This window comes from Mytilus edulis, chromosome 2 (genome assembly GCF_963676685.1).
Source record: "Mytilus edulis chromosome 2, xbMytEdul2.2, whole genome shotgun sequence".
Lineage (NCBI taxonomy): Eukaryota > Metazoa > Mollusca > Bivalvia > Mytilida > Mytilidae > Mytilus > Mytilus edulis.
The window spans coordinates 100,645,122-100,774,522 of NC_092345.1; the positions used below are offsets into that span (position 1 = coordinate 100,645,122).

General features: G+C 32.1%; 3 protein-coding genes across 5 annotated transcripts; all 3 read right to left on the reverse strand.

The window, feature by feature from the left end:
• Window positions 1-5,401: 5,401 nt before the first annotated feature.
• On the reverse strand, window positions 5,402-73,618 carry LOC139513685 (uncharacterized). 3 transcript variants are annotated; one of them, XM_071302394.1, is made up of 25 exons: window positions 73,458-73,613; window positions 55,944-56,048; window positions 50,208-50,275; window positions 49,644-49,774; window positions 43,116-43,184; window positions 41,352-41,449; window positions 40,503-40,598; window positions 38,218-38,319; window positions 37,701-37,997; window positions 37,386-37,518; window positions 32,905-33,118; window positions 19,558-20,423; window positions 19,027-19,141; window positions 18,434-18,628; window positions 16,507-16,543; window positions 14,640-14,930; window positions 14,188-14,229; window positions 13,842-13,993; window positions 12,061-12,265; window positions 10,874-10,990; window positions 10,258-10,412; window positions 9,926-10,030; window positions 9,066-9,180; window positions 8,481-8,574; window positions 5,402-6,924 (listed from the first exon to the last, which is right to left on the reverse strand). In XM_071302394.1, the coding sequence occupies exons 4-25, from the start codon at window positions 49,706-49,708 to the stop codon at window positions 6,786-6,788; spliced, it is 3,702 nt and encodes a 1,233-aa protein (XP_071158495.1). In that variant the 5' UTR covers window positions 49,709-49,774; window positions 50,208-50,275; window positions 55,944-56,048; window positions 73,458-73,613; the 3' UTR covers window positions 5,402-6,785. The 3 variants fall into 3 exon arrangements, with proteins under 3 accessions (XP_071158495.1, XP_071158496.1, XP_071158494.1); XM_071302395.1 differs by lacking the exons at window positions 55,944-56,048; window positions 73,458-73,613 and having other exon boundaries at window positions 50,208-50,290; XM_071302393.1 differs by lacking the exons at window positions 49,644-49,774; window positions 50,208-50,275; window positions 55,944-56,048 and having other exon boundaries at window positions 73,458-73,618.
• Window positions 73,619-83,624: 10,006 nt separating this feature from the next.
• On the reverse strand, window positions 83,625-87,745 carry LOC139511125 (fibroblast growth factor receptor 2-like). The gene is made up of 7 exons (XM_071297697.1): window positions 87,679-87,745; window positions 86,896-87,012; window positions 85,912-86,066; window positions 85,570-85,674; window positions 85,220-85,334; window positions 84,871-84,964; window positions 83,625-83,763 (listed from the first exon to the last, which is right to left on the reverse strand). The coding sequence occupies exons 1-7, from the start codon at window positions 87,743-87,745 to the stop codon at window positions 83,625-83,627; spliced, it is 792 nt and encodes a 263-aa protein (XP_071153798.1).
• LOC139513686 (uncharacterized) lies at window positions 87,715-118,441 on the reverse strand. Its single transcript, XM_071302396.1, has 16 exons — window positions 118,286-118,441; window positions 109,164-109,232; window positions 106,772-106,869; window positions 103,811-103,906; window positions 101,728-101,829; window positions 100,974-101,270; window positions 100,716-100,848; window positions 99,400-99,613; window positions 95,583-96,451; window positions 94,812-94,926; window positions 94,184-94,378; window positions 90,989-91,025; window positions 89,837-90,127; window positions 89,578-89,619; window positions 88,980-89,131; window positions 87,715-87,883 (listed from the first exon to the last, which is right to left on the reverse strand). Exons 1-16 carry the CDS (start codon window positions 118,351-118,353, stop codon window positions 87,866-87,868), a joined length of 2,796 nt encoding a protein of 931 aa, XP_071158497.1. The 5' UTR covers window positions 118,354-118,441; the 3' UTR covers window positions 87,715-87,865.
• Between the last annotated feature and the right edge of the window lie 10,960 nt (window positions 118,442-129,401).

Below are 129,401 nucleotides of genomic sequence, written 5' to 3' on the forward strand. Positions count from 1 at the left end.
GGGGTCAACTGACCATTTCGGTCAAGTTGACTTATTTGTGAATCTTTCTTTGCTGAACATTGTTGCTGTTTACAGCATATCTCTATCTATAATAATATTCAAGATAATAACAAAAAACAGCAAAATTTCCTTAAAATTACCAATGCAGGGGCAGCAACCCAACAACGGGTTGTCCGATTCATCTGAAAATTTCAGGGCAGATAGATCTTGACCTGATTAACAATTTCAACCCGTCAGATTTGCTCTTAATACTTTTGTTTTTGAGATATAAGCCAAAAACTGCATTTTATCCCTATGTTCTATTTTAGCCATTGCGGCAATCTTGATTTGATGGCTGGGTCACCGGACACATTTTTTAAACTAGATACTCCAAAGATGATTGTGGCCATGTTTCGATTAATTTGGCCCAGTAGTTTCAGAGGAGAAGATTTTTGTAAAAGATAATTAAGATTTACGAAAAATGGTTAAAAATTGACTATAAAGGGCAATAACTCCTAAAGGGGTCAACTGACCATTTCGGTCGAGTAGACTTATTTGTAAATCTTACTTTGCTGAACATTGTTGCTGTTTACAGCATATCTCTATCTATAATCATATTCAAGATAATAACCAAAAACAGCAAAATTTCCTTAAAATTACCAATTCAGGGGCAGCAACCCAACAACGGGTTGTCCGATTCATCTGAAAATTACAGGGCAGATAGATCTTGACCTGATTAACAATTTTACCCCGTCAGATTTGCTCTAAATACTTTTGTTTTTGAGGTATAAGCCAAAAACTGCATTTTATCCCTATGTTCTATTTTTAGCCATGGCGGCAATCTTGATTTGATGGCTGGGTCACCGGACACATTTTTTAAACTAGATACCCCAAAGATGATTGTGGCCATGTTTCGATTAATTTGGCCCAGTAGTTTCAGAGGAGAAGATTTTTGTAAAAGATAATTAAGATTTACGAAAAATGGTTAAAAATTGACTATAAAGGGCAATAACTCCTAAAGGGGTCAACTGACCATTTCGGTCGAGTAGACTTATTTGTAAATCTTACTTTGCTGAACATTGTTGCTGTTTACAGCATATCTCTATCTATAATCATATTCAAGATAATAACCAAAAACAGCAAAATTTCCTTAAAATTACCAATTCAGGGGCAGCAACCCAACAACGGGTTGTCCGATTCATCTGAAAATTACAGGGCAGATAGATCTTGACCTGATTAACAATTTTACCCCGTCAGATTTGCTCTAAATACTTTTGTTTTTGAGGTATAAGCCAAAAACTGCATTTTATCCCTATGTTCTATTTTTAGCCATGGCGGCAATCTTGATTTGATGGCTGGGTCACCGGACACATTTTTTAAACTAGATACCCCAAAGATGATTGTGGCCATGTTTTGATTAATTTGGCCCAGTAGTTTCAGAGGAGAAGATTTTTGTAAAAGATAATTAAGATTTACGAAAAATGGTTAAAAATTGACTATAAAGGGCAATAACTCCTAAAGGGGTCAACTGACCATTTCGGTCGAGTAGACTTATTTGTAAATCTTACTTTGCTGAACATTGTTGCTGTTTACAGCATATCTCTATCTATAATCATATTCAAGATAATAACCAAAAACAGCAAAATTTCCTTAAAATTACCAATTCAGGGGCAGCAACCCAACAACGGGTTGTCCGATTCATCTGAAAATTACAGGGCAGATAGATCTTGACCTGATTAACAATTTTACCCCGTCAGATTTGCTCTAAATACTTTTGTTTTTGAGGTATAAGCCAAAAACTGCATTTTATCCCTATGTTCTATTTTTAGCCATGGCGGCAATCTTGATTTGATGGCTGGGTCACCGGACACATTTTTTAAACTAGATACTCCAAAGATGATTGTGGCCATGTTTCGATTAATTTGGCCCAGTAGTTTCAGAGGAGAAGATTTTTGTAAAAGATAATTAAGATTTACGAAAAATGGTTAAAAATTGACTATAAAGGGCAATAACTCCTAAAGGGGTCAACTGACCATTTCGGTCGAGTAGACTTATTTGTGAATCTTACTTTGCTGAACATTGTTGCTGTTTACAGCATATCTCTATCTATAATCATATTCAAGATAATAACCAAAAACAGCAAAATTTCCTTAAAATTACCAATTCAGGGGCAGCAACCCAACAACGGGTTGTCCGATTCATCTGAAAATTACAGGGCAGATAGATCTTGACCTGATTAACAATTTTACCCCGTCAGATTTGCTCTAAATACTTTTGTTTTTGAGGTATAAGCCAAAAACTGCATTTTATCCCTATGTTCTATTTTTAGCCATGGCGGCAATCTTGATTTGATGGCTTGGTCACCGGACACATTTTTTAAACTAGATACCCCAAAGATGATTGTGGCCATGTTTCGATTAATTTGGCCCAGTAGTTTCAGAGGAGAAGATTTTTGTAAAAGATAATTAAGATTTACGAAAAATGGTTAAAAATTGACTATAAAGGGCAATAACTCCTGAAGGGGTCAACTGACCATTCGGTCAAGTTGACTTATTAGTAAATCTTACTTTGCTGAACATTGTTGCTGTTTACAGCATATCTCTATCTATGATAATATTCAAGATAATAACCAAAAACAGCAAAATTTCCTTAAATTTACCAATTCAGGGGCAGCAACCCAACAACGGGTTGTCCGATTCATCTGAAAATTACAGGGCAGATAGATCTTGACCTGATTAACAATTTTACCCCGTCAGATTTGCTCTAAATACTTTTGTTTTTGAGGTATAAGCCAAAAACTGCATTTTATCCCTATGTTCTATTTTTAGCCATGGCGGCAATCTTGATTTGATGGCTGGGTCACCGGACACATTTTTTAAACTAGATACTCCAAAGATGATTGTGGCCATGTTTCGATTAATTTGGCCCAGTAGTTTCAGAGGAGAAGATTTTTGTAAAAGATAATTAAGATTTACGAAAAATGGTTAAAAATTGACTATAAAGGGCAATAACTCCTAAAGGGGTCAACTGACCATTTCGGTCGAGTAGACTTATTTGTGAATCTTACTTTGCTGAACATTGTTGCTGTTTACAGCATATCTCTATCTATAATCATATTCAAGATAATAACCAAAAACAGCAAAATTTCCTTAAAATTACCAATTCAGGGGCAGCAACCCAACAACGGGTTGTCCGATTCATCTGAAAATTACAGGGCAGATAGATCTTGACCTGATTAACAATTTTACCCCGTCAGATTTGCTCTAAATACTTTTGTTTTTGAGGTATAAGCCAAAAACTGCATTTTATCCCTATGTTCTATTTTTAGCCATGGCGGCAATCTTGATTTGATGGCTTGGTCACCGGACACATTTTTTAAACTAGATACCCCAAAGATGATTGTGGCCATGTTTCGATTAATTTGGCCCAGTAGTTTCAGAGGAGAAGATTTTTGTAAAAGATAATTAAGATTTACGAAAAATGGTTAAAAATTGACTATAAAGGGCAATAACTCCTGAAGGGGTCAACTGACCATTCGGTCAAGTTGACTTATTAGTAAATCTTACTTTGCTGAACATTGTTGCTGTTTACAGCATATCTCTATCTATAATAATATTCAAGATAATAACCAAAAACAGCAAAATTTCCTTAAATTTACCAATTCAGGGGCAGCAACCCAACAACGGGTTGTCCGATTCATCTGAAAATTTCAGGGCAGATAGATCTCGACCTGATGAACCATTTTATTTCGTCAGATTTGCTCTAAGTCAAAAACTGCATTTTACTCCTATGTTCTATTTTTAGCCATGGCGGCCATCTTGGTGGGTTCACCGGACACATTGTTTAAACTAGATACCCCAATGATGATTGCGGGCAAGTTTGGTTTCATTTGTCCCAGTAGTTCAGAGGAGAAGAGTTAACGACGACGGACGACGACAGACGATGGACGACGACGGACGACGAACGCAAAGTGATGGGAAAAGCTCACGTGGCCCTCTGGGCCAGGTGAGCTAAAAATTAGTGAAAAACAAATGCCATATAACAGACTTGGTGCAAGCTTTCTCTGAATAAAACTAGTAGGTTAAACCTGGTTTTATAGGTAGCATAATCACCAACTTGGTTAATAATAACTAAATATTGGGCTTATTAGAGATGTGCTTTGTAACGATCTGACTGATTTTTATATTTTGTTCTTATGTTGTACTGGTACACCAATGTCCCAGGTTAGGGGTAAAAAGTTTTTGCGCTTCGAAGTAGTTTAGTCCCGCCACGTTTCTGTATATGTATATGTATGTCTCAATTCAGGAGCTTGTAATTGGTTGTTTTCTGTTTTCTTATTTTTTCCGTTCATTATTTTGTACTTAATGAGGCCGCTAGTGTTTTTGTTTGAATTGTTTTACATTTGTCATTTCGGGTCATGCTTTAGCTGACTACGCAGTATTGATTTTAGTCAATGTTTCTGTTGTTTCGTTATTGTCCCCTTACATTACTGTTGGTTTGTTTCCCTCAGTTTTAGTTTGTTACCTGATATTGTTTTGGAGTCAATGGATTTATAACGGAACAGCGGTATACTACTGTTGCCATTTTTTCTATGCAACAAGATCTAACCTTGTGTTGATCATCCCTTTATTCTTGTATCCTTCTTTATTTGATAGGTAAACATTCTTATAATACCGCCATATCCTTGTGTTAGTTGTAGTCTAAGTGATAACTGTTTTAAGTTAAACATAAACAAAAAAAGACACAATTTTATGAACTTGAATCAATGTTGGTAAACGCGTACTAGAATGATATTCCAAGTATAATCAATGGCATAAGCTGGTGTACTCTGTATTATAAATACAATACTTCTGGCATCTTAACAATCAAAATGAACTTTATAAAAAAGATATTCTTCCATCGTAAATTTTACGGACGCCATCACAAGTTGGATGGCCATTAGGGAATATCCGTTTCACAGATGATATCGGATATGTTCCAAATGTCGTAACAACCATCCCGTCCCCTCATCTACGAGAATGACATACCGGACTTAACTTATAACTGGAATTGTACTAACATGAGAAACACTACGGGTGCTTTATGTGGAGCAGGACCTGCTTAATGTTTTGGAGCACCTGAAATCACCCCAAGTTTTGGTGATGTTCGTGCTGCGCAGACATTAGTTTTCTATGTTTAGTTTTGTGTTCTGTTGTTTAATGGTTTCATTTTTTCATTTTTTGCATAAAAGCCATGGCGTTGTCAGTTTATTTACGACATATGCGTGTAATTTCCTTTTGTTATCTTTCGCCTCTCTTTTATATAATCAACTAGAAAAAAAGTATTTGGTTTGGGACGCTTAAGAAGAAAACACACATAACGTTTCAAAAATAAATGCGCTATATTGGAGTTCCAGTTGTTTAAGGAAAATGGTACAGATATAATTTCAACTGTTACGTTTTATTGACTATATGTACACATAAAGCTAAAACAGACATGCATGAACAGAAATTAGTAAAATTAACATATCAAATTATTTCTATTATCATTTAGTTGATGCTTTTTTGAAGCTTAATATAAAAAAATACTTGATGAATTTTGTTTGCTTATTAGTATTCAACAATATAATAGCTATGATATTAATGACAAGACAAATAATGGGTATTATATTTGAAAAAAAATGTAGAATTGATAATTCCTTATTAATTTTTAAAAATAAAAATAAAACAAATAATCAATTGAGGCTAATGATGGCCTAACATTTAGACATAAAAGAATAAATCAACAAGAAAGATAAACATAAAATACTTGACAACACGAAACAATAAAAATTAAAAGATCGACATGGCAAAGGGCTTAAATGTTAATTATCGCACCGCGGGTAAATTATCACGTTGTGATTGGTTTAACACCGTCACGTGCTGACCCCCTATGAGACCGTAGTGGGTTAGTAAATTTCATAGGGGGTTCATGACGCGGTAATGTTGACGTCATCTATTAATGTTGTTGTTTTTCATTGTTTATTTTTAAACAAAACGCAGCAGAAAAAGTCTAGTGTGCGATAAATTCGTTATTCGGTTAACTACTGACCCCCTACGGATCCATAGAGGGTGAATAAAATCCGTAGGGGACTCGGCCTCAGGCCTCACCCCCTATGGATTTTACTAACCCTCTATGGATACGTAGGGGGTCAGTAGCGAACCATATAACTTATAATATCCTTACACAATCAACAACTTAACAAGGACAAAAATAAAGAGCAGTACATATTGAATACCCGGGCAATATACCATTTTTAAGTAGATGTATGGATAACAGAAGGATATGGAGTGAAAGGTGAAATTTCCCCGTCGAAAGTTCATCGCAGGTCCCAAACTGAAATCCTTTACAAAGACAATACTTGAAAAATGACTATTCCATTCACATTATTTAAGTGTTAACTTCACATTTAACAGACAAATATGTCACTAGTTTATGTCCATTAAGTTTATTTCAAGTAGTTTCTCTCTATATTTAAGTTTAAATGAAATCAAATGATAAAAAATGAAAAATAACTACTGCGTATAAATACATAGAGAAAAAGCAAACAAACATGCAATAAACAGGCCAATGCATATTGTAATTTTAATTATTTTCTTTGAATTTTTATATTATAAAATTGTTTATCAGGGTACAAGATATATATATATTGATCTTTAAAAAATCGAATCGGAAATGTGTCAAGACTGAAAAAAACTCATATAGTTACAATTACAATCCGTTGTTTTCTTTAATAATGTTAAGTTTTGTCTAAATAACAGATCATTCGTCTAGTGTTAGTGCCTGATTTACAGATCATTCGACCGGTAGTAATATTCTTCACTTGGTCCTTCCTGGAACATGTGCGACAGCTGATCCTTAACCTCTGCAAAGCCTGAACGTTTGTTTGGATGATAGTGCCAGCACTTTAGCATGATCTTATAGAAGCTGAAACAAATAAATAATATATATTTGTTTAGAAAAAGAACATAACATCAAGAAATAGTATTCGTCCCTAAAGAAAATGAACTGAATTATGAATGGGTCAGTTAGTTTATTTTGAGATACGAGATATGAGAAAAAAAAAGACTCTTTGGAAGGGAAAGGAGTTGTTATTCTTTATGGAAATAAGAGTGAAGAAAAAGTTCTTTTTGGAAATGAAAAAAGAAAAAATATTCTTTTAAAGAAATATAATATGGGTTGTTCAATTGCAATAGGTTATGTAGAAGAACCCAAAACAGTTTTGAAATATTTTATTAACAATTTTACATATTTTCGTGATATTGAAAAGAAACACAAAGATACATTATGCTGTTGAATACTTTTGATACAAAATTGCAAAGTTTACAAGTTTTTATTCATATATTGGATTGAACGACGAATTTAACCAACAAGAAATGTATCTGAAAGACAATTTTTAACATAAATACCAAAAAATTTTGTTGTTGATTAGATATGTCCTTCCAATACATTTTGTTTTGTAAATACTGACAATTAAATACTTAGATTTATGATTAGGATCAAAGTGTAAAACAAAATCAGAGGAATTGGCTGTAACTGCTTTGGAATGCATTAGAAATGAAGAATAAAAGTAGAAATGCACAATAATAGGAAAAGTCTAAACATATGAAAAGAAATCATCCTACAAATGTAATTGCTGTTTAATGTAAGATGTAACTACTATACATCGGACTTGGCCAGCAATGACGTGCTTAAAGCAATATTCTACTTATGCATGGGTGTAACTTTCTAATGATGTAAATATTTTGATAGAGTTAAAAACTAGATAACAAAACTACCAAACTCCGAGGATAGTTCAAAACGAAAAGTTCCTGATCAAGTGGTAAAACCAAAAGCTCAAATACATCAAACGAATTGATAACAACTGTCATATTCCTAAATTGGTACAGACATTCTCATGTAGGAAATAGTGGATTCAGCCTGGTTTTAAAGTTTCCTAAACCTCTCACTTGTATTACTTTTGCATAAAATTCCATGATATGAAAATCATATCTGATAATTTTGAATAATAAAAAAAATTACATAAAATTTAAAGAAGAGGGTACATGTTGTTCGTTTTTTCAGATCTGAAGTACCTGTGTTGGTATATCTGAAGTTCCGTTGATTTTTTTTTCAGTTCCAGACACCTTAGTGTGTTGGTTTGGCATTCATTGATTGCCACTTTATTTGAAATTTAGACGAAAGAGTAGTGCCTACTTGCAATTGCGGAATTAAACATAGAATGCAAAGGGGCCATAACTTATTGGTGTACGTCCATTAGTATATGTATTTTAAGTATTTAACCATAAGTATGTTAATAGTGCAAATAAAACTAGTCGTGATGTTTTATTTTCCAATATCTATTTCGATGTCTTTTTCTTAAAAAGTAAAATAATGACACGACGTTGCAATATAAAATTTCCTTTAAAGTTTTAAAATTTTGGTCAATATAAAAACATATTTGTGTTAAAGTCATTTTGTTATTGAATATTAAAATCACTCACGCATCATCGCAGTATTCTGGTTTCTTCATTTTGTATCCTTGTTTAAGTTTAGAAGCAACGTCCCTGCTTTGTACGTCTGGGTAAGGTGTGTCGCCTGCAATTCAAAAAAGATTTTCTCTCATTTCATGGTTTTACGCCGAGACATTTAATCCTTATTATCTCTCAGTTATCGGAAGCGGTCAGTGTTCAATCAACAACATATAAAATGTTAGCAAAATTATCTGAAATTGGCATATTCTAACACTTCTTTTCAAAATATGTGTTATCTTTTATCATATAATTTTTAATTACAAACTAGTTGTCAAAAATAGATTGGGCAGGTTTGGATAATTCTTGATCAGCATGTATGTCCACATTCACCGTTCAGCTACTATTAGTATTATACCGACATCGCCGCAGATGTACTCCTTGATAAAGGACGTTAATTGTTTTATTCGTCATAGTTTCATATTTTCTAAACTATTTCGGTCCATTCTTGACCATAGACATTTTACCTTGAGTGATAAAGGCTTTTTTTCAGTTAATATAAGTATTCAGTTTTCTCACAGCATCAAAATAAAATTAAAATAAAAAAAAATACATTACCTAATGAAAATATTTCCCACATAACAATACCGAAGGAGAAAACGTCACTCAATTCATTTGCATGAATAGTTGTTTTCATACATTCTGGTGCCATCCATTTTAGTGGTATACGTTCCTAGAAAAAAAACACTCAAGATGATTTAAAAAAAATAATTTCAAAGAACAATTGAAGTTGTTATCACCCCTAAATGCACATGTTTTATTTGGGAAATATTCACATTCGGTTCAAATACCGATTCTGGTGTCAGATATAATATTAAATATGGCAGATTAAAAAAAAATCGTTTCTCAATTCTTTTGCTTAAGATCAGGAAGATAGCCGGTAGGTACTTCCGGTTTACAAAACTTTAGTTCTGGTTTCGTTTATTATGTAATTCAACTTTTCTTCAAACTGATTTCCAAAATATAAAGCTCGAGTATTTTTTTTACATTAGGACAATGCTAAAAGTACTACTATCGGTTCACAAACGGTCATTACCGTTTCAGCTTACTATGTCATATGTATGAACTCAATGTCAAAGACCTCATGTGCCAATAAGATATTTCACAAAAAGTCACAATCTAGAACACCAAATTCACATTTAACCGCTACGCAAATGTCAAGATTATGAAGCAAGAACCTTAAACTATTAGAGCTTAGGTCCTTTATATCAGTATAATGAAATGTAATAACATTTACACATAATTAGCAAACACATTTCAGTACTCGTGGAAACAAACATATATTCAATTATAAAAATTAACAATTTATTGAAAACATTTCTTTTATTTGCATTGCCTCAAAATGTTTGTGCGTGCATCTAAAGAATACTAATTCAAAATATAAATGACATACAAATACAAAATCCGTCGAAACTTACTTCCCCTTCTTGCTCAGCTTCAGGTTCTGGTCCAAATCCAGTTATCTTTGGTTCAAACAAGTGATCTAAAAGAATATTTCTGGCTGCTAATCTTCTGTGGACAACCTATCGCAAAGAATAAACTACTCATTTAAGTAAACAATTAAAATGATTGCATTTAAACTTTAAAAAGGCTGAACAGTTCAAAGATGGTCACATGTAAAATTGATGCAATGACATTCAAAGCATATGTAGTTAAGCTAGTGTAATCAATGCTCCCTCTTCATGTTAAGCGATAAGAATGGCTTTTATATGTAAATATGACAATAACCTTTGTCTTTTTTGTTTTGTACCTTTTTCGATGATAAATAGTCCATTCCAAGACAAACTCCAAAGACCATTCTGAACAATCTTTCTTCCAAATCGACAGTTACGTCGGACTTCTTTGAGATAAGGAAGTCCTTCAGTACCCCACTTTCACAATATTCCAGTACCATAAACGATCCTCCTGCAAACAAGTAAGTGTGTGAAATAATGAAGAACAAAGGGTAAATATCTATAAGATAGATTACACAACTATGGAAATCATGCAAATACAAACCAGTGTCCCTATCTAATGTAAAATATCAGCCAAGATAAAAACTTTCAGTAAGGTAAATTATTGCACTGACAGACTTCTTTATCAACTCGCTGGTTAATGACAAAAAAGTAAATACAATTGAATATGGACGGCAAATAGTTGACTAATGATAGACTGATAGACAGGATTTAGCATAACTTTTGACGTATAGGAGGAGGCAACATTAGGAATATGGGACAAAATGTTACCTAAAGGGTTCAACAGTCTTTTATAATAACTTACATCTATTTATTTCTATTGTGTGGTCGGAATATTGTACCAATATTCTGACTCCTTTAAAATATTGATGTTCATGTCATTGCCGTTACTTGATGTATTTATATACTTACTAACATCGTCTTCTACATATCCTATAAAATCCACAACATTTTTGTGATGTCCAACTTTTTCAATGTAAAAGTTAATTTTAGCTTTCATCTTCATAACATTCTCTTCCTTTTGGTCATCTGTAGTTATATGATAAAGTTTAAATACCACTAATTATACAATTTTGAATAAACCTATTAAAGTATGAGCTATGTGAATTTTCGGTAGTGACATTAGCTTAATATGTTCAAAATGACAAATAGATCAGATATACATTTTACAATTAAGTTACGTCTCCTTCAAAACAACTAGAAATAAACACATTAACCAATGACCACATCAAATATGCCATAGCAACAAATTAATCGTAAGTTTAATCATTCACGTTGACTCATCTTTCAGTAACGAAATTACGTTATTATACTGACAATTTATCAAATATGGATACTATGCTTCAACTTACAGTGAAAAGATAGTTTTTTTCTTTTGAAGACCTCAGTGTGACGTTGAGATGAAGAACAACAATATAAGCGCTAAAAATTTCTTTGCATTTGGGTGTTTTTGTCTGTACATGCACTGATTTTGTGTCTTAGTCCCCATATTATTTCTTTCTTTACTACAAATTGATACGCTACACGAACCTTACGTCTATATTAGATACTCGAACAAAAATATATGGACAACCTATTCACATAAGAAGTAGAAGAACATAATTAATGTAAACCACCACCAATGTGAATACATTTTACTGTTTTATTAAGAGTGTACCAACAATGGTCAAAGAGATATTTGGTTTCCAAAACATTTCTGCCTGAACACCAATATATCGAAAGTCGATGCAAAAATGCATATTGTAGTCAGTAAAAATATTCTCCGAAATAAACTGTAAAATAACTTGTCTTTTATATTAAGATTTTGTTGCCTTCTATAGTTTACTTTCTCCGTATGCAAGTAATTTAATTCTAAAAGAAACTTTATGATTTAGGTTTTTTTGTAGATAATTACAAACATTATCATCATGTGGAATATAGTAATGATATCGTTAAAGAATTTGTCATATTTTCTAAAGCAATAACAGTTTCATAAGGAATTGCCAAGGATGTATAATTGATGTATGGAAAAGTATCTTCCTAAAGTACTATAACTTTTTTAATTTTCTTTGGTATAACTTAAAATCTTATCTGTATGGCATACATTTCTAAAGCTATACCTTTTAAAACTTTAGCAGCAACGGTTTGAGCGTCACGATGGTTGCCATAGTATTTGGCTAAATAAATTGTTGCAAATCTCCCTTGTGCTAACTCGGATTCCAATGATATATCTTTACGTGAAATTTTAAGATTCGTAGCGCCAGTAGATTCCATTTGTCCATAGAAGTATATATCATCATCAAACTTAGTGCTATACGCCCGATTCTAAAATACAAAGATGGTATACAAATGTTTGAATGAAATTTAGAATACTGTTGCGAATGTAATAAACCAGGTGTTGTGTTGTAAATAGGTAGGGTAAAGTTCCCATATATCAAATTGTATTTCACTTGCAGGGTCGATATCTGTTTATTTCATATTCTACAAGAATTCTAATACTGAAAATGCTTACTTTATAAACGAGTTACACGAGGTTGTTTTTGATGTTGTAATAAGAGTCGAAATGGGTAAAGTGCTAGAAACTTTGACGTCACCTTGAAAGTTAGGACAAGGGATTGAAACAGAATTTAGTCTTGCCAATAGGAAACAATAATTCAAATCCTCAATGAGTTGTGGTAAGGGTTCTTTAGTGTGCAGAGAGCATGCCACTTTATCTACAATAGACATCGCTGTTTTAACGACCACACTCGGACTATTCTATATCATTAACGGGAAGCTAAATACAAACACTTATGATAAAAGAGATGATTTTTCATTTCCTATCGTTAATTATCCATTTTTAGATGGTGACGATCCCTTGTCACCATCTTATGGTGTTTATATATCTCAACTTGTACGATTCGCTCGTGAATGGAACAACGTATTAGATTTTAGCGAGATAAATTTATGTATTACTGAAAAATTATTACACCAGGGATTTTAATATCACAAACTAGTCAAATCATTTACTAAATTTTATCATCGGTATAAGTAAATAATTCGTAAATATAACTCAACGTGCAGACACCTTTAAACAGACTTATTAAGAAGGGATATAGTTACGATACTGTTGTTAGGTCATTAAAGATTGCATATTTTGGCTTTAATATTGATTCACTTATAGGGTCTTTGCATCGGAATTAAACACATTTATTCTAAAACCTGTTGTTGGCATGACACGGGTTATGTTCTTCTCATATATTTCATGATGATATAATACTGAACCCCTAAGAGGAGGGGTTGTGTCTGATATTCATATGATGAAGACATAACATTTCAATCAGTTTTGTTCTGGTCTGGAGCTGACATGTCAGTAACTGCTAGTAGTCTGTTGTTATTTATGTATTATTATCATTTTGTTTATTTTCTTTTGTTTCATATTCCGACATCGGACTCGGACTTCTCATAAATAGAGTTTTTCTATGCGTATTGTTATGCGTTATTTTCTTCTACATTGGCCAGAGTCATAGAAGAGGGTTGAGATATAAAAAAAAACATGTTTAACCCCGCCGCAATTTTGCGCCTGTCCCATGTCAGGAGCCTCTAGCCTTTGTTAGTCTTGTATATTTTTAATTTTAGTTTCTAGTGTATAATTCGGAGTTTAGTATCACGTCGATGACCACTGAATTAGTATACATATTTGTTTAGGGGCCAGCTAAAGGACGCTTCCGGGTGCGGGAGTTTCTCGCTACATTGCAGATCCATTGGTTGCCTTCGGCTGTTGCCTGCCTTATGGTTGGGTTGTTTTCGCTTTGATACATTCCCCATTTCCATTTTCAATTTTACACTACATTTCTCATAGTTGTATCTTTTTCATTCATTATAAGTTATATCAATATTTGTATATATAAGCATTACGTACATTGTATCCACCATTAGTATGTGAGCGAACACGGATTGTGTTACGAATAGTTCTAATGCCTTGTGTCATTCTGGCTTTAGCAGGCTGTAAACGTCCAGTACGTCCAAGAAATAAAAGAACGACCACAACACCAATCAAAAGCAAGATAAACCCTAAAATGTGAGAACGATGGTTGATTGTTTTACTATCAAAACATATATGTAAGCAAAATTGTAAAACGTTAATGAAAGCAAGAGATAAATATCTAATGATAAAATCAATCACACATAAGAAACAAACTACCGCTAGAGGTAATTTTATCAATGAAAACTTTTCAAGTGAATAAAACAAACGGGACAATACTCACCGGCAGATAATCCTGCAACACCGCCTGGCGGGAATCCTACAGCTGAAAAGGTAAGAAGTATAATATAACATTTTTTACAATGGGGTTGGAGTCGGGGTTAGGGTTTAGGTTACCTTATTTTTTCTATTCAAATTTAATTACGGGATTGGAACATTAGTAAACTTTGTGGCCTTCATTTATACTGGAACAGCAATTGTTAAAGATTTTAAATGTTTAAAGATCTAGTACAAGAATGTATTTTCATTGGTTTTCAAACCACAATAATTTTTAGGATAATAAAATGGTCAATTAAATGACTTCGAACAAAATCATTGTAAATATATAAAGCTTTCTATACATTTTCTCATAAAAAAAATCATGGCATAGACTTTTTTTATTACAGAAACAATCATTGTCGTTAGCTCTAGTTTTAAGAAAATCAAAAAAGTTAACATTGATATTTTATGACTTACATGCCTCCGCTGTCTGGAATTTTAGAATTGCAGGAGATCCACTCATTTCAAATTTTGTATCATTACCATATTTAGTAAACAATTGAAACCAATATTGGGTTGTAGGTGACAGTCCCGTTAGGTCAAACGTTGTCGCATCTTTGTGTACTTTGAAATCCCTTGTGGAATTATCTGGTCGGAATAACCGGATGAGAATACCAGCACGATCATAACAGGACGGTGCCTGAATCCAGCTTATACCTAAACTTGTGTCTGATGTTTTTAATATTGTAATATTTGATGGACTATAATCTGGAAATAGATACATACGTACAATTTGACGAACATATGATTAGTTTTGAGGGTCAACAAATACCTATCAAAAATGTATGTTTCTTTAAATCTATTGCTTTATAATCCTTTCACAATACCAATGATGTCTTTATCCCACATTTTGTTTAACGTTTTATTTCTTACTTTTGGTTTCGTATATCTTTAAAGGAGCGTTTTTTGTATGTTTGAAAAGAGTTTTGCATATCAATAGATTTGGTTTAAAAGTATTTAGGAAGTTAAAATCATCAGTTTTGTATTTGTTCTAAATTTATTTATTTAATTAGTTTATTAGTTTATTAATGATTAGCGCCATACATAACTCCGAAATATACACAAGAAACTAATTAATCAAAAATCATACAAGACTTACAAAGGCAAGATGCTATTAACTTGGGACAAGCGCAAAACGGCGGCGGGGTTATGTTATACATGTTTATTTTAGATCTCAACCCTTCCACTATACCTCTAGCAGACAATGTATAAAAAACAAACACACAACAATAAACATGAACCGAACGTATTTGAATATGTGATGTATAAGTGCGAACCGACAGCAATTCACGTTTTTTCTTATTGCAATGTTGGTAATAACCGGCTCTGACTCAAGTGTATTTATACATGCAACACCAACGAAACAGAAATGGCTGTCGCGTCCGAGTCGAAAGTATTTAACTGGGATTTGATGGTTTCGTACTGCTCAGTCATCATTTTTCTATATAGTATTTTATTGATGGTTTTAGTTTTTTCTTCTTTTGCTCTTGTCCTTTTGTCCTTTTTCACTTTGTTTATTTACTTCATCCCTTCGTAGTGCTTATTGCTTAAATCTATTTCTGATCTATAGCGTGTTCATTAAATGAGGAATGTGTAATTGAAAAGATATATACCGATTTGGTTTCATCAAGGGCCGCAATTCTTTAAAAAGTTGGACACCGGAACGAAACTAAAACTCGATCTGTAAGTCATCTTATACTTTAATGTACCAAATATCAAATTCATATTTGCAGACATTTCATAATTTTTTAAACGTTATTTCTGTTGACATTTACGATACAAATGTTTAGTTCATCACTGCTAAAAAGCAATCATAAATCAAAATTGTTTTTTTATTTAAAGTTTAACAGTTTCTATATTTTTTTCAATAGCACAAGTAAAATTAAAACCATTTTCTCTTGTAAAGTTGTGTGAAAGTTTTTGATTTAATAGATAGTAGGTATAACTCAACACTCTAAACATGAGGCCCTTTTCAGGTTGTCTCTATCTATAGCAGTTTTAAAGTTTTTAAACACTTTCATTTTCTTCTATATTTTATCATTAGCCATGACCGCCATGCTGGATGACAAACAGTATCATCGTCCACGTGTATAAAAGTAAATATTCTTATGATGATAGTGACTAAATTTGCCCAATAGTTACAGAGGAAATGATTTTTACAAGAGTTTAAGGAATAGGACTACAGATCACTGACGCCGTATTTCAAATGATAAAATTAGCGCACTGGACCCTTCAGGTTAGATGAACGTAAACATTTAAGGTGTAAAATAAGTAGATGGCTTACATTCTTTAATTCCTTTGAAGCTGTTCACTTCTCCTAGCTGTAATAAGAAAACTACGGATAAAGCAATGACATTTGAAAAGTTATAAACTCGATAAGTTACTTTGATTTGTTTTCGCGTAATCGATTTATTATTCAATTCTGGTATCTATGATGAATTTATTTACTTATGAACAGCTGTATACCACTGTTGTTTTTCTTTATAAGCATGGACTACTGATAATAAAAAAGTACACGTGCTAGTTTTTAGATGCATGATCTTTTTTATCAGTTGTTATTAACCTTGAACTAGCTGTTAGTAACTGTGAATTATCTAAGATCTGTACGTTGTCAAGTTAGTGTCTATTATGATGTAGAGATGTGTTTTCGTTAATCATTTCGTGCACACATCAGGCCGTTAGTTTTCTCGTTTGTTCACATTTGTCATTTCTGGGTCTTTTATAGCTAATTATGCAGTTTGGTTTTTCTTCATCGTTGATAGCCGTACAGCTACCTATAGTTGTTAATTTCTTTGTCATTTTGTCTTTTGTATAATAGTATCACATTGCATGTCAATCATAAAACTTCTTCTTATTTTTGCATAAGATTTGTTTCGTGCGTTAAAAGCGCTATATTCCATTGATGTCAACGAGTACTTGCTTATCGCTCGGATTTACCGAATATAGAAAACCAAACTGATACTCGATTAATCGATTTCCTGTTTAGACTACACCTCCTAAAAAACGATTGTATTTTTGGTGAACGCCAGTCTGAATTTTTTTCCACTCAATAATCATCGTTTAAAAATCCTTTCCGATGGTTTTTTAAAATTTACTTTTAAAATGTTTCTGATATCTTCAGTTTTGGAATACTTTAAAAACATGTTGCACCATATTAAAAAAAACACCTTTGAACGAGCAAACAGAATTTTGTTAAAACGGACAATCACATCCATGACTTTTTTTATATCATATAACACCTTTTTAAATGTGTTTTCTTAAACATGTAACCGTTTGTTATGCTTAGAATTTGGATTGAAAAGTTTTTATCTAATTTAAAATTACACTGTTTTTTAAATAAGAATGTTCGAGCTAAGAATTAGGATAAATCATACCATGAAAATATTATCATCTAGCTTAAGGTAAAGATGTCGAGGGATTAACGTAAATAAAACAACGCGAAAGATGCATATTATTGTTTGTGTAAATTTTTTTTTATACATTTGTATTTTCCGTGCAAGAACCTGACAACATGTATTTTTTTGGTAAAATCAACGAATACTCGACAAGTAATTTTTTTATCCTTTATCGCTGAAACCAAAAAAATTGAAAATCAAGGATGTTTGAGAACAATATGAAGAGGTATATGAGCAAAAGAGATATAAAAAAGTTCCAAATTCAACATAGATAAACTATAGCTAAGGGAATCATTTTATTAACTATGACGAAGTATCGAAGTACTGACTACTTAGTTAAGAGCTTGAAAATATGACCGAAGGTATTCAAAGATAAACAAAACTGTACCGATCAAAGAAGCTAATTCAGATAGATTATCAAACAAAATTCATAAGATACAAGTTTGAATCCTATCATAGATCAGACACTACAATATAGCAACAAAATCTACACGGCTTGCATAATTTACCCTTTCTTTTTCTCGTCATTTTAACAGTTGTACAAACTTTATTGCAAAATTATTAATTACCATTTTTGATACAAGATTCACATAGTATAACGGTAGAGGATGATATGAAAATCGTAAATGAAATTTAAACGAAAATGAAAACTCTAATTATGCTCATTGAAAGCTTTTGAGGTTTTCTTTAGATTTAATTACCGGTATAGTCACAAATATTTGCATGATTTGCGTATTGTGATCATTTATTGATAAATGACATGATTTGCGTATTGTGATCGTTTATTGATAAATGACATTATTAGAAGCCACTTACATTGTATGTAATCATACTAGATAGCATGGCTAAATTGTAAACAGAAATCTGAAGAATATGAACTTCATCTTTAACTCTATCAATTGGAACTTTTAGCCAGCAGTTATCAATATCCAGGACACTATCAATCATGAAACATTCCCCCTTTGAAATGCAGTAACACTCCTTAGGAAGCTGATTGCAGTGCGACTGTGTCTAGAAAATAAAGGGGGAATATATCGCCAATTGTAGTACAACAATTTTAAACAATTAAATCATCAAATTAACAAACAGAAAGCTGTATATAATGTGTATGGGAGCATACCAAGAAAATAAACAACAATTATGTGGTCCTCTAGAATCAAAATTGACTGAAATTGCTAATTATAATTAACTTTTTTGTGAAAATATTTTATTTTGTGCATTTTCTGTTTAGTATTTATTATTCCAACCACCGAAACACATAACTACTTTAATACTGCTGAAATATAATCGTAACAATTTAATGAAGTTATTGAGACAGCTATGATGAGACCGTTCCATTTTGTTTATATATGATTACGATTAAAGTGTAATGTTCGTATCCACTAATTTAAAAAAAGAGCTTAAACTACCTGAGATTCGATCCTAAAGTCTTTCTGGTTCTTCACTTCCCCTGTGCTGTTTACCACAAATTTAAACGATACTTTACTGATTCCACTGTGTTCATCTTTAGCAGAGACAGTTATTCTGGGTGCAAAATACGATAATTATTTAATAAGAAATGTTTATTCTCCGCTGATGAGTGTTTTGAAGGTGCCTGTTCGGTAATATTATTTTCGGCGGCTGGTAAACGGAATTCGTTGAATTTGAAATGATTGTCTATTTCATTTGATTGAATTTCAAACCTTGTTTTATGAAGGAGCGAAGCGTTTACTAGTTAACACTAGCAACGTATCGACTTTATTTGTTTATATCTTGTAATTCTCAAATTTCATTACAATAAACACGCATTCAAATTGTCATCAATGTAGATGATTTATAGTTGAAAAGAAATCTTCAAAGATGACACTTTCTGCTTGAAGAAGTAAATTAAAGACATTAGTTAGTAAATGAATAAGAAACATAGATTTAGCAATTAATGTGTGATTACATAAAAAACATACCTGCTTGAAAACGGAAACTGTCCATCGACGATATTTTTTTTAAACTTAGGAGGGTATATTATCGGTTGACTGTGATCAAAATAAACAACTGTAGAATCAATCTTTGTATTCCCCATTACATCATGTGCACGAACCCAAACCTGGTATGAATACCCATCTCTAATATTCCCTCCATTGAGAACAATACTTTTGTTTTCTTTCAGTGGAACGATGTCTTCCCAACCACTAGTTGGTATAACCGTACTTGGTGTACGGTGACTTAATTCAAATCTAACAATTGAATTAATGTTTGGTATTTCTTTTTTAGTTCTGTTACCTTCATTATCGTCAAATTGAGGTTCAATTTCTTTATAGTCCACTCTTTTGACGTTATCACTAAGTCTTGCGGTATAGTCTTGGACGCTTGCCAAGAAATGTCCATGTTCATGTACTTCGTTGATAAAATGATTTTTCCACTGTACATTCAAAGTTGTTTGCACATTTTGAGGAGTAGTCTGCCAGTTGTAGTCAGATTGATTTGATGCCGAGGAAATGAACAACCGATGACTTGACATGAGGGATATTTCTGATGTCTTGTCGAATATTGCTATTCTTCGGACATATCTAGAATTGTTTGCTTTGTCTGCAACTTCAAGTATTGTTGAATAAACACCTGGTTGTTTTGGTTCATATTCTGGAAATGTATTGTTGCTAGCTAGTACTTCAGTAATAAACTCTGGCACTGGGTTATAATCTGACAAAATATCTGGTTCTCTCAAAACTAAATAATCAAGACTAAATTCCATCTTCCATACTTCAAATGCGTACCGTTTTACTCCAGACAAACTTCTATCGGACCATCCAGACCATTTCGGCTTAATTGGTGTCTACAAAAAGTCGTGTAAAAAAAATCATTGTAAATTGTGTCAGCAATATAGCAAAACATTAGGGGTTCTGCCACTAGTTGTGTTTGTAATATCAGCAATTCAGTTAATGTTTCGATGTTAGGTGCAATCATTTGTAACAAGTATTTACTAACAATGAGTATTGAGCACAGCAACACTAATATGTTACTTTGAAACTTATGAATTCAGCATAATATAAAGTGGGGACGTAGTTCCCTAAAAAAACCAGTATAAATACTGTCGAGCATATCGAAGCGAACATCATTTTGGACAATGTTTTGCACACAAAAAATATGTTTTCCAATCAAAATTAGAGAATTGAAAAGACAACGCGAATGATTCAATGTTTGGGTTAGTCGATCCTATCCCCAATGCATCTCCGCCTCTCGTGAAAACGCCACTGCACTTCACAAAGAACACCATAAATTCATTTTGATTGTTATATGGTTAAAAACCATATACGGAAAAGTTTTGGGTTAGTTTTATTTCTTTGAAATCATTTAGATATCTGGAATATTAAGCATTAGATGCAATAAGGTATATTTGCTCACATTTGGTTTGTGATATGAGGTACATCTAGTGAGAAGATACACCTTATACCTAATTCAGTTTTATAAAAGAGAAAGTAGAGTAGATAATCGACAATAAAAAACTCGGGAATCTGATAGCAACACAACGGGTGCTAAATGAGGAGCAAAAATACGTACCCTTCCGGAGCAACTGACATCACCCACAGTGTTTGGGGAGATTCGTATTGCTCATTTTTTAGATATCTATGTTGTTTGTGTAAATTGTTTGTCTGTTTGTCTTTTTTAGCCATTTTTATATTTGTGCTGAAAAAAAATTAACCAACTAAACTAAACTGTGTTCTTGTTAGCCCAATTGTTAAAAAATTTATCCAAACATTGACTATTAATAAGTTTTTAAGGAAATTATTAGAAAAAAGTAAAATCACAAAATACTGAACTTAGAGGAAAATCTAATCGGAAAGTCCATAATCACATGGCAAAATCAAATAACAAAACACATCAAAAACGAATGGACAAGAACTGTCATATTCCTGACTTGATACAGGCATTTTTAAATGTAGAAAATGGTGGATTAAACCTGGTTTTATAACGATCAACCTCTCATTTTGATTACAGTCTAATCAAATTCCATTGCATATCTAAATAATCGGAAGTGATCATTTTTATCATTTTTTATTGGCAATTATTTTCGAGACACGGATATGGTCAAAATTATTTTATTCAGAAGAATCAGAAATATGTCAGGACCTCCATGAATAAAACTAAGAATATTCATAAATCAATGAGGTCCTCACGAACTATTTAGGACCTCCATAATTCGACACATTTATTGTCGAAATCCGGATCTGGTGTACAACAATTTTTGACACCTCGTGTTTGTGGTATAACATCTTTGCCGCAAGTTTATAGTTTTCTGTTTAGTACTTAATTTATGTTAAGATCCATTTTGTTACATCTTGTGATCAATTGATTTGGCAATCGCCAGTGGCAGTCAACAGGGTTTCAGAATATCAGTTGTTCTACCTGTTAGTCAAATGCGTTTTGTTAAAATATACTTTTCACTTTTCTAGTCTTTTGGAAAATATTTGTGATATGAGGTACATCTAGTGAGAAGATACCACATTATACCTTGTCAGTTATAAAAGAAACAGTAGAGTAGATAATGGACATTAAAGAACTTAGGAATCTGATAGCAATAAACGGATGCTAAATGAGGAGCAGGATATACGTACCCTTCTTAAGCAACTGAGATCACCCACAATTTTTGGAGGGATTCGTATTGCTCAATTTTAGCCATGTTTATATTTGTGCTGAAAAAAAAAATCAACCACTTGAACTAAATTGTGTTCTTGTTAGCCCAATTGTTCAAAAAATTATCCCAACATTGACTGTAAATCAGTTCTTAAGGAAAAGGTTAGAACACATTTAAATAATTGGAAGTGAACATATTTTGTGGGCAATTATTTTCGAGACACGGATATGGTCAAATTTATTTTATTTCAGGAGAATCAGAAATATGTCAGGACCTCCATGAGTAAAATATAAGAATATTCATATATCAATGAGGACCTTACGAAATATTTAGGACCTCCATAATTCGAATTCAGGATATCCTGAAATATTTCAGTACCTCCTTGATTCGATTTCAGGATATTCACAAGTCGATTTAAGGATATACTTTTACCAATGTTTAAAGCCATTTCCAATAAATCAAATGTCATGAACTACATCTCCAACATCTTCTCATATCTATATGTTATTCGGTCTTTTTGTGTCACATTTGAAGCGCTAAATGATTTTTATCGGGACTTTGTAATTAATTATTATTTTTTCGGGTTCCGGGAAAGATTGCTTGAAATTTTCGAAAATTCAGATCGACACCCTCCTATTATGTCGGTTTCCTTAAGCCATTTTCCCCATGCCAATGTTTTCGTGGTGAAACACTGGATCAATTATTTTTGGAGTCACCACAACATCATGATATCATTACACATTCAACATGGATGATTTATTGATACATGTACATGAATAAATGAAGCATAGTCTGATTTGGTGATCACATATATCCTCCTCTGTGAACCTTTGGTATGTGTTACGGGACTTTATAAATTAGGTCGTATGAATAGTGGTTAATCCATGTTCTAGTTGAAGCCCATGTGAAGAATTGGGAAACCTTATCGAGTGGTGATAGTTGATGTTTGAAACAAATGATGTGCCCGGGGCTATGATTTCTCTATAAAGCTTGAACGCCCGGATATGATTGCTCATTTGAGGGAAATCAATTGATGCTTTGTTTATGTGTTGCATTGGTAATTTTGTGCTGTCTTCGTACCACATTTCATTCGCAATAGAAAGTGATATTAAATCCACGTATTATGACTGAATGACGGCCTTAGATATAAGTTCGATTTTCATATCAACCATAGAATAAGTCAGATTTTAAGACACATAAGACACACGATACGATAAGATAGAGTCAATATAAATGAATGAGGATATTGTTCAAACACAATTTGTTCCAAACATTTATTATATGCAATTCAAGGAGAAAAACATTTAATTTAAACATCCAAGACCTCAATAAAATACTGTCACATATATGCAATAAATGGCAGTGACGAGATACCAAAAAGACACAGAATTTCACAACTACTAGCGGAGCATAGTCAGCTATAAAATGCCACGAAATGATAAATGTAGAACAAAACCTCATTTATGTACAAAATATTAACGGAAAACAAATATGTAACATAGCATCAAACAAAACCAACTGAACTACAAGCTCCTGACTTGACAGGCAGGCAGACTGTGACGTGGTTAAGGTTAAACATGTTAATGGGCGTCCAACCCTTCCCTAACCTTGGACAGTGGTGTAACAGTTCAGTAAAAGAACAAACTGAAAAAAATATTAACCTTTCAGATGGATACAAATATAAACAGAGTGGACGTTGTCGCGTAGTTGTACACCCCCCCTTCCCCCCCCAAAAAAAAAACAAAACTGAACGGACATAAAGTCATGCATTTCTGTAATCAGTTTTTTGTTTAACCTTATTCGTTATTTTTATAGAATTCTTCTTTATATTTTAGAACCCCATTGTTCTTTATTCTGTTTTGTTTCTATCCTACTTTCCCTTTTCTTAATCTGTTTTGCTATATCTCTATTCTGTAAACTTCATCCAGACCATCATATTAAAAACCAGTGTAGTACTGTATAGTACTTAAAAACAGTATAAGATATATCCATACATTCTCCGACTTAAAACATGTATGCTTGAACTTAGACAAGGAATAAACTAGTAATAATAAACATTGGTAATAGATTAACATGATTTTCGGGACAGTTTGGTAATCGTAATGGACAGTGGAATATAAACTTTTAATGTGAATTTATCAACAAATATAAAATATTATAAGGAAACGTGGTATGATTGTCAAATAATTTAATTTTGGATGTAACGGGTCTTCTGATTGGCTGACGTTGTTTTGTTTATCAGCTGAAAGACATAATTGTGACGTTATCAACATTTCTTCATGGTTTACCAGTTGGAAAGCAAGTCCTTGGAAACGCCCGTTGTCGTCAACTTCTATCAGCAACAAGCAGAGGGAATTAATTAGGTGGCGCTACAGTCGTCCGTAACGTCAAAAAGTCCGCCAAACCAATCGGATAAAAGATTGCAATTAAATAAAATTGAGAATAGAAATTGGGAATGTGTCAAAGGGACAACAACCCGACTATAGAACAGACAACAGCAGAAGGTTACCCACAAGTCTTCAATGCAGCGAGAAATTCCCGCACCCGAAGGCGTCCTCCAACTGGCCCATAAACAAATATATATACTAGTTCAGTCATGCTTATATTATAATTGAATTTTAAAAAAATGTAGGTTTTACGACCAATATAGTTTCAATACGACATACAAACATTATCAAAAATAGCTTGTTATTGCAATTTCTTATCCTGTCTGTTCTAAAAAAAAATCAGCCATTTTTTTTGTTCGCCAAAAACATCGATTTTTTATAACTTGACGTTTGCGTATCCAAATATGGAAAAGAACGGTAATACTCTCAACGAATCCGGGTAACATATTTCAAATTTTTACACCATTTTGAAGCCATCATTATTTTACTGTTATAAATCAATTTTAGTGACCACCAGTCATGTCATTTGTTCCTGGTTTTTGCCTCGTTTCTACTTCAAAACAGTAAAGTTCAACTTCTTTTCATTGTACCTGTTTTCAAAGTACTCTAAAATGTTAATTTTATTATACATAAATTGACGGTGACAATGTTTTCTTTTTCAAAACGTTAACGAAATATGTGTCAGTGGCATGTGCAAAAAATGAAGTGAAGATTTACTCATTGGAAAAGTAAAACAACACAGTTCTTCCAATCTGTATTGCGTTTGAAGACTATATGTCTTAAATTTCATTTATACTGGAAAACAAATTTGACAAATTAATGATAGTCTTTCATGTCATTTATGGATGGACAAAAGCACAAAAAAAAACGCAATAGAAAATGCCTGGAGGAAAAACATATATAAAAGGAAATGAAGGTCAGTTAATTTTTATTATAATCATAAGTTAAAAACCTTGCTTGAGAAATTAGACAAGGGCTACTTTGCTAGCTCATCCTATTGTTGAATTTTACAATTATGAATGATTTTAAAAATCATAATTATGTCACTTTCAATTTTGAGCATTATTTTTGTACAGAATTTCTGTCAATATTTTTGGTAAACATTCTTTTTATGTAGGATATTTTATAGGTAGTATTGTACTGTTCAACAAAGAAACATAGGCTTGAGCTTAAACGCTTCTTAATCTGAAGAAACTTATTGTGACTTTTGGGCCCACTTTTGTAGAATAGAAAATATCATAAATGATCAGAACTACTGATATGATTTATTATTTTCATTTTCAGAAAGATTATTCAAATTGTATAAAATAAATATGTTTTATTGCATTAAACATTATGAGAAGTGTTTAAAAATATCTACTAGGAGTGATCCCATATATCATGATGAAAATCACAAAGTATACTTTCAACAGCCAGTTTTTATAGCTAGGTTTCTACATATAGATGCCCTTATCCACAATTCTTAAATTTTAGGCTATTCTGGTTTAGTTTTACTATTTTTTTGTCTTTTGATTTTTACATCTAATCCTTCTCTGAAAAGAAGGGAAGTATCTCTTCTTTATATTATTATACCCCACGCAACGAAGTTGCGGAGGGTATAATGTTTTTGACCTGTCCGTCCGTCCGTCAGTCCTGTTTCTTGTCATCGCAACTCCTCTCAAACCACACAACAGAATTTCACGAAACCTTTTCAGATGAAAAGGACATACTATGTAGTTGTGCATATCGACAGGAAATTGCGATTCAATTTTTTTTATTAGAGTTACGCCCCTTTGAACTTATTTGCTTAATATACTACTGCAACAGTTTGTCATCGCAACTCCTCTGAAACTACACAACAGAATTTCACGAAACCTTTTTAGATAATAAGGACATACTATGTAGATGTGCATATCGACAGGAAATTACGATTCAATTTTTTTCTTCTAGGAGTTACCCCCCTTTGAACTTATTTATTTATTGTACTACTGCAACAGTTTGTCATCGCAACTCCTCTGAAACTACACAACAGAATTTCATGAAATTTTAAGATAATAAGGACATACTATGTAGATGTACATATCGACAGAAAATTACGATTCAATTTTTTATCTAGGAGTTACATCTCTTTGAACTTATTTGCTTTAAGGTACTACTTCAACAGTTTGTCATCTCAACTCCTCTGAAACCACACAACAGAATTTCATGAACATTTGTAGATAAGAAGGACATACTATGTAGATGTGCATATCGACAGGAAATTACGATTCAATTTTTTTTCTAGGAGTTACGCCCCTTTGAACTTATTTGCTTCAATGTAATTCTGCAACAGTTTGTCATCTCAACTCCTCTGAAACCACACAACAGAATTTCATGAAATTTTGTAGATAATAAGGACATACTATGTTGATGTGCATTTTGACAGGAAATTATTATTCAATATTTTTTCTTATACAATTTATTTTCCTTACACTTATTTAATTTCTCCAATGACAATGTGGGGACGTGGGGTATGTGAGCGTGCTCACTAAGGTTCTTTAATTATAACAAAGTTGTAAATCGAATTTAGTTTATTTTCTTTCTGATTTTTGTATTTTGCTGGGTTTTTATTTTTGACTTGTGATATTAAGGGGAGATAACCGCTTGCACAAGTCGGCCAAAAAAAAACAAAAAAAACCACCGCTTCGTAATGAAAATAACTTGACGTTTGCGTATCCGAGATTCTATAGCCTAGATATTCATATCGAGTGTTTGTCTAAATAAGATGCTTCATTATATTTAAATTCGGCCTATCATTTTTAGTTTCCTTGAAAATATTTGAATTATTCGATCAAGAGACTTAACAATTATCACAAAAACTTCAAGTTTGAAGATAAAATAAAGAATATAGGACTCCAATTTGATGAGTAAGTTTTGGCGAGTAAAAACTATGTATATTCAAGATTATTTGGATCAATAAGTTTTTATTACGACAGTGGTATTTAGTGAGTAAAAATGAGTTTAGTCTCATCTGTAGTTTAAAATAATATTCACGGTCACGTAACTCTATTGTTGCTGATAGACTTGGGGTCAAACTGTGTTACTAGGTTTTAAATGGAATTTAAAATTAAATTATAAGAAATGACTGTTATATTTTTTTTGTCTATTCGAAATGACACAAAAAATGTGGTGTTATTCAGTGTGCACCACATTTTGTTATCTTCACAGAAAAATGAAAAATATTACAGTCATTCCTTAAAGACACTACCAGGAACCAATTGACGTAGAAGTGAGCAATTGTAGGTCATCATACGGCCTTCAACAATTGGAAAATCCGCACATGAAAAGCCCCGACATGACAAAATGAAAAGTAAGTCTAGAATACGAAAAAACTAACACCCTGATTTATGTACAAAAAAAAACCCACAAATGAAGACACGTATGATATATAGCAAACAATTGAATTACATTACGGAGAGGCAAATACAGAAAGTGTAGGATTAAATATGTTTAACGGAGCACAACAATTCCCCTAACCTGTGACAGTGTTTAACAGCACAACATTAAAACATATAATAAATATTGATTGAATAGGGCTTGACCCATCAGATGCAATTGTCACAGTGAAAAAATGGAAAAAAATGATTTTGAGATATTTTATAAAAGATTTTGTAAAATCACTGTTTTGTTATATTTGCAATATTTCACTATGGAATTTTGATATTTTTAATAGCGACATTTTACTTCAAAATGATCTATTATTCATATATGACAAGCCAATACATGTACTTTAATTCCATAAAATTTAAAAATAAGTCTGTATGTTCTATTGTGTATTATTATCTATGTGCTAATTTTTCTGTAATCTCTTAATTGAAATATTTGTCAAGTCTATTGAATTAGTTTTTGGTTTGAAATTGCTATATAAACTATGTTATTATTTTGATTTGGTAGATTGGATTTAGAATTACACTGAGGAGTTCCAACTCTGTACAATTGTATTCCATGCTGAACATATTAAATTATACATCGCGCTATACAGAGTGAGTCGTCTTTTGTTACAAGAGCTAGTCCAAGGGTTGGAGTTGGTGCAGACTTGTCGTACTGTTTATTGTGTGTGTATGGTCCCAGGTCAACACATTTCCCAGTCACATTTCCTACTCAGCTCAACACGCTTTCCTGATACATCAAAGCAGCAAGCGAGTTAACAGTACTCCAGAGACGTAAATATAAAATGTAGCAGAGTTGCAGTGATGGAATACAACTTCAGGCCACAGTGGAGACCATGTTTTTTCCAGATGCGTCAGATTCCAGCGTGCGCCAGATGTAGAAATCAGCATAGACAAACATTTTGTTATGCAGCAAGTATGAAATGTTTTAAGTGTCATCACGTGGGACACTACGCCCGAATCGGTGTCTCTCGTCCACATCAGGAAATTCAAAAATGCAAAGATGTGCCGCAGATAAAAACCAAATCAAAATCGCAAAAGGGTAGAGATTCGAGACGGATACAGGAATATTTGGATTCTAAATCATTAACCCGCAGTTTGCCATTTGCTAATCTTTGTGATTGAGCATTCAGAAGTTGTTTGGACTCCTCTAGTATTATCAAACGTGAATTAACGTTTGTAAAAGAGAAACTTTCAACAGTACAGAAAAAGGGTGAAAGTCAGACAGCCGAAATATTGAAGTTACGCGAACAGTTACTTCATTTTCAAAGTGTTTCAGTTGAAAATGAAAAGTTACGTGCAGATGTTCTTAGTTTACAAGACAACCAGAAAAGACAATCCATTAATGAGGACAACTGTCAGATTTACGTAAAACGCATAAATGATTTGGAATTATACCTACAAAGAAAAAGTGATTTTATTTTCAACATCCAACAAAAATACGAAGAAATATCAACCGAAAAGAGACAGATCTTTAATGAAAACTCCATTCTTCATTTCAAAATGGACGAGTATTAAAAACAAATTGGAGAATTGAATATTAAGTTTAAATAATCCGAAAGTGAAAAAAAACCAACAATTGCGATCCACGCTAAACCAAAGGACCGTATACATGTACCAGAACCAACCCAGAATTTTTCTACTACAATTTGAACATTTTCGTTAAATATATTCGAAGCACGGGGTCGTGCTTCAGTGGAAGAAGAGGCATGTTGTCACAGTGGAAAAATTGACAAAAATTGATTTTGAGACTTTTCGAACATTTTGTAAAAGATTTTGTAAAATCACTGTTTTGTTATATTTGAAATATTTCACTATGTGATTTTGTTATTTTTATTGTGCAAGATTTAAGTCAAGTATAGAAGATTAAGCTAATCTAAATTCATGTTTTTAAAAACTTTTGTTACCGCTGCTTTGTTCCCCGCTCCAGGCGGTTCCAGGCCAACACATTTCCCAGTCACAGATACACCCAGTTTCTATTTGTGACACAATGCACAAAACATTAAAATTATTAATATTTGTATAATTTTTCTGTAATCCCTTAATTGAAATTTCTCACTCATTTAGAGAAATATTTGTATTTGGTTTTGATATTATATTTGTTATTCTCGTGGGATTTTGTCTGATGCTTGGTCCGTTTCTGTGTGTGTTACATTGTAGTATTGTGTCGTTGTTCTCCCCTTATATTTAATGCGTTTCCCTAAGTTTTAGTTTGTTACCCCGATTTTGTTTTTTGTCCATGGATTTATGAGTTTGAACAGCGGTATACTACTGTTGTCTTTATTTAATTTGTTTTTCTATTAGCGACATTTTACTTCAAAATGATCTATTATTCATAGAAGACAAGTCAAGACTTTAATTCCATAAAATTTTAAAATAAGTCTGTATGTTCTATTGTTTATTATTATCTATGTGCTAATTTTTCTGTAATTCCTTAATTGAAATTTCTCACTCATTTCGAGAAATATTTGTCAAGTCTATTGAATTAGTTTTTGGTTTGCTATATAAACTATGTTATTATTTATATGTGGTAGATTGGATTTAGTATTACACTGAGCAGTTCCAACTCTGTACAACTGTATTCCATGCTGAACTTATTAAATTATACATCGCGCTATACAGAGTCGTCTTTTGTTACAAGAACTAATCCCAGAGTTAGAGTTCGTACTGTTCATTGTGTGTGTGTGTGGTTCCAGGCCAACACATGTCCCAGTCACAGATACACCCAGTTTCTATTGGCGACACAATGCACAAAACAACTTATAAAACACTCGTTTATAAAATACCGATCGGAGTGTTATCGCAGATACTGAAAGCTAGTTTAATATATTTTTATATATTTTTAAAGCCAAAATTCAATCAGTTTATTTCCTACAGATTTAACGTAAGATGTTAGACAGAGTTTAGCAAATTATCATCTTGACACAGATGTAGTGAAACTTTAGAAACAATGTTGATACACTCTTGTAAAGAATTGCGCTAATATTAACGTACCTTTTTGCTGTACGGCCACTATCTTTGTGACGTCGCGTAATTGTGATACTTTAAGTTGTATTGAATAGAAACGTATAATGGCAGACGTAGTTCCATCTTTAACGCCTTAGTTAGCTTACGATCAAATACACAACGCAACGCAATAATCTACATTGGTGCCGTGACTTCAAACGGAGAGAATGGACATAAGCCTTGAGAGCGGGGAACAAAGCAGCGGTAACAAAAGTTTTTAAAAAACTGGAGGAAGCCATCGGAGATTCACAAATAGACACGGAGGAAGTATTAACATTGCTTGAAGCAATTGAGAAGAAAAAGAAGACGTTAGCCTCAATAGACGACCAATATTAAATGCAGTCGAATCAGAAGATATTACAAATGAAATTCTTGAAACAGATGAGTATTATTTAGATTTAGAGGGTAAAATTTGAAAATTTTAAAAGTTCTTAAAACCCGTACCAAAAGCAAGATCTTCGATACTAGATTCAAACACACCAGAGTTTGTTCCGTACACAAACCCATTTACTCACACAAGTCAGCAATTATCTCAGTCAAGTTCGACCTCAAGTAATAACCATCGCCTACCAAAGCTATCTCTTCCCAATTTTAATGGAGACATTTTACAATGGCAATATTTCTGGGATTCATACGAAACCACGATTCATCACAATCACACATTAACTGACATTCAGAGTTTTCGTACTTGAACTCATTGCTTCAAGTTGAAGCTGCAAACGTAATTTCAGGATTGACCATGAGAAATCCAAACTATTACAAAGCAATTGAATTATTGAGAAACCGCTATGGCCAACCACATAAAACTATTAATGCATATATGAGAGCACTACTTGATATACCCGCACCACATGATACATTAGAAAGTTTGAGAACATTTCATGACAAATCAGAAGCTTACATTCGGGGTCTAGAGTCTCTCGGACAATGTCAGGAAATGTACGGATCGCTATTGATACCAGTGATTCTCGGGAAGTTACCGCATGAAGTACGAAAAAATATAACTCGAGAAAACGGGAGCGACAGTTGGAATATTCAATTGCTTAGAATCGCAATAGGTAAAGAGATTTCTATTCAAGAGTCCGCATACGGGGATTATACACAGACATATTCAACCGCAACGCCTAGCGCAAATTTCATAACAGGCGTTAAACGAGTAACTACAGATAAAACCCGTCCAATAAACACAACAGATAAATCATTAAACTCGAATCGGAAGAAACAATGCCCATATTGTGACGGAAACCACTGGCCAAACGAATGTAAAGATGTCATAGATCACGATAAAAGAGTAGCCATTATAAAAGAAAAGAAGTTATGCTTTAATTGTTTAGGTAAGCATAAAATATCCGATTGCAAATCCAAGAATATCCAATTTTCGAGCTAACTGCGGTTGGACCGTTTCCACGGACTATTTCGTCTTAAACTATATACAGACAAACATGGATTACTACGTTGTGCCTAGAGAATACAAAACGCACCTGTGAAGGAGAGTACAAAATATTCGTTGTTATTGCCAACACACCACAGTCTTGCGTCCTTAATCGTAATGGATGCACACACAAAGACTTTACATGCCGGACTTAACAGTACAATCGCATATATTCAACAAATATATTGGATACCGAGAATAAGGCAGTGCGGGAAATTACAAATTCGTAAATGCGTTCAATGAATTAAAATATCAGGAATGCCTTACAGCGCATCCGATTCGCCACCGCTACCTAAAGATCGAGTCAACTACGATTATCTTTTTTCAGTAACCGGCGTTGATTTCACAGGAGCTCTGTATACAGAAGGAAAACACAACGAATTAAGCAAAATATATTTTTGTTTATTCACTTGCGCCGCTACACTTCCAGCTGAACATTTTTAACATACCTTTGTTATATCCTTTTCCAGCTGAAGCGGAACCTCACCAGAAGAACAAGTATGTAGTTCTTGACAATGAATTGGTTTGTCGTAGTCAAATCGATACTCCATAATTTGATGAGAACTAACTCCATCATATATTTCAGTAGCAGTAATTTGGCCATTGTCTGTATTGACAAGTTCTCTGTACCCGCCTGTTGTAACCGTGTAGTTCAGAACATATCTACAACAAATCCAATCCTTAATACATAAAGAAATATAACTATGTTATATAGAATACTTATTGGTCAGCTAAACATTATCACTACCTAGCATTGAGTCGTCGATTGTACTGTATATTTTCGAAATAAGATAATAAAACGATACATTACATGTTACTAGTATAGCACTGTAATGGTTCTATTATTTATATCATTATATAACATTGCAAGAATGTTTCAACCGGATACAATAACATTGAGAATAGAAATGAGGAATATCAAATAGTCAATAACCCGACCAAAGATCAGATAATAGCCGAAGACCACCAATTGGTCTCAACACAGGTGGATCTCACTTGGGCCATAAATGATAATGCATACTAGTTCAGTGATGGACATCATACTAAACTCTGAAACATATAAATGAACTAACATTCAAAAACATACAAACAAACAACGGCCAGAACCTCCTGACTTGGGACAGACACAAAAATGCGGCGGGTTAAAGGTGTTTTGTGAGATATCAACCCTACCCTATACCTCTAGTCAATGCAAAATAAAGAAGCACAGCAAAACGCACAGTAAAACTCTGTTTACAATAAGTCCGAGTCCGATGTCAAAATAGGTCACAAAAGAAACTAAGCAAAATGAAAATGCTACAAACATTAACAAAGGAATACTAACAGTTACTAACATGCCAGCTCTAGACCTCAATTAAACAGCTTGAAGGTTGCACTTTGTAAATACAGCTGTTTCTCAAACACGCCTCTTTTAGGGAGTAATTGAATATTCATAGAAAATTGATTTTGTTTACATACTGGTTCCCAGTTATACTCTCTGTGTTCCATATCGCAGAGACAGAACTTGGGAATGTTACCAGTAAATAAACACGTGCATATTGTTTACATTGAAATTTGTGGTAACCTTTCATTCGAGGTAGGGGTCGTTAAGAAAATAAGTGTAAGTTTAAACTCTGAGAAATTCAGGGCATATAAACGTTGAAAATATGCCGCACAGCCCTATATTTTGACCTTTGAAAAAAATTGTGGTGCATATGAACTTTCAATTCTAGGATAAGATTTTTTTCAAAACTTCATAGTAAAAGTCGTATAGTTTTAGCCGTAAAAGGAGTTCCTATGGGAAATTGCATTGTCAATATTTACAGAAATGCAACCCATATAGGGTGCAAAAGGGGAACATTCAGAATTTAACCAAATTTGCTTTATTTCACAGATTTTAAAGAAATTAACTGAAATAAGAAGTTTTATAAATATTTAATGAAGATTGATAGAATCCTGGGCCTTAAATATGATGACTCAGCATACATTCACAGTTTACAGTATGCATAGTTTACTGAAAGTCCTGGATACAAAATTAAATTATAATATTTGCATATTTTAAGTTAAATTGTTAAGAAGTGCTTATATTTACTCTTCGCAGTCATTGAAACTCATAGATCCTTCCTGAATATTATTTATGGGGTATTTGTGTCCTTTCGATAACCCAAAAGTAAGCCGCAACACCTAAGTCTGCTTTTTTGTCACCACGGCATAATAATTACAAGCTAGAAAAACAAAAAGATCTCAAGAAAACTTACAATAGTGTGTTCTATCCTGAATATGTACTAAATATTCCAAATTGCTAGAAACAGCAGAATGATTTAGGAAATTTGAGGCCCCAGGGGCAAAAAACATAGAAAATTGCCTACCCCCTAGGTCATAAAAACAAATAATTTAACTTGTAAATGCTATGATTTTATGATTTTAAAGTTCTTGATATAGAAAACAATAACTATGCTTGGAAGTTATGCAAAATCAGATGTTAGCAGTCATCTCTACAACATTTGAAGTGAATTTATATCTCAGACTGGTATCTGCATACATACAACTATTGCAAATTTGGCTTTGTTTGAACACTTCTAGTATATATAGTAGCTAAATTATGTCAGATATATGGTTACAGATGATACTGTTGTGACAAGAATTCTAAATTGACCATTTGAGGCAGAAAATGTGTTCTTTAATTGACAAATAGGCATACAGTAAGATGTGGACTGGAGATAGAGGCTGGATTGGATACTTTATATAATTTTGAATGTTGTAATGATTGACTGCTAAACATTACATTTATGATATTCTGATATGCTTTCAATATGTTATAAAAACAGTTTTTAACAGGTTCTAGACATTTTTTTATCAGAAAATATGCAAATAGGGTAAGCTGGCAATAATTAAAGTCTTGTTTTCAAATTCTTTAAAAAATTGAAACAGGGGAGGGGGTATAAAATGTATAGTAAAGAAAAACTTAGAGTATACACAGTGATTTCTTTAAGACTTTAATTCTGATAAATGAGTATTAATGTGAGAAAAACTGATTTTAGAGGGTTTTCTATTTGAATAAATGTCTGTATAGGTTGCACTTTGTAAATACAGCTGTTTCTCAAACACGCCTCTTTTGGGGAGTAATTGAATATTCATAGAAAATTGATTTTGTTTACATACTGGTTCCCAGTTATACTCTATGTGTTCCATATCGCAGAGACAGAACTTTGGAATGTTACCAGTAAATAAACACGTGCATATTGTTTACATTGAAATTTGTGGTAACCTTTCATTCGAGGTAGGGGTCGTTAAGAAAATAAGTGTAAGTTTAAACTCTGAGAAATTCAGGGCATATAAACGTTGAAAATATGCCGCACAGCCCTATATTTTGACCTTTGAAAAAAATTGTGGTGCATATGAACTTTCAATTCTAGGATAAGATTTTTTTCAAAACTTCATAGTAAAAGTGGTATAGTTTTAGCCGTAAAAGGAGTTCCTATGGGAAATTGCATTGTCAATATTTACAGAAATGCAACCTGAAAGGTTATGTCTTCATCATATGAAAATTAAGCACAATTCCTCCCCTTATGGTTTGGTTTGTATATCATACCATCATAAAATATATGAGAAGACCATAACCAATAACATGCCAACAACTGGGTTTATACGATATGAGAGAATCAATAATATCAATATCAAAATATGCAATCCTTAATGACCTGACAACAGTATCAAAAGTGAGTCCATTCTGAGAAAGTCTGTTTACAGGTTTGGTTAGCTGTTGAGGTGAATGTCGACATTTTTGTGTTTTGTAAAGAATATTACCACAAAAGATTGGATGTGGAATACATGAACCTATAAGTTATATGCATGTTGGTTTATATATACGACCTATGTCTTTTTACCGATGATAAAATATAAATGTTTTAAATTGTTTGCTCCACAACTATCTAGGTTTTTACATTTCTAAAGTTTCCAATAATCAAGTGATTGCTGAGAGGCAACGTTTAAAAACATGATTGTGCACAAGGAACACTGAATGAATTATTATATCTTTAGGACCTTTGCAAACAACCAAACTTGAAAAAAAAACCAGGTGTAAATATATAAATATAAACTCATTTGCAAGTTTGATAGGTCGAAATCTTCATCGGTACTTGCAATTGTTCAGATTAAAGAGGCTATCAGCAATACGATGGGATATTTAAACAAGTACAAAAAAATATTAAAAAGATCTGAATTTTTTTGGATGATCAATCTCATTCACGTTGTAATGAATAAAGGACACTTTTAGCGGCAGGTACATAAATGGATGATAAAATTAATGGTACCAAATTTTTCTGCACCAGATACACATTTCGACAATAAATTTCTCCTCAGTGATGGTCAATGCCAGAATATTTGAAAATCATAATCTTATTTAAAATAAAAGAGCATATAAACAAAATCTGCAAAAAAAATAATATATAGCCAAAGCTGGAATGGAATTCGAGCTTTGCAATATAGAGATATATTCGTTAATTAAAAAACGTTTCCTATTTTATTTTTAAGCAAATTTTAACAAAACAATTCAGTTGTTGCAAGTTGTGTATTAATATTAATTAAAAGAACAATTGAAATGATAAAAAGAAGAGGGCGAAAACAGAAGCCTTAATCTTTAGAACCACAACTTTGTATTAAGATATACCATATCTTATATCATATTGAAAATAACTAAATGTTGTGGTACATTTGCCACAAAAGAGGGTTTGGATTGGGTCCTTCCAATCAGTATTCTTTGTTTTTCGGTCATTTTCTTTATTTCTTTATATTTTCCATCCATTCTTTTATTTTATTTATATATTAAGTCTAATAGAGGCATAAAGCACTTTACAAAACCAAAATAACTTATACAAATGTATTTCAGAGAGTAAATCGATGACCCCATATACCTTTAGTTTGTGTCGATAATTGATATATTGTTATTTACCTGTCTCCTGAATCCACTTGAAATACATTGGTACCGTTGTCCAGCCTACATTCTAGAACTTTATCAGCTATAGGGTCGAGATCACGAGGCTGTGGACAAGTAAACCTTTCGTTGTTAACTTCGTACTCGCCACCTGTATAAATGTAATTAGCGTCATAATTACTTTAAAAGAAAGAAAATAATCCTAGTTTATTCATTTGTTCATTTGTTTGATTTTTATGAAAAATAGATTTTTCTATATTACAGTCGCATACAAAGTCATTTAGCCCTGATAAACAATATAATTTCATGAAATACGATAATCTTTCTACTCACTTTGTCCAAGTTTATAATGAATGACCAACACATTCGCGTCAACAATTCCAAACTTCATATTCCTAATGTATCTTGGTACAGGTGGAATATGCTCAAAATTATACTTGACATCTATGGAGGCATCAATGTCAAAGTTCATAACGTTAAACTCGTCAGAATTTGTCCAGATCAAGTCAACATCAGATCTGTTTGTTGAGTCTGCCATAAATTGGTATTCGAAAGTATTTTTTGTATAACTATACTTTGCAATTGTTGCATTGCCTTTTTCTATTAAAGGTTTGAAATCTTCTGCTTTCACTATAAAAACAAAGACATTGAATTCAAACAAGTTTACGGAATTTATAAACACATAAACTAAAATTTTATGAAACATGTAGTGGTATTTATATTTAAAATATTGCTTTTACATTTTGTGTAATGTTTAATAAAGATCAAATTGATTATATAAGATCTGCAGCTTGGCAAATCGAACAAACGGTAGATCAAGGGAGATAGTAACCATAAAAAAATATCTTACACGTTTTGCAAGTACTTCCTGCGAACCCTTCTGAGCACAAACATTGGTTGTTTCCATAACAACGTCCAGGGTAACACGGGGACAAGTGTGAACAAGTGGCAACTGAAAACAAAGATTTATATATCATCAAACAATACCTTAGTAAATGAACATGGATCAAATTAGTTAAAAAACTAAAAAAAAATCTCTTAAAGTTATGATGTTTCAACATGGAATACTGTGCTCATTGATATTATTTTTGTACCAATATTTCAAGTACATATCAAGGACTGGAAAATACAAGTACATAAATATTACAATTATTCTAAAGTAAAGAAATAGTACTAAATATATAAAGTAAATTTCCAGAACTGCAGATTTTAAGTACAGAAATAGTACCTATTCAAAAGTAGCTGTGTATATTAAATACCATATTTGTATAGTTGTATCATGAGAAGAGCATGTTGGGACGCACCAGTAAAGATATGAAAGAAATCCCTTAATGAGATAAATATTAAGTACGAAGTTGAAGAGCATTGAGAACCAGAAATTCCAAAAATATTTATCAACTACAACTAAGGTAGTCTATTCATGAGATAGAAAAGAAAAGCCTTAGTATTAAAAATATTCATAATTTTGTGAACAGTTGATTTATAATTATGACCAAATCGATGTTCTTTCATGTCAACACAAAAGATTTGACTACTTGACTGGTGATACCCTCGGGGAATCAGAACTCCACCAGCAGTGGTATCAGCACAGTGATTGTAAACAAACTAAAACATTTCCGCCGGTCGCGCGTTCCGTATACAATAGTTATTATAGGTGACAGGGTTATAATTCAGTATGCCAGACGCGGGTTTCGTCTACACATGACTCATCGGTGACGCTCATATCAAAATATTTATAAAGCCAAACAAGTACAAAGTTGAAGAGCATTGAGGATCCAAAATTCCAAAAAGTTGTGCCAAATACGGCTAAAGTAATCTATGCCTGGGATGAGAAAATCCTTAGTTTTTCGAAAATTTCAGTTTAGTAAACAGGAAATTTATTAAAATGACCACATTATTGATATTCATGTCAAAACAGAAGTGTTGACGACTGGGCTGGTTATACCCTCGGGGACGAAACGTCCACCAGCAGTGACATCGACCCAGTGGTGTAAATAGTTATCATAGGTACCAGAGTTATATAATCAGTACGCCAGGCGCGCGTTTCGTCTACACAAGACTCATCAGTGACGCTCATATCAAAATAATTATAAAGCCAAACAAGTACAAATTGAAGAGCATTAAGGATCCAAAAAGTTGTGCCAAAAACGGCTAAGTGTACAAAAGACTCATTAGTGACGCTCAAATAAAACAAACAAGCCAAATAAAGTACGAAGTTGAAGAGCATTGAGGACCGAAAGTTCTAAAAATTTTGCCAAATACAACGAGGCAATCTATTTTTAGAGGTAGAAAAGCTGTAGTATTTCAAAACGTTTTGTGAACAGTTGATTTATAGTTATGACCTTACCAATGATAATACATGTTTATACAGAAGTGCTGACTACTGGGCTGGTGATACCCTCGGATACAAATTCACGAGCAGTGGCATCGACCTAGGGGTTGTGAATAAACTTCAAATATACCAGAATTGACATTTTGTGTTTGCACCAGATTCAATAAATAATAGATAACATTCTTGAGAACAAATACTACAAAACGTGAACAAAAAATAAATACTCGTGTCTCGTTTTCTGCAATCTAAAATATAAAATAAAAAACAAACCAGAATGGCACTTTTTGATAGACATGAACGAAGGTAACACCACCTGGGATATGACGAGCGCCTAAGAACACTCACAAACTGGGTTTTGTAAAATGATAGATTACTATACTAGTCTTTTCAAGTCACATTGATATTAGTATAAACAGAAAAAATAACCCAAACAATACAGTATCAAAGATATCGCAAATACTGAAAATTTAAAGAAGCACTAAGAAGCTAAGCTGCCGATTTAAAATCACACGGTTCTATATACAAATGTCGGGACTACATCTAGGAGTATAGTTCATACATCAACCTCACAGGAACATCTGGAATGATCTCTTCTATTACCAGGTGGAATTTGTACCAAACTTTGCAATACAATTAACGGTATCAATTTTCTTGCACCAGATGCGCATTTCGACAATACATGTCTCTTCAGTGATGCTCGTGGCCAAAATATTTGAAATCCAAAGCTTATATGAAATTGTATGCACAAAACCCAATGTCAATCTTGTTGCAATATAGATACAGTTGTGTGTGTTCAAACTTACTTCCTTGACATCTGTCTCCTGAATGCCCAGCAGTGCAATCACATGTGTTAGGTCCTACACATGTACCAGTGTTTTGACACGGTGGAGAACATATTGCTGAAATAGAAAATCATACAGATTTAGAATAACTGACATCGCCATGGCTAAATCAGAAATAAGACAAGCAGACAAATAATAGAACAAAACACACAACAAAGACAACTAAAGACTAAGTAACACGAACCCCATCAAAAACTGGGGCTGATCATGTGCTCCTGAAGGGTGAACAGATCTTGCTCCACATGTGGCAGCCGTCGTGCTGCTCATGTTATTACAATACCGGTAAACAGTCTTATTTGGTAGATCATATTCGCCAAAAAGGTAAAAGGATTGCAGTCGCAACATAATTAAGAAACAAACTCGATATCATCTGTGAAACGGTTATTCCATAACGGTCAACCAACTCGTGATGGCGTCCGTAAAATTTACGAAGGGATGATTTTAGCTTCACCAGTTAGAAGTCTTGATTAAAAGCTTCTTGTGAGCAGCAACCCTCTATCAAGGAAATCATGATAGGACATACAAGCCCGAAAATATCGTATCAATTGGGAGATATATATTCCGTATGCAGTCGCTGCTGGAATGTTGCTACATAGAAATGAATATGCTCTTCAAATAATAACAATGATTAAATGCAGATTATTTGGCCCATAAGATGTTTAATCATACGAATATCAGTCATATTGCCATTAAGTTTACTATTTTCTTTTTTAAATCCAACATTTATCGCAACCTTTAATCATGAAATATGTATTTTGATGCTAAAAATTATCAGAGGTTGCACATTCATTTGATTATAATCTTATTTACGAATAATGCAGTTTTGGTTTCCGTTATGTCTCCATCCTGGACAGCAATAGTAATCTGTGTAATAGTACGTTCGTCTATAGCCTCCCCAGTGAGTACACCTGTCATATAGAATATTTTATTTTGAAATCCATTATTATACCATACTACTAACGATGTACATGTAAATTTATATAATCCTTTTTCTCAGTTTAACCATGCATAATCGTGGCTTGTATATATGTATTTGAATTCAGAGATTGCAATACGATAAACAGTATCAATTTCAATTCACCTCAATGTCTTTTCCGTGATTCTCAAGGCCACAATATTTTAATATCCAAAATGATGAATAGAGGATTGAATCAAAAATTAAAAAAAACGGGTATGGAATTAGGTTTTGCATGATGGATATATTTTCTCGTTTTCAAAATTCCAATAGGGAACATACTTTATATAATTGTATCAATAAACCAAGCCATTGGCTTTTTCAGTTCTTTATATCAGAACTGAAGAAGGCCAATGGCCGAAACGTCTTGAAAAATTGGTATATGGATATTTATTCCTTAATTTAAAAGTATTTCCAAATGAAATATTGCAGCAAATTTAAATATCCGTATTTTTATGCAGGTACCGAAGTACTGGCTACTATGTGTTTGATACGCACAGAGGCTAATAGACCACCCGCAGAAATATTGACCAAGTTGTAGTTATAACATAGCCGGCACCAATTGTGCATATACCAGGTGCGCATTTCGACATTAAAGGTGTAAGGTAATGATTATGTACATGTAAATTTATACAATTATTTTTGTTAAACATACAAAAATCGTTGCTAGTGTACACTAGAAATCAGTGGAAATAACATGATAGGTACTAATTTTAATTCACCAGATGTGCATGACGACAATCAATGTCTCTTCAGTGATGCTCGAATTCAAAATATTGAAATATAAAATGTTATCCCATAAATTGTTGCGTTTCTTATAAAGACACTGATATAGAGAATAATAATACATGTATTGCCTATTACTTTCTGTGGATCCCCATACATATAGTTCTATATAAAGGCAATAGTAGCAGTAACGGACTAAGCATTAGACAAAATCCTATGAGAATAACAAATAAAACATCAAAACCAAATACATGAATATTTGGGATAGATAAGTTCCGTGACACGTCTTATAGTAATGTAAATTCACACTCAAAAATAAGAGAAAACAGACGACACAACGGAAACACAACGTTATATCTGTGATTAAAAAAACAAGAAAAAAACATGAATGTACAAAAAGGTAATGTTCTATTGGCATTATTATATAGCTGGTAATATACTTTTAAGTTATGTTTATCTAGAAACGAAGATCCATGTTGTTGTAATAATGTTTATGAATAAATCAAAGCCAATATGAAATTCGGAAACATATATTTGAAAAACCTACGTATTGGAAAGGATGCTATCTTTATTAGATATATTGTGTTACAAATTGAGATAGCGACGTTGTTTTAAAAATCTATTCAAGAGGCCTATCGTGGCTGTAATTTTGGGCTGAAGTTTTTCATTTTCGTTTTCATTAATCCTTTTATTTTATATATATATTTTAATCCTTAAAACAGTATATACTCTGTACAACATATACTCGCCTTGCATATGTTATCAATTTGTTAAGACCTTTATCTTGCCAATAAGTTCACGTTGAATTCTGATTGTATTGTATTTGTGATTTATTTTAACATGAAGCAGATTTTCAATCAAGTTTTGAACTCTAATTGATGATATGTACTTACGACCACCACCACCAACATCTACAGTGATGGTGATATCGGAAAGACTTTGCGATTCGTGTACAATAGTTTCTGTAAAATATGAAGCAAAAACAAAACAATTATGTAGTATTACATATTAATTTGAATTGTCCAATGCGTTTATAAACTACATACTAAATATTTGATGTATGAATGTCAAAAGAAAATAATAAACCGGAAAATGTTGAAATTAAAGATGACTCACAAAGATGATTTGATGATGCTCGAGGCCAAAATATTTGTAAATAGAAATAATATTTTTTTTGGAAAAAATGGGACAACTTATGAGCCAAAACGGGCAAAGGACCACAACAAAGCTGCTTACTCGTCAACTTGGACCGCAATAATCTTGCAGTGAGGTAAGCAAGTGTGTGCAATTTTGAAGCACTCGCTGAAACTCTGAAAAAAGAAGAACAACAAATCCGTTTTTCCACTGCTTTAGTTTTATTTCAAGTTCGTCTTGTAATTTGCCTTATTGAATTGATAAATAATATCCTTCATTTCCTTTCAACAAATAAAAGAAGGGAAGGAAAAATAAAAACAGTTCACAAAACACATAAAGAATATGCATTACTATGTGTTTAAGAAGGGTGTGCAGTTTCTATTTCATATTTTGGACCCATCATGTTGCTTATGGCAGATAAAAAACCAAGTAATTAGTTACGGCTGATTATTTCAAAATTGAGGTCAATAAGACGCGATTGTGCTCCGTATATGTAACAAGTTTAATTCAAACCGATCAACGACATCCCGATAACACCCCTAAAACGTTTAAAAACACAGTAGGCCATTGTGTACTGAACGATGGTGTATTATCAGAAAACTCGATTTGTTAATAGATAATATCAGTTTTAGTTTATAAGTTAAATATTAATCAATTCAATAAAGAAATACTTTCTCACTTTAAAGATTAGTTACACACAAAACTGTTTAATTGAAAAAAAGTACAACGGGATCTGAATATTGATGACATTCAGTCTAAACCTGCAGTCGGTAAGACTGTGAGGACAATGATACAAGTCATAATAACAAAAAAATAATATGTCTATGATAATACATATATCTCCAAATACTCAAACATCCATAAGCACTTGTCCTACCCTTATGAAAATTGTGGTGTTTTTTCCGCTGATAAAGCCTCGAATTTGTTTTAAATAAAATATTTTAAGTAATCTAATAAAACAGACATATTGCCTGATAGCAGAAATATGTATTGACAATTTACTTGAAAAATCAACATATATCACCATGATATCAATCAGATGTAGAAATATCTGTTTGAGGACTCACATTCTAATTCGCTTCTTCTTGCAATAGTATACACATGTGACTTTCAATATCTTGACTTACATCTAGAAATTGACAATGAGAGTCGGTTGAAAACAAAACTTTACGACAAAAGAGATGATTTCAGCTTTCCAATTGTGAACTTTCCATTTCTAAGTAGCAACATTCCAGCAGCACCTGCATACGACTTTTCTTGATAGAGGGTTGCTGCTCACAAGGAAGCTATTAAACCAAGAGTTCCAAATGGTGAAGTTGAAATCATCCCTTCGTAAATTTTACGGACGCCATCACGAGTTGGTTGACCGTTATGGAATAACCGTTTCACAAATGATATCTGATATGTTTATTACGTCGTAACTACAATCCCCTTCCCGTTCATGAATGTGACCTACCGAATTAGACTATTTACCGGATTTGTTATCACATAAGCAACACGACGGGTGCTACATGTGGAGCAGGATCTGCTTACCCTTCTGGAGCACCTGATATCACCCCTATTTTGGTGGGGTTCGTGTTGTTTATTCTTTAGTTTTCTATGTTGTGTCATGTGTGCTGTTGATTGTTTGTCTTTTTCATTTTTAGCCATGACGTTATCAGTTTGTTTTAGATTTATGAGTTTGACTGTCCCTTTGGTATCTTCCGTCCCTCTTTTCTAACCTTTAAACTTTGATATCCGGTATGAAAGCTCGGAAATAGTTTAAAAAAAGAGAGACGAAAGATAACAAAGGGACATTAAAACTCATAAATTAAAAATAAACTGACAACAAAATGGATAAAAACAAAGCTGACCAAAAGAAAAACAATAGTAAACAAAATCCAACATAAAAACTAAAGACTGTGAAACACGAACCCTTACAAAAACAATAGGCGATCTAAGGTACTCCGGAAAGGTAAGCAGATCCTGCTCCACAATTGTCATATGTCGAGTTATTCAAAAGTACAAACCCAGTAATAAGTCTGAATCAGTAGGTCGCATTTAAGGTACGGGACAAACATGATAAACAAAAAAGATTTTTTAACACCTTACAGAGTAGATGTACCAGAGGTGATCCGTTTTTTATCGATCTCCTTTTAAAAATATTTTGATAACGGTTATTGTGATTTCACAGTTATTATCTTTGAACCCGACGTAATGGATTTATTTTTATAGAGTATGTCAAGTCCTTTACTGAAAGAGATACAAATGATGATTATTCAGTATATACTGACCAAGATTATTCTTGTCCAATCATATTAATCCTTTGCTTTGATTTTTATGTTATGTTATACATTTTGATAGCTTGATATTTACATTCAGGAAGAGGGAAGATAAAATTTGCAAAATACCATTACTTGCAGCTGACAACGATTATCTAAAGACGTATTACAATACCATTTTATTCTGAGAAAATATTATGTATGATCTTCTTATCTCACACCTTTCATATTATGAAGTTAAGTGCATAATCGTCATGTTTAAAATAACAGAAATAAGAGACAGCAGTAGTTTATTGACGTTCATGTTTGTTTTATGAAAATACCGAATAGTGATAGAAATTGATTGTGCAGTACTGTTTTCGCATTATTTACTCTTACAGAATAGAAAAATCTTTTTTAAATCCTATATTATGAATAACACGTGAACACAGACGAATGGTCAAATTTTAAACATTATTTTGGACCTTGTTATTTAAATTTGCAAGGCTGTTATTTATACTATTTGTGTTTAAAACTTCCTTTATTTCATTTGTTTGAAGACACTAAAAGTAACATTATTTCTGCACCACTTCTGCAAGTTTAGAAATATTGCGTTTTAACTAATAGTTTTTTCACTTATTTATATCTCGTCTCCAAATATGGTCAAAACTTTGTAGGACTATATCTATGATAAATTGTTTTGTCAAGGACACAAACAATCAGAACAAGGAACAAGGAAGTTGAAATTTGGCTTTATGCCAATGTTGCGTGTAAAAACACCAATTTATGACACCTTCTTTATTGAAGAAAAAACAAATAATATGACTTAGTGTCAAATTGTCAAGATGAAAGATTTAAGCCGTCACCCGTGGTCAACATTACACACTGACTTACCGTAATTTTAATACAATGACGATGTCTAGACGCCTTTTTTTGTTTATTGTTGTCTTTATCGTCATATGGACGTACAATTCACGCTCTTTATTTGTGTTTGTAAAATATAAGACGTTTGTTGACCTCTAGATCATTGCTACTTAATTTCCAGGGTTAAAAGGTACTTTATTATCAAGGATGTTGAGCATGTTAAACTTACCAATACTGATATAAACAAAACGATTGTTGCTTGATGTAGAGGACACTTGTTATGTTGCTTTTGGTTTGTAAATCATTCCAATTGTTGCATTGTGACATTTTTTTGTTCTTTTGTAAGTGCAATATTTTCTTTCAGACGATACTTTGAACCTTTTTAATATATTTATACCATCTACCATCCTATCTGAAATGGCACATTCAATTATTGAAAGAAGTGAGTATTCCTATTTCAGGCATGTGTAAAGGGAGCAATTTCTTCAACTCTCTACGCCATGGTGGTTGGACCGGAGAAAACTCACTCTAAATGCTCACAAATAACAGAAAGAATGCTGCTAGTTCGTATACAAATGCAGTTTCAATTCCATGGGAATTATTGGAAAGTCAACACCCGATATTACTAGTGGTGGTCATGATATTTTAATGCATATTTAGGCATTACCCTGCATGCTGCCTTTATAATCATACGAAGATTGCGAGGAAAATAAGCACATGCATTATTTAACAAACTTAAATGTCTAAATAATTAATGAAAACAAACAAATATATATATATATATAATAATATTTTTAAATTTGCAAACTACATTTCACATCAAATAATAACAGTTCGTTAAAATATTGTCACTAGCGCTTTATCATATTAAACAAAAGTCACAATTTGGAGAAGTTTCATAGTCTGATAAACACATTACATCCTTCGATTAAATTTACCATCGAATCTAGCGAACAAAGACTGCCATTTCTAGATATTTTAATATTAAAGAATGGAACAACCTTAACCACAGATATATATTATAAGAAGACGGACACCCACCAATACCTGAATTTTCATTCATGCCATCCTTCACATACGAAAAGAAACATCCCGTTTTGTCTAGCACGACGTGTATGTACAATTGTGAGTGATGATTTCACGAAGGAATTACGTTTGAATGAACTAAAGGTGTTTTTGAAAGAACAAAACTATCCAAACCCACTAATACAAAAGGGAATAGAAAAGGCAAAAGCTATACCAATGACGGAACTCAGGTCCACAGTACGTAAAGAGAGTAATACAGAACTTATCCCGTTTGTTAGCACTCATAACCCGTACAATCCTGACATATTCAACGTCATAAAAGCTTTGCCAGTTTTACAAAAAACGAAAAAATTAAAAAAGCTTTTCCCTACACAAAAATTCCTGAAAAGTAAAAGACAGCCTTTAAATCTTAAAAAGATTTTAACAAGGGCTAAGATTTATGACCCAAATGGAATACAATACAACGTTTCAAAATGTAATGACCCTAGATGTGGTCTTAGTGAATACATGGCAACCGGCCCGCAAATAACATTGAAAAACGGCCAAACCATTGTTCCAAATGCAGACATGAATACCAAAACGGTAAACCTTATTTACTGTATTGTATGCAGCACTTGCAAGGAATGGTACATCGGACAGACTGGTAACTCAATTTGTCAAAGAGTTCGTATTCACAGACAACAGATACGAGATCCATCCACACGAATGCAAGATGTGAGCGAACATTTCGAAACGTGTTTTAGTGGAAAATTTACCGTATATCCGTTCTATAAAATGAACAAATCGAACAAATATAAAAGACTGGCAAAGGAAGCACACTTTATAAAGGACTTTCAGCCAAAATTAAACGGATCTACGTAAACACGTTTGATTTATCTCCCCTTATCGTTATTGTAACGTAATAAACGTTACCAACGGCAGTGTCGTCAAGGACATTGTTAAAACGTCGTCTGAAGATTGCCAGAAGGCATGAAAGCGCTAGTGACAATATTTTAACGAACTGTTATTATTTGATGTGAAATGTAGTTTGCAAATTTAAAAATATTATTATATACATTCTGTACACCGTGTTTATTTACTTTTGCTATATAGATAGATATATATATATATCTGCGTAATATCTTGATTTTCTTGATTTTTGGCATTTTATTTTATTGACCATTGATGCATATAAAGGGAAGAGTAGTATACCGCTGTTCGAAATTCATAAATCGATAGAGAAAAAAACAAATCCGGGTTACAAACTAAAACTTAGGGAAAGGTATCAAATATGACAGAACTACGAAACAACAGAAACACAACAGCAAAATGTAACACACACAGAAACGAACTATAATGACAAAACAAAAATCAAAATTTTTGTTTTCTTTTCTAGTGAGTTCGATGTTTTACGATGTACAACAATTTCATGACAATCAATCAAATTGAGACAGTGTTTATTCATAGACATGGCTCTATTATTTATTGTTTCGTAAGAAACCGGGTTAAGAGATTTTAGAGGTATTCAGTACATTCAATGAGAGATAAGTCATCGTGTTTTATTCACATTTATAATATTTAGCCTTTAAAAGGAAGTTAAAAGTGTTTTTGTCTCTGTTATTCCTAAGATATTTAGGCTTTTCAAAACAGTGCTTAGTCAAAGTTTATTCTTAGTATGAGTGGAATTCCTTTTGAAAAAAAGTAAATTCTAGTATAGTACAAATGATATATTACTGCGTTTCATTTAGTTTTTGCTGATGATAGAGTCTCCGTATTTTTACTGTTTAAGGGACTTCAATAACAGGTAAACTTCCCGCAAATATATACTTCCATTTGATCCGTCAACTTAATTATTCTTATATTTTAACCATAGACGACTCATTCCGATGCACTAATAATATGGAAAACGATGCTTTAGCTTTTATGATTCGAGCGTCATTGTTGAGTCTTTTGTAGACGAAGCGCGCATCTGACGTACAAATTGTCAATCCTAGTATCTATGGTTTAATGTTTTTAGGCTTTTAGGAGTTTACTCTTGTTCATTCTTTATAAGAAATTTCGATTAAAGGGAACATATTTATTATTTAGTGAATAATAACTTTGTGCATACATCAAATTTCATAAACTAAGCAATTTTAAGATCAATCTGATCTATTTCTATATTATGATAACTCTTACCCAGACCATGGTTGCACAGTTCCAATAAACAGGAAAACACAGCACAACACAAGTGATAATTTCATGTTTACGTCTTAACAATATTATATTGACTGACAGTCTATCTTTCTGTTTCTTTAAACTGACTTGTTCTAGAACAGGTGCAACAAAAAGGAAGTTATTAATCTGGCTAGGATCCAAATGAATTTTTAGAACGCCTATGTTTTATAAATCTGTGAATATTAAAAAGATAAAAATTAGGGAAATTTTCTTTACAGCGTTTATGACATTGAAATTATCGGAATAACTTAGAATGTCGTTTAATATCATGAAATCCACACGTGCCATCTTGTTTACATAATCTAGTTACCATTAAGAGTAAATTAACCTTATCTTCTATTTTCTACGCTTTATCTCTGCTGAAGCTGATCGTATTGACGTGTACCTCTAGAAGTGCCTTTTATAGAGTCATGTTTGGTGGTTACAGTATAGCTGTGAAATAATTCTGAGTTTCTAGATAATACTCAATTAGCTTCTTTAGTGTGTTCTATAATAATTTTTAAACATATAAGTTTATAAACATACATCTCAGTGATCGTTTTGTTTCCATTCATTATCCTTCAAAGTTGTTTTTATAAAGAAATCAATCACATCTGAAATTTAAATTGTTGCTCTGAAATAAAGAGTAAATTCCAAAAACTATATTTGTGGCGGATTTTGTCAGAATAAGGATGGTTCTTTAAAGATGCAATTTGCACCGATATAGTTTCATAAAGTATATTTCAACTTTTAGAAAGTTTCAAGCTACTTCTAACAATTATCATAATATCAAATTGGACCATTTGTTTTCTTTATATTATCCAATATTCATATACTTTTAACACGATTTTTACCGGTGTCACACATCAACGTGTAGCACCGACGTCCAAAAACCATGTACGCTTCTAATACACTAGTAATTTTTGACGCATTCAACTTTTCAATCATATTTGTATCGTGTGCACAAGTGTTTAGTGCCTACGATCAGCGTATAATAACGTTTATTGGGCGTTGAAGTAACGTATATTAGCGTATGTCTGACGTTTGACACATATACAACTATAAATGTCAGAGCAATTTTCGTTAAATATCTTTAGGCGTAATACCACCTAATCATAGTACGTCACATCCGGTTGCATACGAAAACAGGTTGAAAAAATATTCCCCTGAATTTGGCAGGTAAGTAATCCTACATTTCATTGCAGTAACACATTTCGTAGGTATTTCAAAGCACCATTTTTTTTTATTTGTGATTTCTATAGAATATTTTTGAAATTTGAGACGACATGGTTACTAAAGCTTGTACACAGATAAAAGAGAGGTGAAACTTTGATTGGTTAATTTCCAGTGCTGGTTCACTTCATATATGCCATGAAATGTTATGTAATTTTTTTTCTATAGTATTGTACTTAATTGTATCTGTTGTATCCTTTATCTCTAGTTCAATGGGATAGATTCGTTCCATATAGTCAATAGTTATATAAAAGGTACCAGGTTTATAATTTAGAACGCCAGACGCGCGTTTCGTCTACATAAGACTCATCAGTGACGTTCATATCAAAATATTTATAAAGACGTTTTTTCTTCAAAATTGAGAAAAAATACCCCTTTAAAATTGCAGTAATTTGTTTACACTTTAAAAACATATCACATGCGTTATCATCATTTATCACTGATAAAGAACATTTTTACTGTGACCATGAACATATATATTGTTAGGTATACTGTTCCCAGCTGTCACATTGTATTGGATTTTGACATTAAAATTTGTCAAAAAGTAATTTTGAGTGTCTATATAAAATATTTTCTGCTGTCTCTTTTTTAAACATATATCTTTTGGTTTTCAATTCTAGTGTTTATATTCATTTACTATGCATAGATGTATTTTGTCACCTGTCTGGATTTTTTTGGAGTTGATAGCCAAAACCCGGAATTACCCTTATCCGCTTCTGGAATCGGATCCGATATTGTAAAATGTTGTATTCACGGTAGCCATTTTTTAGTTTACAATGTCGTTTTTGTCAATTAAATACGATTTTACTCGAATTTACACATTATTTGTCGGCGATTTTCTGTATAAAGCTAGCGGTTGAACAAAATGAACATCGCTGTCATGAATTATAATGATGAAAATAAGTTTTTAGATCGTTTATTTGAAAACTTTGGTAAAAAGGTTTGCGACGTAATTTCTTATTTTCTTTCAAGTGAAGGGTGACTCCGTCGGGCGTAGCTAGAAACCCAGTCGAATTGCCGCGTGCAAAATTGGAAGGTCGCGGACCTCGGACCACCGCTAATTTGCAACCCTTCCTCCAAATTGAAAAGATGTTAAAATTTCGTCTCCTAATGTGAAATTGCCACCAATAGCATGAACAGTTGAAATTATGTTATAATAGACTACTGACGTTGTACTACGTATTGATGACAAACAATATTCCTACGACTTTTGCCATTTGGGAAATCTAAAGTACTTGTCTTAAGTGATTTTCGGCGATTAGATATTTCATACAATTGTTCTTTGACATCTTAGCCAAAAGCACAGGTCATAATAAACTACACAAGGATTCCTAATTAGCACTACTTCCTATGTGTAACTTCAAAACTTTTGGATGATTCGACGGTCATTTAAGGTTTTTTTTTTGTCATATTTTTTTGTAATCCAGAATGAAAAGTATTAAAAAAGTGTTCAATTAGTTATATATAAAATAGTAGCCAGCTAGATAATAACAATGGCAAGCATTTCAGCATTTATTGGGTGAAACACAAATCTAGAATATGTTCGCATAATGCAGCTTAACTGCATAAGAAAAATCAACTGATAAAATCGGGCATTATAACATTCTACTGCTGCTGCTAAACTTGAAAAAGCAAAAGTTCCAATGGGTGAAGTTGAAATCATCCCTTCGTAAATTTTAAGGACGCCATCACGAGTTAGTTTACCGTTATGGAATAACCGTTTCACAGATGATATCAGATATAAGTATATTCCTTTTGTCTTTACTACAATCCCGAACGTATCACGAATTTGATCTACCGAAAATTTACCGGGTTTGTAATTACACGAGCAACACGACGGTCGGAGCATGGATCTTATTACCCGCCTAGAGCACCTGAGATCACCCCCATTTTTTGGTGAGGTTTGTTGTGCTAAGTCTTTGGTCTTATGTCTTGTGTCCTATTATTTGTTTGTTTGTCTTTAGCCATGGCGTTGTCAGTTCATTTTTGATCTATGACTTTGACTGTTCCTCTGGTATTCGTCTCCCCTCTTTAATTGTCCTGATCTCAGATCAATAATATACAAAGTAGAAATCCTACTTTCCCTTGAAATTGTAGTATGTTTATATGAAGTATCATTGTTTGAAATTGCTCTCTATAATTGCTGTTGAAGGAGCATCAAGTGATCTATATAATTGAAATAATAAAAACTCGACACACTAGACAAAATTATGAAACGTTCGACTTTTTAAAATTCAACGGATGTTTTGCATACTTTCCCATGATAAGTAATCAAAACAAATGTGTATAAGAATAATAAAAAATGAAAACAACTCAATATGAATTTAATGATACATTCATTATCTATTTCGTAAATCAAACTCTGTTATACTAGACAATCGACACTACTATAAAGATAATGAACATAAAAAAAACCTCACATTATAATGTCGTTTGTGGATTATTTTATACTATCAATAAACATACGCTGATTTCACCTTAGTTATAACGTTTAGAAACATCTTTAAGAAAGAAATCAAAGCTGCTATGAATGAAATAGAAATTTTTGGATCATTTTTCTGGGTTAACTTTGAATAAAAATAAAACAGAGGGTATATGGATAGGAAAACTGACAAATAGTAAAGATAAGGTAGCTGGGATTAATTGGACAAACAAACCAGTCAAAGCATTGGGAATATATTTTGGTCATAACAGAGAAGAATGTGAAAAATTAAACTGGGAGAATAAAATTGAGAAAATGAATAAACTATTTCATTTATGGGGGAAACGTAATTTAACTTTAATCGGGAAAATTCTTATTATAAAAACATTAGTTTTACCACTTTTTACATTTTTGGCAAGTGCCTGTACAGTTTCGGAGAAATTCAGAAAAGAAATAGAAAGTAAATGTTATAAATACATCTGGGATGGTAAACCAGATAAGGTTAAAAGAAATACCATGATAAAGTCAAACGAAGAAGGGGGGTTACAAATGATCGACATACAAAGTTATTTTATGTCTCTAAAAGCATCTTGGGTAAGTAAACTCATAAGTAATGATATTTCAAACTGGAAGTTGATTCCATTAAAATATCTCAGCGTGGTTGGTATTAATTGGTTAATTTTTAAGATGAATTTTGAAAAGAAGAAAATTCTGGATTATATCAAACATATCCCTGAATTTTATAGAGAAGTATTTAAATGTTGGGTAATATCAGGCGGTGGACAAACAAAAAAACCTACCAACTTCACAGAAGTAAGGAAACAGGTAATTTGGGGGAACAAACAGATTAATTTTAAAAATAAAACTATTATTTTTGAAAATTGGATTAAGAGTAACTTGATATTTGTCAATGATATTATAGACGACACTGGTAATATATCTCAACATTTTATTTTGGATAAATTAGAATGCAAGATTAATTGGATTGGCTTCAGATGTTACAGTCTGAAAGTTCTATTAAAAGTATTGTAAATATTCTTAGACAGAAACTAATCTGGAAAGGTAATTACATTGAGGCTTCAAATTTTTCAACAAATATATTATATAAGTCAATTTGTAAAGATAAAACTGAACCATCAATTGGTGTTAGCAAATGGATGCGTATTTTACAAATTAATGAAAACCTTAGTATTAACCAACTATATGTTTTCATGTTTCATTATTTAGAAGAAAATAAGTTAAAAATATATAGATGGAAACTTTTACAATTCATATTACCAACAAAACAATTATTGTTTAAATGGAAAAAGATGAATGACAATCTATGTAATGTATGTAACGAAGAAGAAGATTATAACCACTTTTTTATTTCTTGTCGATTTTTAGAAAAATTTTGGAAAAGTATTCATGAGTTAATGATAAAATCAAATTTAAATTTTAGAGTATCATTAAAGCAATTAGTCTTTGGATATAAAATTTTTGACAAAAATTATTTTGGTCTGAATTATTTCCTAACAATCTTAGGTTTTTCCATATACAAATCATATTATGTATCTAATCAGAAATTGACAAAGGTAAATGTTTATCAAATTTTTGTTCGAGAATACATCAAAAGATACAACGAAAACAGAACAATGAAACTTAATCCATTACTTAAGTCACTAAAAAGAAGTTTAGACGATTGATAGAATAAAACATAATGTATTAAAATGTTGTATAATTATATTTCAAGAAATTTATACATATTATTATAATATATACATATATACCAGCAGCTGATTGCTAACCTGGGAAATCGGTGGAATATTACAGAATGCATCAAGAAAAGCTTGGTTTCTTGGTGTAAAAATGTAACAAGCATATTTGATGAATAAATATATAATGTTGTTAAAAAAAAAAGAAACATCTTTATGAAGTATGTCTTTTCTGAATGAGCTAAATCTAATTATTTTTGCAAGACATGTACGTTTTAAAGTTTATTAACGATTTAGATTTTTTGTTCGACAGGTAATAGCTTATTGGTATAAATTAATTCATCTAGTATATTTAAACAATTGCCGGATTCCAATACATTACGCTTACAAAAGATTTCAACGAATTTGTTCGGCAAATAATGAAATATTATTTCATTGCTTTACTTTGATTTTGGTGCTTTATTGTCAACGTACTAATCTTTATAACTTATACAGATTGTATTTTTATATCTGTCTTACATCGGTTATAATACTATTATCTAGGTGTAAAGGATTAAGGGAACCAAATGATCGACTGGTCTAAGTAGATAATTTGCAGATATCGCTAGTCTTTAATCACTGATAAAAGCTTCCTCCATCAAAGGAAACATGTCGCAATAATATATGCAAACGTAATGAAAGCGGCGTGAGACAGAAAACAATAGATATAGGAAGATGTGGTGTGAGTGCCAATGAGACAGCTCTCCATCCAAATAATAATTTATATTATAGGTCAATGTACGGCCTTCAACACGGAGCCTTGGCTCACACCGAACAACAAGCTATAAAGGGCTCCAAAATTACTAGTGTAAAACCATTAAAACGAGAAAACCAACGGTCTAATCTATATAAAATTTAAAAAAAAACGAGAAACGAGAAACACGTATAACTTACATAAACAAACGACAACTACTGTACCTCAGATTCCTGACTAAGGACAGGTGCAAACATTTGCAGCGGGATTAAACGTTTTAATGGATCCAAACCTTCTCCCTTTTTCTGAAACAATAGCATAACATCACAACATAGAAAAACACACGGTAAAATATCAATTAGCGGCTTAACTCAATCAAAAAACGTACATTAATACACTATAAACGAATAAATTTGATCTGCGATATCTGAATGCAAATGCACATATAAAAAAATATTAGGGACAAACATTCAAGGCCAAAAAGCAAACAAACAAGTCTAAACAAAGCCATGGTAAGTCACCACTGCGAAATATTTAACCCTTTGAAAATATTCACTTTAGAAAAAAAAAACGGTTTAAAAAAAAACACAGGTAAATCTTGAAGATTATACAAATGTAGTAAGAAGAAGTGAAACTTAGAATATATTCCAAATAATCAAAGCTGGTATATAGACAAGATCCATATAAATATAAAATAACAAAAAAGCATTATAATCAGTATCAACAGGTCGAATTAACAAGAAAATACGACTTGAGAGTACTCGCAGTTACTGACAGCTAGTTAAAAGCCAAAAACAATTAATAATACAAAAAATCATGCAACAGAGACTAAAATCAACTAAAACACATCCCAGGGATTTACAGAAAACAATGTCTGTATTTATTTACTTATATTAAGAACTTATTTCCCCACACAAACATGAACACTGTTAATCAAATGAATAATTGATCACGGGGGGCAAAATTGTTGCTACAAGTAACTAAGGTATGTTAATTACATTGATCCAGTTAATTGACAATTTTTTTCTCTGCAAGAATATTTTACATTATATAGACACATGACACATGTTTATTGATCTTGCTTTAAAAAAAGGCTAAAAAGAAGGACATTTGTGGTATGAGGAGGAACCCTTTTAAAATTAAAGTTGTAATTTTGATAAAAGTTTCAAAACACATTGCTGTTAAAAGTGTTGGTTAGCTGCTCCTCTATGAATCATTTTACCAAACCAAATGGTCTATAAGTTTAACAATTATTTTTCCTCTTATTTTTTGTGCTATTTGCACATTTCTGGATCAGTGTGTGAAAAGTATTTCTCCTCACTAGTGCAAAATTTGTTTTCGGCAAATAATTGTTTGAAATTGAATTATGACGTAAACTTTTATTGATTTTCTTTTGACATTTCCTATTTTGACATCATGAAAAAGGGTGAGCATGCTTCATGACGTCACATATACAGGACACAACTTCCCGCAACTCTTTTAATCAAAGAGCAGAATGCTCTGAGGGATACGATTGCCATTGTTTTCATTGATACATATACAAAAAGTATTAATATTTTTTTTTCAAAAATAATTCAACTGAACGTGTAAAATTCAATTGACGTAATCTGAATAGTTATTCAACTTTAAAAATAGCCAATCCTCGATACAAGTGTATGAACAATGTACTTATTAGTTTTTTTGGTACTATCAATTCCAAGTTGACTTTCCACAGCAGTCACAGAGAGTGAGGAAGTTATTTCACGTCGTACCTTATCACCTATTTTCCTACGTGAATTCTAGGTGGAACCCCATTCCTAACTCTTAAAATATTTAATTTCCCTTGGTCAGACGGCATGACTCCTTTCCGTACACATTCCTCTGTTCAAATTGCGATCGGTTATCATATAATACGACGTCCATCGACAGAACGAGTTATTTTTTTCTGGACGTATTGTCGTTTGGCGAAAGTTACTTTAGGAAGGGAGACAACTCGAAGCGATAATATGGAAGACTCCATTTTGGCTGAAGGGGTGTTTTACGTTGTGGACTACATTTATTTTAATTTATATGATGCAAATGATTTAAAATTATGCAACAACAATAAGCCTCCATAGCAGACAGACATAGAAAGATCTCGTGAGTTTCAAATTAATCAATGGAGTGGGGAATCCAGAGCAACCATTTAATCTGATACCCTTCAAGTCAAAACAATTATATGCATGCGCATAATTACCTAAACCAACCATAGACTTGTGATTTGTAGCAAGGACGTATATTAAATGTTAATTAAACGACCTCCATTTCATTATGGAAGTACAATATCAAATATCAGTTTCATAACGGTGACATAAGAAAACTCCACTTCAGTTTTTATATGACAGAAATAGATTGATCGATCGGAATCCAGAGAACTCGCGCATGTTATCAAAACTGGGGAATTCCCTCTGACGTGTTTCTAAATTTATTAGAACACTTAATATAAATACTGCTTAATTCTGATTTTCCGTGTTGTTAAAAACACGCATACAAGTCAAGGGAAATATCAAAACATGAAGATTATGAGAAGAACATTATAGGATAGTTGTTTAAATTCAATCGTTTGTTTTTTATTCCATTTAAAGCAAGAAAATCTCAAGAATCTGAGATGTTTCTTGATGTTAATATTAAAACGGTTGACGTGAGGGCATGGACCTGAGTCAATGGTATAAGTCTACAGATTGCTTAAAAGCAATCGTTTCCCCCCAAAAAAAGGATAACAATTATTAGAGAAGCAGATTTTACCACTATAAGTCGTGTATTTCGATATTTTTCCACTGTTAAATTTAAATTATTTTAAAAGCTCGGTAAGCCGCACGCTTTTTAAGTTAAGATTGAGCTGTCTCCAGTGGAGAAATATCGTAATACACTTGTTGCAGTGTTATAATCTTTATTTCATAAAGGCTACTTTCTATATTTTTCTTCAATTAAAAAAAAATATTATATTTGTATTTATTAAACACATTGTCTTTTCTTTTCAAAATTTGATACCAATGTCTTTTTCATGGTCGTTATCTATGCAAATCTATTGTAAGCTTTTCCTTGTTTTAAAAAAAATAATAGATTATATATCAACATGAATCGATTTTTATGAGAAATATCGTTGCAGTGTAGGAATTTATATTTTTTCCGATAAACGCGTCTTTTTGGGAGCTAATTCTCAGAAAAGTTTGTCTTTCTGTAAAAGTGTACAATAAACAAGATACTATATGAAAGTTTCACGGACAGTAGTAGCACACTAGTATGACATTGATATTACCAAAAGACGAAGAAAGTGTCAAGTATATGTCACCGTATTTGTGTTTTTGTTTATTATTGATGACCTGGATTTAATTATGTAGATTCAACAAAGAAAGAAGGAAGTCGAAACGTGGTTTCGCTCAAATATTTTAAGTGACAACGACGTAGTATAGATTTACAATAAGAATTAAAAATAAACCATTGTATTCAAATAATATATGTAAACAACAATGATGGTTCATCTATCAAATGAGTGTACCTATAGTTTTCACTTCTTTAAATATAGATAATGCAGTTTCCAATCAGAACTTCCTTTGCGGAAAAAAGTGTCATGAAATATCCGATCATAGAATGGAAAGTTGATATACACTACTATATTTATCAAAGGTAAAACAATTTGGTTGTGTGGCATATTTTCAATATTTATATACATAGACCACCTATGAGTCTAATCTTATCCTATAATTCAGTGCAACACCTCCTTCACTTTGGATCCTATTCAGAATTCCGTTTCATTGCTACTATGCGTTTTCATACAGGTAACATTCAAAAGTTATGTCGCTAGGGTAAGAAACATAGAGATAATATCTAGGAACCATTAATTGTGTACGTAAACAAAACAAAATATCTAGGAATAAATACTTTTTTCTATAGTATCAGACTTGTCAGCATAATTTGAGATATAGCTCTTTTTCCTCTTTTGAATATCAATAATGTGATTATTTTTATAAAGTTCCTGTTAACAAAAATTTAAAATTTTCGAAAAACTACGGATTTTGTTATCCCAGGCATAGATTACCGTAGTCGTATTTGGCACAACTTTTTTGAACTTTGAATCCTTAATGCTCTTCAACTTTGTACTTGTTTGGCTTTATAAATATTTTGATATGAGCGTCACTGATGAGTCTTACGTAGACGAAACGCGCGTCTGGCGTACTAAATTATAATCCTGGTAACTTTGACAACTATTTACACCACTGGGTTGATGCCACTGCTGGTGGACGTTTCGTCCTCGAGGGTATCACCAGCCCAGTAGTCAACACTTCGGTATTGACATGAATATCAATAATGTGATCATTTTTATAAATTTCCTGTTAACAAAACTTTGAATTTTTTCGAAAAACTAAGGATTTTTTTTTATCCCAGGCATTTAAATGTGATCATTTTTATAAATTTCCTGTTAACAAAACTTAAAATTTTTCGAAAAACGAAGGATTTTCTTATCCCAGGCATAGATCACCTTAGCCGTATTTGGCACAACGTTTTGGAACTTTGAATCCTTAATGCTCTTCAACTTTGTACTTGTTTGGCTTTATAAATATTTTGATATGAGCGACACTGATGAGTCTTATGTAGACGAAATGCGCGTCTGGCGTACTAAATTATAATCCTGGTAACTTTGACAACTATTTACACCACTGGGTTGATGCCACTGCTGGTGGACGTTTCGTCCTCGAGGGTATCACCAGCCCAGTAGTCAACACTTCGGTATTGACATGAATATCAATAATGTGATCATTTTTAAAATTTCCTGTTAACAAAACTTTGAATTTTTCGAAAAACTAAGGATTTTTTTTTATCCCAGGCATATAATGTGATCATTTTTATAAATTTCCTGTTAACAAAACTTAAAATTTTTCGAAAAACGAAGGATTTTCTTATCCCAGGCATAGATTACCTTAGCCGTATTTGGCACAACGTTTTGGAACTTTGAATCCTTAATGCTCTTCAACTTTGTACTTGTTTGGCTTTATAAATATTTTGATATGAGCGACACTGATGAGTCTTATGTAGACGAAATGCGCGTCTGGCGTACTAAATTATAATCATGGTACCTTTGATAACTATTTACAACACTGGGTCGATGCCACTGCTGGTGGACGTTTCGTCCCCGAGGGTATCACCAGCACAATAATCAACACTTCGGTGGTGACATGAATATCAATAATGTGATCATTTTTAAAATTTCCTGTTAACAAAACTTTGAATTTTTCGAAAAACAAAGGATTTTTTTATCCAAGGCATATAATGTGATCATTTTTATAAATTTCCTGTTAACAAAACTTTGAATTTTTCGGAAAACTAAGGATTTTCTTATCCCAGACATAGATTACCTTAGCCGTATTTGGCACAACTTTTTTGAACTTTGAATCCTTAATGCTCTTCAACTTTGTACTTGTTTGGCTTTATAAATATTTTGATATGAGCGACACTGGTGAGTCTTATGTAGACGAAATGCGCGTCTGGCGTACTAAATTATAATCCTGGTACCTTTGATAACTATTAACACCACTGGGTTGATGCCACTGCTGGTGGACGTTTCGTCCCCGAGGGTATCACCAGCCCAGTAGTCAACACTTCGGTGTTGACATGAATATCAATAATGTGATCATTTTTATAAATTTCCTGTTTCTCGTATATAGTTTTAGTTTTATTGTCATGTATTGTAATTTCAAATAGTTCAATGAAAAAAATCACCACAATTATTTGTACACTTTAATTTAAACTGTAATTGTACTGCTCCTCGGGGCGTCTTGATTGACAAATCCAAATTGTTGTTGTTGTTATTTGATATGACGGTTAAGAAGAGAGGTGTTACCATTAACTATCAGTTTAATAAAATAAATTACGTTTTGGATAAGTTAACAGCCGTACAAAATGCATCTAGTATAACAGTTTATTATATTTCAGTTTGATAGTAATAAAAGAATTGTATAAGATAGTAATCTATCGGGATTAATATCCTGAAGGTGGTATCGATGTTAACACTCTGCACAAGTCTCAAAATAGATGGAAATAAAGGAATTTAAAGACCTATCATTAAATAAAGAATACAAACAGCATACACAAGGAAACTCTCTGTGCATAATATGACTTCAAAATAAATTATAAAGTGTAGCTTACTCCTATAATCATTGTACCTTCCTTATAAAATTTTAAGTACATTGCACACTCCACATGTCGTTTGTTATTCTATGTTCGTGACCTTTTCACATTTAATTCAATGTTTTGAGAATGGTATAATGCAAAACGAAGAACAAAAAAATGACTAATTCAGATAGATAGAAGACTTATTATGATCTGGGTATAATATGTGCTTAGACATATCGGCTTTGTTAGGTATAGTACAGGTTTTTCCCCAAATTAAATGGTCGTGGGAACATAGGCATACCAACAAGTTATTTAATCGCTTCGAGGTGCACTTTATATAGAATTTGAAGCAATATAACTTCCCCAAATAGTTGTTAATGTTACTTTTGGTCGGAATTTGGTGGAATTTTTATTCCCTGGGGTATCACCAGCTTAGTAGTCAGGACTTCTCTTTTGTGCTGACATGAGTTATGATTGATAAGGTCATATTTATAAATTGAGTGCTAAGGCTTTTCTACCTCAGAAATATATTATCATAGCTGTTTTTGTCAAAATGTTTAGGAATTTTGGTCCTCAATACTCCCCGACCTCGCACTTTATTTTGCCTTGTTTGGATTTAAAAGTCACTGACGAGCCATTTGTAGACGAAACGCTCGTCTGACGTTAACAATAAAATTTAAATCCTGGTATCTATGATGAGTTGTTAAGGATAAAACGGAGCTACTTCAAACAATTAGACAACGTGAATACTGTTGAGCATTATAATTGGTTTGCTACGTTCTTCCCTATTTATATAAAATTAAACTAAGCAAAAGAAGAGTGGCCAAATATACCAGAGAGACATTCAAACTCATAGATCAAAAACAAAATAACAACGCCATGGCTAAAAAAGAAACAGACAAATAAAAAAATAATACTACACAAGATACAATATAGAAAACTAAAGACTAATCAACATGACCCCAACCAAAAATGGGATGATCGCTGGTGATCCGGAGGGGTAAGCAGATCCTGTCCCACTCGTGTTGCTCAAATTATTACAAACCCGGTAAATAGTCTAATTCTGTAGGTCATATTCGTGAAAATTTTGAACCGTTATAAAAAATATATAGTAAAATAAGACGTATATGCACATTTGTTTTACATTTAGTACGAATCCACTTAAAGAATGACTGTAATGTTTTCTATCTATGAAAAAATAACATAAAAAAGTGATGCACACTGAATAACCCGCATAACGTGTTATCTTAAATTGCACCCCATTTGTGATATTATTTTACATAAACAGAAAAATATTACAGTCATTCATTTTAAATTATTTCTAAGTTTCGTTTTGAGCCGGAGTTAATTATGACAAAAAACATTGGAAACGTCTTGGTCACATGACAAAATTATGTCTATGAGGTGAGAGACAAAACACTGTTAGCCAATCAGCATACGCATTACTGCCAACATTAAATTATTCTGTAATATTGACAATTTATTTAATTTCAAATTGTAAGATACATAACTTCGGAGTTTGTTGTCCAAATCTACCAGTTCATTTCATCGGTAAACAATCAACACAGATCACATGAAAAATAAGTGGATTTGCTAATTATACTTTCCTTAATACTTATGTAATTATTTGATGCAATATGTTTATTCTTTAAAAATCAGTTATTATCATTTATTTTCCTGTACACGTTAGATTGCATTCTTTCGTCACGGCGGTTCCTCCATCGCACTAACGCTAAGCAGTGATCGGATTTCTAACAAGAGATATCGTAGTAAAAGACACAGGAAGATATTAATTAAATAGCAGTACATTTAGGAAGATTTTGATAATATAGTAAACTCAGCCATTCAAGTATATTAAAAACCATGCAACCGATTGTTTTAATTTGAGTTGCATATGACTTTAGCACAACATAATCTTATCCTACTTCTTATTAAGTTGATGTGATTCAAGATTTTGTAAGATACTTTAATTTTATTTTCTCAACTATTCATTAGACTGAAACACCAATAAACTTCTGTTCCCTTGGGATTCCAATTTACCAACAACAACAAAATATTTTTAAAGGACATAAAATGATACATAAATATGAAAAGATGTGGTATGAGTGCCTATGAAACAACTATTTATCCAAGTCACAATTTGTAAAAGTACAGCATTATATGTCAAAATACGGTTTTCAACACAGATCATTTACTCGTCCCGAACAACAAGCTGTAAACGGCACTACAAATGACTAGTGTAACACCATTTAAACAGGAAAATCCACTTCCTAATAAATGTAGAAAAGGAAAATCCCATCAATAAACGACAACCACTGAACATCAGATTCTTGAGTTAGAACGGGTGCAAACAAATGCAGCGGGTTAAACGTTTTAATTGGTAAAAACCGTTACCTTTACATGAGACAATAGTGTAACATCACAACATAGGAAGACACACTATTTAACATCAACTGAAATGGCTTAAATCAATCAAATGACGTTTTAACACAAATAAATGAACATACACTGAACCAATAAATTTGATCTATGACACAATGTAAATACAAAATCAATAAAATAAGGGTTGAGATGTTAGAAATCAGAAAGACATCCATTGCCTTGGACAACGTGCCGCCAAATAAAATAATGTACACAGGTTATTGAAAATAGTATGTTGTAAGGTATACAGTAATGAAATAAGGAAACATTTTTACATAGTTGTTCATAGTACGAGTTTATAGTCATAACAAAACACTCCTCAAAGCTTTTATGTATTAGAAATCGAAAGGCAAGATGTACAACTTAATAAGTAAACATGAAATACCAAAACAGAATTTCAAATTGTGCCAGCTCAAATAAACACGACTAAAGAGTCCTCGCATATACTGGAAGGTAGTTAAAAGCCAAAAACAATAAATAAAAACAAATTATGCATTAATGACTTACATCAAATAAAACACATCCCAGGAATTTAGTAATAGTCAAAGAAGACACGACTTGTACAGTACCAAAAGTAAAATCATCGACAGACCGTAGGTTCGTTGGGAGTTAACTTTTTAATAAATAAGAACAATGTAATGCATAGATAGATTTTTTTCGACAACGTATGACTAGCGGCAAAGAAAATGAACTATACAAAACAAACAAACAAAGAAATATAAACGGCAAGAAGAAGATGTTTTACTTCATTACATGTTTTTTTTTTTTATTATTTACAAAACTCAAGTAAACAGATTGAACTAATTTTAAATGACTATAAATATAAAAATAAGAAATAGTATGATTTTTAATGAGACAAGTTGTCACCAGAAACCACATGACGTTTACAACTATAGGTCACTTCGACAATTAGCAAATACAACATACAACAATGTCAGTAACAAAAGCCCCGAAATAAAAATGTAAAACCAATGCATACGAGAAACTAACTGCAAGATATATGTGAAACACATCTATTGAAAAAATCATTTTGTCAAGCTTGATTTAAAAGTAAAAGAATTAATGCCCAGACGGAATGAATTGTATATTAAGTACTAATCAAATATACAAACACAAACACATCAGCTGTTATGTAGAACCATCAGTTGGTACAAATGAAAAACAAACACCATGTGTTATATGTTTCATATTTGTTATCCGTTCATTTTTGTACATAAATAAGGATGTTATTTTTCTTGTTTAAATTGTTTTACATTGCCATTTCGAGGCCTTTTATAGCTGACTATGCGGTATGGGCTTTGTTCATTGTTGGTGACCTATAGTTGTTAATTTATGTGTTGTTTTGGTTATTTTAGAATTGTCTGCAAAAGAGGTGATGGTACAAGACTGAATGAACTGCCAGTGGACACGTGCATTACTGAATGGACTGCCAGTGGACATTTTTAAGATAACAATATTCGTTTTAAAAAATATGTTTAGAAATTTTCAAATATGGACAATAGGTCAGTTATTTATCGGAAGATATTGCAGATATTTATCGAAATTGCCATTATATACTAAAACCAATTTTCAATTGTAAGTTAATTAAAAAAGTAAATTTAGGTAGAAGTCAATGAATAAATAAAAACACAAAAATCAAAGGCTTTGTTCTCCAGAAATGTATTTATACATATATATTCATATTAACACCCATAATAGTCAAACTATGATAAAAAAAACCTTTGTTCTTAAGAACTAGTTGAATACATAGGACGGTACAGTATAGTCAGATGCAGATGTGGACAAATAATCGTTCCAAGTATGACAGCTTTTGTCAAATGAATTTCCGAAAAGATACGTTTACAAATTGACATTATTTTAATTTAGAGACGAAACAGAGATACCAAACGAACATTAAAACTCAGAAAAAAGTAAAATCACAAAAATACTGAACTTAGAGGAAAATCAATTCGGAAAGTCCATAATCACATGGCAAAAACAAATAACAAAACGCATCAAAAACGAATGGACAAGAACTGTCATATTCCTGACTTGGTACAGGCATTTTCAAATGTAGAAAATGGTGGATTAAACCTTGTTCTATAGCGCTAACCCTCTCACTAAATTCCGTTATATTTACATAGATGCGTTAACTAAACAGAAACAATAAATAAAATAGTCAAAATATGGGTACATCAGTCATCATCGTATAACAATTTTAAAAGGAACAATTTAACAGAACACAAAAACATCTATCTACAAACACATTCATTGATTTGTGTGTCTGACGTCAGAAAATGTTATACGTCACATAAACTTGTCGTTCAATGAGCATACAAACAATTTTAAAATTTACATAGGCAATGCTAGCATATAGGGTTAGAAATTCAATGTAAAAACAAATTTCAGAAATAGACCGAGATTGAAAATAGTCCAAAAGTTATATATAGAATTTATAAGAATCCACATATAGTTAATTCCACTACGCGATTGAATGATTTAGACGTTTATGGTTCAACGTATTTTGTAATTCATAAAAGAAATATATCATAATGACATAAACTAGAACAATATCATACTGAAGTTAGAAGAGATAAAATACTATATTTCACTTAGACAATAGTCAAAGTGCTGAAACTCCCATAAAATAGTCCGATACAAATGCATTAAAAATCGTCAACTTCACATAATGGCAATACAAAAACAATCTCAGGATAGTTGAAACGCCTCGTTCAATAAAAAATGGCAAAAATGTTCGAATCAAAATCGAGGCACAAGATATCAAACAATTTCTTCAAGTATGCGAGCTTTCTGTAACATGCACAGATAAGATCTACATGTGGCATTGTAACAATAAAAAAATGTTTCTTAAAAGTTCGATATCTCCCATTAAAATTGTCAAATCAAATGATTTAGCGTAATAAAAAAACATTGTCGACAAACGATCATTCAATGTATGAAAACAAAAAAGAATTTATGTGTTAAGGACTATTGTCATATCGCCTACAACAAGATGATCTAAGAATAAATAAGAAAGACGCAACAGATACGGAAACATTTATGCAAAAAAAAAAAAAAAACAAAAAAACAAAAAACTAATGACACCATAGCTGAACGATACTAAGAAACAAAAGCAGTCCATACTTAATATTTATCGAAATTGCCATTATATACTAAAATCAACAATCAATTATAAGTTAATTAAAATAGTAAATTTATGTAGAATCTGCAGATAGTAATTTGTTTGTTTGGACAAGTGAAGGACTCTAACTATGATCTACTATCCATATGACGTTAAGAAATAGATAAGTAGATATGGTATACTAACCAGTTAAAAAAACTCTATACAAGAGTCCAAACAACACAGATATTTTCGGATGTAGAAAATGTTGGAATAAACCTTATTGTATAGCTAACTAAATGCCCAGTGTGAACAAAACAAGTAGACAAAAAATATAAAAAAGTTTTACAGCAGTCAGAATGTGCTATAATCTTAATCACACACAAGAACAAACAAATATTTAAACAGGAAAAAACAAAAAGGCATAATAACAAAGCATATAAATAAAAAGGAAAGACAAGGATATAGCATATAGTTATGTCGATTTTAGTTCATCGATTACATATTTCAAACTGTATTATTAACAATGTTTGAATGAAATCTTATTAAGAATCTGTTTGAAAAAAATCTGCACAATACCTTTTGTTTAGAGTTCTTTTATATATAAATATTTATATCTATCGTCTCCAAATATAGTTTTGAGGTTATTTATCTGCGTATATGTTTTGGTGAAGGACACGATATGCAAAAGAAGGAAGAAGGAAATTAATCTTAAATGAGTTCCAATGTTTGGAGGAATTGAAATCCACACAAGACACCTAATACATTGAAATGCTTATCATGAAACGAAATAAATCTAAAAAAGAGATCAAAACATAATAAGATGAATTGAATTATTGTTTAAGGAAAATGGGCAAAATTCCTAAATTGAAGAAGGAGAAAGAGTTACATAACCAAATGTTCAAGATGAAATTGAAGTCTTCACTTTTCAAAAACATCAATTTTTTTTTTTGGGGGGGGGGGGGGGGTTTGTTAGAAGTATATTTCCCGTCAGATGTATACACACAGTATACATGATATGTTTTACTTATGACTGTATCATTTATGGTTTCATAAATTCGTTCATCAAAGTTGTCTTTGTTGATACGTACCTTGTTTTTGAAATTTAAAGGACTTGACCATACACCAATTTTAGCATGTAAAACGTACCACTTCCAATGTAAATAAGACCCTTATTTTGCTAGCATATGTTACTTTAATATTGATTTGTATATTATTGTACTTTTGAAGTCAGTATCGTCAATTACAATACTTATTTACGGTTGCTATTTATATATGTGAAAAATTCCATCCTAATAATGAAGTTAACGATGATATTCTCCTCAATGTGTTAGAGTTCAATTGCTTGAATCCTCGTAAATGAAGTAAAAATCAGTACAAGGTGTAATGCCATAAATAAAGGCAATAGTAGTATACCGCTGTTCAAAATACATAAATCGATAGAGAAAAAACAAATCCGGGTTACAAACTAAAACTGAGGGAAACGTATCAAATATAAGAGAACTACGACACAACAGAGACGCAACAAGAAATATAACACACACAGAAACAAACTATAATGTGACAATGGCCATTTTCCTGACTTAGTACAGGGCATTTTATTAAAAAAAATGGTGGGTTGAACCTGGTTTTGTGTCATTCCAAACCTCCCGCTTTAATGGCAGTGTTAATTATAACAATAAAATGACAATATTACACACAGGGTTACAATAAATAAACAGATAAATGGGAGAAAATATAAGACAGAGAAACAAACGAGCCATCATCGTTTCCTCCTATAAGTCTTTGTTAAATTTTCACTTTTCAAAAATTTGTGCAGAATTTATCTTTATCTAAATAAAGAAATACATGTCATAAGCTAAGTGATCCTGTCTAGTAATACTGACAAAATTTAAACATAAACAGCTTTCATCAATCTTCTAGATACTTATTGCATAACTCCAATTAAAATTGTCAAATGACTACAAAGGATAACGTATGGTGATAAGAATATGTTAATAAATGATCCTACAAAATATGAAAGCACTATATTAAGCGATCCAAAAAGAATTAATGTGTTTTGGACCATTGTCATATTTCCCCTTTTAAGCAGACGAAGGACAAAAAGAAAAGAAATATGTTATAGATACGGAAAAATTCACTCATCATAGACACCAGGATGAAATAAATGCATTTTGCACAAGACGATCGTTTCGTTTACGGAAGACTAATCAGTGACGCTAATAAAAAGATGACATGCCAAATAAAATACGAAGTTTAAAAGCATTGACGACATAAAATACCCAATAGTTTGGGCAAATACATCTAAGGTAACCAATTCCTGAAGGAGAAAAACCTTAGTATTTCAAATAATTTAAAGTTTTGTAAACAGTCCATTTATAGTTATGACCATATAAATGATAATTCATGTCAACACAGAAGTGGTAACTACTGGGCTGTTGATACCCTCGGAAAATACAAAATCCACAAGCAGTGGCATCGACCTCGTGAATGTAAATACACTCATGTAAACAGGATTAAAATTTTGCTTTTGCACCAGACGCGCGTTTTGACAACAAAAGATTCACCAGTAATGCTCGAAACAAAACACAAAACAAAACATAGATGATGCTACCATAGCCGAACAGTACAAAGAAACAAAACCAATTCATACTCACAACACAGACTCTTATGATCGAACTACAGAGTTAAAAATCCCAAATTGTAGCAGAACTACGGTAGCCCGAACTGGTAGTAAGTTCTTTTGTTATAAGTAGTACGCTTCGGGTTGCTTATGGTCAGTTAAACTCCGATCATCGGAGTATTTTCAATGCAATGAATATCAGAAGGAGATTATGAGAGTTTATTACAGTGAGTTCAACATATCAGATGTCATCAAGGTCTGAACTTCTGAAAAAAGTAAAAACACACAAGTACTGAACTCAGAGGAAAATCGAATCGGAAAGTCCATAACCACATAGCAAAATCTAATAACAAAACACATTAAAAACGAATGAACAAGAACTATCATATTCCTGACTTGGTACAGGCATTTTCAAATGTAGAAAATGGTTGACTAAACCTGGTTTTATAGCGCTAAACCTCTCACTTTGTTGACAGTCTCATCAAATTCCGTTATATTTACAATGATGCGTAATAAATAAAATAGTCAAAATATGGATACATCAATCATCATCATGTAACAATTTTAAAAGGAACAATTTAATAGAATACAAAAACATCTATCTACAAACACATTCATTGATTCGCGTGTCTGACGTCAAAATTTTTTATACGTCACATATTTTTTGTCGTTCAGTGTTTAAACAAACAACTTTAAAATTTCACAAGGGTAATGTTAACATACAGGGTATAAAAATATGTTTAATCACCAATATATTAGATCAGGAAGTACTTATCCCTTCTAGTGTTAATTTTTCCAGGGGTTTTGATAAATATGTGTTGCTTTATCTTAAGTTTTCTGTGTAATGTTTTGTTATTGCTGTTTGTGTTTTTATTAATTTTCGTTTTGGCTATGGATTATTTGGGACTAATAATTCTGAGTGTGCCTTAGTAACTTCGCAATATATTCTATGGCCGTGTCATGAGCCCATACAAAATGTCATAAAAAGCAGAAATAATTCACTGATATTTTCTTAGAGACAACATAAGTTTATCGATGATGAAATTCAGTTATTACATTCAGAATACACATCTTAAATAAATATCACCAAAGATATAAAAATTATACATTTTGTTATAATGTCAGATAACGTTTTCATAAGAATCAACAGTGCCGGTCAATTTATTCTATTGTAAGGCCAAATCAAATACCTAGTCTCAAGCATTAAAATCATGATATTCCGGACCATAGTGCACCGAATACGTAAATGTTTATTTGGGATAGAAAATTAAACCTTAATCTTTCAAATGATTCAAAATCTTGAAAACATAAAAAATTACAAAAAGATGACCGTATAATGAAAGTTCATGCAAAGTGTTTTGATAAAAAAGAGATATGGTTAACAACTCTATACTTTATTTGTTTCCTTTAAAATTATTAAATTATAAAAGATGAACGAAAATAAGTTCCCCCTATTTAATTGATTCTATTTAACTAATTCTTCCTAATTGTGAACTTTAAATCAAGAATCACTTTAAGTTTCGTACTAAAAAAAATAGATATATTCTGAAAACGGAAGATATTTGAAAGCAAGCACCTAATAAATTAATTTGTAATTTGTGCCGACCTCGGTCGAGCCAGGTTGCATCATATTTCAACATTTACCGTGAGTTTACGTTAAGGGTATTGTAAATAGGTTATGTAACTCAATGTTGAGCTATATGTACCAAATGTATATTAAATCTTATAAATCGTCTTCGTACTTGCCCATAAGTAGAGCAGTAATGGTTAAAACTTAAATCAGCAGACACATGCCAAACAACAGTCTACAATAACGTAAAAACTAAAAGCAAAGCAACAAGAGTTTCATAAACAATGGGAGTGATATCAGATGTTCCAAAAATAAGCTGATATGGATAGATATTTTAGTGATTGAATGATCTAAACTGCACAATTCCCTCTATGCATCGGAATTTAAACGTATTACAAGAACTGAAAAATAAAATGTCATTCACTGCACAATTATTTATGCCATTTGATTTTACAATAGAAGTTGTGAATAGTAATAAGAAAGATTAAAGCAGCCTTACATAAGAGATCAAGTTACCTTGGGCTGCCGAAAAATTAATCATGGCACCATCAACGGATTTTGGGTGTCATCTTGTTATTCAACGTTTCTTTTACTTTTTTCTTTTTGTAACACTTGTTTGTCTACTCTGGATCCAATGAAATAAATGGACCCAATTCAATGGAACTATCCCATGAGATATAATGTTAACATAAGTGCAGATGTGCATTCGGGGGAATGATATATCCAAGATGGCTGCCGTTGATATAGAAACTTCAAAAATGCAGACAAAAAAGGAATGTGTTTTAAACTTACTGAATCTTTATAGAATTGGTAAGTGGCATTTGTGAAGTTGCAGTTTGACTTTGGACTTTAAAAAATGGTCGCCGTTACAATTGAATGAGCTAAAGGTTCCAAAATTTCAATTGCTACAATCTTAATGAAACTTTACAAAAATTGTAACTGGTTTGTGAAGATTTATTTTGGTATTTGAAATGACATGTTACCATAGCAATAGGGGACGAGGGTGGCATCCGCTAGTGCTCGCAATTGTAAATATAGTTGTTTATCTATTGTTTGTCATAAACACGCTTATGACTGCCTATATTGTATTAATGAGTTTAATAACAAGTTATGCCTGATTTGATACTATTTAATGTATTATATATATACATCTGGTGTACACAAAAAATATTGACACCTTATGTTTGTGGCATAACATAACTTATACATTTTCACTTTTTTTGGTCTTTTGGAAAATGTTGTTTGTGCTGTATGTAGACCCTTCTACAACGAAATCATAGGTTTGAACGTAGTTTTAAATTTAGACTCGTTTATATATATATAATTGCGAAAGCAAATTTACAGATCTAACATTGTTGGGTTGATGTTTAGACGAGTTGTATATATATACGTCTGAGTCATAACATCTTCATGCCTTATATATCATGTACTGTAGTACGCCGCTAGATTAAAACTGACGTGGAAAGGTAACACACGGCCAGCGACAGCTCTTTTATTGAGAGCCCAGGTGGTCGTGTGGTCTAACGGGACGGCTGCAGTGCAGGCGATTTGGTGTCACGATATCACAGTAGCATGGGTTCGAATCCAGACGAGGGAAGAACCAAAAATTTGCGAAAGCAAATTTACAGATCTAACATTGTTGGGTTGATGTTTAGACGAGTTATATATATATATATATATATATATATATATATATATATATAAATGTGGTATGATTGTCAATGAGACAGATCTGCAAAGGAACAGAAATTAATAACTTGATGTCACGGTACGGGGTTTTTAACCTATATTTAGATTTTCGGAATAATACAAGCAAAATCAAAAACAACACAATTTCAAAATAAATCTTATTTAAATGTAATATTTCTTACCCGGACCATGGTTGCACAGTTCCAATAAATAGAAAAACACAACATAATACCAGTAATTTAAAAGCCATGATTACGTCTTGAACATGTCAGTTACATCGAGAAACTATTTCTATCTTTCGAGTTCCTTTAATTTATAGTCTTGAGAACAGGTTTGTTAAAACGAAAAGGAAGTAATAATCTGGCCGGAGTCCAATTTAAAAAAAAATACTTTATTTTAAGTGATATATGAGGTATAAAAAACAATTAATTTCACAATTAGAAGTAGAGAAATTTATTATACAATTTGTCATTAAAATCAAATTTGAAACTCTCGTTTAATGTTTGGGTTATTCGATTTTCAAATGATATGTTATCAATTGCAAGTATGATCGTTTGATAAATCTTTTTGTCATAAATGACAGGTGTATCCACCCCAAAAAATTACAAAACAAAAAGTAGATGTGATTTTATTGACAAGCGAAACACCGAAACACATATCCATCATGCACTAGATTTCCCTTGTTTATAAATGTTTCGTTAACTTTATCGTTATCGTTATATTTCGTTAACTTTATCGTTATGTTTCGTTAACTTAGTTTTGCTTGTATTTGTTTATGTGTTTTTTTTGCATAAGGGCTGTTTGTATTAATATTTGCTGCTTTGTTCGAACATAGATGACTTAGAAACCGATAAATATTGACAAAGCCATGACAACAAGAATTGATTCAGCCACATTTAAAGTACCTATATTTGAGTGTGTACAAAGAAAAATAAGTTTGGTTTATTTGCATGATGGATCATGAAACTTTGATTACTGCAATATAAATGACTAGTTAAAATGGCGAATCAAATCAATTGAAATATGATTCAATCGCCTCTGACAAGTCTTGTTTAGTAGACACATGCCTCTAGAATACAAACGTATAAACCTGGTATATATGAAGAGTTTTTATTAAAGGATGACTTTGAAACCGGTTTGACTACACAGATCAGCTGTAAGAAAATAACAATAGAAGACCATTTCAGAACAACATTTAAGTTGCCACCATTGTTGAAACACTTTCAATGTAAATCTTTTATAATGCAGTAAACCTACTGACATACCAAAAACAATTGTGTTTGGTATATTCTGGTACAGACTAAAATAAACAATGATAAGCTGAAACAGAATGTAGAATAATACTATGGAACGCCACATCTGTCTAATGTTAAACTCTGATATTACGTTATGTTGGTTTATTATTGCCTTTACATAATATGGTTTTGACATTACGTAATAATGTTTTGATATAACTCAATATGGAATAGCCATTACTGAATGATATTTCGATATTAAATGAAATGAGTTCGTATTGAATTAATACAGTTTTGTCATTACTTTTTTCTTAACTAAAAAAAGGACAGATGCAAATCAAAAGGCAGACATCCTCAACACACATTTTCAATCAGTGTTTACAACTATATCAAATAACACCATTCCAGTTAAGGTCATATCTCACATCCCTTGATAACACCACTAATAATATCTTTACCTGTTGTCAAGAAACGACTACTAAACATAAACCCACATAAGGAAATGCAGAATATTAAACGAACTCAAAGATAAAACATCGCCAATTCTTACACTGATCTTTAAAACATCACTTGAAACTAGCATCACATCAACAGACTTGAAACACTCCAACGTAGCACCAGTATTAAAAAGGAGGAAATATAAACCAGACAATTACCGCAAAATATCATTGACATGTATTTTTTGTAAACTTATGACGCATATCATCACCAAACACATCATCAACCATCTTGAAAAAAAACCAAATATAGTGTATGACCTCCAGAAAGGCTTCCGCAAGTCTAGTCATTCATCCAAGAACTAGCAGCAAATAATAACAACAACACTCAAATAGACTTAATTATAATGAAATTTGCCAAAGCCTTTATCAAAGCCCCTCATAAAAGATTACTCTACGAATTAAAACATTATGTATCCAAAATGAAACTTTAAACTAGGTCTCTTCTTAAATGACAGGACATAAACAGTTGTCCCGGATGGAGAGTCATCTGACCTGGCTCCAGTCACCTCATGTGTTCCCCAAGGCACAGTTCTGGGCCTAATATTATCCTTGGTATTCATAAATGACCAACTAGAATACCTATCATCCAGTAAGCTCAGACTGTTTGCCGATATCAGTATTATCTACAAAACCATCAAATCTCAAAGTGACTGTGATGCACTACAGCTAGATTTAGATGCAGCTGCTAGGTGGGAGCAAGAGTGGTTGTCGGACTTCAATTCAGAAAAATGCACATACCTTACAGTGTAACAAAAGACACACTCGTTTAAACTTGACTTTATCCTCCAAATCACAAAATTGAACATGTCTCTTCAGCTAAATATCTATATGGGCATTACACTTCGAGAAAATCTCAAATGGTCAAAACATACAGACAACACCATAGCTAATGGCAACAAATATCTGGGCCTCTTAAAAAAAACTTAAAAACAACATGTCAGAACATCAAAACTAGGGCTTATCTGGCACTAGTCCGTCCTAAACTGGAATATTTATGGTCAGTATGACACCGTCACTCAGTTGAACACAACTCTAAAATCGAGATGGTCAAAAGGCGAGCTGCCAGATATGTCTGTGACAGGTATCATAACATCAGTAGTCCAACAGATATGATAAACTCACTAAACTGGCCCACTCTACAAGAAAGAAGAACACGCACAAGAACAATAATGTTCTACAAAATAGTACATAAAATCGTAGCTATACCATCAGCTATTATCATACCATCAGACAGTATACCCACAAAAACCATAATTACACTTTTAGTTTTAGACACATTTTAACCCAAAATGATACGTATAATAATTTTTTTTTCCATATACCATAACCCTACAACAGATGTATCCATCGGATCGCCATCATATATACAGCCATGTATCACCATCATTGATGGCGATCCGATGGATACATCTGTTGTAGAGTTGTCACTGACTCAGACGTACTTATAAATATAATTATTTTCTGTGACTGTATATTACATTAATTTGTAGGATCCTTTACTATAGATAATTTAGCTGATCTGTAACAATAACATCTTCATGCCTTATATATCATGCACTGTAGTACGCCGCTAGATTAAAACTGACGAGGAAAGGTAACACACGGCCAGCGAAAGCTCTTTTTATGAGAGCCCTGGTGGTCGTGTGGTCTAGCGGGACGGCTGCAGTGCAGGCGATTTGGTGTCACGATATCACAGTAGCATGGGTTCGAATCCCGGCGAGGGAAGAACCAAACATTTGCGAAAGCAAATTTACAGATCTAACATTGTTGGGTTGATGTTTAGACGAGTTGTATAAAATAGAATAGAATAAAATAGAATATTTTAATATTAAAGTGCAAACTGAATTATAAAAAAAATTACATTCATATATACAAGTAATTTTCAGCCAGCCAAATAGGCTTATGATGCACTGTACATTGTGTATCATTATTGAAAATAAAATAAATAAATAAATATAGTTCAAATTTACACGCAAATTATAGCAAGGCACGTTAACAGTTGATTCTAGATTGTCTGAAGGTAAAACAGTTCAAAATTAAGTTAGAAACAAGCTTGCTGTAATTACAAAATAAATGTTTTAATTTGATGTTTGCTGGTAGCGTAGTTAAGTCTATGTTGTACTTATCTCGGATATCATTAAATAATGTTGTTCGTAATTGTCCACAGCGTTCACAAAACAGCAAGAGATGGGATTCGTCCTCTATTGATTGAGGCTTGCACATTTTACAAAGGCGTTGGTCGATTTCTAAATGTAAAGTTCCGCTTCGCATCCGGGCTATCACTGATCGTTGTTGTCTTGATAAACACTTTTTCAAGTATGGCTCTACATTGTAGTCAGCTTTAATGTTTTTATATGTTCGTAATTTAGGCATATCTTCCAGTGCTTTTAGCCATTCCTGTTGAGGCAGTTCAACGAGTTTGTTCTTAACACAAGATACGATATGAGCCGTTGGTTGTCATCTGAGTTTTGATTGAAATACACATCTTGTAGACCACATTTATTCATTATTGTTTTTACATCATTACTCCATGTTCTTTTATATCTGTTGGAAATGTTGAAATCCCACATAAAAGTTTTGCGACACAGCCTATATTCAGAAATTTCACAAAGTTTACACCATAGTTTTATCATGTTACATTGAGTTTTCAGGTGTATAGGAGTCCATCCTGTATCTCCTGTGATAGCCGGGAGAGGAGCGTGCTTGTCAACTCCCAAAAATGTCCGTATGGCTCTGTACTGTAACCTTTCTAGTGTATTGTACTTCTTAAATCCCCACATGCAGATGTGTATTCAAGTATACGTGACACTGTACTGTCATAGATTTTGGTGTAAGTATCATAGTCCATGTTTCCCATACTATAGTATTTTGAAGTTAATGATCCTAGAGCTCTGCTGCTTGCGGTAAGTAATTCATGCGTTATAGTTGTAAAATCGGTATGTTCACAGATTACTAGGCCAAGATAGTGATATTTTGAGGTAAGTTCCAATGTTTTATCACCAAACATAAAAGTATGACCGCACTGGTTAACAGTAGTTTTCCGAATGTGCATAACTTTAGATTTTTCGTAATTAACTGTCATTAAATGATCCTTTGTCCATTTGTGCAAAGAGTCAAGTTGCGATTGTAGTCCATCAGCACTGTCAGACATAATAACTAAATCGTCGGCATACAAGAGACAGCTTACCATATCGTCTCCTATGTTAATTCCTTTGTGTAAGTTATTGATTTCTGGGATAAGACTGAAAAAGTGAAAAGTGTGGGCGCTAAATTGTCCCCTTGACGGACACCGGCGTCAACAAAAAACCAGTCAGTAAGTGTGTTTCAGATCTAACATTGTTGGGTTGATGTTTAGACGAGTTGTATATATATATATATATATAGGCCACGCAGCGCAAAAGTAAATAATCTTTAGATCATTGAAGGACTACTGGAAACCTAATAAGCAGAAGAAGAAAAGATTGCATATTTATAAAAGTGAACATTTGTATAGAAAGCACATAGAATTGGAGAAAATCATAAAATCTCCAAATTTAAATATATCTATAAAATTGAGAATGGAAACGGGGAATGTGCCAAAGAGACAACAACCCGACCATAGAAAAAAACAACAGGAGAAGGTCATCAACAGGTCTTCAATGTAGCGAGAAATTCCGGCACCCGGAGGCGTCCTTCAGCCGACCCCTAAACAAATATATACTAGTTCAGTGATAATGAACGCCATACTAATTTCCAAATTGTACACAAGAAACTAAAATTAAAATAATACAAGACTAACAAAGGCCAGAGGCTCCTGACTTGGGACAGGCGCAAAAATGCGGCGGGGTTAAACATGTTTATGAGATCTCAACCCTCCTCCTATACCTCTAGCCAATGTAGAAAAGTAAACGCATAACAATACGCACATTAAAATTCCAAATCTACATGTTGTTGACGAATAAATTTCCGTTTTCAGTTATTAGATTTCTATAAAGTTCAAAGTTATACTCCAATACATAATTTCAGATGAATAATTTTTAATTTATATTTTGAACCTTTGAATAATATGTTTTCTAATTTAAAAAAAAAAGTAAACAGACATTTTAAAATTTTTCGCATGCGGGATATTTTATGTAAAGTTCTTGTATTCTATTTAAAAGTCTTTAAAAGGTCTCCGGAAAATCAGTGTATGATTAAAAAAAACTAATAATACTTTTTGGAGGTTATGCAGTTTGTCCTTCAATATTAGATTTGAACATCAGAATAAGGTCACGTCTTCATGTACGTTGGTGTTGTCTAACATCTATCGACAGTAGCTTTTATCAACTGATATTAATTTCTTGTCCTTATGTTATACGTTTACACCGCTGTCCAATGTTAGTGGAGGTTGAGATCCCGCTTACAAGTAAAACCCCGCCACATTCTGTATGTATGTGCCTGTCCCCAGTCAGAAGCATGTAATTCAGTGGTTGTCGTTTATATTATTGTTATTGTTGCTTTGTTACATACTTGTTTTTTATTCATTTTTTGTACATAAATATTTTCTCATTGTTTAAGGTCGTACGGTGACCTATAATTATTTTTTTTTGTGTCATTTGATCTTTTGTTAAAGGTTGTCTCATTGGCAATCATACAACATCTTTTTTTATATTTACAATGTAGTATCGTTATTAATGTTAATGTATTACCAGCTAAAATGCCGAAGTGTACTTTTATAGTATGCGAGAAATCTTTCTTTGTCATGCAGAGCTCATATTCCCGGTCAAAATAGGATATACTTTAGGCTTGTGGTTGTATCTTCCCTTACACGTTTTAATTGCGTTTTGAGAACTAAGTGGTTTTTACATCGAGCATCATTACATATTGTCCAATGATATTTATTAACAAGATCCTGTACATAAATGTTGACAAAAAAGAAGCCTATTTAATCTACGTTAGAAATTGATGCAAGTGAGCTATTGACTCGAGACTTGCCAATGATTTTATACACTGAATCTTAACAACCAGAGGTAAATCACGGCATTCTACCGCGTTAAATAGTTATGATTCGATTAAGCAAATACAAATTCAGAAAGAGACTAAAACCAAAGGAAAAACATCAACTATTAGAGGAAAACATCAACAACATAAGAAAACTCTTACATAAAAAGGAACGGACTGTAAATATCTGGGGTTTTATTACCGTGTACTGTATAATATGAGTTTTGCTCATTTCTTAAAAACTAAGGCAACTGTTGAATACCACTGTTCAAAATTTATAATTTGATTAAACAAAAACAAATCCTGGTAACAAATTAAAACCAAAGAAACGATATCAACTTTGTGAGAAAAACTAGGGAACAACATAAACAATAAACTAAAACAAAAGCAAACAACAACAAACAACAACAAACATGTACATAGAAACGGAATGTAAATAAAAACTGTCATATTCATGACTTAAGACAGAACAATTTTTAGAAAATGTTGTAGATTGAACCTGTTTATCTGGCTAGCCAAAACTCCCGCTTAAATGTCAATGTCAACAATACCACTAAAATGACAAAGCTACGTGAAATAATGCTGTACACACAAACGCAAAACACTGGTCACAGAGAAATAGATTAACAATCAAAATTTACTTTATAGAAATCAACTAGAAGACACGTATATGGTTTGGATCACTTTCAAACAAACAGGAATAAATATATTAAAAAAAGACTCATACAGATCCGAAAAAAGATGCACTTCATCATGTTTATGGGTATACCATTTTAATTGTTGAAAAGAAATAGTAAAATAGTACAAAAAGAATGGCATGGTATACTTTTTTTTATATGATATATATGTAGATTATGCTAAATCCGACAATACATTGTTGGAAAATAGTAATATTGACAGATCATAATATTTTTTGCAGGTATTGAAACATAATATAATCAATTCTCTTTTGACGCTCAATACAAATAAAAAAAAGGAAAATGTTATACATATACATGCTACCAGTTAATGTAAAATGATTCAACGAATTCAAACGTATAATATAATGATGGTGACTTTTACTTGTTTTTATGCAAATTTAGCTACAATGTTTTGACCATCTTATATGAAGTTTGGACCAACGAACAACACAGGCTAAATAAAGGCAACAGTATTTTACCGCTGTTCAAAACTCATAAATCCATGGACAAAAAACAAAATCGGGGTCACAAACTAAAACCGAGAGAAACGCATTAAGTACAAGAGGAGAACAACGACACAACATCAAAATGCAACACACACAGAAACGGACCAAGCACCAGACAAAATCCCACGGGAACAACAAACATAACATCGGTTTTGAACTAAAGACAATCTCAATATCAAATATCAAACAAAATAACCAGACAGCACAAACCAATTAAGGCTAAAAGTCAAAACATGGTTTAATGACGACTTCAGTATGTATACTAAAGAAATTTATCCTGTTGAACTTATTTTAAATAAAGCTAATACTAACAATTACTACTGCCCTTTCCTCGATCTTGATATCTATATCACTAACGGGAAGCTTAATACAAAAATTTATGATAAAAGAGATGATTTTTCATTTCCTATCGTTGATTATCCATTTTTAGATGGTGACGTACCCTTGTCACCATCTTATGGTGTTTATATATCTCAATTTGTACGATTCGCTCGTGTATGTAACAACGTATTTGATTTTAGCGAGAGAAATTTATGTATTACTGAAAAATTATTACACCAGGGTTTTTGATTTCACAAACTGGTCAAAACATTTACTAAATTTTATCACCGGTATAAGAAAATAATTCGTAAATATAACTCAACATGCAGACATCTTATACGTTCAGGTATTTCACATCCAATCTTTTATGGTAATATTCTTTACAAAGCTCAAAAATGTCCGTACTCACCTCAAAAGCTTACAAAACCTTTAAACAGACTTATTAAGAAAGTATATACTTTATATATAGTAGTTACTATACTGTCAGGTTATTAAAGATTGCATATTTTGGCTTTAATATTGATTCACCTATAGGGTCTTTGCATCGGAACTAAACACATGTATTTAAAAACAAAAACAGTTATTGGCATGACACGGGTTATGTTCTTCTCATATATTTTATAATAGTATGATACTAAACGGGAGGGATTGTGCCTGATTTTCATATGGCGAAGACATAATCTTTCTATCAGTTTAATTGAGGTCTGGAGCTGGCATGTCAGTTAACTGCTAGTAGTCTGTTGTTATTTCTGTATTATTGTCATTTTATTTATTTTCTTTTGTTACATCTTTTGACATCAGACTCGGACTTCTCTTAAACTGAATTTTAATGTGCGTATTGTTATGCGTTTACTTTTCTACATTGGCTAGAGGTATAGAGGCAGGGTTAAGATCTCATAAACATGTTCAACCCCGCCGCAATTTTGCGCCTGTCCCAAGTCAGGAGCCTCTGGCCTTTGTTAGTCTTGTATGATTTTTAATTTTAGTTTCTTGTGTATAATTCGGAGTTTAGTATGACGTCCATTATCACTGTACTAGTATACATATGTTTAGGGGCCAGCTGAAGGACACCTACGGGTGCGGGAATTCTCGCTACATTAAAGACCATTGGTGGCCTTCGGCTGTTGTCTGCTATATGGTCGGGTTGTTGTCTCTTTGACACATTCCCCATTTCCTTTCTCAATTTTTGTTTGCTTTACTTTTTGACCTTAAGTTTAAATTAAATCAATTTAGTTTGAATATATACTTTTAGATAAATGAAAATTAACAATGCATCTGAATCTTGATACAAGATATATTTGATTGGCTAATTTTGAGATGTTTTTAAAAAAAAATTTTGGCGGATTTTTTTTTCGTATGTATTGTTTGAGACAAAAAGGTCAATGCATATTGAAATGAGAACAAGTAATGTCATCAAGTTTTGTATTTGATAGTCAAAATGATATATTCTCAAAAATGTAGCTGAGGTGTATATTCAAAGGATAAAAATGTAGAGGTCAGTGTCGAAATGTATTGCTTAAGAAAACGACAGGTGGTCTAAAAATCCTTACGGATAAATTCAATATTCTAAAACAATCAATTATACGGACAAAAATGTAGAGAGCTACATATAGATTACCTCGAGAATACAAAATATATCATTTGTTTTGTACATCTGTGGGAATGGTAAGGGAAATTTCATCTCGGGCCCCAAACAGAGAACACTTGAAACCTACTATCTTCATTAATCTTATTCGAGTGCTAAATTTACATGCATCTAATAATTCTGTCAACGAATTATTGGTATACAGCATAGTCTTAAATCAGTTAGTTTTTGTTTTTCTCTTAAAATAATTATAAATCTATAAACTGTAGACAACAATTAATTTGTTATATATGGGCTAAAAACACAGATAATGACTGTAAAATGATATGCATAGATACATACCACACATATTACTACTTGCATATGTGATAAATTTATGTATTAGGGTACAACATTAATTATTCTAATTTAAGATACTTTGATTTTCAAAAAATCAAATGTGAACATTGCCAAGACAGACATAAACCTAAGACAATAGATAAAATCTAGGTTTATTCCTTAGATAAACCTTCAGTTTCGCCTAATATAAATCATTCATATTTCGTCTAGTACTAGTGCATGATTTACAGATCATTCGACCGGTAGTAATATTCTTCACTTGGTCCTTCTTGGAACATTTTTGACAGCTGATCTTTTACCGCTGCAAAACCTGAACGTTTGTTTGGGTCATAATGCCAACATTTCAACATGATCTTATAGAAACTGAAACAAATAAATACGATATTGATAAAAGATTATTTCATCTACAAACAATAGTTGTGCCTTTAACAAAATGAAATAAATGATTGATATACTAGTATACCAATATATTTGTTTTAATATGGAAAGATATTTGACCTTCATATAGAAATGTTAGCTAAAATATTTCTCGAAATGCAAGTATATTTAAACATATATAATAACTATTTCGTTTAATGATACTTGCTGCTGACTTGAAAAACATAACATTAGTTTTTGATGCGTTTTGTTATTTGATTTTACCATGTGATTATGGACTTTCCGAATTGATTTTCCTCTAAGTTCAGTATTTTTGTGATTCACTTTTTTCCATAAAGAGAATATGTGTTAAAGACGGCAAAGATCTATGGGTCATTGTGCATATTTTGTATTATAATTATATTTATATGCTTATAATGAATGAATACAACTCTACGGAAAGGCAAGTGGGTGGTTGTTTTTATAAAGAAAACGAAAGAGAAGAAAGGATGTTTAAATGGCACTTAAGGTTAAATAGAGGTAAAAAGAGCATAAAATATTAAATTAGAAGACAATATTTGATTTATATTGACAAATACATAATGGTAGAGTGACAAAAATGGTAGGTCTTCGTTCATATCCATTTGTTTCACTCACAGGATTTAAATTAAAAGCTGTATTTACGATTGAGTCATTTAAATAATGCAACGTGTCATTTAATTACCATTATATTTATATTTTTTGTTTCTTGCTTTCCTTAAAACTGAAAGGTTTGAAAATAATAACATACATATAAAAAAGAAGATGTGGTATGATTGCCAATGAGACAACTATCCACAAAAGACCAAAATGACACAGACATTAACAACTATAGGTCACCGTACGGCCTTCAACAATGAGCAAAGCCAGTACTGCATAGTCAGCTATAATAGGCCCCGATAAGACAATGTAAAACAATTCAAACGAGAAAATTAACGGCCTTATTTATGTAAACAAATGAACGAAAAACAAATATGTAACACATAAACAAACGACATGTTGTAGATATATTTTGTCTAGGAAATGAATGTTTACCACACATTAATTTTGCATTTGAATATTGAATAAACTCACGCGTCATCACAGTATTCTGGTTTCTTCATTTTGTATCCTTGTTTCAGTCTAGAAGCAACTTCCCTGCTTTGGATTCCAGGGTAAGGTGTATCACCTTCAAATAAATAGAAATAATCATTTGATAGTCAGGGTCTTATTCGAAGGAAAGTTTTAAATTGACCAGTTTTATGGCAAATACCGTTAAAGTGATTTTTTTGGCAAAAGATTTATCCATACGGATAGGCCCGAGTATTACAATACTAATAAACACGAGGAAAACAAAAGATAAAAGTTAATGAATTGAAATTCCTCTTGTTGCAAACTTGGAATTTCAATGTAAATATTGAGAAGTACAACATGTGTTGCTTACCCAATGAAAATATCTCCCACATAACCACACCAAAAGAGAAAACGTCACTCAATTCATTTGCATTCATTGTAGACTTCATGCATTCTGGAGCCATCCATTTTAGTGGTATACGTTCCTAGAAAAACAAGATGGCTTATTAGTGTTTTATTTTTATTTTAATGTTGTTACTTATGTGCAAGCATTTCTATACATCGTAATTGTCTCGAGATAAATGTGAGTGCATTTGATGACAGTTAGCCTTTATTTAAAAAACATTTTAAATATAAATACAAATGCAATTTCCGTTGAAATAAACTACACGAATATTGATTTATTGAATATCAAATAAAGAGATTGTAATTAAAACTTACTTCCCCCTCTTGTTCTGCGTCAGGTTCTGGTCCAAATCCAGTTATCTTTGGTTCCAACAAATGATCCAAAAGAATATTTCTAGCTGCTAATCTTCTGTGGACAACCTATCGCAGAAAATAGCGATAATTTATTTCATTAAAAAAATTGAACTGTTCAAACAAGGCATATATAACAATGTACGTATACACAGATAACTGCTTTCTTGAATCTTTCACGTTGACCTCGTGAATTTAATTTGTGTTCATAATGCAAGTATTTCAAGATCTGTACTAGTTTGTTGACATGAATTGTGTTGTATATTAATTATGAGTACTTAAGCTTTCCCCTGTCACTTAGTTTACCTTTTCCGATGATAAATAGTCCATTCCAAGACAAACTCCAAAGACCATTCTAAACAATCTTTCTTCCAAATCAACAGTAATGTCAGACTTCTTTGAGATAAGAAACTCTTTCAGTACCCCACTTTCACAATATTCCAATACCATAAATGATCCTCCTGCAAATATTCACAAATATTTGTATATGCCAATTCAAACGCATACACAACTATAAAGGTTTTGCAGATGTAACACAGTGTTTATAAACTGGTTATCCATTGTTATATTTTAGGAAAGATTAAAAAAACAATTCAAGAAAACTAACTTTTTTTAAAGGCTGCAATATAAAATCTATTTACAGTTGAAAGATGTCGTTTTAATTTCACGGCTTTTGTTTTTCCCCTTTATTTTCCATGATATTTTGTCAGTGTGTACTACAATGTCGATTTAATTTAAACACTTCTATTATATGTATGACTTCATCAACACATATATGGCTGTTACAAATAATGATACGAAATACCTAGTCATTTGGAGAAGGACACAAGGTTACTTGTGTTCTATTTCTACAATAGTTAGCTAGTATACCAGTCTTTAAAAATAATTTCTGACATATCCTGTCTATACAAGTCCGTATTATTAAAAAATATTTTCCTACCACTTAGTTAATCTAGTTGTTGGAACTGAGTACAAATGTTAGAGACACATGCAATGTATCTAGCCCTGGCAATGTGCACGTGACTACTTAGTTGCATTTTTATGTAACGATATTTTTTCCACAAATAGAAACTTTTAGATTTTTATAAAACTATTTCAGGTTAATGATTTAACAGATTTGAAATTAATTTGTATGACAGTTAGTTGACCATGGACATTATATAGAGACTTTAACATAAACTTGTCAAGTGATGCATGGTCGGTATTCAGTATTATTATTCAAACTTGACATCATTCTTTAACCATTTTAAGTAATATATATCTGTAACTTTTTTGTATTAATATACTTACTAACATCGTCTTCAACGTATCCTATAAAATCCACAACGTTTTTGTGATGTCCGACTTTTTCTGTGTAAAAGTTTATTTTAGCCTTCATCTTCATAACATTCTCTTCCTTTTGGTCATCTGTTGTAATATTTTATAAAAAACTATCAATAATGGACTACTGATTGAATATATTAAACTATGATATGATGGATTTTGTCTTATCTATCCGCAATTAAATAGTATAATTTTGATGCAATGTACTATAAATTAAAACACTGCACGTGCGTCACAATAAATATACGTACAGCGCGAACCAAAAAAAAAAAAAAAAAAGAGCACTGAAAATAAAAAAAAAACCTAAAAATAAAATCATTGTACAGAACTATCATTATGTTCTGATTAGACTTTGCCATGATGATGCTTATGTATACATTTGACCTCAAAAACATTTTTCGTGGAAAAACACTGATGGGAGTTGATGCGCCAAAAAGTAATATATGAACTTAATCCATATAGAATCCCCCAATTTTTCTTTAGTGTTCCTGATGCTCCCTTCCCGGATTTGTTTTTTCTCAATCAAGTTATGACTTTTTAACACCGATATACGACTGCTGAGTGTGTGACTGCAGATGATTAATCAAAGATTCAAATCACATTTACTTGAATTTCATCGCTTAAAAGGTGCACGATCACTGGCGATTTTCACTGTGCACGTGCAAATTAAAATGTATTTTTCTCCTTTGTTATAATTTGATTTATTGAATATAATCTTGCGGATATATATATAAATTCGAATTAAAATACCTTTTACAACTTTAGCTACAACAGTTTGGGCGTCACGATGGTTGCCATAGTATTTTGCTAAATACATTGTAGCAAATTTTCCTTGGGTTAACTCGGATTCAAGGGATATGTCTTTTCGTGAGATAATAGAACTCGTAGCTCCAGAAGAGTTCATTTGTCCGTAGTAGTATATGTCATCATCAAATTTTTAACTATATGCCCGATTCTAAAACACAAAAAAAAATATTTTGAGAGTTAAAATTCAACATATGTTTGTAATCATTTTGTAATCCTAGCGCTTGTATACTCATAATTTACAGGAACATTTCAATGACATAATTTTCAAGTTTAACTGAAATATGTAAATTTATGATTCTACATGAAACACGATTAACGTTTTTGAACAATTTTTGCTTTTTTTTTTATTTAGTGTTGGTTGAATCTTGAAGTACACATATGTAGCTATGATCAAGTGAATGAATTATGAAATATACCATAGATCAGAAACAAAATAACAACGCCATGGCTAAAAAAGAAAAAAAAACAGACAAACACATAATAGTGTACAGGACAAAACATAGAAAACTAAAGACTAAGCAACACAAACCCCCGAAATTTAAGTAGGTTGGAAGACCTTTTAATTGCCCTGGTATGAAAGAAATATCCCAACATTTATATTATTAGAAACTTTTGGTAATGAATTAAAGGGGATTTTAGGTATACATTTAAACATACAGACATATTTTGTGAGAGGCATCTCTATAATATATCAAGCTATGAATCGTCCAGATTCTACGAAATAGGGGAATAAGTTGATCCCATAAAACAGGACCTGACATAAAAAACCATATATTCTTATGTCTCTATTTTCAAAACAGATTATTTTGAAAATTCTAATACTTAACTTTTCCGACAAAGATACTTTTCGAACGGATCAACAGGCAGAAATTATAAACAGTTATAATTATTCTTTTTGGCCTTATTTTGTCGGGCAAAATTATGCTCCAAGTAACACAGACGTCACGCCTCTATCTTAACATACTATGTAAGATGCAAACATAATTACAAACACGTACAGAATTAAATAGCACAGCATGTTTCTTTTAATATAATCAATGGATAGTCACGTTTACCAAACACATTTGTCTCTTCATACATGTTCAGAGAGCTAAATGTTTTCATCTTTTATACTGTTCGCTGACCTTATCGTCTCTAATAAAAAGAACTACATTCACTATATGTACTGTCGTGGCAATATATTGTTCATTCATCATAACAGAGTAACATTTATTTGTATTTTTATGATTTTAAGCAATACTTACATTATATCCAGCATTAGTATGTGAGCGAACCCGAATTGTGTTACGAATAGTTCTTATCCCTTTTGTCATTCTGGCTTTAGCAGGCTGTAAACGTCCAGTACGCCCAAGGAATAACAGAATGACCACAACAACAACCAAGAGTAATATAAATCCTAAAAATGAGAACGATAATTAGTCTTCTACTACACTAACACGATTCCGTATTATTCACTAAAGAAAACAAAAGTGAAATGCTAAAAAATGGTTATTATCATCTCATACTAGGAAGACAATGTAGATAAATCCCTTTCATGAATGTGACATACCGAATTAGACTATTTACCTGATTTTTTATAACATGAGCAACACGGCGGGTGCCACTCCTAATTTGATAGCTTCGTGTTGGTTTTTCGTTAGTTTTCTATGTTGTGTCTTGTGTACTATTGCTTTTCTGTTTTTTTTCCATTTTAGACATGGCGTTGTCAGTTTATTTTTTATATTTATGAGTTTTACTGTCCCTCTGGTATCTTTCGTCCCTCTTTTATAAAGAGAATAATTGAATAAATGAAAATTTAATAAAATACAAATGATAACTAAACCCAACAGAGAAAATACTCACCGGCAGATAATCCAGCAACACCACCGGGTGGGAATCCTACAGCTGAAAAGTAAAACAAAATGACATATCACTGATATAACTTGATTTACAGGTAAACCATATTTGGGAGAAACAGAAAAGTAAGAAGACTTTACATCATCATTATGTTTAATACTGCGCCTTTTTTGGAGTTAATTTGATTTTTACATTTTTTGTTTATATGATTTGTCTCTACTTAATAGTTTTTATTTTAGATATGTTTGGGTCAAATCTGACTTACATGCCTCCGCTGTTTGGAATTTAAGTATTGCAGGAGATCCGCTCATAACAAAGTTTGTATCATTGCCATATTTAGTGAATAATTCAAACCAATAGTTGGTAGTAGGTGAGAGTCCTGTTAAGTCAAAAGTTGTAGCATCTTTATGTACTTTGAAATCTTTTGTGGTATTATCAGGTCTAAACAGTCGAATCACAATTCCAGCACGATCATAGCAGGACGGTGCCAGAATCCAGCTTATACCTAAACTTGTGTCTGATGTCTTTGATATAGTAATGTTTGATGGACTATAATCTGGAAATGGAAACATATATTTAATTTGACGAAAATGTATAATATAATTACACCAATGAATTACATCGCTATGTCTTATTCAAGCAGATACACGCTTGATATTCGTTGGTTCGTTCAAAATACATCAATGAACCATTGTTGCCCACCAGGTTCAATCCACCATTTTTTACATTTGAAAATGCCTATACCAAGTCAGTAATATGATATTTGTTGTCTATTCGTTTGATGTGTTTTATCATTTGAGTTTGACATTTGAATAAGGACTTTCCGTTTTGAATTGTCCTCGGAGTTTCTACATGAATGGTCAATCTCCAAAATTGTAGAGAAGTATATAACTCATTATTTTATTTGGTTGACCATCGTCTGCTGATCATTTGAACCATTTAATGTATTTGCCTTGCTGACAATTTGATTAAGCTAGTTAGTGTCTCTGTAATTAATAATCTATTGTTGATCGAAGGTGAAAATCTATAAAAAAAACCAAACAAACAATGGTTTAAATTCGCAAATCGTTAGCAGAAGTCTTCTTATATTTATAAATAAATGTAAAACACAGTAGGTAGATTTTAACATGTCATTATCAAATTCCTTCTACCTAAGATTTTAAGATAATAGAAAAAATGCTTCCATTTTACTCCTCTGTTGAATATCTAACCATGTCGGCCATGATGGTTGACAGACGGATCTTTAGACATTTTTAAATATTATTATGGCTAAATATGCTCTATAGTTTCAAATAAGAGTGCATGGATGGTAACGATGGACACGGATGGCATAGGTTGAAGGATGAGAATAGCTCATTTGCTTCTTCAGATTTGGTGACTAAAATACTTAAAAACATCCAATAGATATATTACTTACATTCCTTTATTCCATTGAGGCTATCCACCTTTCCTAGCTGTAATAAGAAATATAATTTGAAACAATAGAAACTGAAAAAGAACTTTGAATTGTATTAACCTTTATATACATGAATTTTAATTGATAAATTCAACAACACTTACCGTTATCTTGATGATATTTTGTCGTGAAATAATCAAGAATTTTCTCAATATAATAACTCCACACTAAAATTTACGACAAAAGAGACGATGTTTAGTTCCCTATTGTTAATTTTCCATTTTTAGATGGTGATGTTCCTTTGGCACCATCTTACGGTGTTTATATTTCACAACTTTTTCGCTATGCCCGTGTCTGTTGTGACGTTTTTGATTTTAACGAACGCAACCTATGTATTACTAGTAAATTATTAAACCAGGGATATCGTTACCATAAATTACTTAAAACCTTTACTAAATTTTTCCATAGATATAAAGATTTGGTTTAGAAGATTGGTTGTACCTGTAGAAAACTTATTTCAAACGGGATAGCACATCCTCATTTTTACGGAAATGTTGTTAACCGTGCCCGGAAATTTAGAAATGATCCATGTAAACTTGTCGCGCCTTTAAATAAACTTTTTCTAAAAGGTTACCTATTCAACACTGTAATAAGATCATTGAATATTGTTTTTGTTGGTATAAATACTGATTTTATTATCAGTAGATTAAAAGCTAACTAAATATTACTAGTATGTTATACACATATTTATGGATCTACAAGCTGTCGATACCTGTAACTTGGCATTGTACAATGTCATGTTTTTCTCTGGCTGTTTATGACGTCTTTACACTAAATCCATTGGATGGTGGATGTGTACGGATTGATATTTTAGTCTTAGATGCATGATTTTTTTATTAGTTGTTAGTGGCTTTGACCTAGCTGTCAGATAACTGCGAGTATTCTCAGATCTGTTCATTGTGTCTTCTTGTGTCGGGATGTATAAGTACCCGGCCACGTTCACTTGTATTTTTGTCCATCTGATGAGTTAAGCATTTTTCAACTGATTTTTATAGTTCGTTCTTATGTTGTACTGTTATACCACTGTCCCAGGTTAGGGGAGGGTTGGGATCCCGCTAACATGTTTAAACCCCCCCCCCCCACCCCACATTATTTATGTATGTGCCTGTCCCAAGTCAGGAGCCTGTGATTAAGTGGCTGTCGTTTGTTTATGTGTTACATATTTGGTTTTAGTTCATTTTTTTACATAAATAAGGCCGTTAGTTTTCTTGTTTAAATTGTTTTACATTGTCTTATCGGGGTCTTTATAGCTGACTATGCGGTATGGGCTTTGCTCATTGTTGAAGGCCGTACGGTGACCTATAGTTGTTAATGTCTGTGTCATTTTCGTCTGTTGTGGATAGTTGTCTCATTGGCAATCATACCACATCTTCTTTTTATATGGATCATTGGGAATGTCAACATGTATCTTTTTTATAACAGAAGAAGGCTTTATATGAGCTACAGGGACTGAATCTGTAATTAGATGCATCAGATGACAGTTGATAATCCGTTTAAGAAGATGTCTGAAGGTGAACTATTGAAAGACAAAAATCCGAATTTTATTAATAATTAAAGGCACGTAATTAATCAAAACCCAGAAGAATTTTATTTATTTAGTGTTAAAATTAAGATTAGCATGCCAGTTAAGTTCCGATGTAGATATTGTTCTATACATAGCACTTGCAAATAATATGCCAGATACAGTTTTTTAATTAGATTTTAGAACAAGATTTGATATTGAACTTTCTTATTTTATGTGCCTTTTAGCCCTCCAAGAAAGATTTGAGCAAGTTTCCCTAGAAACTGAAATTATCAATATGCTTGATTTCTTGATTGAAAACATATTTGTTACGTTCGGAGGACGTGTTTTCAACAGACTGTCGGCATTCCAATGGGTACAAATTGTGTCCATCTTCTTGCCGACTTGTTTCTTTATTATTATGAGGCTGACTTTATACAGGAACTTCTTAGGAAGAAAGATAAGAAGTTAGCAATATCTTTTAACTCCACTTTCCGCTATATAGATGCTGTTCTTTCACTAAATAATTCAAAATTTGGTGACTACGTTCAACTCATCTATCCCATTGAACTAGAGATAAAGGATACTACAGATACATTTAAGGCGGCCAAATATCTTGACTTACATCTAGATATTGACAATGAGGGTCGGTTGAAAACAAAACTTGACGACAAAAGAGATGATTTCAGCTTTCCAATTGTAAAAATTCCATTTCTAGGTAGCAACATTCCAGCAGCACCTGCATATGGGGTGTATATCTCCCAATTGATACAATATTCCCATGCTTGCATTTCCTATCATGATTTTCTGGATAGAGGATTGCTGCTAACAAGGAAGCTATTACACCAATAGTTCCAAATGGTGAAGTTGAAATCATCCCTTCGTAAATTTTACGGACGCCATCACTAGTTGGTTGACTGTTACAGAATAAACGTTTCACAAATGATATCGGATATGTTCTTAACGTCGTAACTACAATCCCTTCCCTTTCATGAATTTGACCCACTGATATAGACTATTTACCGGATTTGTTATCACATAAGCAACACGACGGGTGCCACATGTGGAGCAGGATCTGCTTATCCTTCTGGAGCACCTGAGATCACCCCTAGTTTATTGTGGGGTTCGTGTTGCTTATTCTTTAGTCTTCTATAATGTTGCATGTGTACTAGGTTTTGTCTGTTTGTCTTTTTTTCATTTTTAGCCATGGCTTTATCAGTTTATTTTCGATTTATGAGTTTGAATGTCCCTCTGGTGTCTTTCGTCCCTCTTTTAGAAATTCATTTTTTTTTCATATACGTAAAAGAAAACTTTATAAGTTCTAACATGAATATGTTTTTAAAGGAATGCAACATTATTTGTAGAATGTTGATTTGGTTGCTAGCCAATACATAAAACGGATTTTTTAATCTACTGTTTTACTCACAGAAAACCATAGCTTTGAAATAAGAAGAATTGATACGTCCGTTCTTAATTTTAGTGTTATCTTATACCACAACTACATTGTTGGCTGCTTTGTGTACTAGTATAAACAGATTATATATTGTTTTGACGTTGGTTTTTTCTATGCTCTTTACACGTAATTTCACACACATTTCGCTTTTGTTTCAATGTACTCTTTGATTTATAACTGACATTAATATTTAGTCACTTACATTATATGAAGTCATACTAGACAGCATGGCTAAGTTGTAAACCGTGACCTGAAGGGAATGAACTTCGTCCTCGGTTCTATCAATTGGAACTTTTAGCCAGCAGTTATCAATATCCAGGACACTATCAATCATGAAACATTCCCCCTTAGAAATGCAGTAGCACTCTTTAATAAGCTGATTGCAGTATGACTGTGTCTAAAACAGAAAAGGGAATATATCGGTAGCACAACAATTTTAAACAATGGCATCATGAAATTAAAAGAAATATATATGTCATGTGAATGAGAGCTTTGAAGATGTGTGATGTACGTACTAGCTTTACATTTTTGTAACAAATTCATATTTTTTTTTAATTTTTAATGTTGTGTTTTTTTCTGGCATTTTCTATTTAGTGTTTTTTGCTTAAATCGACCTCGACAACAATTTTTTATTTTTGTTTTTGTAATCGCAATATTTTTTCAAACCATTGAAATACGCCATTCCCTTATTATTGATTCAAATATTGATTATTGATACGTGCATAATGATATATTCACTTTGTTATCTTATTCTCTTTAAAGAATGAAGGTTGCACTTTCTAGTCACTGACTCAGTAAAAAACGAAGAGCTCATATTATGTTTTAATCACCTGTGAATTGATCATAAAATCTTTCTGGTTCTTCACTTCTCCTGTGCTGTTTACCACAAACTTAAACGATACTTTATTGATTCCACTGTGCTCATCTTTAGCAGCGACAGTTACTCTGTGTGCAAATATGATATAGATAATTATTAATGTTTTAGCATCACTGTATTGGATCTTTTTAAGGTTTCTGTTAGGCGCTAATTATTTCAATTTAACGATTAGTCAAGCCAATTGGTAATATTTGAAATGATTGTTTATTTTATTTCTATAAATGCATAGAATTGTCTAACAAAACGAAAACAGGCATTTACTACCAGTTACGACTACAACGGAATTGATTTTACAGATATATGTTCATGATCCGGTAACCACACCTTAACGATCTAATCACAATACTTGACCACCGACACTTATTCTGTACGAGTACAGAACAGAAATAAATTTGATGATGTGTATTTGTCTGTTTGCGAAGAGTGTGAGAATAATTGTTAAGTTGTATAGAATATCTCACAAACCAATGAAATCGCACTAACCATCTCCTTTGCATGTCATAAAAAAAACCATGAAAGTAATATCTTTAGAAAAATAACGTAAGTAATAATAAACTAGTACATATATATTTGTTTCGGGACCGGGTGCGGAAGTTTCTCGCTACATTGAAGACCTGTTGGTGACCTTCTGCTATTGTCTGTTCCATGCATGGTCGGGTTGTTGTCTCTTTGACACATTCCCCATTTCCATTCTCAATTTTATTTAATTACATTACAAGCGTACCTGCTTGAAAACGGAAACTTTCCGTCGTCGATGTTTTTTTTAAACGTAGGAGTGTACACTATCGGTGGACTATGATCAAAATGTACAACTGTTGAATCGGTCTTTTCATTCCCCATTACATCATGTGCACGAACCCAAACCTGGTATGGATCCCCATCTCGAATACTCACGCCACTGAGGACAAGACTTTTGTTTTCTTTCAGTGGAGCAACGTTTTGCCATCCATTCGTTGGTGGTATTGTACTTGGTGTACCGTGGTTTATTTCGAATCTAACAATAGAATTAATATTTGATATTTCATCTTTAGTTCTGCTGCCTTCATAATCATCAAATTGAGATTCGATTTCTTTATAGTCTTTTCTCTTGCCTTCATCACTGAGTCTTGGAGTATAGTCTTGAACTCTTGCTAAGAAATGACCATTTTCATGTACTTCGTTTATAAAATGGTTTTCCCATTGCACAATCAACGTTGTCGTCTGCTGACTGTTAGGAGTCGTCTGCCAGCTGTAGTTAGACTGATTTGATGCCGACGAAAGAAATAAACGATGACTTGATTTGGTAGATATTTCTGAGGTTTTGTCGAATATTGCTATTCTTCGGACATATCTTGAATTATTTGCTCTGTCTGCAACTTCAAGTATTGTTGAATAGACTCCTGGTTCTTTGGGTTCATATTCTGGGAATGTATTGTTGCTTGCTAGTATCTCGGTAATAAACTCTGGTACAGGATTATAATTTGGCAGAATATCTGGTTCTCTTAGAACTGAATAATCAAGACTGTATTCCATCTTCCATACTTCAAATGCGTACCGTTTTACACCAGACAAATCTCTATCAGACCATCCCAACCATTTTGGCTTAATTGGTGTCTGTAACAGTAATTTGTTGATCTTATTAAAACATAGAACACATACTTAAGTTTTATCTTCCTATCAATTATATATTGTTTGAAAACAGTTTAGAGTAAAAATCAAAGCCCAATGCTGATATTTCACATTTGTTTAATGTAAACTCCAAATTTAGGTTAATCTGAACAATGCGGTATTGATTTTTCTTATTGTCGAAGACTGTGCGGTTACATTTATTTGCTAATGTCTACGGCATGAGTTATTTGGTGTAAGTTTTCTCTTGACAATCATAGCATATCTGTTTATTCTCTTGTGTATATATTTTTATATTAATTGAATTCGTTTCAAAATCAAAATTAGGCAGCAAAAGATATTGTCGATGTTTTGGACAGGAATTGATTAGCAATGATCTGTTGTATGTGTTTAAATGTGAGTTACAATTGAAATATGTATAGCATTGTATATAAAGACTCTTATACCGAAGGTGAAGAGGCTGGACGTATCAAATATTTCTAAATATTTTGAGTCAATAATAATTAGATTTTGATTTCAATAGTCATAAAATTCGTTTGAAAAATTGAAAATATATCCAAGTTCAACTATTCACTACGGTGAGAATAAAATGATGCGTTGAATTTGTAAAATATGAAGTTCGTTGAAGACTTTTACGAACCAAACAGAGCTTAAAGGCAACAAAGTTGTTTGTTATGGGAAGAATAATTAAGTGATGCGTAAAATATCTGCAGAACACTAAGTTAATTTATCATGGGAAGTATATCAATGAATGTAGAGCTTTATACTAAAATTACCCTTTTCTACAATTAACTTATAAGTGTAGAACCACTGCAAGTTGAAATGGATATTCCGACTTTAGAAGCTGATATTTTCCTTTTTTATCAAGAATATTCTATATGTTAATGCAAAATTTGTCTTTTAAAAGGAATCAAGCTTCATTCGAATCATATTAATGGTGAAATGTTTTACTAATTATATTATATAGATATAGGAAGGTGTTGTGTGAGTGGCAATGAGACCATTCTCCATCCACAGAACAGTTTATAAAAGTAAACCATTATAGGTCAATGTACGGCCTCCAACACGGAGCCTTGGCTCACACTGAACAAAAAACTGTATAGCTATATGCTTTTTAATGAAATGTCCAATTGTTTCAAGCATAATGCACCAATAATAATTGGATATGTGTTTCAAATATATCCTGAAACCAGTAAAATTATATACAGATAAGGCAAAACTTTTCATGACAAAGGCATAAAAAATCAAACGTGAATAAGATAATTGATAATTGTACAATGTGTATTACCTTCAAATACAGGAAAGGTACCAAATGCCATATGTTCTTGAAATTAAATTAAGTAGTTGAAATTGTATCATAAAACAAAAAAAAACAACAAAATAAATGAATCAAATTAGAGACAAATATTTCAATTTGATAAAATAAAGATAGTATCAATAACCTGAAAAAAAACGTGAATAAAAATTCTCATCATAGAAATATTGAAAGAGATATCTTAAAAATATACGTGGAATCTTATATAAAACTCAATTACAGATAAAATAAACTGTAGTATACCGCTGTTTCAAAGTAATAAGGCGGTTTAGAGAAAACAAATGTAATTGCAACCTTAATCAAAAGAGGAAACTATACGAGGAAAATATGGAACAACAGAACCTTGAAATGTAACAAAAATCGAACGCCGCAAATGCATAGAAAAAACTATTTGATAACAACTGCCATTTTCCTGACTTGGTACATGACATTTTAAGTAAAATTGTGTTATGGCTAGCCAAACATCCCGTGTAAATGGCAATGTTAAATCTTATCGCTAAATGATCACGTGACAAAAATATAACACAAACAAATTCATTGAAGATTTACAACGACAATCTTCCATTAAGTACATCACAGGATAACACAAACAGTGGTGAGTTTCCCCAAAAATCTTTACAACGAGTTCTTTTAAACTATTACAATTTGAAGCTTTGATGAATTTCTTGTAATATTTAAAATTTAACAGTATGTTAGTTTTAATAGGCAGGATTTTCAAGATGAAAAACAGACTGTTTTCTTCGGTTCTTGAAGAGGTGCTAGGGTTGATTTCTGAAACAAATTATCGAATAGTGGTTGGTTTATCGCTCTTTGTTTCCTTTTAAAATCATTTTGATTATAAACATGGAATTTATATTATCTTTAGTTATAAGAAAATTGGGGCTTCTTGCATACTTGCCTCTTAACAATATATCTTCATATTAAGAGCAATTAAAATCTAGCCCTGATATAGACTAGACCTACATCTATTGTTAAAGACCACATTTAGTCTCCAGATTACCTTGATTTCATGTGTTGTTGAGTTACCGATTCATACATAATCCCAAGTGCCAACTGTGGTATTGAGATAAGTAATATTACAAAAATTCTGAACTCCGAACAAAATTCTAAACGTAAATGTCCGTTAGCAAATGGAAAAATCAACAGCTCAAACACATCAAACGAATGGATTACAACTGTCATATTCCTGATTTGGTACAGTCATTTCCAACCTGGATTTATAGCGAGCTTAACCTCTCACTTGTATAGCAGTCGACAGTTTGGAAATTGTCATCTTGTATGGCATAAAATATTTATCAATTATACTAGGATTATAATGTTGAGCACCAGACACTTGTTTCGTCTACATAAGAATCATCATGCAATTTGGTTCGATTGAAAACAAGAGAAAAACAAACACAGAAAGAAAACATTAAGGCTTTAGAAATGCCGATATGGCAGTCTATTATTTGAAGAAGTTGAATTTACACAAAACATAGTGATAATCCCCAACTCTACTGGATGAAGCCGACCTTGATGAAGATGGCTTTTACATACCGCATCATTATTTCTTGCAGCAGTTATGGAATCGTATAGATACATGTAGTGTACGCATTGAATTAAATGAATACAATAATTATACCTTAGTAATATCCTCTTCTAGCTGGAGAGGAACTTCCCCAGGAGAACAAGTGCTGAATTCTTGACAGTGAACTGGTTTATCGTAGTCAAATCGATACTCCATATTCTGCTGAGAACTAACTCCATCGTATATTTCAGTAGCGTAAAGTTGGTTATTGTCTGTATTGACAAGTTCTCTGTACCCACCAGTAGTAATTGTGTAAGTCAGAAAGTATCTGCAACACATTCAATCCATTCAACTTAAACAACAAACAGATATTATAATGGATTAAGTGTAGAGCCATCAGTAATTTTATATAAATCAAGATAAACAAGTTTTCTTCATTATTCATTCTGCTCTCCACACTTTTACAAACACAAATTCATTTCACTATGCTAGCCGTGGTTAGAAAATACATAAAATAACTACATTACAAATAAATCCATGTTAACCCTTACCATTCCGGGGTCGTAATATTACAGCTGTACCAAGAAACCGTTATTTGGTTCAAATCGTTCTCCATACTTTTAGAGGTCAACTCTTTATGACATGTATATCGTAGTGTTTGCATATAATCTCAATCTTACACCATTGATTGTTATGGTACTATGTTTAAATGTTCATTTTGAGATCAGATATCGACTTCGAAAATTCAAATCAGATAATTCTGGGGTTTTATTGAGGGGTGGGATTCCCTTCGATGTTTGCAACACAAAGTTTATAGGCCTAAAACTTTAATAAATAGTGTAAAACCCGCCGGCATATAACTAATAAGTTTGTTTGTAATTGAAATACACATAGTAAACAACTAAAAAAGCGAGAAATATCGATTTTTGGTCTATATGTCCGTCGTTGATGAACCAAGATCAGTTTCACTCTAACTTTAGACCTGTAGTAGTAAATGTGTTTACATTTTTGCGCCTGTCCCAAGTCAGGAGCCTCTGGCCTTTGTTAGTCTTATATTATTTTAATTTTAGTTTCTTGTGTACAATTTGGAAATAAGTATGACGTTCATTATCACTGAACTAGTATATATTTGTTTAGGGGCCAGTTGAAGGACGCCTCCGGGTGCGGGAATTTCTCGCTACATTGAAGACCTGTTGGTGACCTTCTGCTGTTGTTTTTTTCTATGGTCGGGTTGTTGTCTCTTTGGCACATTCCCCATTTCCATTCTCAATTTTATTACTCGGGTCCACTCTACATGCAGACTGCAGATGGATGCATCTAACAGCATTCATCGGTCTCCCAGTTAAAGAATTGGAAGAAAAAATCACCAAAGATGTGGTATGAATAGAAAAACTACATTCCGTTCCTATGAATGATATAGTGTAATTTACCTGTCTCCTGAGTCTACCTGGAATACATTGGTACCATTATTCATCCTACATTCTAACACTGTATTAGCTATTGGATTGTAGTTGGAAGGCTGGGGACAAGTAAAAGTTTCCCTGTTTACTTCATATTCACCACCTATTTAAAAGAAATTAGACTCATGAAAGGGTTAACTTAGGGATCATGGACAGACATTTTCGACTTATTCACGTTTAGACATGTATGCAAAAGGGAGAATGAAGCAACATACAGTTTAAACTTACTTGGTCCAAGTTTATGATGAACAATTAACACTTTCGCGTCTACTATTCCAAACTTCATATTTCTGATGTATCCTGGGATAGATGGAATATGACCAAATGCATACTTGACATCTATGGAGGCATCAATGTCAAAGTTCATTAAATTAAACTCATCAAAATTGGTCCAAACCCGGTCAACAGCTGACATGTTTGTTGCGTCTGTCATAAACTCGTACAGAAACTTCTTTTCCGTATAACTGTACTTGGCAAACGTTGCGTTGCCTTTTTCTATCAAAGGTTTGAATTCCACGTTCTGTACTGAAAACGAAATACATTGAAATTTTAATAATTTTAATATATCTCGCTCTCATTGCAAATAAATTTGAAAATTTTCCTTATTGTATTGTTTAATGCAGGCATATATTTTTCAAACCAAGGTAAATTGGTCACATATCTTTGTATGTCATTGGTTACAATTAAAGAATTAACATCAATGAATAGAAAGCACATAAGTGTGTGAATGTTCCTATGATAACTATTAATTCTTATAAATTAGGTCAAGGATCCATGATTGTTATTTTTCAAAATAAAATGAAAATTCATTTATTGGGTTATTATTTCTTTATGTTCGCATGTCGCTGAAAATTAATCTATCAGCTTGTATGATGTTTAAATTACTTTATAAGTACAATGGAATTATTTCACAATGACCAATTTATAAATTCTTATTTATTTATTTTAAACAAAATATACACATGTTATGCATAATATTTACGTGTTTTACAAGTACTTCCACCGAAACCTTCTGAGCACATGCACATATTGTTGCCATAACAACGCCCAGGGTAGCAGGGATCCAAATGGGAACAAGCTGCAACTGTAGGTAATATAAATAAAATACGTTAAGTGTTTATAATATGCAGGTTCAAAATCAATCATTTAGAATTATTCGTACTTCGATCTGTTAAGATTCGTTTCCTCCTTCCGAGAAAAAAATACATTGCAAAATGATGCAAAATGTGAGGTTAATAGTGTTTTTTAGAATGTCGTTACATACAAGACACGACTGTCACTGTGTCACATGCATTTCTTTTAAACGTAATGTATTGATGATGATAGAAAATGTTTTGTCGTCAAATAAGTAGCATTTTTCATAAGAGTGCATGATTGATAATTTAATGTACATGTCCTTACAGATTAGTGTAAACTGTTTTATATATTTCATACTCTTGAAATCACTTCTATATCACAATGGTCTTAAAGGTGTCAAGTGAAAAAGATCAAAACCAAGGAGTAAACAAAGACTCACAAAACCAAAGGAAATTTACATCAACAGTTATAAATAATAAATAACAAACAACACGAATTCCACTAAAAACAGGGAGTAAAATCAGGTGCTCCGGAAGGGTAAGCATTTCCTGCACCGTATACGGCACCCGTCGTGTTATTTCTTTGTTCATTTCGGTAATGATGGAAGGTTCTAATGACTGAGGAAAAATATCAGATATAATTTCTGACACACTTTTGTCATAATGGCCAATCAGCTTTCAGGGAGCTTTGAAGTCTTGATTTCAGTGTCGTTTAGAAAAATACCAATAGATTTTATGAACATTAAAATCACATATATACCCTACATACAACTATATATTTGTAAAATTAATAAACATAAAAATGTAAAGATGTGGTTTTCTTGCTAATGAGATAAATATACTTATCCTACCTCCTATATATTTCCAGGAATATGATTGGTTAAAAGCGTCCGCGTGCAAACCGTGTATATTTGATATCAGGTTAGTAGGGAGGCGGGGTTTATCTCATACACGGTTAATAGTGGAGTTACGTCCCTTTATATTCCTTATTAGGTAAGAAGGGGGCGGGGCTTATTTAATACACGGTTAGTAATGGTGTTATGTCCCTTTGTAAATAACAAAACGGTACTGAGAAAAAATCTTAAAAGTTCCAACAGACGAAGAAATGGTGATGATTCAGATTGAAAAAAATTCATAAAACACATTTAAACCTTACAAGTCGTTATTGTTGGCATCTGTTTTTGTAGGATTAATGGAAGTATTTTCTTAACGCTAACAGTATTGAAGACTTGCTCGTTTTGAGAATCACTAGTCTTAATTTCACACGTTAAGATAGTCGGTAAGATAAATTCGTTACATAGTGTGCTAGTGACGTAATACGGTATATATGGGGTCAGTAAATTCCATATGGGGATTCGAGCTTCGCTCTCACCCCATATGGAATTTACTGACCCCATATATACCGTATTAGGTCACTAGCACACTATGTAACTAATAATCTCATACCAAATGATCATTAAGTTTGATCAAAGGTCTTTCAACAATTTACACTGCTCGAACAATGCAGTAAGCTTGAAAAAACCACTTAAAATGTAATAGAAAAAACAATTAACGATCAACGATTAAAATATGAGAAACAGAAAGAAACCCGATGAATTACATGTTTCAGACGCGGTACATGCACATACACAATCTCACAAGACTAAACATTGCAACAGTGGTGTAACTGTACCTCGAAAAATTGTTAAAGTTGGTTTAAAAGGGCTTAACTCATCAGATCGATAAAAAGTACATGTATTAAACAACCAAATAAAAAAAAAATAAAACCATTCATATAAGTTAAATTTAAAACACTAAGGTTTTTAAAACAATTTGACTTCTTTAGGAAATAATTTTAAAAAGTCTAGCTCTTAGCTACATATTTAATTAATCAGAATGTATAATAAAAATGTTAACAACAAAAAAAATACAATTAACCTAATAACAGAAAGACAAATAGCTACAAATTCTGACAGCAAAAAAACTTTACATAAATGTGCTAAAACTTACTTCCATCACATATGTCCCCAGTATATCCTGCAGGACAGTCACAAACATTAGGCCTGTCACACGTTCCACCATTTCGACAGCTTGGGGAACAAATTGCTGTAAAAAAAAACACCAACAAAATGACTTGACTTTAATGACTGAAACATATCCAACCAGTTCCCTTTACCTCTTAAAATTACAAGTGGTACAAACGGCACTGAAATAGAGAAGCTGTTCTCAGTGAAATATTTCAAATTGGAGTCTATCCTCTCCCCAACTTTAGATTATTTGGAATTTTCAGATCGCAATGACCGTAGAAACTGTTCACAGCATTACCCACATGTCTTTTTATTGTTGTTGTTGAATCATATTTACGAATAACGATTTCATGGCAGTTTACATTTAAGAAAAATATCGATCCCATCAAAAACACAAATAAATCTGTTTATTTACTTTTTACATATGTAACTAGAGTAGTGATCTAAACCAATGCTTTCAGATTGCATTTAATAAAAACAGCTGTTTAACAAAATACGACTCTTTTAGAGATATATAATATTCATAGGTGTTTTGTTTTATTACACATTGATAGCAGCAAATTGAATTATGAGAAATACCCTAAGTGCAAAGAGGGGTAGTACAGAATTTACGTATTAGTTCAAACCCTTAAAAGTTCGTATATACTAGTGTTGAATATATGCCGCACAGCTCTATGACTTGACTATGCAGAGAAAACCAAAAATTACCACAGCACAACAAAAAATTAACGAGATCAATACGTACCTAAACACACAAAAAAGAATTTACCAAACATTGACTTCACATTTGGAAATAGTTTAATTTTGAATGAAATGCGTTTTCTGATTGGCTGACGTTGTTATGTTTATCAGCTCATATACATATTTTGTCATGTGACCGTGACGTCATCAACGTTTTTTCATAATTTAGGCCGGTTTAAAATAGAATTTAGAATTAAATTATAAGAAATTACTGTAGTATTGTTTCTGTCTATTCAAAATAACATAGAAAATATAGTGCACAACTATGAATAACCCGCTAGGGGGATTATTCAGTGTGTACCACTTTTTTTAAAGTTATTTCTTCATTGACAGAAAAAATATTCTAATGCAATTATTTTGTAACAATGGTTCTGATTGGATGACAGTACGCGTAAAATTCTCTATCTCCTTGTCTGTAACTAAGGAAGTCGACATTTGAATTGCTGAATATATTGACATGTAATTTCTACAATAATAAGACAAACAACTCCCATGTTGCACCTAAAAATCTTCTTTTTATCAAATTTTATTTTATTCTGAAGCGGCACAGAAGCAAGAAAACGCCCGGTGTTTTATGTTTGACGCCGGAAGCATACCTATGACTTCACACAGGGAAGGGACCAAAGAAGATAACATCTTTTCGCGGAATTTTCTTTAATGAAGATTTTACACTGAAATCATGATTGAAATTGAATAATGAAATTGTTTTGCATTAGAATAGAATTAACTGTATTGTATTTGAAGCTTTGCGGACGACCATCGGTAGTTTTACTGTCGCAAATACCCGTTTACCTGTCTCCGCTCCGCGTCGCCAGGTAAACTAAATTTGCGACAGTAAAACTACCGATGGACGTCCTTAAAGCTTCAAATACAATACAGTTATCTCTTAATTACAGTCATTCTTTAAATAGAATGTCAATTAGAAGTATAATACCTCACATGTCGGCAGTTTAGAGAGAAATATCGTGTAATGGGTCATTATAAATTTGATTATAAGTTTATTTCCTGAGATATAAGACACGTGACAAATGTTATATGGGACTTCTTTCCAGTGGTTATTTCTTCTTTAGTATTTAATGTAGAATTAGGTGTTTGACTGACTTATGTATATTCAGTTGTTATAGTGCATGTTCGTCACATCCTATCACTGCTATACTTCTACATTTTTTTGTATTTATTAGGTCGATATTGCTTCAGATTATAATAACTTTGAAACTATAATAAGCGCTGAGAACTTTTTTTTACAAAATCAAATAAAGAAATTAAAACCTTCTGTCATCAAAACGGTATTCACTTACCTGTATCAGATTCTATGGTTTAGACATGACTCAGAAATTGTGGAATGTTTGAATAAACATATACAAATGCAACAGTTTAACTTCAGAAATTACCTTGTAAACATGTATACAAATGTATGATAATAATGAAAGACCACATTACCTTTTATACCGAAATAAAACATGTGCTATATATTGTTTTCTCTAATTCTATGGAAATATATCCCTTTCCGAACAATTGTTTAAAAAATATTAATATAATTAACGTGTGGTTGCTGGTGATCTAGAGATGATTGGCTGATTTATGATTGGCCATTGTTATATTATATGTCGTGTCTGTGTGTGATACTTTTTAATGTTGTGTTTCTGTTGTGTCGTAATTCTCCTCTTATATTTGATGCGTTTCCCTCAGATTTAGTTTGTTACCCGGATTTGTTTTTTTCTCAATCGATTTACGAATTTCGAACAGCGATATACTACTGTTGCCTTTATCTAAAGGGTTGAAACCTTTCTCAGCTCCCTGAAATTATCAAAATGTTCTAACAGGTGTTAATAAAATTGACAACTTTGTGGAAGGTACTCGAAGGGGATTTAAGTTGAGAAACAAAGGAACAATTATCTTTTAATCATTAGAAAAAACAGATTATTACATAGTAATTCGTGGATTATCGGATTATCTAATCTCGATAGTTAAATTATAACTTTTAAAGTCCTAGCCGAGGCCTGGACGTTTAAATAGATAATTTAACTATCTCGATGGGATAAATCCGATAATCCACTTGTATCGATGTAATAATCTATATTTATCTATAGATTCCTAATTCGAAACAATGATGTTTTTTCTTCATAAGCATTTTAATGTTTAATCAAATAAATAATCATTTACTTTCATTTTGTAGATTAATTCATGATAGAGATATATTTACGAATATTGCAGTTTTGGTTTCCATTATGCCTCCATCCTGGACAACAATAGTTCTGTGTTGAGTAGTATGTACGTCTAACGTCTTTCCAGTGCGTACACCTGTTTTTAAATTGTATGAGATTAAATTTACTTGTAAATCCTCACATAACATATAGTTTAAACATAATTTATTGTTCAAAATGACAAATGGGTCAGACACATATTTTACAACTTTGTAACATCTTTTCCAAAACAAAATATACACATTATCTAATGAACACATCAAATATTTCATACAAACAACTAATTTAAGCACAAAGACATGAAAACAAAAGGAAACTTGTTGAAGTGAATCAATGGATTATAAACGAGTGCATCTTTTTACAGCAAAAATAAAACACAAACACACCGAATAGTTTGTGTGGAATTATATATGTGCAAATCCTGTCTTGTGTAGAAATAACTTGAAATATTATTAAGTGTATGTGTGTCTCTCAAAACAATGCATGGGATCTAAATGTAATATGCAAGTTTAAGGGAAGGATGTAAACTTCACTTGGTAAACACAGTCAGTTACAATAAACTAATATTCCCTGAGGCCTTCAGATACAAATTACAATACAGTCAAAAAACAGATATTTACACATAGTTAATTTACAGTCAAGAAGTTCAATGTATTATTATTAACATGATAAGATATAAAGCTGTTCAAGAGGTACATGAAGTCAAACAATAAAAATAAATAACATACAAATACATTGTAGAAAGTAGAACCTTATAAGGACTGTGTAAAGTACTTCTTCATACTTTGTTTAAAAGTCAAAGGTTTTTAAACTTAACGCATTTAGTGTGGTAGTCCATTTCATAACATTGATCAAGAATAAAAATTTAGGAACTATCAGATTACCTAGAGTGACACCTCTCAAGGAGTAATGATTATTATCTGATTTTAGTTAAAACTTTTAAATAAGAGATATTGGAGCTCCCATACGCATAAATTTATATAGATGTAGATATTTGTGGTATTTGATTCTATGGTCATCATTAAAGAGTGTTTATTAAAAAAGATGAAATTAATGAAAACTTAACGGAGAATAGGTTCGTAAGCTTCTTGGTGATTTTGTTTCAGTATTCTCCTGTTATCATTTATATTTTTGGGTTACTGTTGGAAATAACAAAGATTTTCCGATATATGAAATAGTGAGACTTATAGTTGATTATAAGATTCGAGTAAACGAAAAAATTTAACCGGCCCCTTATTGTAAGTGTTATTATAATACTACAATATGTAAGATTTTTTTAGAACTTTGAACTTCTATACAGCTACATCTGAATTCTAAATCCTTTTTTTAGCCACTTCTTCTACTTTCTCCGTGTAAAAAGAAAGCAAGTATTTACTTTTGGTCTTTGTATCAGAAATTAACGCATTTATTCTCAAACCAGTTGTTTGCATGATACGTGTTATTTTCCTCACATATATTTCATGCTGGTATGATACTAAACCTCTAACTGGAGGGGTTGTGCTTGATTTTCATTTGATGAAGACATAGTCTTTTAATCAGATTAATTTAGGTCTGAAGTTGGCGTGCCAGTAACTGCCAGTAGTCATTTGTTAGTGTATGTATTATTGTCATTTTGCTTAGTTTCTTTCATTTTAATTCTGCCATCGCACTCGGACTTATTTTAAACTGAGTTATTACTGTAAATATTGCTGTGGGTTTGTTATGTCTACGATACATATAGAGAGGTATAGGGAAAGGGTTAAGATCTCACAAAATATTTTACTCCACATTCTTACCCCAACCGGCATTTTTGGCGCCTGACCTTATTAATAGTTTTAAATTTTACTTCATTTATATGTTTTTGAGTTAAGTAACTAGTACATATTAAAGTAAAGGCGCCAGCTAAAGAACACATTCGGATATGGGACTTTCTCAACGTGTTGAAGACCCATTGTGGCGTTCAGTTGTTTTTGCTTTTTGGTTTGATTTTGTGTCTCTTTGACCAATTCACCATTTTCCTTCTCAATTTTTTATTGGGATGAGGGAAAACCAAATACTGTGAACACGCATATCAATACAAACATACGTACACAATAAATATATATATATATATATATTAATATTATTTTGTGTTATTTTTTAACGGTCTGTTGATTTTACATTCCAAAGCTTATGTTGAAAAATTTTCAGATGATCTTGAAAATTGTATATAGAATTAAAACTTAGAATTGATTAATACTTTTATCAACAATAAACTTCTTTTTGACGTTTTAATACATTATATGTTACACTCTGAAACACAAACAAAACAAATCTCCAAGGTTTGAAGTTTCGAGTTTTGTCCCGATTGTACTTTTCGGAAGTTGTAAAGTTATAACCTAAAACCAATGAAAACGCTTCTAATACACTTACCAACCCCAGACCCGACATCTACAATATCTATGATACCGGAAGGAACTTACACGTCGTGCACAATAATTTCTGTAAAATAAATAAAAAGTATCATTAAGCAGCAAGTTCTTATAAACACGATATTTCCTACTATAAAAGTTTTTACCACTAATTTACATTCTAGATCACATTAATGGTAATTAAGTTGGATGGCACTGTGTTCTATTGCATCAAGTACAAAATGTATACTTAATATTTCTTTGGTTTTAAGTTTCGAATAAAATATTTTGTTGAATATATGACATCCTTAAAAGTATGTGAACCTGTTGGTGACCTTCTGCTGTTGTCCGCGCTATGGTCGGGTTGTTGTCTCTTTGGCACATTCCTCATTTTCATTCTCAATTTCATGATTACGTTATATAATATGTAATAGTGTTCAACATATTTTTAAAGAAGTTATCTTTCTTATGGTTGATTCAATAACCTCAATGATGTTGTTCTGATTATAACATCTTTTCATCCTTCCTTGGAACGATCTATATAATATTTTCTTGTTATTGGTTTTTCTCTCCTATTTCGTGAAAAGACTCAGTATTTTTCGCTGTTAGAGCAAGATCTCATCGAACACTGTTTTACCTGTGATCTCTGCTAATTCGCAACCGTACAAAAAAGTGAAACATGTGTTATCCTAATTGCGTTTTATTGTAGGAATTTTCGACCGGATGATTCAGAGATTCAATATATCAGCTATTCTTCACTCAATAAAATAAAAAGCGAAAAGTATTTGTAACTAGCGAATCACAGGTTTTAGAGACCAATTGTCTTTTGATTTGAGATCCTTGGTCTACTAATAACGAAGGGGGAGTAATGGTAAAAGACATTAGAGAAGCAAGGTAATATATATTGTTTTTGGCTTATTATCGCTTCTCCCAGGATACTTTATGAGATATCGATCAAAATGTTTTCTCTAAACTGTAGGTTGTGACATTTCGTAACATATATATTCGGGTACAAAAGAGGGACAAAAGATACCTAAGGGACAGTCAAACTAATAAATCTAAAACAAACTGACAACGCCATGGCGGCTAAAAATGAAAAAGACAAACAAACAACAGCATACATGACACAACATAGAAAACAATCTTTAAGAATGAAATAAAACACCAAAATGACCGAAAAGTTCACATCAAATCTTTTTAGCGTAAGGTATGCATTGCCAGCAATGTAAATCAATAATTAGGAAATGAGTCGCAATAGTACAGTGGACGCCACCTAAAAACTTACAAATCAAACAACGAAATAAAAACTTATGTGTGATAAATGTAGTATGTCACCCGCGCACCTCTAGTGAAGTTCAATGAGACCTAAACTAAACTTAACTTGGCAAACCTTTCGGAATTCTCAATGCTTATCAACAGTTCTGGTTTGACCTTTAAATGTTTTGACTAAATCGTCAATAGTGAGACAAATGCAGACGAAACGTGCGTCTTTAATACATATTGGTATATCTCCGATGATTTTTTTACAGATCAGAAACAAACCTTTGTTGATGAAATTCGTATAGGGTGAACATACACGCGCGTTACATATCAATTGCGATATGAAAATGATACAACCGATGCGATGGGACAGAAGGTAGGTCAAAAAACAAATTTAAAAAAAAAGAAGCAAATAAATATAGAAAAGCTAGTCTCTTATCCAAAGTTATCTGATCTCTTATCTAAAGTTATTTAAGATTGTGTGTTTTTTAAATCCGTTTTGTAAGAAGATATTTATTGTCGTCTGATATGTGATGACGAAGAAATTAATCTATATAAATTTATCCGACATAACTTTACAAATGCAAGGTATAAGCTATTCGTTATTTATTTTAAACATTAAAATCACAACATGCACAACCAAGCACAACTTGTAGATGAAACAAATCGAGAATTATGTGTGTTAAAATATGTAATATATACTCATAATATTAAAAAATAAAATATGCATTACAAATTAAAGCTTTCTGATGCAAAATGCAAATTTTATAAAATGTTGATTTGATCTTTGAAATGACATACATCATCATTTGTGCGTTTAATGAACTAAGTTACCGTTAATGTACAAAGGCAATGTATACCTGCATCTTTTTAAAAATTTTAGGCATGTTTACCATAAATTTACCTCATTGTAGTAGTATTTGAAGCAATTTGAACTTTTACAAAGTGTTTCATTTGTATATTTTACAATACAAAATCAGATTAAGATAACGACAACTATACTTGAAATAGCATCTCATAGCAGCATAGATTCGACCTTGTTTGATCATAAATCATTTTCTATTAAGAAGCAAAAGGATTAAAAGTGAAAATAAAGAATTATCTTTACTGTTATAGACGTCGTTTTAATTATTATGATTTAACAGATGTTAATTAGTTATCCAGTCAGTTTTCACTGTTTCTTTAAGACCTACAATCAGTTTATTTTATTGCAAAATAATTTCGTTTGTATTCATAAATACATGGCTTGCTTCATACTAATATTGATAATCATATATAATTTGGTTTTACTAGCCTTATTTATATCAATATGGTCAACTATATTACGCATCAACAATTTACTCTACTGTATAAACTCAATCGGGGTGTTTCCAAGCAGACTACTCTAGGCAAAGACATTTACACAATCGGAATATAAACAATCAAACAAATAAAGCTAAATTTTCACGATTGTTTACTTTCCACATGAACCTTAAACTTATTATGGTTGTTACAAATGCAAGTCACTCTTGACAATAACAAATATCAAGATGAATAAAAATCAAGTTTACATTTTATGTTTTCTCCTAAACACTATTTTAATGAGTTATTTGAAAGAATTTTTTTTATTAAGGTCAAAATAAGACAGCTCCAATACACACATACACTATAACAGCCTTAACCTGTTCAGTTCATGTGTGCCTGTTCCAATATAAAACACAAAAGGGGATGAACTATAATTGTCAATTAGACATCTACCTAAACGGACCGAAAGATAAACATGGTCGCAATAATGGGTCACCGTACTTTTTTGTTTTGCTTTATTTTTTTCATGAACATGATGCTTGAGATCAAATGAACGAAGAAGGAAGATGAAACTTGACTAAACTCCAATACTCCTTGTGGCAACGATGCAGTATATATATATATATATATATATATATATATATATATATATATATATATATATATTAATAAGTATCATAATGATAAAGCAGTTTTACATTACATTTTTGTTTATATACATGACTGATTTGATATGCGTCAAATAACTGTAATAAGAGGTCACAGTACATAGTTTTCATTGTATTAGTGTCTGAATTTTATCTTAAATATGAGATGTGGTATGCTTCTTAATGAGACAACTAGGTACGACAGAAAAAATATGTAGATTTTGCATCTAATAAACTCATCATCTAACATACCATAAGTATATTCATGTTTAGTACCAACAGCCGCAACATATGCGCTGCTGTCTTACATAAAAAGGAAGATGTGGTATGATTGATAATGAGAGAATTCTTTACAAGAAACCAAATGACACAGAAAATTAAAATTAGAGATCACCGGACGGCCTTCGGAAATGAGCAAATCCTTTACCACATAGTCAGCTATGAAAGTACTCAAACTGACAAATGTAGAACAATTCAAACGAGAAACCCATGTCTGAACTTCAGAACACATTTTATCCATCTCATGTACAATCTCCGTACAGCACTTGTTTCCTTTCCGTATACTCGGTACGTTATAATGCAATATTTAGTGTTGTTATACGAAGTATTTACGGAACGGGTGCGAGCTCTGTGCAGCCAGAGAATGTCTATTGTCATAGTTTGAACGAGTTTCAGAATGTTTACAAAAAAATTACTATGGCTGTATTAGTATAATGATATTAATGAACGACTTACATTTAATAAGTTAAGCTCACTACTACCGATGTAGGAAAAAATCTACTTTTGTTATGTGTGGACGTTGATCATTCAAGTATCTTTAACGATATAAAAACAAAAAAACAAAAAACAAAAAAACTTAAAGGCAAATTTTCACAGGGGCGGAGTGTTTAAATAAACTGACAAAATAAACGCTATCAATCAACGAAACAGATGACGGGGAAAAGGTACACTTGGCCACCGAAAGCTTTATTTTTGTAAAGCCTGTGTAGTCGAGTGGTCTAGCGCGTCGAGCATAGTGAAAAAGGCTTTGGTGCCACAATATCTCAGTAGAGTTCGAATCCCGTGCACGGACGAACAAAATATATGCTTTCGCTTACAGACCTTACATTGTTGGGTTGAAAATTAATTGATTTACTTCCTGTTATGGTTATTGTCTTATATGCTATGCAATTTTTACAGCAGTACATGATGAAACTTGGTCATGCCATTGCTGGTGGACGTTGCGTCCGCGAGGGTATCTTCAGCCCAGTAGTCAGCACGTTGGTGTTGACATGAATATCAGTTATATGGTCATTTTTATAATTTGACTGTTTACAAAAATTTGAATTATTCGAAATACTACGGATTTTCTTAACCAAGGCATAGATTACCGTAGCCGTATTTGGCACAAGCTTTTTGGAATTTTGGGTCCTCAGTGCTCTTCAACTTTAGACTTGTTTTGGCTTTATTACTATGTTGATCTGAGCGTCACTGATGTAGACGAAAGGTGCGTCTGACGTAGTAAATTATAAGCCTGGTACCTTTGATAACTATTATGAAAACGTTCTTTATTTTTAGAAAAAAAAATTGTTTAGGATAATTGTTTGTCACTGACAATAAAAATGGGACGAATGATACCAGAGGGATGTCTGTAAATAACTTTACTTTTCCATGCATAAGTTATAAAGAAAGTTTTAAATTGTTTTTTTTTTTTTTTTTAATTAAAACGAATGTTTATAGTAGATATAAATTAATATACAATGTATTATGAAATTAAAAAACAAATCTGACATAAATATATGAAATGGTCATATCCTAATATGAGTTCATAATTCTTCTAGTCAGAATTCCTGAGCACGAATATAATATGTATGGGAATATGTTAACAGAATTTGCCAAGGACAGGTAACCGTCAAATATTATTTTTATCAACAACAACAAAAAAATTATGCAAAAGTGAAGATTGTTGTTATCAAATGCTGTAAAACAAATAATACAAACATTATTTATTCAAAGACAATTTTCATTCGATTAAGACAGTTACAAAATGTTTTGGGATTTTTCCCCAGTAGGATTTATATATCTATAAATGATGTGAATGTTAACGCAGTTCACAGTGTCAAAGATATATTAATAATATTTCAAAGATTACGGTAGAATAAGAGAATCTGACAGTATTAATAATGAAACGTTCTATGCAAATAAAATAAAAAAATAATAAAAGTATACAAAAGGGACGAAAGATACCAGAGGGACAGTCAAAATCATAAATCGAAAATAAACTGACAACGCCATGGCTAAAAATGAAAAGGACAAAAGGTTCTAAAGTCTTAAAGTCGTGTGCATTTAAAATACTTGATGATTATCTTTCAAACTTATTTGTAAAACGTATGCATATGCTTTAGCTACAAGCCGGAAACCTTTAGGGGGAAATAGTCAAAAACGTGCTACTGAATTCAAAATACTTCCTACAGCATGTCAAGTTAGTAATTCAAACTTTCAAACCAATAAAGTAACTATATGATTGGTTTTTTTTTTAATATGATTATGCAGTTGAACTAGTTATACAGTTTACATATTGAAAATCAGAATTACCACAAACTTATATATTGTGTCTACAGTGTAATAAAGCAAATCTGTTAGCAATATTCCACATATTTCACCCTTGCCAATAAAAAACAAAGTATCTTAACATATTTTATATAACTGTATAAAATAAAATTGTCTTCTAATATAGGCAATCTGTCTACATACACGCGCACGTATACCGCTTTTTATTTCATTTTCAGACAGAATACTACACATGTGCATAATGTCTGCACGAAAATAAATAATCAAATATTAACTATTGTTTTAAAGTTCTTTTATAAACATATATATCTGTACGTATACATCCCGTCATTGTGTTATTGTAAATATTTGTATTCTTGTCTTACATTTTTTGCTAATATGATTGGTCTATATGCCATTTTGGGCTTCTTTGTGACATATTTTTTTGTTTTTTTTAGGGATGAAGATTATAAAAGATGGTTGACTGCTGGTTTTTTTTTTTTTACATTTGTACCCTATTTTTCTGGAAATAGGTGTATTATTACCTATTTTAGTCGTTTCTAAATTACTTTCAAATTGTAACATTCTAATGTCCACAACATTCATACATCTAATTAAATAAGAATCAAGAGAGATTTTATCAGATTTTCCCTGTTTCCACAATTTTTGACTTTACGAAGAAAGAGCGTCTTTGATGACTGGATGACACTGCTTCACATTCTTTTCAGACGATTGGTCCTTATTCACATAGTTTTTAATCTCTCGTTCTTGAACGATATTGATCTTCCGCATAAAACATTACTAAACAGCAGGTGATAGGTAGCATTGTTAATATCATGAATAAGCAAAAAAAAGTATAGAATTTTGAATACAGCGAGTACAACCTATTCATTGTCATCTGGGTAATATATAAATAAAGATTAAGCAGTCAATTTATAATGGCGTCTATGAAACTTACGTACAAATATACACTGAATATAGGGCCGTTTAAACCTATAGAATGTCTCATTTCAGAATATGTTTTAAAAGGTATATACAATAGTATGAACGACATGTACTCACCTTTCTCAAGTACCAGGGGTTTAATGAATTCGTGTTATTTTATCTTTGTGCAATGTTTTGTTATCTTTGTTCTTATGTTTTCTTCGTTTTTCGTTTTGGCCACAGTTTTGGGTTTTTTTTATGATTTCTAGTTGTCTCTTGGTTACTTTTCTTTCTATTATATTACTATGGTATGTGCTCTTAGAATGTCAAAAAGTATTTGTATACAAAATGTAGAATACATAAACATCGGGATAATAATTGTGAACGGCAAATCGGTGGTTCGTCTACATTTAACTCATCAGCGACGCTCAATTCAAAGACTTTGGAAGGCAAAATCAAACACCTATTTTAAATTGAAACCCCCAAATCCCGAAACATTGTGTACCAAATACGCCATAGGTCTTTAGGCAAAATTATCCATCAGGGTTTTGAATAATTCATTATCATGTTCACCTAAAATTTACCGAAAGTGTCCATATATACAATTATAATATCAGGTCAATACAATAATTGATGAAATTAAGGCATGAAAAGAAATAATTAAACTCATTTGTGTTGTTTGTATATGTTGAAAACATAATAAAAGGAACGAAATTGCATTCCTCATAGTTGATTTAATTTTTATTTACTTGATACGATCGTTAATTCTATTTCAAGATCCCTTTAAGTTTTTATCTTTTATATTTAATATTGTGATTCCATCAGACTTTTTATTGTACCTGGTAAATTACTTTATAATTGGTGTAGATATACAAATGTAGAGATATCAAACAGCTTACAAATTTTTCATTTGAATTGTCGCTTTTAAGTAAAAAGTCCTGTGAAACGGTTATGAAAACGTGTACTACTAGTATGATGAATGATATGAACCAAACTTATATAAAAAGTTATGAATGAATACATTTTCAGTTTAAAGGTCGTATGGAGATACATGATTGTGTCTATTTGATACATTGATTGTGAAACTAAGCTGTAATTTCATTCCTTCAAGTATCATTTTATTTGAGTGAAAACGCGATTCCTAATAAATAATGAGACAAAGAATTAAAAATAACAGTAAGTAAGTAAAACATGAGGCAGCTAGATTTAAAAGGGATATTCTAAACACAAACGTCAAAAACAAACTGACCATGTCACAACGTCATGGCGAACATCAAGTTTACCGAGTACAGTTTGTCTACAAAACACTACATAGAAAATTGAAAGCAGTGTGACGCGAATAAAAACAATTACTGGGATATATATCAAGGCTGATAGGCATAACACAACTTTTAAAGTAAAGATGTGTTCCGAACGAACGGATTTTTCTACATGTATTATTATAAATAAGTACTACAAACGGATATCTAAACTAAAGTGATTTGATGCATATCAACTCAGGTGCTCAGGAAAGGTAGGCAGATCCTTCTCTATGTATGACAAAATTGAAAATGTAAAGCCATCAAATTAAATCAAAATAACTGCCAATTTTTTATTTTAGTTTTTCAATATTCTAGATGACATTGTTATCATTTTTAGTAATTTAAATGAGAAATATGTTTCGTGATTATATTGATTGATTAAAAAGTTAAAACTACAAATAAAGGCAACAGAAGTATACCGCTGTCATAAAACGAAAACATGATGTTGAAAGATGCATCGTATTTCCCTCTAAAATTCGCATATACGATGCGAAACGTATCGCGATTTTTTTTCACATTCGAGCGAACATATTAAATATTAAAAATTAAACAGCGAAATCATTATAGGCAAAAGGGTTGAACCGTATGTCAGACGTTTAATAAAATCAGGGAAGAATAACATGTCAAACAAATTAAATTTATGAATTGTGTATGCCATGTGTTTATAAAACAAGGTAATACAAAAAATTACACATAGCTTATAAAATTAAAAGTAGGTGAAATGAAAAAATCTTCATTCTTTTTTCTTAACTTAAGGAAAGAAACATAGAGTTCAATTTCAAAAAAGATTGTTTTTACCGTTTGGGAAATGTATCATCTTTTTTGTTTGCCAGAAAATCGAGTATGATTCCATGTTTCCTCTAAAATAATTAACGAAATCAATGGTACATGTAACGCCTACTATTTTTCAATCAGAAGATATAACAAATGTACTTTTCTTTAGGATTTAAAAAATATGATATATATATAACATAAGTCGTGATCAATGTGAAATAATTATGTCATTAATCTATTAATATTCCACTATATGAAGATTATTCACATTTAAAAAAAAGAATACTTTGTGGATTATTATTGAAAAACAAATGTGCGATTGTTTTTCAGATATTTAGAGATCATACCAGAAAATTGGAAAATATCAAAAACTACGCAATTTCAAACTAAATCAGATGTAAAATGAACATTAGAATTACTCTTACCCGGACCATGGCTGCACAGTTCCAATAAATAGAAATACAGAACATAATACAAGTAATTTAAAAGTCATGTTTACGTCTGCACAATAGAAGAAACATCTAGAGATTACGTCTATCTTATTTATAGTTCTGAGAACAGGTTTCTTACAGTAAAACGGAAGTAAATAAACTGGCTGAGATCCAATTAAAAGAACCGAAAGTGGTTTTTTTAAGTTTTGGAAGAATAATTTTCGATTGATCATTTTTTACATGCGTGATATATTTTGTAAAAACAAATTATTTCTTCGAAATTCTAGTAATAAACTTTGTTACCAAATTTCCAATTAAAAAATCCTAAATATCAGCTGTTGTGATCAAAAATAAAAACATATTTTTTCGAAGTGAATGTAATCCTCTCCACTTTGTTTTTTCCGTCACATACTTGATATATGTCTTGTTATGAATGATTTGATATGAACAACGACAAACTACTGTTGCCTCTAATCCTTCGTTGTGTTGACAACCAAATAAAAAAGAAGTTAACTCTTTTGACTAAAAAAAATATTGTTCAGGCAATTTTCTATCTCTTGAAAAGTACGAAGTTTCGGGCAAAGTTTTGTAAAGTTTTATGAAGATTTAGCAAAGTTTCTTAAGTTTAAACCTGAGGCGTCACTGGACCAATACCAGTGATCTGGCATAAAAATGCGTAAATATAAAACCTTATCTTATTGATTCTTAAAGCTTCCTGCAAAACAAAAAATGTATTTGTAGTATAAAAACCGAATGATACTTTCAAGATTCTCGAGTACTCGCGCGGTAAAACATTTACGACATGGAAACACAAAATTATACCTATTTTATGTATTGTGGATACTTGTCTTCTGAACGTAAACACCTTATCATCAATACCTAGGATTAGATAATAGTTCAATGAATTTTATACCATATTTTATAGCTCATTTATTACATGTACTAATTATGTAAACTGTCAATATTCTAACAAAGTAATCTATTAATATCAAAAGAAATACTATCACTCAAACAACAGTATTTTTGAACCGTAAAAACACATAAAATTATTAACATAGGGGGGATTATTAGAACTAACTGTGCATTTAGTGATTTTCGGAGGGTCGACACAGGGTACAACGTATTTTTTCTTATTTACAAAATATTATCTTGTCATCTTTTCTGTGCCCGTGAGACAACTCTCCATCCAAGTCATAATTTGTAAAAGAAAAGCCACTATAGGTCAAAGTTCGGTCTGCAACATTGAGTCATGGCTTACACCAAACAGCAAGCTGTAAAAGGGCACCACAAATTACCTTTGTTAAACAGTTCAAATGGAAAAACCAACGATCTAATCCATATTAAAAAGGGAAACACAAGTAACACGTGTAAACCACATCAACAAACGACAACTAATGTACATCAGGTTCCTGACTTAAAACAGGTGCAAACAAATGCAACGGGTTTAAGCGTTTCAACGCTTCACCCTTATCCGAAATAATAGTAAAAAATCACAACATAGAAACACACACTATTAAATATCAATTGAAATAGCTTAACTCAATCTAAAAACATAGTAACACAATTGAATATACACTGAACGAATAGTTTGATCTATGACACAATGTAAAAGAACCAATAAAATATGGGGTGAATAAATAAAGGCAAAAGTAGTATACCGCTATGAGCTGTTAAATGATTAACATTGCCGCCAAATAGAATAATGTACACAAGTAAACTTTTTTGTTGTAAGGTATACAGCTTAAATGAAAATGATTTTATTGATCATAGTACGAGAAACAGAAGTGAAAAATTAAAGTCATACCAAACACTTATCAAAGCTGGTACAATGTATATATTGACAATAGAGAGACGATATATAATAATCCTAAATAGGTAAACATTAAGTAACAAAAAAAAACATTACAATTGTATCAATAGGTAAAATTAACACGAATGGACAATTTGAGAGTACTAGCATTTACTGAAAACTAGGTTAAAGCCAAACACAATTAATGATAAAAAATCATGCATCAAAGACTCAAATCAAATAAAGCACATCCCAGGGATTTAGTATTTTAATTTTATGGACAGTCAAAGAATACATGACTTGTGCAATGCATAAAAAAAGGTATCAACAGGCTGTTAGATAGGTAGCAGTTAACCTCTAAATATACAAAATGCACATGCATGTCCCGCTTAAAAAATTACAAAGTTAATTATGTTTTAATTTGTTGATGACAAGATCGATATTTGTTCAAATGTAAACTATATTCACAAATCTAGTTACAACATTAGTAAGATAACTTTCACTAACACGTTTGTTTAAAGGTTCGATGAGTTTAGATGTTCAAATCTCGTTAAATGATTATTTTGTTAACAAAACTTAAACACAGAGGTTTATAATAAAGGTTCGGAGTTTGGTTTTACGTATAATTAAACGGGATATCACTTCCTTATTATTTTGTGATCTTACAAAAAAGGAAACATTTTCATCAATCCTGAGTACTATTTCGTGCCGATCAGTTTTTTAGTCGTGGAGGATGCCGGAGTACCCGGAAATTAAGAACCATCGACATTTTGTAGGAACAATGATAACCATAGTCAAAAAAGATTGGAGTCAATAACACCCGCCACGTACAGGATTCGAACTGAAAATCCCAGTGTTTTTTTTGCTTTGGATACAGTAGTTTAACCACTCAGCCATGTTTTCCTAGATGTCTATTCACTAGGTCCTAATGATGTGTACTGATTGATATTTTGTTTTGAAATATATGATTATTTTCAATATGTCAAGCTCTGGTTGGTTGTACCATTAAATAATGTTTCATTGCACAGTCAACTAGAACTCATCTTGATACTAATTGCTACATCAGTTTATACCCCATTGCTGTATATGTTTTCCTCTTCAAAATTTATCAACTGGTAACACAGTTAAGGTCATGGTAAAAAAAATGCTACCCGTTTAAAGTCCAATCATCTATTATCTCATGTATTAAAAATAATCAGTTACCACAATATAAAGCAGGGGTTTAAAAGTTTCAGCATGGTTATGAACACTTCTATTTTAATGCAATTTTATGAATAATTAGTTTTGAACATTGATTAGGTGGTCAATTTCTCGGGCAAAATTGGCTTTAGATGGATTTGGTTATATTTTATGTCCATTTTGGTGTAAAGCTGTTCCACATTTTCCGTTCTTATACATCCTTGGCTTACAAATATCCGGCTTTGATCGTTACTGATGAAAAAATCAGACCTGGTGACTCTTGGGTGGAAGATGATTAAAAGGTAACTTAAATGACAGTGAAAGGAGCCCACACCAACCCAGTCTTTTCGTCCCCTTATTGATTTCAATGTATTTTTGTCTTCCAAGAATAAAGCGTCAAACAAATTCATTTCATGATTTTTTTTATGCAAAGTGTTTTTTAAATCAAGATAATAAGAAAAGTAACATATAGCTGAAATTACTTATCAGAAGGTGGAATGAAAACATATTTTTTTCTTAACCTAAGTAAAGAAATATATACTTCAATTTCAAAAGAGATTATTTTTACCGTTTGGGAAATGTATCCTCTTTTTTGTTTGCCAGGAAAACGAGTATGATTTCAATGTTTTCCGTGAAAATTTAATAAGAGATACATGTAACGCCTATTAGTTTTTGAATCAGAAGATATATAATAATGTGAACTTTTCTTTAGGATTTAAAACATGATATATATATAACATTAGTCGTGATAAATATGAAATAATTATGTCATTAATCTATATATACACCTATATGAATATTTTTAACATTAAGAAAACAACCTTTGAAGATTAAATTAAAAAAATATCAGAAATTTAGAGATTTTTCAAGAAATTAGAAAAAATCAAAAACTACACAATTTCAAAATAAATCAAATTTAAAATGTACATAATAATAACTCTAACCCGTGTTGCACACTTCCTATAAATAGAAAAACAGAACATAATACAAGTAATTTAAAAGTCACGTTTACAGAGATCTGCACACTGCAAGAAACATCTACATATTACATCTATCTTATTTATAGGTTTCTTTAAGCAAAAAGGAAGTAAATAATCTGGCTGAGGTCCAAAAAAAAAAAGAACAGAAAGTGTTGTTTTTTTTAAGTTTTAGAAGTATAATTTTTGATTGCTGTTTTGTACTCGAAATTATTTTTTTGTAAACAGACAATTCATTCCTTGTTCAAACATGTTTTCCACATGCGGGATATTTTTTGTGAAAATAAATATTTCTAAATTTTATTCCCAAATTTCTGATTAATAAGTCCCAAATATCAGCTAGTAATGATTAACAAGAGCCGTCAGAATGACAGTAAAGCGATTTGTTTTTAACATTTATTTGTTTCCTGGCACTTATAATATCACAAGGACCAAAACTCCTCAATGGTAAAAGTTACAATCATCAATATCAAATCTGACCTCCTTTTTGTCAACAGTAACAACATTTTAAAATTTGAAAAGCTTTGGTTGAATGGTTGGTGAGTTAATGAAACGTCATGAGTGAAACACCATTTTTACAATCTTTCAATAACCATAACTTCTGAAACGGATAAGTGAAAATCGCCATTATTAACTTGACCTCCATTTTGTCATCGGTAACAACACATTTAAATTTGAAAAGCTTTGTTTGAACGGTAAACGACAGACACGACAGGAAACACATTTTTTTAATCTTTCAAAAACAATAACAACTTAAAGTAAAAGTCAAAATCCTCATTATTGAACTTGACCAATCTTTTGTGAGTTTTTCGTGCCGGTAAATTTTTATTCGTGGATGATGCCGGGGTTCGCGAAAAGTTTTACCCACATTCTTTAGGAAAACTGACAATCAGAGTCAATACAGATTGGAGTCGAGCATCATGCGAACTCACAATCCCGTCAATACGATATTGTTCTATTATATGTCGTTATGATATATTTCTATTATGAATTAGAAAATACGTTGAACCACAAACGTCAAAATTATTCTAATGTGAGTTCGTGGTCTAGTGGTTTAGACCGATGGCTACAGTGCTGACGGTCCCGAGTTCGATTCTTACTCGGGGTGCTAACCAGAAGGGTAATTTTCATCCTCTCACACACATCTCTGGTACCCAGACCGGAGTTTAAACTAGAATGGGTACTTTGGGAGCCTCGGTTGGTCAAAGTTGTCCCCTACTTTGATCTGGAGATCAATCTTCTGATATCTCTTTGGTTTGTCTGTTTCCACCGAGTGGCCCGGTGGTTCTCTCCGAGTACTTCGGCTTCCTCCACCATAATTATAGACTTCCCGGTGTCCTAGCACTTCCTTTGTGTTGGGTGGGGATTGAATTGTCCTTGTAAAAATAGTTGTCGTATAAATATACGTTAATGACACATCTCCATTAATCTCGACAGGGAGTGTACATGGATGCCACTGTACCCTCGCAGTTTTCGAGGGGTTCTTCGGATATCGGAGGCATTTTACCAGTACATACATACATTCAATCGCGTAGGGGAATGAATTATTTGTGGATTCTTATAAATTCTATATAACTTTTGGATTATTTTAATTTCGGTCTATTTCTGAAATTAATTCTTACATACGTTGAATTTTTAAACCTGTATGCTGAATAAAGGCAACAGTAGTATACCGCTGTTCAAACTCATAAATCCATGGGCAAAAAACAAAATCGGGGTAACAAACTAAAACTGAGGGAAACGTATAAATATAAGAGGAGAACAACGACACAACACTACAATGTAACACACACAGAAACGGACCAAGCATCAGACAAAATCCCACGAGAATAACAAATATAACATCAAAATCAAATACATGAATTAGGGATAGACACATGTGAAATTTTTAAATTGTTTGTATATACATTGAACGACAAATTTATGTGACGTATAAAATTTTCTGACGTCAGACACGCGAATCAATGAATGTGTTTGTAGATAGATGTATTAAGTGTTATGTTAAATTGTTCCTTTTAAAATTGTTACACGATGATGACTGCTGTACCCATATTTTGACTATTTATTTATTATGTCTGTTTAGTTCACGCATCATTGTAAATATAACGGAATTTGATGAGACTGTCATCAAAGTGAGAGGTTTAGCGCTTAAAAAGCAGGTTTAATTCATCATTTTCTACATTTGAAAATGCCTGTACCAAGTCAGGAATATGACAGTTCTTGTCCATTCAATTTTGATGTGTTTTGTCATTTGATTTTGCCATGTGATTATGGACTCTACGATTGGATTCTCCTCTGAGTTCAGTATTTTTGTGATTTTACTTTTCTCTCAGAATTGACAGGTTTCAACTACTTAGCCCACTCTGCCATGTTTTACTAGACGGTACAATTATGACGTCTGTTCACCAAGTCCATATAATGTGAACTGGTTGATATTTCGTCTCGGATAGATGGAATCTTTACATTAGTAGTTATTGGAGCAGTCTGAGCTGGCTTTTCAAATAATATCATATCGGTACTTGGTGTCGGTAGTGTTTTTGTGAGTTCTTTGTATTGTATATATCTAATGAGACAAGCCCTTTCGACTAATTCTTTATAGGTGTTTTCATGTTGTGTTGTTACACCACTGTTCCATGTTAAGGAAGACGCTGTGTTTACACAAACATGTTTAACCCCGCCACTTTCTAAATTTGCTCGTCCCAAATCAGGAGCATGCATTTCAGTGGTTATAACGTTTCCTACTGTATTTCATCTGCTAGATTTAGCATTTTAATATGAGGCAGGCATAACCTGTGAATGGGGACGAAGTCTGTATGATTTGTTTTATAAATCAAACATGTTAAAAAGAGAAACGGAATTACCGTAACGTTTCCGATTTTGGTTCTGTTGTTAGGGATTTAGATGTGACGTTATGACGTCATATTCAATATAACCAAAGAACGTAACGTTTCCGATTTTGGTTCTGTTAGGGATTTTAGTTGTGACGTTATTTAAGTTATGACGTCATATTCAATGTAAACGAAGAAACGCTGTCATCAAGTAACTTTTTTTTTATAACAAACAATTTTTAAAAATGAATTAGTATTGAGTTCCTTTCTTAGACTGATAAATATACATTTTATTCAAAGTCTCATGCAAACAAGACCGGAAAAGGAAGTAGATTTCTGCGCAGATCCGGAAATTCACAAACGCGACAAAAAAAAATTGAATGATTTTGAGTTCATTAGTACAATGAAAATATCGGGAAAATTTTCTTGATTTTTTTTTTTATTGAATTTTCTACTGTTATTGGGGACTTCGTCCCCATATAACTTGCAATATCGGTTTTGCTCATTGATGAGGTGCGTTTGTTGGTTTCTGGTTTCGTGTTGATAGTTGTTTTAAAGGTTTATCATACACGCCTCCATATATATAACAAACAAAAAATAATGGAAAATTAAAACAACAAAAATGCTGAACTCAAAGGACAATATAAAACGGCAAGTTCCTCATCAAATGGCTAAATCAAAAATTCAAGCACATCAAACAAATCATACACGCATTTCCTCATGTAGAAAATGATACATTTAACCTGAATTCGTAGCTAGCTAAACCTCTCACACGTAAATAAGGTCAATCAGTTACGGATATGAAAATGGGACAAATGAACTAAGAAACGAACAGTCTCCAAAATTTCTAATTATAGTCTGCTTTGGATAAGGTTATAATACAAAAATAAGAATAAAATATGAATAAAATGCTTCCCTGAGCGCAGCCTGATACGACCGCAGAGGTCGAACCCTGAACAGTTGTGGCCAATTTTGACACAATATTCAAGCTTGATACTGTCTGAATTTGGATTGTGATCAAATTTTTGACATAATACAGGGTTTTGACACAAAATAAATATGATCAAAGATCTTACAAATCTATTGCGCAATACTGTGCAATTGAAGGTTTCTTTTCGAAAATCTTCAAAAATTCCAAATTTGAAAAATAAAATAAAAAGAATGTGTCCAAAGTAGGATTGCTCCACTCGCACTATCATTTTAATTGTTCAGTGGACAGTGAAACTGTGGTCAATACTTTACTTTGGCATTAAAATTAGAAAGATCATATCATAGGGAACATGTGTACTAAGTTTCAAGTTGGTTGGACTTCAACTTCATCAAAAACTACCTTGACCAAAAACTTTAACCTGCAGCGGTTTCGAGCTTGTTCTTCGGTGTGAGCCAATGCTCCGTATTTATTTTTAGGCCGTACTTCTCGAGTGCCAAACCCTTTTCGTATATTTTGTTTATCAAAATATATACCTGGTCATATATCAATAAACAACAAGAATGTGTCCATAGTACACGGATGCCCCTGTCGCACTATCATTTTCTGTGTTTAGTGGACCGTGAAATTGGGATAAAAACTCTAATTTGGCATTAAAATAAGAAAATCATATCATGGGGAACATGTGTACTAAGTTTCAAGTTGATTGGACTTCAACTTCATCAAAAACTACCTTGACCAAAAACTTTAACCTGAAGCGGGACAGACGGACGCACAGACCAGAAAACATAATGCCCCTCTATTATCGTAGGTGGGGCATCAAAAAATTGAATCCCTTAGAAAAATTGTAACCCCCCCCCCTCTTTTGGAGCAATAAGCAATAACCCAAAAACTAAATCCAAGCCTTTCATTTGTAGTATGGAACCTTTTATTACAATATCAGAGTGATCCATACACTTTAACACAAGTTATGGTCTTGAAACTAGAATATGATTCTTTTTGGACCCGAATTCCTACATGTTTGGGTCAATAAAAAGTAAAATCACAAAAATACTGAACTTAGAGGAAGATCAATTGGGAAAGTCCATAATCACATGGCAAAATCAAATAACAAAACGCATAAAAAACGAATGGACAAGAACTATCATATTCCTGACTTGGTACAGGCATTTTCAAATGTAGAAAATGGTGGATTAAACCTGGTTCTATAGCGCTAACCCTCTCACTTTAATGACAGTCTCATCAGTTTCCGATATTTTTACATTGATGCGTTAAATAAACAGACACAATAAATAAAATAGTCAAAATATGGGTACATCAGTCATCATCGTTTAACAATTTTAAAAGGAACAATTTAACAGAACACAAAAACATCTACTATCTACGAACACATTTATTGATTTGAGTGTCTGACGTCAGAAAATTTTATACGTCACATAAATTTGTCGTTCAATGTGCATACAAACAATTTTAAAATTTTCATGGGAATGTTAGCATACAGGGTTAAAAAATCAAAAGTATGTAAGAATAAATTTAAGAAATAGACCGAAATTTAAACTAGTCCAAAAGTTATATATAGAATTTATAAAACCCCAAACTCAATCCCAGCATTTCCTTAAGTATATGGAACATTGTGGTACATTGTCAGAGTAATCAATACACTTACACACAAGTAATTGTCTGGAAACAAGAAAAATGCTTGTTTTTGGCCCTTAACCCCTTAAATGAATCCCAACCTTCTACTTATGGTATTTAACTTTGTGGTTCAATTTTAGAGCAATCGAAATACTTATACACAAGTTTATATCGTGAAACTTGCTTGTTTTGGGCCCCTTTTAGGCCCCTAATTCCTAAGCCAGACCATTATCCCCAAAATCAATCCCAACCTTTCTTTTGTGGTATTGAACATTCTTAAAAAAATTAAAGATTCATTCACGTAAACTAACGTTATTGTCCATAAACCAATGTGTCTTCAGACAAAGCAAACAACAACGACGAAGACGACATCAGACCATTATACAGTCCCAAAATTTTTAATAATCTCTTGAAAGTGTTCAAGGCAGAAAGTTCGACAAACGTAATATAGTTGGACAAAGGTATCAGAATTCTTATTTGTTATGCCTGGCAAACGTTTCTTTAAGACAAGACGCATTAGATTCGTCAAAGATTAACTTTTGAGTGAGGGAACTGCAATCCTGTTTTAGTATCATGATAATGATATAAAAATAAAAATGCAACATTATTCAAAGCATACTTATACTGAAGCACTGGTTGACTATACCATTGAATACTGTGTCAATTATAAATCACCTAGATTTTTTGTGAAAAGTAAAAATTTACTTTTTATCAGTTCCAAGGAAAAAACAAGGAAAATGTCATCAAGACCTAAGTAAAATGCATTGGTAAGTAACTTTTTGTACACATTTCAACATGATGTGTTTTCATTTGTTCTTGAAATAAGTGTATGTTATATCCTATTGGGTCTTATTGTGTTAATCCAGAAGTCTTTCCCCGATCACTTTACTAATTGCAACAAGAGTTTTTACCACATGCAATTGGCTTTACACACAGATTGGGTACATCTAACATCCAGGGGGAGGAGACTGACCTACTGACCCTCAAATAATATACTATTTATTGTGTAATCAGTATTAAAGAGATCTGGTATCATATTCTGCTTTCCTCTCCTACAGTGATTGTTTGTGACATGTATCTGATTAAGAAAAGATTAGTGTGCCTCCTAGTGAGATTCCAGTTGTAACTTCAAAGTGTCAAATGTTAGACAAATTAACCTCAAGATATAACAAGTGGTCTGTGTATGTTAATTAATTGCATCCATGATGTCAGCATCTTTATCATAAAATTAATTACTTGTAAACTGAAATGGCTTTTCTGTTTGTTTAAACAATACTTATATTACATATAAGTAAAATATATATTTTCCTGTCAACTATCTTCATACTGATTTTAACTACATGTATTTATTAATTCTAAACATTATTTTCATGATTATTCAATCATCATCATGTGTTTTGAAAAGAAATGAAATTTGATTTTCAAGATAAACATGTTGAAAACATTAGGAAGAGACATCATCAAAGTTGTGTAAATCATACAGATTCCTCTGTAAATCACAAGATATCTTCAATCAGCACTGTTGTCGCCTCCTTATCTTATAGTTCAATATACAGGATAAATGCAGGCTTGATGGTTTCTTCTTAACTTATTCTGAGAATTGAACGTTGTTCTTGTTTAACCTTGCTGTTCTTAGCTTTATCCTTTAAATGGTCATCTGACATAGGAATAACATGTCTAAATAGCATTGCTAAATCCATATCCTGCACACAAAATACGAGTTGGTAGCAAATATCCCATGAATGCACAACATCGTTTGCTTGATATCCTTTTG

Excerpts from the sequence above, each read along its gene's own strand:
- LOC139511125 (XM_071297697.1), bottom strand. The coding sequence starts at position 87,745 with ATGTATTTAGCAAAATACTATGGCAACCATCGTGACGCCCAAACTGTT. Across the intron at positions 87,013-87,678 it reads TGTAGCTAAAGTTGTAAAAG|ATGACCAAAAGGAAGAGAAT; the intron begins GTATTTTAATTC and ends ATATTACAACAG. Across the intron at positions 83,764-84,870 it reads CCAGAATACTGTGATGACGC|TTTCTATAAGATCATGTTGA; the intron begins GTGAGTTTATTC and ends TATTTGTTTCAG.
- LOC139513686 (XM_071302396.1), bottom strand. The coding sequence starts at position 118,353 with ATGACTTTTAAATTACTTGTATTATGTTCTGTATTTCTATTTATTGGA. Across the intron at positions 100,849-100,973 it reads TCATCATAAACTTGGACCAA|GTGGTGAATATGAAGTAAAC; the intron begins GTAAGTTTAAAC and ends TCTTTTAAATAG. Across the intron at positions 89,132-89,577 it reads TGTTGCTGGATTATCTGCCG|GATTTATATTACTCTTGGTT; the intron begins GTGAGTATTTTC and ends TCTCATTTTTAG.
- LOC139513685 (XM_071302393.1), bottom strand. The coding sequence starts at position 73,525 with ATGGCTTTTAAATTACTGGTATTATGTTGTGTTTTTCTATTTATTGGA. Across the intron at positions 41,450-43,115 it reads AGATGTTGGTGGTGGTGGTC|GTGTACTCACTGGGGAGGCT; the intron begins GTAAGTACATAT and ends TCTATATGACAG. Across the intron at positions 12,266-13,841 it reads ATACTAATGGTGGATACAAT|AATCGGGCGTATAGCACTAA; the intron begins GTACGTAATGCT and ends TTTGTATTTTAG.